The 144179-nt window shown below is 34.2% G+C and overlaps 8 protein-coding genes and 1 pseudogene across 20 annotated transcripts; 2 read left to right on the top strand and 7 right to left on the bottom strand.

Annotated features, from left to right (window-relative positions):
- Positions 1-25603: 25603 nt before the first annotated feature.
- Positions 25604-28278, bottom strand: LOC115969845 (annotated as a pseudogene).
- A 2124-nt stretch (positions 28279-30402) lies between these two features.
- LOC115975823 lies at positions 30403-35083 on the bottom strand. 8 transcript variants are annotated; one of them, XM_031096840.1, is made up of 6 exons: positions 34981-35083; positions 34403-34556; positions 33949-34164; positions 33584-33698; positions 31063-31142; positions 30403-30962 (listed from the first exon to the last, which is right to left on the bottom strand). In XM_031096840.1, exons 4-6 carry the CDS (start codon positions 33653-33655, stop codon positions 30698-30700), a joined length of 417 nt encoding a protein of 138 aa, XP_030952700.1. In that variant the 5' UTR covers positions 33656-33698; positions 33949-34164; positions 34403-34556; positions 34981-35083; the 3' UTR covers positions 30403-30697. The 8 variants fall into 8 exon arrangements, with proteins under 8 accessions (XP_030952700.1, XP_030952716.1, XP_030952709.1 ...); XM_031096856.1 differs by having other exon boundaries at positions 33949-34158; XM_031096849.1 differs by having other exon boundaries at positions 34431-34556.
- Positions 35084-60933: 25850 nt separating this feature from the next.
- LOC115975815 (serine/threonine-protein kinase UCN-like) lies at positions 60934-62572 on the bottom strand. Its single transcript, XM_031096818.1, has one exon. The coding sequence runs from the start codon at positions 62485-62487 to the stop codon at positions 61231-61233; it is 1257 nt and encodes a 418-aa protein (XP_030952678.1). The 5' UTR covers positions 62488-62572; the 3' UTR covers positions 60934-61230.
- Positions 62573-75979: 13407 nt separating this feature from the next.
- Positions 75980-77942, bottom strand: LOC115975806 (protein slowmo homolog). Of its 2 annotated transcripts, none has more exons than XM_031096804.1 (2): positions 77800-77942; positions 75980-77098 (listed from the first exon to the last, which is right to left on the bottom strand). In XM_031096804.1, the coding sequence occupies exon 2, from the start codon at positions 76751-76753 to the stop codon at positions 76196-76198; it is 558 nt and encodes a 185-aa protein (XP_030952664.1). In that variant the 5' UTR covers positions 76754-77098; positions 77800-77942; the 3' UTR covers positions 75980-76195. The 2 variants fall into 2 exon arrangements, with proteins under 2 accessions (XP_030952664.1, XP_030952657.1); XM_031096797.1 differs by having other exon boundaries at positions 75980-76772; positions 77800-77941.
- A 4046-nt stretch (positions 77943-81988) lies between these two features.
- On the bottom strand, positions 81989-87695 carry LOC115975798 (AP2-like ethylene-responsive transcription factor PLT2). The gene is made up of 10 exons (XM_031096785.1): positions 87632-87695; positions 84804-85003; positions 84342-84708; positions 84144-84226; positions 84024-84032; positions 83826-83914; positions 83658-83731; positions 83302-83352; positions 83017-83093; positions 81989-82762 (listed from the first exon to the last, which is right to left on the bottom strand). Exons 2-10 carry the CDS (start codon positions 84940-84942, stop codon positions 82011-82013), a joined length of 1641 nt encoding a protein of 546 aa, XP_030952645.1. The 5' UTR covers positions 84943-85003; positions 87632-87695; the 3' UTR covers positions 81989-82010.
- A 9720-nt stretch (positions 87696-97415) lies between these two features.
- Positions 97416-106177, bottom strand: LOC115975788 (conserved oligomeric Golgi complex subunit 1). Its single transcript, XM_031096773.1, has 6 exons — positions 103739-106177; positions 102793-102987; positions 101374-101654; positions 100261-100440; positions 99773-99950; positions 97416-98680 (listed from the first exon to the last, which is right to left on the bottom strand). Exons 1-6 carry the CDS (start codon positions 105932-105934, stop codon positions 98507-98509), a joined length of 3204 nt encoding a protein of 1067 aa, XP_030952633.1. The 5' UTR covers positions 105935-106177; the 3' UTR covers positions 97416-98506.
- A 10060-nt stretch (positions 106178-116237) lies between these two features.
- On the top strand, positions 116238-118482 carry LOC115968404 (PRELI domain containing protein 3B-like). Of its 2 annotated transcripts, XM_031088846.1 has the most exons (3): positions 116238-116381; positions 116879-116944; positions 117735-118482. In XM_031088846.1, the coding sequence occupies exon 3, from the start codon at positions 117760-117762 to the stop codon at positions 118321-118323; it is 564 nt and encodes a 187-aa protein (XP_030944706.1). In that variant the 5' UTR covers positions 116238-116381; positions 116879-116944; positions 117735-117759; the 3' UTR covers positions 118324-118482. The 2 variants fall into 2 exon arrangements, with proteins under 2 accessions (XP_030944706.1, XP_030943991.1); XM_031088131.1 differs by lacking the exon at positions 116879-116944.
- A 2228-nt stretch (positions 118483-120710) lies between these two features.
- On the bottom strand, positions 120711-123937 carry LOC115975778 (zinc finger A20 and AN1 domain-containing stress-associated protein 8). Of its 2 annotated transcripts, none has more exons than XM_031096752.1 (3): positions 123786-123937; positions 123610-123683; positions 120711-121685 (listed from the first exon to the last, which is right to left on the bottom strand). In XM_031096752.1, the coding sequence occupies exon 3, from the start codon at positions 121672-121674 to the stop codon at positions 121156-121158; it is 519 nt and encodes a 172-aa protein (XP_030952612.1). In that variant the 5' UTR covers positions 121675-121685; positions 123610-123683; positions 123786-123937; the 3' UTR covers positions 120711-121155. The 2 variants fall into 2 exon arrangements, with proteins under 2 accessions (XP_030952612.1, XP_030952621.1); XM_031096761.1 differs by having other exon boundaries at positions 120711-121709; positions 123786-123922.
- Positions 123938-128731: 4794 nt separating this feature from the next.
- Positions 128732-135678, top strand: LOC115975762 (serine/threonine-protein kinase Nek6). 3 transcript variants are annotated; one of them, XM_031096732.1, is made up of 14 exons: positions 128733-129096; positions 129201-129335; positions 129713-129779; positions 131019-131084; positions 131257-131303; positions 131571-131616; positions 131717-131797; positions 131876-131918; positions 132013-132062; positions 133679-133760; positions 133851-133900; positions 134020-134093; positions 134226-134277; positions 134361-135678. In XM_031096732.1, the coding sequence occupies exons 2-14, from the start codon at positions 129217-129219 to the stop codon at positions 135420-135422; spliced, it is 1839 nt and encodes a 612-aa protein (XP_030952592.1). In that variant the 5' UTR covers positions 128733-129096; positions 129201-129216; the 3' UTR covers positions 135423-135678. The 3 variants fall into 3 exon arrangements, with proteins under 3 accessions (XP_030952601.1, XP_030952592.1, XP_030952584.1); XM_031096741.1 differs by having other exon boundaries at positions 128732-129335; positions 131720-131797; XM_031096724.1 differs by having other exon boundaries at positions 128733-129335.
- Positions 135679-144179: the final 8501 nt, after the last annotated feature.

Raw genomic sequence — 144179 nt, 5'->3', positions numbered from 1 at the left:
GGGTCGTTAAAAATCGTGTCTCTACAATTGGCACCGTCTGTGAGAAGGCTTGCGCATTGGCGCAGGTGGCGGTGGAGTCAAGTCTCTAGCAAGCAGAGGTTCGCGGGGTTTCCTCCATCTCCGGCGACATGTAGTTGTTGCTCCGACATAAACTTCTGCTAGGGGCTACGCCTTGCAGTACCAATGGCACGGGCAGCTCTAGGGGCTTCCGACCTCAAGCCAACTCTCCCCGCCCTGGTCTAGGGGCTGACCTTCGAAAAATAAATAAATACAGAGAGAAAACTACTCAAAAGAAAAATTACAAGTTTTGGACAGAACCAAGGCCTTGTATGGTCCTCAGACTCAAGCCTATGGGGAAACCAAGTACTCAAAAGAAAAATTACAAGTTTTGGACAGAACCAAGGCCTTGTATGGTCCTCGGACTCAAGCCTATGGAGAAACCAAGTACTTAAAAGAAAAATTACAAGTTTTGGACAGAACCAAGGCTTTGTATGGTCCTCGGACTCAAGCCTGTGGGGAAACCAAGTACTCAAAAGAAAAATTACAAGTTTTGGACAGAACCAAGGCCTTGTATGGTCCTCGGACTCAAGCCTATGGGGAAACCAAGTACTCAAAAGAAAAATTACAAGTTTTGGATAGAACCAAGGTCTTGTATGGTCCTCGGACTCAAGCCTACGGGGAAACCAAGTACTCAAAAGAAAAATTACAAGTTTCGGGCGGAACCAGGGCCTTGTATGGTCCTCGAACTCAAGCCTATGGGGAAACCAAGTACTCAAAAGAAAAATTACAAGTTTTGGACAGAACCAAGGCCTTGTTTGGTCCTCGGACTCAAGCCTATGGGGAAACCAAGTACTCAAAAGAAAAATTACAAGTTTTGGACAGAACCAAGGCCTTGTATGGTCCTCGGACTCAAGCCTATGGGGAAACCAACTACTTAACAGAAAAAATACAAGTTTCGGGCGGAACCAGGGCCTTGTATGGTCCTCGAACTCAAGCCTATGGGGAAACCAACTACTTAACAGAAAAAATACAAGTTTCGGGCGGAACCAGGGCCTTGTATGGTCCTCGAACTCAAGCCTATGGGGAAACCAACTACACAATAAAAAACTTCAAGCTATTGACACGACCTGGACGTTATATGGCCCTTAGAATCTACCCCGGAGAAGAGTTCCCCATTGGTAGCTAGGCCAATCACTAAACTGCATGATTTCCCCAGTCTACCCTCGGATCCTCAATACCAAGAGGATTGGTGCAATATAGGGCCACATGTTGTCAAAAACACAGTCAAAGCCCCTCGATGCTCGGTTACCCTTGCTGCTCGGTCGCAGATTATCTCGGTTAGTTTTATGAGTTTAATTTACTGGTTACTATACTTGATAATGTCAATAAGTTCAAATTAGTAGGAATTTGTTTCAAAGTTTTTCCTGCCCTAAGCATCATTAAAGGAAAATGCACATTTAATATTCATGCACAAAGTAGTGATTGCAGAAAAGAAAAGTATTTGAGAGTAAGCAAATCCATTTCTTATTAAGACGAAGGAACAGTACAGTGTACAATGAAAGAGCTTAAATAAGCTCATACTGAAACTAACTACACAAGCGAAAAGAAAAGATACAAGGGAATGAAGAAAAAGCCGAGGAAGAGATGCAGAGAAGAGACGTGCTGCCGCTCCAAAATTCTGTCTAAGGAAGCCATTCTTCAATACTTTTACATGCCTATAACTCAAGCAGCAAAGGAGCCCAACTTAGGGCTTGCACCGTTGAAGAAAAGGTGCAGAGAGCCCAACTCCGGGCTAGCGCTGCTAAAGAAAAGGTGCAGGGAACCCATCTTGCGGTCAGCACCGTTGAAGAAAAGGCGCCGGGAGCCGGAAGTTGATGAGCCTCCACATAATCACGCCTGCAATAAAGCAGACGGCGCTGATGGCGGAAAACCTTGCTTTTGACGCGCCAATGATCTGGTGCGACCAGTACCTGCTTCGGATTTTAACTGAAAGAGGGAGAAATACCATTTTCCCTTGTCAAAACGGAGGACTGTCTTGAATCTGTGCCTCCCTTGTCCGGACCACATTACCTTGAGTATCGGAAGGATTCGGTGCCTTTGAAGCGGGTGAAGACCTTTCATCCCCACCCCCGCCTCAAACATATTGCTTTGAGGCAGAATGGCACTGAAGATGGAGATCATGGGTATGGCGTAAGGATTATGATTCTGAAAGAAGCAGAAGGGTTTATATGTAAGGGGAGTGACCCCCTATCCTATTTATACAGAGAGCAAACCGGTGGCATTTAATCCATGCAAGTTTCCAAGGAATGCTACGGACAAAGCAGACTTGGCTCAATTTCCAACCTCATCTGTAGCCGTAGGATCTGAAGATCCTCGTGAAGGTGCGCCTCGAACACTGGAGCATCAAAGGGCTCCGTGTGAGTGAATAGAGGAATGCCTCTTAATTTGGCACGTCTCACATGTAAATGGGAAAACACAAATATTGGCAGAAGTACAGAATTTGAGTAAGCCATGATGTGGGCCCTATCTCACCAAAACCCTACTCCCCAACAACAAGGCCGGGCAGTAGGATTTTGAGGGGTTATTGTGGGTCCCAAAATCTGCGGTCCCAGCCCACCTTGTATTAAGGGCCCGAAGCCTAGGCCGAGGAGCCTCACTACCAAGGGTGTATGATGAAAGTCCCTTAAAAGCTCAAGGATGTGGCCGAGGATGATCTCACGCTCAACACCTCACAAAACGCCTGAAGTAAAGGACAAAATCAGTATAAGAGCATTACAAGGGAGAAAGCTGTCAACACCATAACGTGGAGCCCAGCGCCTGACAAGCCCATACTCCATACCATGCTATCCAGCTTTTCCCAACCACTCTGACGTAAGGATTGATAGGACGAGTAATTGCCCCAAACAAGGAAAAACTGACACGTAGATGAAGAACGGGAAGTGAATACTAGTATAAAAGGAAAAGAGAGCTAAAAAGAAGGGGGGGATTAGATAAAAAAGGAGAATGGTGAGAATGAGACGCTCCTTAGACTAAGTCCGAGGAGCCAAACCTCTCAAACCACATCCGTGTAAGGCTCAGCTATACAGGCCAAACCCACCTTCGTATGAGCTTCCATGAAAATCATGACTAAACCGCCGTCCAACGACCAAGGTCCAGCCTTTCCAAACCCACTCTCTACAAATCGTATTGTTCGGGCCCTTTACATACGAGCCCAACGTCATCCTTGGGTCGTTAAAAATCATGTCCCTACAATAGCATTTATTGTTGCTACACTCCAGTTGAGCCACATCAGTATCCATGTCATTATCATTATTCTTTCCAATTTTACTATAATTTTTTTTAACATTTACTCATTTTGTTTTAAATATTTACACTTTCTCTAACCTTTCTCTATCCCTTATCTTTTCGTCTCCCCACTACCCTCTGTCTTACATTTTCATCTCCCCATTACCCTCTACCTTAATATCACTCTTCATCTTTCCCTTCATCTTCATTTTTTTTTGTCCTTTCTTATTCACACTCTAACTATAAATTTGTCATTCTCACTTCCATTCTTTACATACTTTTCTCTCACAAAAAAAGGCTCTCTCTCTCTCTCTCTCTCTCTTTCTCTCTCAATTTTTTGATGAATTTTTTTTTTTCCTGCGTCTCTACTTTAGGTTGATAAATTGTTGTGTTCTTTAGAACTTTATATTGAGCTAATGCAATTTAGTTTTGTGATTTTAGTTTTTTTTTCTCTCTTTAATTGTTAATTTTATTGCATGTGTTTTTCTTTAAATTATTAGTTTGGGTTGCTTTGATATCACCTATTTAGTTGTTTTATATATGTTATTTTTGTACAACATGACATTTGTCATATGAAACTCCTTTTAGACTTGATACGTTATCTTTTCATTTGATTTTTTTTTCTCTCCTCATGTGCAGTGATTGACTTCTAACAAAAACTATTCTATTTATATATTTAGAAATTTATTTCTTCTTAATTCCAACTGTTTAAATTTTGTATGGGCCATGGATTTTATTGAGCAATTAAAATGAAAAATAAAATAAAAGTAAAAAAAATTCTACAATAATTTGCTTTATAGGGATCGACTCCTCTAAGTCATACATTGTTCCTTAAAAGTAGTGCGAGAAAAACTAATGTTTGGTTTGTCTATGTAACTAATGTTTCTAATCTTTTGAAAGTTTGTGGAGCATATACCCTACTAATTAGGCCATCTAAATCATTTGAATTAAAAATCAACCGTAACATAAGGAACAAAGGGGTCATAATGCATTCATGTTCTCCTCATATCGTGATAAATCTAAGTAGTTGAATAGTATTGTTGTTTAATCTACCATTACTACATATTTTTTCCTGAAAGCTACATACCATCGATAGTAACACCAAATGGATATTTCAAAGTTCATTTGCATGATTACTTTGCTGTGTTGTGAGTTGAAACATTGCTGGGTAATGATGTACATTAGATTGTATGTGTAGCCTCTTGACTTGCAAAGGGTAAATACTGATTTATGCTAAGTTTTTGTTATTGATATTCTTTAGAGCTATAATGGTTGATAGGTCTAATGAGGCTTCATTAATTTATGTGAGGCTTCAATTTCACCCAAATGACAAGCAATAAAATAAGACAATTCATGTTCAACTTTTAGGTTTATTCTTTAAAAAAAAAAAATGCTTAGCTTTCTGGTAACCACCAATTCGTTTTGTTAACTCAACATCATAAAGTAACTTTAATTTAGTTATATGGATAGGGTTTATCATTTTTCATGTTGCAAGTATATATATATATATATATATATATATATATTCAAGCTAACATCAATAACACTACTACAATTGACCATTTAAATTCAGCCATATCATCCATATCATTAAATTATTAATATTTTCTCATTTTTTTTATTTTTAAAAAATGAAACATATAATATTTTAATTAAATACAAATAAATGAAAATTTCCTTATAAAATTGTACTCATTTTTTTTAACATTTACACTTTCTTCAACATTTCTCATTCCTTTCACATTTTCATTTCCCCATTACCATCTACCTTAATATCACTCTTCATCTTTCCCTTTATCTTCATTTATTTTGTTTCTTCTTATTCTTATCCTCTTATTATAAATTTTTAATTATCTTTTCTATTCTATATTTCTATGCATAATTTTCCCTCATAAAAGAAGTTATTTCTCTCTCTCTCAATTTTTTGTTGGATTTTTTATTTTTCTTGCATCTCTGCTTTAGGTTATTAATTTTTTATATTCTTAAGAACTCTACTTTAGTTGATGCAATTTTGTTTTGTGTTTTAAATTTTCTTTTTTTCTCTCTCTGATTGTTAAATGTTATCCTATTGCATTATAAAGAATATAATATTATTCTATTACATAGCATGATTTGAATTATTTTAACATATAAGAATTTTATATAAGTTACATAGACAAACATAAAACAATAATAATAACAACAACAACAATAACAATAATAATAATAATAATAATAATAATAATAATATATTTGTAAGATAACTCTAAAAAAATTATCACGCGCAACACATGGGTATGAGACTAATCTATATATATCTAAAAGCTGAAAAGTAGCATTTAATGTTACTATACTCCTGTTGAGCCACCTCATCAGCTACATCATACTCTTTTTCTTTGTCTTTTTAAATCATTTTTCTCCTCATGATTTTTTAATTTTTTTTATATAAAATAATTAAATACAAATCATGGACAAACATTATTGTTCATTATAGGCAAATATTTGACCATTCAACTAGCTAAATTGATTTCAACTTTTCGCTTTCTTCTTTCTAATTTCCAGTAATTTTTAAAATTTGAATAATTCATTATCTTTTTAGTGGATAAAATTAACATTTCAAGTGTCCCTTCATTTATCTACCGTAATAGTGTTTCCTCTTTCAAAATTTCAGTTTTTCACAACCTTATCTCTCTCTCACTCATACATTGATTAGTTATTTAAGTTTTATAATGTTATATATATACCAATACACATTTTAGATACAACCACCCATCAATTACAACAAAAAAATTTAGCACAATACTAATTGTTCTCAATATTTTTCAATCAAGTTTTAGTTTTCACCATTTTGAGAAGACATCAATTATATTTGTCTGAAACTTTCAAAGTTAAGGCAACAATTGGAAGACCATTGAGGTAAAAAATATGCACAATGAAAAATTATCTCTCTTTTTTTTTTCTTTTTTCTTTTTTCCGTTTTCCTTTCTTTTTAGTATTCTTGCATTTTCTGAAGTGATTCTGTTGTTTTCCTTTCCAAAATTTTCAATGATATTGACTTTTGTTATTTTTAATTGACTTAGAATTTGTAATGCAGTTTTATTTGGCCTATCATTGTTGTGGAAATTCCTAATGTTGATATGAAACATATTGATAATGAACATTTTTTGTGCTTATTTGTAGAGTGTCAAAAGTCAAAAACTATTTAGTGAAGTAATTTTGTTATTATTGCATCCCATGTGTTTGGTAAAATTTCTTTTAGAAATTTTATGCGTATTTCCCAAATCTGTTTGTGATTTTTATTTTGTTCACTCTACTACAAATAATAGGCATCTCCTCCATTAAATTTTTAGCTAATTTAAGCCTTCTTGGTAATCTTTTACTTTGTTTAGTTGATCATCTTTAAGGAAAAAGCCAAAAGGAGAATAAGACAAAATATAATTTATTCTAGAGCATCATTATGCTATTAATGTTTTTATGTATAGATACTTAAGGAACTTGATTAATTCTTTCTTAGAATTCCTATTATCCTTACGTTTTTGGGATTCAAGTGATAGCCTAGCGACATTCTTTATGGTGTCCCCTATTTGTGGTTCAAACCCCCATCCCCTCTCCACCACCATCTACATATGTTTCTCTCTCTCTCTCTCTCTCTCTCTCTCTACACACACACACACACACACACATATATATATATATATAATCGGCTATTCAAATTAAGAATTCTCATGTGTTACTCTTTAAAGATTTTATTAGATGTATAGATGGCACTTTTGGTTTATGAAACATCATCAACAAAACGTGATTTTTATATAATTATATCTAGACTATACTACAATGTCATGATGGGTGGATTTGTCTTATCTATATCTATATATTACTTAAAACTAAAACATAGCATTTATTACTGCTGAGCCCCTATTGCGCCACCCCATTGCCACGTCATTTGCCACATAATTATTATTTTTTTTTTTTATAAAAAAATATATAAATAAATTATTAACTTTACATATTCATCTTTGTCGGTTTTAACATCTATATATAAATATATATATATATATATATATTTCCTTTTTATTTCTAACTTTCCTATAATATTTTTTGACATTCACTTTTTTTTTAAATATTTACACTTTCTTCAATCTTTCTTCTTCCCTTACCTTTTCATCTTCCCACTACCCTCTACTTTAATATCACTATTCATCATTCTCTTCATCTTCTTTTATTTGTCTCTTCTTATTCACTCCCTTTTACTATAAATTTGTCATTTTCTCTTCCATTTTTTGTTTAGTTATCTCTCACAAAAAAGGTTATCTCTCTCTCTCTCTCTCTCTCTCAATGTTTTGGTGGATTTTTATTTTTATTGCATCTCTACTTTAGGTTGATAATTTTTTGTGTTTTTTAGAACTCTAATTTAGGTTTATACGATTTAGTTTTGTGTTTTAAGTTTTTTTTTTTTTTTTTTCCTCTTTGATCATTAAATTTTATCCAAGTACGTTATAAAAAATTAAAGATGGTAGATAAAAATATAATAGTATTCCATTACATAGCATAATTTGGATAATTTAGTGTTTATTGTTATATCTTTCAATTTTTTTTTCTTCTCATCTTATTTTATCCAATATTCAAATTCAACCATCCTCCTCATCATTAAATTATTGATATTTTCTCTCTCTTTTTTGTTTTAAAAATAAAAAATGTAATATTTTACTTAAATTCAAATAAAAGAAAATTTTGCTCATCAAATTGTACTCATTTTTTTAACATTTACACTTTCTCCAACCTTTCTCATTCCCTTTACCTTTTTATCTCCCTAAACATTCTACCTTGATATCACTCTTCCTCTTTCCTTTTATCTTTCTTTATTTTGTTTCTTTTTTTATCATCATTCTCTTAGTATGAATTTGTCATTCACTTTTCTATTCTTTACATAATTTTCTCTCACAAAAAATGGGTTATTTCCCACTCTTTCTCCCTCAATTTTTTGGTGGATTTTGTTTTTATTTTTCTTGCATCTCTATTTTAGCTTGATAAAGTGTTGTATTCTTTAGAATTATATTTTGGTTGATGAAATTTAGTTTTGTTTTTTAAGTTTTTTTTTTTTTTTTATCACTTTGATTGTTAAATGTTATCATATTGCATTATAAAGAATTAAAGATAGTATATAAGAATTGTAAGGACACGATTCCTTTGCGGCCCACTAAAATTTTTGGGCTCACACAATAAAGGTCCCTCACAATATTATTTGTAGAGAGTGGGCTTGAAAAGCTAGCCGCTGGTCAAGTGGCGATGCCCGGTCATGGCTTTAAAGGAATTTATGTAGAAAAAGGGGATTGGGTGTGAACATTTAAGCCCTAAGGCGTCGTACCCCGTGGGGTGGAACTCCTCGGAGCTGATCCGAGGACCTTTTGAGGCCTTATCTCGGTTACCCCACGACGGACTTTCTTCCGTGAAGTCCGGTGTTGTTGAGATGTTTTCCCCATGTAGTCTTCCTTTTTCAGAGGTGGGATCGGCTTCCTCCAGATTTTACTTACTTCCTTATTTTATACTAGCTTGCATTCGCTGTCCTTCGTCCACGTGTAGGGTCAATCTTTGCAAATACTGACATTTGTCCCATCAGTCCAATCCCGGAATTGTTGGGGATACTTTGATAAAGCTGTAGAGTACGGCTCTGTCAGGCGCTGGATCTTATCTGGAAGGGTAGTAAGGATAACTTCCCCAAGGTATTTTGGATCTTACAAATTCGTCCCTATGCCAGTTTTACCCCTTTATTCCGGTGGGATTATGGATCTGCCGAGGACTAAACTGTCCTCGGCTGCCTCCCAAAATTGTTTTGTGCTCTGCATTGTAGAGCTTGGGCCACAGCTCTCCTCGGATTGGGCCTTCAGACTCTCTAAGGGCAAATGGGCCTGGTCCACGAATTGTTAGGCCCCACAATAGCCCCTCAAAACCCTTCTATCCGACTTCCGGGTTGGAAAGGAGGGTTTTGGCAAACCCGGGCCCTGAATATGCCTTGTTTAGTTCAATCCCGCATTTATGTGAGCGGTTTTCCAACTGTCCAGGAAGTTAGCCGTTTTTCAAGGGAGTCTGTTTAATCTGCTCGTGATTTGCTCCTGCCGCTTGGCTATTCCAGACACGCCTTTAGTAAATCCCCTTTACAAGGCTCATTTATGTCCGGCGGCTCATCTGATAAGGTGGGGAAGCGGAATGGACTCCTCTTTTTCTCCAGATTCTTTTGGAAACTTTGAATGCATTTAATTCCCTTTGTTTTGCTTTTCCTATAAGAAGGCAAGCAGGAGGCAGTCACTTTCGTACAGACTCCTCCCCTTCCTTCTGAGATCTGAAACCCGTAGCCTCTTTTAGCGTCTACTTAGCCTGTTTGTTATACACCATATCCGTACACGTCCTCCATAACGAATGATAAAGGGACCACGCTCCTTCTCAAAACACCATGTCCTGATAAAACTTGAAATGGCTCGATCAGGGCAAGGGTGGCGCAGACTTAAGATCTGTCCCGCCTCTCTTTTAGCCAAAATCCGAAGCAGGGGCTCGTCATGTCGAATTCTCGATGTGACTGAGTCGAGAACACCCAAGATCAGCACCACCCGGCTCCTCACGAGCGTACCTAACATGGCACCAGTGTGTTAGGAGTCAGGGCTGAGGCAGGGGCGAAGTGCTTCTGCTTCTCCCTCTCTTTGCTCACTGGTGCCCTCCTCCGCCTTCCTCTTATAGTCTTCCCAGCACCAGTTCCATTCTGGTGCTTTCTCTTTTCCCTCTTTTGCTCCTTTTCTTTCTTTTTATCTCTTCTCTCTTCTTCTCCTCCTTCCTTACTCATGTCCTCCATCTTCTTCATTCATCTCCTCCATCTTCTTCATTGATTTCTTCCTTACTATTTCCTTCTTCTTCGTTTTTTTTTTTTAAAGTGAGTTCTTCTCTTAGTATGAGCAACAATGAGGCAGAGATTGGAGAGACTTCGAAGACAAGTTTAAAAGGCGCTTGACCGTTTGCTTATCTGTACTATGGATGTTAGTGCTGCTTCGGCAGCCCCTTTTTTGTATAGGCTTGTTGAAGCCCCTTTTTGTACATTGTAATAATTTTTCATATTAATAAAAGTTGTTTCTATTTCACTTTGCATGTTCTGTCTCTTTGTTTTTATAAATTTCCAAGTGCTGCTCGGCTCAATAATATCGCATTTAAATCAATGACGACTAAGACCAAAATACTTAATAATAAAAGGATGTTGCCATAATTTCAATAGAAGTGCTCGGCATAATAAGGCAGACCAGTAAAAAGTAATACTTACCCCCGCTAGCCGAGGAGAGAAACGAAGGCTTGATGCCGTGTGAGGAATAACCATTTGAAAACATACCACCCACTAAATGAACAGACCTCTTAGGCCATTGTATACTGGGGCGTTCCACCACCTTCCTTACAATTTGTTGTCCTTAACCTTTTATGATGTTTAAGCCGTGGGTTAAGTGATCTGACATTCTTATCAAGTAATCCGCCTTATGAAATCCAAACCTTTTCTTATCCAAGCAGTTGATTTCCCCCTTGGCTTGGGTTCGAGGACCATGCAAGGCCTTGATTCTGTTCAGAACTCGTAATAATAATAATTTTGGTACTTGGTTTCCCCATAGGCTAGAATCCGAGGACCATACAAGGCCTTGGTTCTGTCCAGAACTTATGATAATAGGACCAAAATTCTGTATACTTGGTTTCCCCATAGGCTTGAGTCCGAGGACCATACAAGGCCTTGGTTCTGTCCAGAACTTATAATAATAAAAAATTTTATACTTGGTTTCCCCATAGGCTTGAGTCCGAGGACCATACAAGGCCTTGGTTCTGTCCAAACTTATGATAATAATAATAATTTTTGTACTTGGTTTCCCCATAGGCTTGAGTCCGAGGACCATACAAGGCCTTGGTTCTGTCCAGAACTTATGATAATAAAAAATTTTATACTTGGTTTCCCCATAGGCTTGAGTCCGAGGACCATACAAGGCCTTGGTTCTGTCCAAAACTTTACGTTCTTATTACGCATTTGGCCTTTCCTCAGGTATCTCACAAGTTTCCGAGCAGGAGGTTGTCCTTGGCAACGGTCATCCCCCAGCGTGGGTCGTAGTCCGTGGGCCTCCATGTAGAATGGGCCTGGGACGCGAATTTATTAGGCCCACAGATTTAGAGGCATCTCCGTAGTCTCTGGTCACGCGGTACTTTTTGGCGTCCCAGTGTTCGAGGTGCGCCTTCACGAGGCTCCTTTAATACTGTGGTAGCAGATGGCGTGGGAAATCGAGCCGGAGACATTTTGTCCGTAGCGTTCCTTGAGACATTGCGTGCATTAAATGCCACCACTTTAGCTTTTTGAATAAATAGGCTAGAAAGCTGCCCTAATTGTGCACAAGTCCTTCGGTTTCCTCCCTGAGTATATCATGTTTGAGGCGAGGGTTGGGGAAAAAGAGATCTCTCCGCCACGGAGGCGTCGTGTCCTCCTGAGACTCGGAGTAGTGAGTTATGGGCAAAGGAGGCATAAATTCAAAGGAGCACCCCGCTTCGTCAGAGGGGAAAGGGTATTTCCCCCTCTTTTAGTCAAAATCCGAAGCAGGTTCTGTTCACGCCAGAATTTTGGTGTGTCAGAAGAGAGATTTTCCGCCATCAGCGCCGTTTGCCTTGTAGCAGGCAAATTTCTGCGGGGGCTTCTCAACTTCTGGCTCCCTGCATCCTTTCTGTAGATGGTGTTAGCCTGAGGTCAGGTTCTTTGGCTGCCTAAGTTATGGGCATGTAGAAGCGTCGAGGAATAGTTTCTTTAGACGACATCTTGGATCAGTAGCCAACCTCTCCTCTGAGATACCTCCTCGGCATCATCTTCATTCTTTTGTACTTTCCTTTTGCTTACGCAATTAACTCTAATGTAAGCTTGTTTCAGCTTTAATTGTACACTGTGCTGTTCTTTTGTCTTAATAAAAGATGTGTTTATTTCTTTATACATACTTTTCTTGCAACAACCACTTTGGGTCTGAATATTAAGTCTAAGCCTGCCTTTAACAATATTCTGGGCGGAAGAACACTTTAATACAACCCTTATTAGTTCAAACTCGCAAATGTTATCAAGTATGACAATGGTAATTCTAAATAGATTAAATTCATGGAACTAATCGGGATAGCTGTTGAGTGATGTGCGATGTACGCTAGACCAACTCCGTATCGCACCATTCCCTTTGGCACAGGGGGATCCGAGGGTAGACCAGGGAACCCGTGCAATTAAGGGATTGACTCCACTGTTAACGAGGAGTTCCCTTCGGATGGATCTTGAGGTTTATGTGCCATAGCATTTGGTTTCCCCATAGGCTTGAGTCCGAGGACCATGCAAGGCCTTGGTTCTGTCCAAAACTTGTAAGATTTTTCTTATGTACTTGGTTTCCCCATAGGCTTGAGTCCGAGGACCATGCAAGGCCTTGGTTCTGTCCAAAACTTGTAAGATTTTTTTTATGTACTTGGTTTCCCCATAGGCTTGAGTCCGAGGACCATGCAAGGCCTTGGTTCTGTCCAAAACTTGTAAGATTTTTTTTTGTACTTGGTTTCCCCATAGGCTTGAGTCCGAGGACCATGCAAGGCCTTGGTTCTGTCCAAAACTTGTAAGATTTTTTATGTACTTGGTTTCCCCATAGGCTTGAGTCCGAGGACCATGCAAGGCCTTGGTTCTGTCCAAAACTTAAGATCTTTTTATGTACTTGGTTTCCCCATAGGCTTGAGTCCGAGGACCATGCAAGGCCTTGGTTCTGTCCAAAACTTGTAAGATTTTTTTATGTACTTGGTTTCCCCATAGGCTTGAGTCCGAGGACCATGCAAGGCCTTGGTTCTGTCCAAAACTTGTAAGATTTTTCTTATGTACTTGGTTTCCCCATAGACTTGAGTCCGAGGACCATGCAAGGCCTTGGTTCTGTCCAAAACTTGTAAGATTTTTCTTATGTACTTGGTTTCCCCATAGGCTTGAGTCCGAGGACCATGCAAGGCCTTGGTTCTGTCCAAAACTTGTAAGATTTTTTTATGTACTTGGTTTCCCCATAGGCTTGAGTCCGAGGACCATGCAAGGCCTTGGTTCTGTCCAAAACTTGTAAGATTTTTCTTATGTACTTGGTTTCCCCATAGGCTTGAGTCCGAGGACCATGCAAGGCCTTGGTTCTGTCCAAAACTTGTAAGATTTTTTTATGTACTTGGTTTCCCCATAGGCTTGAGTCCGAGGACCATGCAAGGCCTTGGTTCTGTCCAAAACTTGTAAGATTTTTTTATGTACTTGGTTTCCCCATAGGCTTGAGTCCGAGGACCATGCAAGGCCTTGGTTCTGTCCAAAACTTGTAAGATTTTTTTTATGTACTTGGTTTCCCCATAGGCTTGAGTCCGAGGACCATGCAAGGCCTTGGTTCTGTCCAAAACTTGTAAGATTTTTTTTATGTACTTGGTTTCCCCATAGGCTTGAGTCCGAGGACCATGCAAGGCCTTGGTTCTGTCCAAAACTTGTAAGATTTTTTTTATGTACTTGGTTTCCCCATAGGCTTGAGTCCGAGGACCATGCAAGGCCTTGGTTCTGTCCAAAACTTGTAAGATTTTTTTTATGTACTTGGTTTCCCCATAGGCTTGAGTCCGAGGACCATGCAAGGCCTTGGTTCTGTCCAAAACTTGTAAGATTTTTTTTATGTACTTGGTTTCCCCATAGGCTTGAGTCCGAGGACCATGCAAGGCCTTGGTTCTGTCCAAAACTTGTAAGATTTTTTTTTTTTTTTTTCGACCACAAGCCCCTACACTAGGACGGGGAAAGTTAGTCTGAGGCTGGAAGCCCCTAGAGACATCCGCGCCCTCAGCACTGCGAGACGTAGCCCCTAGCAGAAGCTTATGTCGGAGCAACAACTAGATGTCGTCGGAGACGGAGGAGATCCCAGAAACTTCTGCTTGCCCATAAGTCGATTCCATCGCCACCTGCGCCAGCGCGCAAGCTTCCCACAGACGGCGCCAATTGTAAGGACACGATTCCTTTGCGGCCCACTAAAATTTTTGGGCTCACACAATAAAGGTCCCTCACAATATTATTTGTAGAGAGTGGGCTTGAAAAGCTAGCCGCTGGTCAAGTGGCGATGCCCGGTCATGGCTTTAGAGGAATTTATGTAGAAAAAGGGGATTGGGTGTGAACATTTAAGCCCTAAGGCGTCGTACCCCGTGGGGTGGAACTCCTCAGAGCTGATCCGAGGACCTTTTGAGGCCTTATCTCGGTTACCCCACGACGGACTTTCTTCCGTGAAGTCCGGTGTTGTTGAGATGTTTTCCCCATGTAGTCTTCCTTTTTCAGAGGTGGGATCGGCTTCCTCCAGATTTTACTTACTTCCTTATTTTATACTAGCTTGCATTCGCTGTCCTTCGTCCACGTGTAGGGTCAATCTTTGCAAACACTGACATTTGTCCCATCAGTCCAATCCCGGAATTGTTGGGGATGGTTTGATAAAGCTGCAGAGTACAGCTCTGTCAGGCGCTGGATCTTATCTGGAAGGGTAGTAAGGATAACTTCCCCAAGGTATTTTGGATCTTACAAATTCGTCCCTATGCCAGTTTTACCCCTTTATTCCGGTGGGATTATGGATCTGCCGAGGACTAAACTGTCCTCGGCTACCTCCCAAAATTGTTTTGTGCTCTGCATTGTAGAGTTTGGGCCACAGCTCTCCTCGGATTGGGCCTTCAGACTCTCTAAGGGCAAATGGGCCTGGTCCACGAATTGTTGGGCCCCACAAGAATATATTATTATTATATTACAGAGAATGATTTGGATAAGTTAGTGTTTACTGTTATATATTTTATTTTTACTTTTTTCTCATATAATTTTATTCAACATTTAAATTCAGCCACATCCCCCATATATATCATTAAATTATTTATATTTCCTCTCTTTTTTATTTTAAAATTTTTAAAATATAATATTTTCCCTAAATTAAATAAATAAAATTGTCCTTATTAAGTGAAATAATACTAGGGAAACACTTATTCTCACACCCAATGCATCAAAGGAAAAATGAAATACAAAACAAATCAAGTTAGAAACACCAAATTAAAAAAATAAAAAACTAATAATGCATATTTAATGTCATAGAATCATCATCAAATTTTGGATAACGATAGGTTGCCAATGGAGAGAGAGAGAGAGAGAGAGAGAGAGAGATGGTAAAGAAAAAAAAAACAATACAAAGTAATAAAGAGTAGATAAAGAAAAAAAATCAAGTGTCACTTAGTAACCATTGATTGGAAAACAAAGAGGTTGTAAGGATAAGTAAAAAATAAAGTAGAGATTATCGTGTGGAGAACATTAAAAACTTTACAATGTAGTAAAATAAACCGTTAAATTCACTTAAAAAATTTAATCAATAATTAAATACAATCATAGTACTAAATTTAAATTTAAAACTAATCAAACTCTAACTATGGAAACCATATTAATCATAACAAAAAAAAAAAAATGTTAGGACATATGTGATTCACTTGTTAGGAACATATGTCACTATTTTATGTAATTGGCTTATCTTTTGACAAAACGCACTTTACTTGTATTTGGGTAGATCTAGGATGTGTTTAATATTTCAAGAAACTGTATTTCAAGATCAAGTGTTAAAGACATATAAGTTTGTCCGAGATTCAAGCTGAAGAAGTGTTGTTCATTAAAGCTCGACAGCTAGCTAGCTATCCATCAAGCTTAAGAAGCTGTTCCAACCCCATGGCTCGATAGCTTCTCGACAGCATCTCGACAGACAGGTATCTGTCAAGCTTTATGAAAAAAAGAATTTCAGTTCTGTTTTGACTCTAATCCGTGATTATGTGTTTGGGCTTTCTTTTCTTCTAACCCTAGACATATAAAAGGATTATTTTAAGGGCTTTCAAAGTATACACAAGTTGCACAAGCTTTGAGAATAGTTTGTTCAAGCAGATTGTGACCGGAGACAAAGTTTTGCCCTAGTTCATCTCTTCTGAAGAAGTTGATGTGTATGTGCACCGTAGGGTTTTGTAACCATGCATCTTCTTGATCTTCCTCGTGTGGATGAACTGAAAAACTTTGCAGCCAACAACCTTCTCTAGTTGGTGATTGAAGTCTCGTACTGGGATCCGCGCATTGGTTAGTCACGTACTTAGGAGCCGTGCATCAAAAGGGAAATTGTCACTGCAGAACAAGTCTAATTGGGTATTGGAGTAAGGGTTCAACTGTAGATTGGTATAAGGTACTGAGATTCCTTTACCTGTAACCGCTTGTTTTGATAATAGTGGAATTTCGGGAGTGGTGACTTGAAAATCACCTGGTGGGGTTTTTGTAGTAAAGTTTTCCCCATTCGTAAACAAATCACCGTGTCAAATTTATTTTCCGCTACATAATTAGTTTATTGGTGATTTTTTTGTGCTACCACGCGTTTGCATGTTAATTTGATTAATTAATAAACATGGCTAATTAATCAATTAATTAATCACAAGGGGTCAATTTGTTTTTAGCCTATTAAGTGGTATTAGAGCAGGCACACTCTGATTAGGGTTTAATCTTTGCTGTGTTGATCCATTGACCCCTATTTGTCATGGATAGAGGACAGTCATTAATTATACCTCATTTATTTGATGGCACTAACTATGCATACTGGAAAGTACACATGAGAGCTTTCTTGCAGTCCTTAGATGAAAAAGTGTGGCAAGCTGTGGAGATAAGCTAGACTAAGCCTACAGAAGCGTCGGCCGACTGGGATGATGCCAAGATCAAGGCGGCAAACATCAACAGCAGAGCGTTGAATGCCTTATTCAGTGCAGTCACCAATGAGGAGTTCAAGAATATATCCTCCACTGAAACTGCTAAGGAAGCATGGACCATCCTCCAGACAACCTATGAGGGAACAAAGGCTATTAAGGATTCAAAGTTTCAGAGGCTCATTACAAGCTTTGAAAAGATTAAGATAGAGGAGGATGACTCATTCGATAAGTTCTATGCCAAGCTCAAGGACATAGTAAACTTAGCTTTCAATCTTGGGGAAACCATTCCTGAACCCAAAATTGTGAGAAAGGTGCTCAAATCTCTACCTGTGAGATTCCATGCCAAGATTACAACAATCAAGGAATCAAAGGACATTGACTAGATTCCTTTGACAAAGCTAGTTGGTAATCTGCAAACTTACGAGCTAGGGTTAACAAGGATTGGTAAGTCAGGCAAGAGCAAGAGCATGGCTTTTAAGGCCAAAAGCAGTGACACAAATAAGTCTTCAAACGATGAAGATTCTAAGATGAAGTCCTACATCACCAAGAAATTCTAGAAGTTCATGAAGAATGCCAATGGGAATGGCTTCGACAAGGACCGTAGGCAATCCAGTTCTTCTCAATTCAAGATCCAAGACAAAGGGAAGAAGGATGCAAGGGATGGCGGTCAGTACACTGTTCCCGCAGGACCTAAATGCCTTGGGTGTCAAGGCTTCGGTCACATGAAACAAGAGTGTCCTACATATCTCAAGAGCATTGGGAAGAGCAAGGCACTTGCTGCTACCTTGAGCGACACCCAGCCTGAGGATGATTCCGACAATGAAGATGACGGAATCTTGAATGCCTTCACTGCCACTATCAATCCTACTGATGGGATTGTTGAAGATGTGGATGAAGAAGAGGAACTGGTAGAGTCCAAGTTTGAGAAAATGGATGATCAGGATGACATCCATACATCCTATGAGAAACTGTACAAGCTTTCTGAGAAGCATGAGAACTATATAGGCTGACCACCAAGAAGCTCAGTGCTGTGGAACTAGACCGTGAGGAGCTTTCCACAAAGTTTGATGAAGCTAATCAGACTATTGGAGCACTGAGGTTCGAGAATAATTTCCTAACTGAGAAGACTAAGAAACTTGAAGCAGAGCTATTTCAAGTCAGAGCTCAATTGGAGAGGACTTCAAGTGCAAAACTTGATGAGATGCTCAATCTTCAAAAATCTGCTTCTGATCAAACAGGTTTAGGGTATGGTTTCTCTTCCTCTAATACTGCTTCTTCTAGTACTACTGTTTTTGTTCCTCCTAATAATAATATTGAAATTGAGAACAATGATGTTAAACTGATTTAACTAGTGAGAACTTAGACAAAGGCAAATCTATCTTAGGAGCACCCTCTAAGCAAGATAAGAAGGAAGCTAAGAACCCTAGAGCTAAGAAGGCTAACTCTCAAAAGTCTAAACAAACGAAGCAGCATCTCTGTCATCATTGTGGAGCTGCAGGTCATACTCGACCAAATTGCTATAAGTGGTTAGCCACTCAACACAGCAATGGCATGATAGCATCTAGAAGCCAAAATCAGCTTCAATCCTCTCTTGCTCCCCTTGGAGATCTTCTCAAAGCCTTCATGTTCCTTTCAAACATGAACGGTTTCAATTCTTCTCCCTCGCCGTTGGCTCAAAGGTTTAATCAAAGGAAAGGCTCTTCCAGGGTGTGGACGGAAAAGGGCTCCAAGTGATTCTATCACTTTTCTCTTTCTCTCTTCTTGTTTTTGTGTGTTTTGCTTTCAAGTTTTAAGTCAGTCTAGTTTTTATACTTTGCAATGTTTAATATGTTTTTGTTTGTTTTCAGTTTTGTTTATTTTTTTTTTAATATAAAAATTTTAAAAATCAAAAAAATTGAAAAATCAAAAAAATACAAAAACAGTGTGTGTTATGTGTACATTAATACTTGTGTACCATGGATGGTCATTGAAACAAAGTTTTCTAAACTTTGTATCTCTTGTAGCTTAGATGAACATCACTATGCACAATTAAGCAAATGAGCTTTGTGGCTCGTGTTTGTGATGAGTAAGATTATGTAATCCCTTGTACTTAACACTCGTATCACTCTTTTTGATGAGAAAGACTAGAAAATCCTAAGAGAAATGCATAAATAACCATCTCACCACTGTTGCCCGCCAATCATAATATGACACATGTATGCTTCGGCATAGCAAAAGTGCAGTGTCAATGACATTTGTGTGCTTTGACATAGCAAAATTGGAACGTCAAATGCTTACCATCATTGGATATTTCTTTTCTCTCTCTTATATGCCCATGCATGATTTGCTTAAATAAAAATATGCAAAGAAAATAAAAAGCAAAAAGATTAAAAATGCTTTAAATATGATTGCAAGCGTGTATTCTAAGAAATGTGGGAGTTATAAAATGTACCTCAAAGGTGATAGTCCCCATCAAACAATTATAATTGTGTGTGAGTAAAAGTGATTTTCTCATATCTCAAATTGTCATAACATGTATACACTTATGGAATCTTGCGATATTTTTCACACTCAACACGCAATATTTTTTTCTACTCTTGATATATGTGCAGGTACAATGTGATTTGGCCATCATAAGGTTTTACATATGTTAATATATGCTTACTAAACTGTCTTAACCTGTTTTTGAAATATAAAATTGGTTAGACTTCTTTAGTGTGTGTGTGTGTGTGTTTTTGGGATTATTGTGCTTAATATTTTTGTTGAGAGATGATCTTAAGAGCTTAAAATGTTGACTGGATCTTTGGTTGAATTGTATGTTTGATTGCATTCATATCTGTGTTTTTTCCTTCTTGAAAAACGGTTTTTAAGCTATCTCGACACCTCCTCGATACCTCCTTGACTCCTGGCTATCTGTCGAGCTCTTAAGCTTTGTTCTTATCGCAATCTCGATAGATCCTCGACAGCTAGGTGGATCGATCGAGAAAGTTCCTAGACCCTCGATAGCTTCTCGACAGTTGGTGGATTGATCGAGCTTCTGTTCTTGTGTCTTTGCTTTGTTTCTCGACACCTCCTTGACAGCTGCATCTGTCGACATTTTTTCCTCGACACCTCTATCTGTCGAGAATTACTAAGGATCTACATACAGGTTTTTGGCGATCCGGTTCTCATTTTCTCGATCTCTCTCGATCTATCCGTGCCTTTTCACCTCCCAAACACTTTCTTCTCCCCCTAAACCTTCAACCCACATGATTTTCAGCCTTTCCTTGCTTCAAGTCACTTGGTATGTGTTCTTTTTCTCTCATTTGTCATGCATTTCATGCATTTAGACCTAGGTTTTGGTTTTTTTGAAAAATTTTGGGGTTTTTCAAAATTAATGAATTGTTATTGAAATTTTTGGGATGGGTTTTTGATTAAATGTGTTTAAAATCTCATGCATTGCACCACATAAGCATTATAACATATTATCATGCATTTAGATGTGTGCAAATTGATTGTATACTGGTAGGATTGGATTGGGTTGAGCCCATGATGCAATTTCTTTTGCATATCACATGTTCATGCATTCCCCATGCATACATACTCTCTTTTCAATATACTTGTTATATTTGAATTGCTTTAGGACTTTTCTAATTGTCTCTCTTTCTCTCCTTTTTTTCTGTTTACGTTAGTCGTGTCTATGGCACCTAAGCATAAGTCAGCTCCGTCCTAGAACCCTTTTGCGTTCTAGGGCATCGTCTTCTTCGGTTCCATGATGAGGATGCTCGAAAGGACTTTTTGGAGAAATTTTCTCAACGAGGTGTTCATTCAGAACGTCGAGTCATTTTGGCAGACTTCGCCAACACTAACCTTCCCACTGTCATTCACAGTCGGGGATGGGAGTCACTGTGTGACATCCCGGTCACTTGTCCATCCGTGCTAATCTAGGAGTTTTACTCTAACATGCATGGATTTGATTTTTCAGTACCTCTCTTTTCTACTCGCATTCAAGGTACACGCATTGTAGTCACACCGCAGCTTGTTGCGAATGTGCTTCATGTTCCGAGGGTAAAGCATCCTAACTACCCCGGTTGTGAGCGTCTGAGTATTGTGTCCAAAGATGAGATGATTTCCGCTTTCTGTGAGCGTCCCGCAGATTGGGGTGATCGTCAATTTACACCATGTAAGGCCTTTGCTAAAGGTCCTAGATTCATGAACATGGTGATGACTTTTGTTTTGCACCCACTCTCTCACTATAACTCTATCACAGAGTCTCGTGCTCAATTTTTGCTTTCTTTGTTAAAACACCTCACTATAGATTTTCATACACATTTTATTCTTTCTATCTTAGATGTGTATAGGGATATAGCTACCCGTGATAAGCTCATTTTCCCTTCGGCTATCACGCGGATTCTATGCCATTTTTCTGTTCCCTTTCCCTCTTCCGACCATTTTTTTGTCATGTGTGCCATAGACTACGCTACTGTTAAACATAGCACGGCGCAGTTTAGGTCACGGCAGTCGGATTCAGCAGCTCCTCCCTCTTGTTCAGCTCCGTCTCATTCTACTCCATCCCCATTTGCTCCTTCCTCTTCTACGGGCAATGTGACTCTAGGAGACATCATGGCGCAGCTACAGCACATGGATGCTCACCTTACTACACTTTCTACAGAGTTGTATCAGGTGAATGTTCATGTCGATCGTATTGCATGGCGACAAGCAACCATGATTGGTTATGCTCCTGAGGCTTCTCCTCCACCACCTCCTCCAGTGGCTTCTGATTCTGAGGATGATGATGGTGATGACGATGATGCTTCGGATGATGATGATGGAGATGCTAGCTCTACTGATGAGATGTCTACTTGACACTCTTACCCTTTGTCACTCGTGACAAAAAGGGGGAGTAGTTTTGGATATGAATATGAATGTAGTCATTCTTAGGAGGAGAGTTAGTATAGGACATTTTGTTAGGGGGAGTGTTGATTTTTTTAAGGGATGTAGTGAGGATTATTTGTATCTTTTTCTTTTCTCTATTTTAGATACATTTGTTCTTGTACATGGGTCTTATGACCATTTTTGACATACATTGTACTTATCTTCTTTATATATGTTGATGTATGTTTCTTTCACCTACCCTTGCATGTGTTGTTTCTTTTCTTCCTTTATACACATGGTTCTTATTACATGTATGCAATCTATTATTTCTGTTTCACACAAAGATGCCTTGATGAGTTTTGTTTAAAGTGTTTCAGAAATACAGGTTGTCAAAGTCTACTTGCCATAAACTCTCTTCTTATAAAGTTTTTCAAGAGTTTGTGTTAGGATAGATTTTATTGTATTCAACAAGTGAATATGAGTTAAGTGATTTATGACTTCTCTCATATGTTCATTTGTTTGTTATGGTTTTGTCACGAATTGCCAAAAGGGGAGATTGTTAGGATATATGTGATTCACTTGTTAGGAATATATGTCACTATTTTATGTAATTGACTTATCCTTTGATAAAACGCATTTTACTTGTATTTGGGTAGATCTAGGATGTGTTTAATACTTCAAGAAATTGTGTTTCAAGATTAAGTATTGAAGACATGCAAGTCTATCCAAGATTCAAGCTGAAAAAGTGTTATTCATTAAAACTCGACAGCTAGCTATCCATCGAGCTTAAGAAGTTGTTCCAGCCCCGTGGCTTGATAGCTACTCAACAGCATCTCCACAAAAAGGTATCTGTCGAGCTTTATGAAAAACAGAATTCCAGTTTTGTTTTGACTCTAATTCGTGATTATGTGTTTGGGCTTTCTTTTCTTCTAATCCTAGACATATAAAAGGATTATTTTAAGGGCCGTCAAAGTGTACACAAGTTGCACAAGTTTTGAGAATAGTTTGTTCAAGCAGATTGTGACCGGAGACAAAGTTTTGCCCTAGTTCATCTCTTCTGAAGAAGTTGCTGTGTATGTGCACCGTAGGGTTTTGTGACCAAGCATCTTCTTGATCTTCATCGTGTGGATGAACTGAAGAATTTTGCAGCCAACAACCTTCTCTAGTTGGTGATTGAAGTCGCATACTAGGATCCGCACATTGGTTAGTCACGTACTTGGGAACCGTGCATCAAAAGGGAAACTGTCACTACAGAACAAGTCCAATTGCGTATTAGGGTAAAGGTTCAACTGTAAGTTGGTATAAGGTACTGGGATTCCTTTACTTGTAACCGCTTGTTTTGATAATAGTGGAATTTCAGGAGTGGTGACTTGAAAATCACCCGGTGGGGTTTTTGCCGTTAGGTTTTCCCCATTCGTAAACAAATCACCGTGTCAAATTTATTTTCCGTTGCATAATTAGTTTATTGGTGATTTATTTGTGCTACCACGCGTTTGCATGTTAATTTGATTAATTAATAAACTTGGCTAATTAATCAATTAATTAATCACAAGGGGTCAATTTGTTTTTGGCCTATCAAAAAAAAAAAAAAAAAAAAGATGTTCTCTGGTAGTAGTAGAAATTACATAAGAAATCAAGTTAGAAAATTTTATAATTTCTTTTTTGACCTTTCATTTAACTTTATTTATAATACACACACACACACACACATATATATATATAATTTTCATACACTATTACTTTTGAAAATCTAATGAACAATGCTACCTCTCATTTAAAGTCTTTATTATGCAAATCATCAATTAGTAAATATACAATAATGGTAAGAAGCATTGAAAATGAGATCATTAAAAAAATATATAAAATTAATTAGCCACTATCATTATGGAGTAGTGGTCTATAATTTTACGCATCTAAAGAAATGGAATATATAGAGTTTTCTTAAAGGTATGTGTAAAGATTCACATTATATATATGTGTGTGTGCGTGTGTGTGTAAAGGTAAAAAAAAGGAATATTTAAGGTTTATATTAACTTAAAAACTAATGAAAAACCAATGGTTAATAACTAAAATTTTAGTATTAATAAAATATTTAATGAGATCATCCTAAAAAAATTATCATGCACAACATGCGGTTATGCGACTAGTTTTACTATAAAATCTAAGTAATCATGTGGTTTATGAATTTGAAGAGTTATATATTGCGGGGTTTGTTCATATGTTCATATGATGGAATAAAATTTGCTCTTTGCATTTTATTTTATTTTATATTTCCACTTTATGATATATGATTTATTGAATATGATCTATTGCATAGTTATTTTTATATACTTTTTCATTTAGTTTCAATTGTATGGAAGAAAGATATGTGGATCTATGTTTTGGAAAAAAATATACCTATAAGTGTTGAATCGCATACATCTGTATAGTAATAAACAAAGTATACATGGTTAGAACTTAGTTTAACAGTGCTCACACTGTAAATTTTTTTTTTTATTAAAAAAATATTGCATTGTATTTTCATACATATCTCACTATTTGTAATACCCAACTACAAAATATATTTAATTTGTTAGTTGTACACCACAAAAAAACTTATAATATAAAACATAATTTCAAATAACACATATTGACTTTTAAAATATACAATCTAATATATTAATTCTATAATTATCCAATAAAAAATATTTATATCAAATTTTCCCGCGCATTACGTGAGTCTGTGACTAGTTATAATAAAAATAGTGTTTAATTTTAAATGCATCCACATGTTTGCATGGGTTACATGCTAGTGATCTATAATACTTTAATAATTTGATACTATACTTTGATAACATCATAAAATAAAATATATTTAATTTCTACAATATAACATGGACTTTCATCTGAAAAAAATTCTATTTACTTGGTTTTTCAATCCATATGAATGATGGCATTGGCATTAAGCCATTAATTGCTGGGTTTTGTAATAGGTTAGTTGTGATCAAATGCTTGAATAGAAAAGACAAAAAATTTGCACTACTAACAAAAAAAATTTATCTAGCTAGGAACCATTTTTATGTGTGATAAAAATTTTATATAAACAATTACTTGACATAGAATAATAGTCATAATAATAGACAGTCGGGATATACAGACATTTATCATACATACATTCATCAGAACACCAGATATGCAGCAAAGCTGGTGACTTAAACATCCAACCTTGCAAATCTTCTCTTCAAAATCAATACAAAGGTTCAGAGTTAGTCTCAATGGACAATGAACATGAACTTACAATCACCCATATAAGTAATTTTCAACTTATGACACATTCCTTCAACTTCAAACTTGAAATATTCTGCTTGTGTCCAAAATTTCATCCAATCTTTTATATGCTCATCATTTATGCAAAATAATATCTGATGGTGTTGCTTTGATGCTCAACACTACTCTACTCAAGACAGTTCTACAAGGAAGGTACATTACCAAGGCAAGAATTAACACGGATTTGTATCCCATTCACTGCTCTGTCTTGCCAAGTATCGCCTCCTCACTATTTTGTTTCATCTATCAATTTGGTTGCAGAAGTTAAACTAATCTTGTGGCAAGATTGATTATGTTAAGTTAATGTTGCAAACCATGACAGATTGTAAGTCTTGTTGTAAGATGGTAGTTTGGATCTTGCTGAATCTAGCTAGATTTAATCTAAGAAGGCCTGCCTGAAAATAACCTGTACATCAAAATATGTCAATGGTAGTGGCTACAACTAGTTCTATAGACTAGTAGTTACTATTCATTGTCTGGACCTTGTCAGTGTTTGGTTTTGTATTAGTTTACTTGACTTGCCAAGCTAATAGTATTGTCAATTAAACATGCATAAAGACTTAAACAACCAGAATGGTAATTATATAAGAGGATTTACACTGAACTAATAAATGAGGATGGACCTGGAGGAACTGAGACCTCAATAGATCCTTCCATCATTTGTACCACTTTCTTCATTGTTGGCCATGGTGATGGATCCTCCTAAATGCACCATATTGCAATCATCACATATTTCTCCAATCTCTTCATGTCATCTGTTGCCTCCACATCATTCTCCACTAACAGATCCAGTTTCTTGTCTTTATAGCAATCATATGCCCAGTCAGCTAGTATCATCTGATCCTCATCCTTTGCCTCTGCTTCAAAACTCTTCCTGCAGCAAATGAGCTCTAGCAACAAAATGCCAAAGCTGTAAACATCCACCTTGATTTTAACAGGCATGTTTCCGAACCATTCGGGTGCAACATACCCTTTAGTTCCCCTGATTCCAGTAGTAGTACGAGTTTGGTCTGTTTTCAAAAGCTTAGCTTAGCTAATCCAAAGTAAGAAATTTTAGCTGAAAAAGAGTCATCCATGAGGATGTTCTACGGCTTGATATCTTAATGTATGATTTGGGTGCTGCATTCTTCATGCAAGTAAAAGAGCCCTCTTGCAATTTCTAATGCAATTTGAATTCTTTGGTACCAATATGGCCACGAACCCCCAAATAGAAAGCTTGCTAGATAACCATTAGTCGTGAATTCAAATACAAGAAGCCGGTGTTGCCCCTCGTTGCAGTATCCTAGCAGTTGGACCAAATTTCTGTGGTTTGTACTACCAATAGCACTCACTTCAGCTTTGAACTCCATATCACCTTCTTTCACCAAATCGTTCATCCTTTTAACGCAACTAGTTTTCTGTCCTCATACTCTAGAACCTCTTTATAAACTTTTGCAAAGGCACCCCTCCCTAGCTCTTCCTGAACCCATTTGTGGCTTTTGTTAGTTCCTCATAAGTGTAATTTTGCAAATTCATGCCTGGCATGAATGGGTATGTTTTGAGGGCCTTTGATTTCCAATATTTGAAACGAAAAACAAGCAGAAAAGCAGCCAACAGGAAGAGCAAGTTCAGAAACATCGAGCTGCTAAGGAGCACCGACACAAATAGTCTCACAGTTGAATGCTTTTTCTTCTTCAAATCTGCACCTGAATGATTAAAAGTAGAATTAAAATCTGCACCTGAAGGGTTAAAAGTAGAATTATCTCTCCTAATTTTGATTAGAACTTTGCTTGCAAAGTTGTTGGTGTCCTTCATCCCATTTGAGAGAGGAATTTTCTTTTTCCAACACTACCCATCTCCAAAAACAGCCACTGCACAAAAACTATTACCCAAGCAAGCTTTCCTGCACCAATCCTCATTTACTCCTTTATAACGTCCATAATCGGAAAGGGGCCAATTTATACTTTCCATTTCAGTTAAATCAAACTGATCTATTGCTGAAGATGCTTCATAACAACTTTGTGGAAGAGAGTCCTGTCTGCAACCTTTCATAACATCATTTGGATCAATGAGGGGTGTATCTTGTTGGGCATTTGCAATTTGGTCTTCCATCCCCTCCTAGCTCGCAGTAGCTGTTGAATCCACAAGCTCTACTGCCTGTGTCTTCCGTTATTCAGCATATATTTGGAGGCATAAGGAACAAAATGGTCCAGGCATTTGAAGTATTAGTGCTGCTTTTCGGGTAGACATAATGTGTAAGAACTCCATCATATTCCATGACTACTCTTTGATAGAAGTCCTGTTTAGAAATAGAATTTGATGATATGGTCGTAAGTATGCTTCCGTTTGTAGCTGAGGTATATAGTTCCAGACTCATTGAAGACCACCTGAAAGCCACTGCCTATAGCTCCACTTGCCCAATAATCAGTATTAGACCAATCTATAGGGAATGCTAAAGTTTGAAGCACAAGATTTCCATCCATTTTTAGTGCAAACTGGAACCTTCCATTAGAGTAACTCCTTTCCGAGTAATGAGCTACAAGCTTGCTGCCCATACTCATTGTCTGTGTTGGTAACATTGTGTCTGTTGGATGATCAAAACTCTGCCACAAATGGCTACCGTCCTGGCTTGCCAACACAAAGTTTCCTGTGTCAAGCATGGCTGCATAGACAACTCCTAAACCGCCTAACTCAGATTTCCAAATCTCTGTGCCTGTTGGGTCACTGAGTACCAATTGGCCATCTTTGGTAAGTTCAACTTTGGATCCTGTTGGCACTAGATTGTCCCCGTTGGCTGACCAGACAATGTTTTTTTTCAGGTATTTTGTTGAACCATATGGCTAGTAGATAGCCTCCATTTCCAATTTGCTGGAAACCAAAAGCAAAGTCACCACAAGGCGATGCCCAGTAAGAGCCGTTTTCCTGTGCAATAAGGGATGAGCCTAGAGATTGGTTGCTGGAAGCTTGAGCAGTGGTGGAATATGGCAGCAACAGAACAAGAAGCAACAAGGAGAGAAGATATGATATTTGTAAAGCCATAGTATTAGGAGTTTATAATTGAAAATTTGAAACACTATGTAGTACAAATGACAAACTGTGTTATGACAAATCTACTGCTAGTGCAAGATTTGCATGTGGAACATATTTATAACAAGATGAACTTGAAAGAGTCCTTTTATTATGCTTTCTTTGCTGACTGTGAAGAATGACTTTTCCTTATTCTGCTATTTATAACAAGACATCAAATCTTATTCATTGACTTGGTGAAGATTTAGTGCTCTTAACGTGCTGTTTATGCTTCAAATAATTCATGGAATATTCATGGTAAGCAGAATCAACCACAGCTTGTGTTTTGGTCTGATGTTATTATATGGGACCTGGATTCCTCTACATGCATGTGTCCACGATTGTATTCACTCAATAACATTAAAATTTTATCATGATGTACTGCTCATTATTGCAGCAGATTAATAATGATGTCAAGTATATAAATTATATAAGTTATATATAAGCTTCCCCTCGTTAAGCTGCACCACACACGCACGTTTGATCTCTTATCTATGCGTTGACCTTTCAAATTATCCCCACAATCTTGGAATTATTCAAGGTCTAGCAGTATTCTAAATCTAATAGGTGTTTATTTTTTCTTCCATAAAAAAATAAAATAAAAAAATCGTTGACTTTATCAATCTATTTTTTATCAAGCTTATTCATTTGGGGAATAGAACAATTGGATCACACAGCAAGTAAATCAATGAAAAAATTGAGAAATATTAGTGTTGTCCACATTTATACTATTAAAGCATTAGGACAGTGGAAGATTCATGTAATTGATGGAGGTGAATCAAAAGTGGTTGGTTGTTGGTCTTGCAAAGCTAATATGGTAAGTGGTGTTTACTAATTTGGGGTTTTACCAAAAATAGTTTTGAATATCAAACTATACTTATAATGAAGAAACATTTTTATATTCTTTGAATATTTGATGTGGATATTGTATGAAAAGCTTGACTATTATCATTTGAAAACCTTGTGAGGCAAATTAGATTTATTTAAACTAGTTGTAAACTCACCAATGTGTGAAAATAGATAATTATTTTGTAGTTGTGGTATAATACAGAATTTCATCCACTATATTATTGGTCCATGAGATTTCTGGAATAGTAAATGAAATAATTTGGCCAAAGGCTACGATATTATTTTCTTATATTGAAAAAAAAAAAAAAAAAAAAAAAAAAAAAAAAAAAAAAAAAAAAAAAAAAAAAAAACTTATATTTTAAAGAAAAACTCAACTCAATAATCAATATACACCCAGCAAACCCACGAAAATAAAATTCATTTCATTTAGATTGGATTGAGTCAAGTTATCAAGTCCTATGCACACCCATAATCAGAATTATGGTGTAATCATAAAATATTTATAAAACTGTAGAAGACTTTTTATGATCTATGGTACAAATTGTTGATCTGTTAAGAAGCAACATGTTCTTCAAACAAGCATAACCAAAATGAGAACATTTTGATAGACGAATGGGTATTCTAGGAAAGATGGATCAAGAATGAAAACATAAGTTCAAGATGAAGGTGGTTCCTCTTGAGGAAAAGATAAAGAAGAATCACATCCAATTGGAAGCATATGCATAAGTTTAAGATGATTGGGCATATGCAATTGAAAGCAATCAATGCAATGTTGAGAAAGAGTGAATTAATTAATTTTAAGAAAATTAAAGGAGATAGATAAAAGCCTAAAATATCAGTTGTTAAAGTAATGAAGAATAATATGTTGATTAGGGAGGGAATAAATAGTATAACCTTTTTATTTAATAATTTGATAGTTGGAGAAAGGAGATTTGAACTCTGAATATCTCCATTAAAAATGCTAAAAAGAATTAATTAAGTTACAAGATTTAGCTAAATAATATGATTTTATAAGGTTATAAAATGACAGAAAAATACAAGTGTCCATTCAAGTAGTTATTAAACACATATCCACACCTAATTTGATTGGCATTAAGGTTCATTGAATTGAGTTTATGCTTCAGCATTGCCCAAATTTTTTCAACATATTTGAAGGCCACAATTTTCGGGGGGAACCTATTAAGCTTTTTGGACCGCTTGGAGGCAGGGATAGATTTTAAAATAGTGTCATGTTTACAAAAGGAACGTAGTAAGACATGACGTTTACCATACAGCTAGTGGCGACTCCATAGTACAAAGACAATGAATTCTTTTTTCAGAACTTTATACATAGCATTTAAACTTTTACACACAACGTTTTAGAGTAACCAAGTTTAGCCTAGAAATTCTCCTAAAGAAAAAAGTTTAGCCTAGAAATACTTGAACTTCTTGGAACCCATCAGGGCTCTGCAATCTTTGAGCTGCTTGTCCATCAGAGTGATTTCAAAGCATTGTTAACACCTCTCATGAATATTTTATATAAAATTAACTCAATAGAGTCAAATCTTCCTCAGGAAAAGTATATGTGACATTCCAAATAAAAAAGTATATGTGACAGATAAAAAAGACAACCCTCAAGGACTCTACAAACACAGAAAAATAGTTACTTGTGTTTTTTATTTGCCTGTGAACATACAGTCATAGGAACTCTTGCTCGCTTCTTGTCAAATGCACTTGTTCTGCTGTCTAAATCCCCATCATCTTCATCCTCATTATCACCTCCATCTCTAGCAGATTGAGTATATTCCTTGGCACTAATAGCAGCTTTTCTTTTTCCAGTGTTTAACTTAGCACGTAGTTTCTTTTCAAGTGGGTCGTTTGAAGGCCCATGTTTAGGTTGGCATGAGAGCTTCGCACCCAATCCAAGCCTACAGGAAAATGTGAAGGGTTGTGGTGAACAACTTACAATTTCCCATTAACACTAATAGCCATTACAGACAGCAAAGATGGTTATACGCTTATACTGACCTATAAGGTTGACCCTCTGATTCTACTTCTGGCTGTTCATTCTCTGCTGCTTTAGTCATTTTATTAACCCATTGTTCAGCCTGCATATTAGTAGATTGTATTTGTCATGCTCAAAAAAGTCATCTTGAACATAGTTTGGAGAATTGACAATAACAGCAAAGTGGAGAATGTATTGTACTTAGGACCTGTCCTATGTACATAATTACCCGCCCTACTATGTCCATACTTATGTGTTTATTCTATGGATGTGAAAGATAACCCAAATACTCCATATGACCTTTGGATCTCTAGATAAGAGTATGCAGTGTATTAGCCTACATAAACCTCATGCCTTTATTGATACCCAATGCATGCAGAACTCTAAATATAAGATGATAACGATACTAATTACTTTGATTGTACTTTGTGTAAGCATGTCTCGTGCATTTTATAGCCTCTGGTCACCCAATTTAAAACTAATTGGGAGAAAGCACAAGTTTAAAATAAATAAATAAATGGAGATCTGATAAGAAACCACCTAATCAAGCAGAAAGCATAGAAGAGTTCTACAAGCCCATCATTTTAGGACTTTGAAATGTAGTAATTCCTACCTTGGCACAAAATTCCCTACAAATTGGTTTGAAGGAATTTCCTCCAATACATGGAGATTAAGTAGACTCCAAGGATAGCACAATTGACCAGAGACTTTGCCTTATGAAGCGAAGGTCACTAATTCTAGTCTTCCCTACCACTTCCCCTAGGGACCAAAACTTATCCAAAAAAGAATACGTGTTTATTAAATGACCATCCACATTTATTTTAATCACATGACCCATTAAGTTTAAATAAGTCAGCATGACCATAACATAGTGTTAAATTTTTAGTTGGCTGATATTTGTGAGTGTATTTAGAATAAGTGTTTCTATTCCTGGGTCAATAAATTAAAGTCCGAAGCAGCTCAAAGTGAAATCTGTTTATTATCTATAGTTCCTCAATCAATAGAGAGCCATAGTTCAATAGATTGAGAACAATATTTCAACAAATTCTCGATTGATCGAGAGCCACAGTTCAATAGATCCATATAGAAACTCGGTCCATTGAGATCCCAGTTAAACTACTATTCATTTAGAAATTTTGCTTAAAACCTTGCTTTTGGCCTGCTTAAAAGCAATTGAGGCCTCCTTGCTTAAGCCATTAAAGCCTGCTCGAGCAATCCCTTAAGTTTTTGAATTCCACAAAGTGTGTAAAGGAAGCCACTGGAAGCCTTTAGTTTTAAGTGAGCTAAATTGACTAATTTGAAGTTCATTTAATGCATGCAGTGGGGTTAGAAGAGATTCTTCAAGTTGGCTGCTGCCATTTGGAGAAAGCACATAGAGAACAAAACCAAATCTTTAGAATTTCAGCCATTTCATTTTTCCATCAAAGAGAGAGAGAGAGAGTTTTTCTATCTGTAAGAGAGAGAGAGCTTTTGAGAGCCAAACAACATATATTCCCCTCTCCCTCATTTTATTGTATTCTTGATCTTGAGCATTCTTTTACACTTCATTAATTAAGCCAATATCATGGAACTCATTTGTTTACCCCACCTATATTTCAATCTCATTGTGAGCCAAGTGAGGTTGAAACCATAGAGATAAAATCCAGTGGGGGCTCACTAAGGAAAACCTTCAAGATCTTCTTAGATTAACAAAGGTTTTGGTTAAGAAAAGACAACTATACAAGGATTCTGGAGGATCTGGGACTACTGCAGTAGGAAGCCAAGCAGGGAGTTTGCAACAGTTGCAATGGTCTAGGCCAGGCAAAGGTTTCATAAGTCGCTGACCATGGAACTGTCCCTTTATTTCAATGCAATAGTCTTGTCCACGTAGTGATTTTTCCACTGGAAAGGTTTTCCTTTGGTTTTCCACTTCATGACCATTCTATGTGTCACCAATTTCGAATTTTGAAATGGTTAGAAATCTCTACTTTACTACCCGAACCCTTCCCCTCACCCTCAAACCGTACCATAAGACCAATTGGGTTATTGGTGTGTAACCAATTTCTTATTCCTTTGATATTTATCTATGGTATATATGTATAATCTGCTGAGTTATTATATTGTGAATAATATACATATACTGTTGGGTTATAGATTATTATTTTGTGTGATTAACTATTAAATTACTTACTCCGCATTGTTAATCACCAAGAGATCTAAACATAAATCCATTGAGGATTTTTCACATAGATATAGTGATTAAAAACATACATAGATAATCATTTGAGTTGTCATGTAGTGGTTTCTGCGCTTTCCTAAGTGTTTACTATAACTACTTTAAATTTCTCCAAATATTTAGCATGAGCTAATGAAAGATATTCCTATTCTCTAAGATTTCTACAAGACAAATTGCCATTATCCTTCAGTAGTCACTTGGAACATGAATCAGTCTCACATTAGAATATTCACCATAACACAATTTAAAGAAGCAAATCCATGAATCAACTATGTAATCAATAACATCACTTGTTCATTATTAAGATTTCAAAAATAAGGAATAGTTACCAATTTCAATCCCATATCCAACTTAACAATTTGTGGAAGGCCAATTTTGTGTAGCGTCTCTTTAGTGCCCATTGCAACTTCTTCGCCAGCCTCCAAAATTAATGTTCTCAATCACCTGCAAAGATTAATCTATTATTCAACTTGTAGCAAAAACATAAGCAGTAATAATTTGATAGTTGGAAATACTAGAATTGCCAACCAGTTGAGCTACAAGGCTCTTGCAACTCAGGTCTTATTCTGTGTGCGCATAGTCAATTTCTCAAACACTTTGTGTGCACATTAGCACGTAAACATATAAACAACATATATACATACATACACACAATTTACATATACAAAATGTGTCAAGGCGTAGGAAAGAGAACCTGAAGAAAGTGTTTTTGTTATCAAATCACAGTTTGGGCATTGTACTAGTGTCCCCTTACTCCCCACTTTTAGTGACCTTCGCTTCATGAGGGCAAGAGCGCGAGATCTCCATTCAATTGTGCTATTCTTGGAGTCTACTTAATCTCCACGTGTTGGAGGAGATTCCTTTAAACTGATTTGGAGGGAATTTTGTGCCAAGGTAGGAATTACTGTAACTAAAAAGGAAAAAAGTTGCTATTAGTGCCCAAGAAAACAATGTTGAGTTAATTTTACTCTTCATGTGGAAGATTCAACTCTATTGAGTTAATTTTATATAAAATATTAATGATAAGTGTTAACTTTTGCTTTAACAATTCAAGCACATCAATGCACCCAAGAAAACAATGTTATTCAAGTTAAATTAAAAATATGAAAACATAGCAGACTGTAAAACTTAAAGCATGAGGAGAAAACCTCTAATGTGATCGGACAATCATAATACCCTGTAAGTTCCTTCAGCAAAATCACTGAGTAAAGCTCACTAAATTCGTATGCCAAACAAGTCCAATTGCTTCCACTTTCAGGTCATCAACCTTAAATGTCCTTCAACACAACTACCCCAATAAAGCTTTCACAAAAAAAATAAAAAGCAACAAATCAACAAACAAATTGATATTATGAGATAATAATTTCCCCATAATCTAAATTCAGTGTGTACTAATAATTTTCTATCAATCAAAAGAGTTGTGGATTACAAAAATTAATAACCCCATATAAAATATAAAAAAAAGATTCCCAAATCCTGGCATATAATATTTACTGAGTTCTATACCAGTTTCCACAAAACAATGAATAAATTCAAATCAACAAATATAAATAACCAAGAACACTGAAATCCACACCTTAAACGCTTAAATTCCTAACAAATTAACAAACAAGCATAGCCAAAATTATACAATAGAGCCAAGAATACCCAAAAAAAAAAAAAAAAAAAAACACTAAATAGAAAACACTACCTCCATGAAACTCGAAAAATTGTGAGAAAAACTTACTGGCGTTTTTTTATTACAACGGCGCGGAGAGAGACGGGTTTGAGGGGACTGACAAGGAGACTGGGGAAGAGAGAGAGATGGATGCCGGGGGGTGAAGGGCAGCGCGTTTAAAAGCAATCGGGATGTCTTTTTAAAAAAACAAATAAAACTTAAAAAATAAATAATTAAAAAATTAGTGAGGTGGAAAATTGAAGTGTAAAAAAAATTATGGTAAATTACAAAATTAGTCTCAATCCTTTACATCAAATGTCAATTTAGTCTTTAACTTTTTAATTGTGTCAATTTGGTTCCTAACTTTTTCAGTGTTGTATCAATTTAATCCATGTAGTTATCCTTGGATGGAAAATGCTGATGTGTCAAACGAAATAGTAAAAAATTATTTTTCTTGTCACATTAACTGCCAACTGTACATTTATGTCAGATAAAAAAAAAAATCGAAATTAAAATATGCTCACGTGAGATTGGATTGATCTCACTAAATGGTTCTAAAATTAAAATCCCTAAAAGTTTCTCTCTCTCGTCAATATCATCTCCAAAGCTGTCGTTATACAAATTTCTCAAAACTTAAGTTTTGGTTAACAGTTTGTTTAATTTTCTCCTACAAGCTTGCTTCAGGAGCTTGGGCTATAAACGAATGCAAAGCACCTTATGAAACCACTGTTGGCAACTCATTAAAAATGGATTCATTTTTCTTTTTATTTGAGAAAGGTTGCCCACTATTATGTAAAACTCTACGGATTATCAGGTTTGGTTTGAATTTGAAATAATGGTAGATTTGTTGGCAGGTCTACATGATGATTCTATAAAATCCGGTAAGTAAAAAAGAGTAGTAGCAAATCACTCATTTGCAAAGGGATCTGTGGCACTAGGTAGTGCAAGTTTGATCCTATTGGACTAACTCAAATTTTTTGAGCTGGTTTCTAGACCAGCTTTCTTAAACGGGATTGTTTCTTTTAAACGAGAGAGAGAGAGAGAGAGAGAGAGAGAGAGAGAGAGAGAGAGAGAGAGAGAGAGAGAGAGAGAGAGAGAGAGGAGAGAGAGAGAGAGAGAGAGAGAGAGAGAGAGAGAGAGAGAGAGAGAGAGAGACTTTTAGGGATTTTAGAACTATTTAGTGAGAAAAATCAGATTTGTGTGCAAATTTTAATTTGGAGTTTTTTTTTTTTAATCTGACTTGTCCGATTGGTAGTTGACTTCGCATTAAAAATTATTTTTTACCATTCCGTTTGACACATCAAATTTTTCATCCAAGGAATAACGGCAGGGATTAAATTAACACAAAACAAAAAATGTTAAAGACCAAAGTGACACAATTAAAAGGTTAAGGACAAATGATAAGGACTAACTTTGTAATTTACCCAAAAAATTAAGATGCTTTTGGGTACATTTATAGATTAATACTAATTAACCTCGTAAGATCATCCACATTGATAGTGCTAATATTACTAAAAAGCTATTTTAGCATCTTAAATATTTAAAAACCTCTTTCAAGTCGCAATAGTGTTATAGTTAAAAAAATTTGGCTCACTACTACAGTAAACTCTTACTTGTTGCAGTTGTTGTAGCCAAGTGCCAAATCTCCTTCAATAATAGTGTTATGTTGTGGGCGTAGTATCTTTTAATATTAAAACCTTTTTTTTTTAAATACCCCAAAATGTCTTTCTCTCTCTTTCTTCATTTCTCACTTCTCAGCCCTAGCCTCTCTCTTCTCATTATCTATCTCTTTGTTCTCTGCCTCTCTTTTTCTTTTGGTTCTCTACCCCTTTCTTGTGCGTCTTTGGCTCTCTGGGTGAATCATCGTTGTGGGTTGATGGGTTTTGTGATGGGTTGTGACTTTATGTTGTGGTTTTTTATGTGGTTGGGTTTCAATGGAGTTGAGGTTAGGTTGTGTTGGTTTTGAATGGTTTGGATCAGTGGTTAGTGGTGGTGTGGCTATGGTATGGTTAGTGGTGGTAGTGGGGGTGGTGGTAGTTGATTTTGGTTTTGGAAGTAGCTAGTGGTGATGGGTTGGGTTTTTTTTTTTTTTTTCCTGTGGTGGGTTGTGGTTGCTACTAGTGAACTGGTGATGGAGATGGTCGTGGCCAGTTTCTATAGGTTTTTATGGTGGTTATGGGATTTTTTTTTCCTTGCAATGGGTTGTGGTGGCCACTAGTTTTGGTTGGTGAAGTGGTTGCGGAGTTTTGGCTGGTGAAGTGGTGGTGGAGGTGGTTCTGGCTAGTTTCTATAGGTTTTTGTGGTGGTTGTCTTTTTCTATACTACTATTTAAGGGGCTTCCCATGTTTGGACTAGATTTTTTTTTTAGTTCCAAAATACCCTTACAGTCTACATTTAAGTAGGGGCAAAACTTGGTAAAAATGTTTTTTTTAACTTCCACGTAAAACACTATCTATACTATTATATAAAAGGCTTCCCCTGTTTGGATAGGATTTTTTTTTTTTGTTCCAAAATACCCCTACGCTTAAGTAGGGGCAAAATCTAGTAAAAATGTTTCTTTAGCTCTCACGTAAAACACTATCTACAAAATAGGACTACACTCCCAGTACACCCACATTGGTTTTCAAATTCAAATTGCATCTTTTTCAGTTCTCCAATTCTCTCAATTCTGTATTAATCTTCTTTTCACCATTATCATCATTGTTAAGAAACTCTCACTCTCACCCACCTCTTTGCTTCAAATTTCACTACAAACAACAACAACAACAAATAGATTTGAGGTAAGCTCTTTCTCAGATCAAATCTCAGCCCTTTCTCTCTCTCTCTCTCTCTCTCTCTCTCTCTCTCTCTCTCTCTCTATTTCTACATTTCTTACTTCAATTTCTCTCTCTCTCTCTCTCTCTCTCTCTCTCTCTCTCTCTCTCTCTCTCTCTCTCTCTTTTATTTCTACATTTCTTACTTCAATTTCTCTCTCTGTTTGGCCATGTTTTGCTTATTGTTATTTCGAGACTTACTGGATATTTTCTGGTCTATTGTTTTACAGGCCTTCACAATAAAACTCCATTAAAAGATGTTTCATTTTTTATGACTCTTCACGGATGTGTAGGCTTTGAGGTCAGTGCTATTATGTATTTAATTTTAATTTTTCAAAATGTATTTAATTTTTACGAAATTATACATTCATGCGATGTCAATTAAACAATAAGAAAGGTGTTGGGAACTCAGTTTCACTTTGTCTTTGGGTTCCTACGTAGTATTGCATGACTCTCCTTTGTTGTTATTATATTTTGTCATTTAGTTTGATTTAGGTTCATTAACCAAGTAAGTCATAAACAGAAGCTCGGTTAGAGTGAGATTTCACTTGGTCTTTACTTTTTTCCTTTGTTTTAAAAAAAAAATTGTTAGTGATTGAATTTGCATCAATTGATTCATTCTGTGTTTTGTTTTGTACGTGTTGTGAATTTGAATTTCAGATCTGAGATTGATGGTGCATAAATCTCTTAAATATGTAGTTTTTTTAAGCCTTTTGAGTTATAGTTTAGTCGTCATTGAATTCTATTAAGTTGTCATTGATATTTTTTTTTTTAAAAAAAATTAGTTGAATGCTAACTTAGAGTTTAGAAAAAAAGAAAAAAGAAAAAAAATTATTATTTTATCGTGATTTAGTGAGCGTTTGGTTTCAGCTGAAACCACTGAAACCTGCGTTCACGTTTCCTTCTTTTTTTTCTTTTTTTCTTTTTTTCAGCGCATGAACAGTAAATTTACTGTGCAGAGACAAAAATTACTGTTTATACACTATAGTAGTACTGTTCACGCACTGTAGAAACACTGTTCACGCATTTAAAAATATTAAAAATGGGTCCCACGGTACTTTTCACACATTTAAAAATTATTTTGCTACAGTGTTTTCAGTTTTTAGTTTTAGCAACAATAAGTTTAATCCAAACGGACTCTTAGAGTCTAAAAGGGAAAAAAAAAAATTCTTTTAACTCTCACGTAAAATACTATCTACAAAATAGGACCACACTTTGTTATCATTATCATTTCCATTATATCATTATCTTATCTTATCTTTTTTAATTCTTTTTTTTTATTTGGTCAGTTTGATGGGTGTTTAATATTTTCTATAATTAATGACTATTTTTAAAGAGTGGGAATGATATATGTTGATTTGTCTTCTTTTTTTTTTTCTTTTTTGTGGTTATCGGGTTTGATTCATTATTTTAGTGTATGTGTTCTAACTGGTGCTCTCTCTTCCTCCTATTATTTTTATTTGTTGTTTTTCTTACATTTTAGCCTTACTCTCTATTTTTTTGTATTTTTTTTAGGGTAACATATCAACAATTTGGTTAGATTGCATAGTAGGCACATTGGATGAATTTGGGTGAGCAAAGTAGTAGTTAATCTATCAAGTAGTTGTTAAAGAACATTTTTTGTAAATATCCTACCATATGAAATTTAATATTGTCCTTTTTTGTGCCTTTCATTGCACATTTGATGATTCTGTAAGCAATTTTCATATACGTAAATTTGCAAAAACAAGAATGATACTAGGGGAAGTTATCTTTAAAGATAAAATTTAAAAATTGTGGTGAAAATTGCTTCTAAATAATAGACTAACTTTTAGGGGTAAAAACCTAAAACGTTGGGGTTTAACAAATCTCATCACACCCTTAAATATATCTTATATTTAATGGTTTAGAATGTTACGTCATTTTAAATTTTAATGTACATATATTTTAAAAATTGGTAAAATTTAATCCGATCCAAAATAACTTACCAACAAACAAAAAGACTCCAAACAAACCATGCCTTTTGAATTTGCATGAAGTGTTACGTGTCCTCAATTAATAAATTGTAAGTCCTTCAACGTTAGTTTTATTTTATTTTATTTTATTTTTACAATTTTAAGCAAAAAAAAAAAAAAATCCCCATGTTTTTGGTATTTTAATAATATGCCAGCATTGTTTTACATTTAAAATTTATATAAAAAAAATAAAAAATAAAAAAACCAAACCTCGTTTTATAGGTTTTTACCCAAATATTTTTATTCATTAAACTTTTGGGCTTGGGTTCAAAAAAATAATACATGTACCAAAAAAAATTACATCGCTTGATATTAAACTTAGAGAATAGGTGGACTCCTCAAATGGTATTCTTCATGTTAAAAGAAATTAATATTATTTAAATTTTCTTTTATATCAACTGAGCTTTAATTGTATTTCCAATTTTGTGAAAATTAAATTTGAGGGTGTGAAAGACATTGAAAATTATATATTACATTCAAAATCAACTACCAATCAATTTAAATCCAACCTAACAATTAAATAAATTACTATAAAAATTAAATCAAACAAAAAAACATTTGCACAACAAAAAATACACAAATGTATATATCCACACAAAAGTATTTAAAAGCTACTAACCTTTCTGTATTCAAGGTGTTTTAAAAAATTTAATACTAATTTAATTATTTATTTATTTAGTTATTTTTATGGATTTTTTTACTAAGTGACTATCTTTTAAGATTATGAGCCCATTTGGATAGGCTGTTCTAAAACTCTTAACACGCATTTTTATAAAAAATGCAAATATGTGTGTGTTTGGTACTGTGATTTTACTAGAAATTGCATTCTTTCAAATGCCATATATCACGTTTTGAAACTAAAGTATCAACCAACTTTTTGAAAAACACCGCTTAAAACGCAGATTCGTAATACTTTTTAAGGTTTGAATACCTAAAACACCCTCAAGCATTTGCTAAGGCTCCGCTTGGGAGTTCATAAGGGAAGGGAATGGAATGATCATAAGAGAATGGAAAGGAATGGAATGTATTTAAGTAAGGGAAAGGAATGGAAAATAATGGAATGGAATAGAATTAAGTAACCTTGATTGGATGTTTTAAAATAAATGAATGGAAAGGAATGAAAATGAATGGAATGTAAATAATCTTGTTTGGGAGCAATATGGAGGGAATGGAATGGAATCATTTTATGACAATATTACTATTAGACTCCTATTTTAAAATAAAGAATTGAATATATAGGGGTATTTTGGGAGTTTTAGTAAAAAAATCATTAAATCTAATTTCATTCCCTCCCATTCCTCCCAATTTCGAGGGAAATGAAAATTTGAGGTTTTAAAAGAATAAAAAGGAATGAGTGTTCCTTCCTACCCATTCCATTCCCTCCTACTTAAACTCCCAAATAAGGGAATGAACTTTCCATTCCCTCTATTAAAACTCCCAAACAAGAGAAGGAAATAATATTCTAAAATGATTCTTTTCATTCCTTTCCATTCCATTCTAAATGACAAAATCATCAGCCAACAAATAAACTCACCTCCCTAACTTTCCAACGATAGCACTGCTTAAGGCCTCAGGCAGAATTTGTAGCAACAGTGGAGAATGTTGTCAGAACAAGAACGAGCTCAGCTAAATCACTATCGTAAATGGAAACAAGAAGGCACTACTTGTAGGAACAACTTGCATGTCCACTTGCTCACGGTCCATGTTTACAAGAAGAAGTCATGCCCATGTGAATGAAATCTTTGTTTCTCTCTCTCTCTTATCTTTGCTATCTCTTTTTCACTTTCTTTATTTGAGGTTGATATTAGCATTGGGAAGGGAAAGTAATTGGGGGTTATTTTAATTTAGTTTTTGCTTTTAATAATATTTACCCTTTTTTTTAACCAAAGGCGATAAAAATATATTAAATAATCACAAATAGTACAAAGTACTCAGTAAGGAGAGTGTCAGAAGCAAAAAAGCCTACGCAGAGGCAATGATAGCTACTGGGCTTAGAAAAAAGAAAAACAAAAAACAAAAAAAATAAAAAAACAAAATATGTGAACTATCATGACTAAATAGGTTGAAGAGCTGCCATGTGCCGCTAATACTCCTCAAGGAAAGCCATCGCTCCACGGTGAATCCCAACTTACCTTTCTTTTTTAAAGAAAGGCTAGTGGGGAATCTGGGGATTAGTGAATATTGTTATTATTATTATTATTATTATTTTTATCATTATTATTTTCATGAGCTACTTAAAAAATGACAGAATAACATCAATATCAAAATTAAGTCTTTAAGTCCTTTTTGGTAATTTGCACCAAAACGCAATTTTAAACTAATGCTATACACAAGGTTTACCAAACATTTTATTGTGGTTTTCAAAATTGTGTTTTCCAAACGCACATTTTAAAAATGCTATTTTTAAAAATGCACATTTTCAAACAGCTTACCCAAATAGGCCCTATAAATAACTTCATATATAACTCCCATTAAAAAATTATTATGAAAAATAAATTAATAACATGAAGCCTTTTCTATATATAAAAATAAATAAATAAAATTAATACCCTTCAATAGTTGTAGTTGGGGGAGGGAAATTTCAACCAATTGAGCTATTAGAATATTAATATCCACATACATCTTGGATAAGAGCTTGTTGAATATAGCAAGGAGTCTTTTCAATCCAAATTACGTCATTAACAAGGCTTAGAGCTTGTCTTGTTAGAATGTGGGCTGGCTGATTGCCATTTCTTCTCACATGAGAATAATGGACAACACCAAGAATTGATCCTAAAGCATGAATTCCTTCCACAACAACAACAACCGAGGTACGAGGTTCTATAACTCGCTTAAGGGCATTGGAAATAATCAAAGAATCCCCTTCCAACACCCCATTCATCAACCCCAAATGTCTTGCCAATAACACACCAACTTCGAAGGCTTTTGCTTCAACTTCAATAACCCCCAATTGAGCTCTAATTTTTCTACATAATGCAGCCAATATTTGGCCTCGTGATCTCTAATTACTACCCCAATTCCAGCCAACTTCTTTGTGCAAGAAAGGGCCCCATCTACATTGATTTTGCATAAACCCAATGAAGGAGGAACCCAGGCTGAAGGCATAGCAACAACATCTCTATCAACTGGCTGCTGCATTAAATCTAAACTAGCAACTACAACTCTTTCCACGGGCTGCTGCAACATATTAGAAACAACATCTCTGTCAACAGGCTGCTGCATAAATCCGAACCAGCAATTGCTACTCTTTCCACGGGCTGTTGCAACATATTAGAAACCACACCTCTATCATCAAGCAGTTGCAAAAAATCTGAACCAGCAACTACTTCTCTATCCATGGGTTGCTGCACTATATCAAAACCAACCATTTCATGCACTTCAATTTCAAACCAATATTCCTGAAGGTAACCCGCTGCCCACCGAGCTATCTCCATTCCATTTTTAACTTCACCTCCATGTTAAACCTCATTCCTATTACACCATAATGCCCAAGCTATCATAACCACTTGTGAACACTTCTCATCCCTAGCAACTTTAGTCATCATTTCAATCCATAAAAGGTCCTACAAAGAGTTAATATTAGTATCCAGAGGCAGCAAATGTATCTTTGAAGCAGCCCAAGCCTCTTGTGCTCTCGGACAATCCCAAAAAATGTGACCATTCATTTCTGCCTCACCCTAACAGCACACACGCACATCTTCAGCTATAACATTACGTCTCTTCAATTTGGCCTTTGTTGGTAAAATATCGCGACAAGCACGCCAACAAAAATGTCAAACCTTATGAGGAATAGGCAATGACCAAACTTTCTTCCAAATTTCCTTAACAAACTACCATCAAAAGTAGTACCATGGTTCCTTGATTTGAACAAAGTAACTGCTAATTTATACGCACTCCCAACAGTAAATTTTCCATTGTTAGTTTCAGCCCAAACCAGTTTTTCCAACAATAATGCAGCACTCAAAGGAATACTTTTAATTAAATCAGCTTCATGATCAATAAAAAGACTATCAATTACCTCATTTTTCCACCTAGCAGTACTTGAATCAATTAAATTAGCAACCATTGTATCAACACTCAGAAACATCCTTGGAGAAATTACACTATAAGTTGAACCCCGTGGCAGCCACCTATCTTGCCAAACCTTAATATTTTCTCCATTTCCAACCCTCCATTGCATACCTTCAATAATTAGGCTTTGGGCAAAGATTAGACTCCTCCATGTAAAAGAAGGATTATGTCCAATGGAAGCATGAATAAAATTAGTTGTTGGGAAATATTTAGCCTTAAGGACCTTGTACACAAAAGAATCACCACCCATTTGAAGATGCCAACCTTGTTTTGCAAGCAAAGCCTTGTTGAACAATTTTAAATTTTTGAAACCCATTCCTCCAACACACTTAGGCTCACACATTTTCTCCCAACTAAGCCATGCAATTTTCCTTTCCTCCTTTTGTTGTCCCCACCAAAAATTTCGAATCATTCCCATTAGTTCATCACAACGCAAGTCTGGAAGTTTGAAACAACTCATAGTATAGGTCGGAATTGCTTGAGCCACTGCTTTGATTAGAACTTCTTTCCCCGCCTTTGAAAGTAATTTCTCTTTCCAACCCGCCAAAACTTTCCCCAATTTCTCCTTGATAGCATTGAAGGTAGTTCTTTTATTTTTCCCCACCAATGAAGGCAAGCCAAGATACTTCTCATGTTGCTTACTTATTTGGGCACCAAACCGATTCTTTATCTCCTCTTGAACATCTCTTGAAGTGTTACTACTAAAGAACAACGATATTTTTGCACGGTTTAGTTGTTGGCCGGAAGCTTTCTCATACACAGCAAGCAATCTTTGTAGTTCATCACACTCCTTTAACGTCGCCTTGCAAAAAATCAGACTATCATCTGCAAAAAACAAATGAGACAATCTTGGACCAACTCTACAAATTTTCACACCCTCCATTTGACCACTATCCACAATCGATTGAATCAAAGCTGATAAACCTTCTGCATACAAAAGAAATAGATAAGGTGATAAAGGGTCTCCTTGATGGATCCTCCTAGATGGAATAATGTGCCCCCTCGGTATCCCATTAATTTTAATTGAATAAGTTACCGAAGAGACACATCTCATGATCAAAGCTCTCATCCTACCCACAAAGCCCAATTTCTCCATAACCTTTTCTAACCATACCCACTCAACCCTATCATAAGCTTTACTCATATCTAATTTAAGAGTCATTTCCCCTACCTTACCCCCTTTTTCTTACTAATATGGTGCATTGTTTCAAAAGCCACCAAAACATTATTAGTAATCAACCTTCCATGGACAAAAGCACTCTATGTATCACTAATAATCAAAGGTAAGATTCGTTTCAGCCTATTAGCAATAGCTTTGGAAGCAATCTTATACACAACATTACATAAACTAATAGGCCTATAATCAGTTATCTTCTTAGGCTCTTTTATTTTTGGGATAAGAGTAATGTGAGTGTCATTAAAATTTGGTGGAGAAATTCCAAAGTTAAGAAAATCAAGTACCGTTTTGGTGACCACCATGCTCTACTAGTACTCCAAAAATGTTGGAAGAAAAAAGGAGGCATCCCACCAAATCCCAGTGCCTTTAGTGGGTACATTTTTTTTAAGGCTCCTTTCACTTCGCTCTCCACAAAAGGTCGAACTAGCCACTCATTCATTGCTTGGGTCACTTTAGGTTGCATGGCCAAGAGCAAATCAAAAAATTCCACCGGATTACTAGTAGAGAAGAGATCCCCAAAGTGTCCAATTGCTATCTCTCCCATTTTTTCCTCATCAACTTGCCAAACCCCATCTTCATCTAACAACCCATTCATGAAATTCTTTCTTTGTCTAGCTGAGGCCTTAGCATGAAAGAAGCTTGTATTTCTATCTCCATTTTGAAACCAATTAATCCTTGATCTTTGTCTCCACATGTCATCCTCTCTATCCAACCAACAGTTCGAGTATGCCTAAATGCTTCCATTATTTCCTTGGACCCGGGTTGCACTTCTAGCCATTCCAATTTTGTTTGAAGCTCCATAATATTCCTTCCCACATGACCAAATTCAGTAGCATTCCAAGCACATAAATCTACCTTACATCATTCTAAACATTCTTGAAGAACCCACTCTGATCCAACCATCTGACCATGCTTCCATGCTTCCTTGACAACCTGTTCACATCTCAAATCCTTCAATCACATTGATTCAAATCTGAAAATTTTTCTATGTCTTCTTTTCTTCCTTCTTTGAGACAAATGAAGGGATAATGGAGAGTGATCTGAAACCAAAGAAGACAAATGATGAAGCTTGGTTGTAGGAAAAAGAGACATCCATTCTAATGTAGCCAAAGCCCTATCCAATCTTTCTCTTATTTGAACTCCACTAGTTGTTTGATAGAGCCAAGTGAACTTAGACCCAATAAAACCCAAATCACACAATCCACAATAATTAATAGTAGAAACAAAATCCTCCATCTGCTTTCTTGGACAAATACTACCACCCTCCTTTTCGGAAAGACCTATAATCTCATTAAAATCACCAATAACCAGCCAAGGTAATGAAGAGGAACATTTCAAATGCTTCAATTTCGCCCAAGATTCATGCCTTCTAGCCGTATCCGGATGACCATAAAAACCTGTAAAATGCCACCAACCAATTTCCCCTCCATCCACCCAAGCATCAATATGATTTTGAGAGAAAGTCTGAATATCCACCCTTAATTCTTCTTTCCACAATAAAATAAGACCACCACTATTCCCAATACTAGGGACTACAAAACAATTTTTCATTTTACATTTTTCTTTAATCAATTCTATCCAATCTTTTTTCAACTTTGTCTCCATAAGGAAAACAATGATGGGCTCTTCTTTATTAACCACCTTTGCCAAGGCATTAACTATTCGGAGGTTCTCAAGCCCCCGACAATTCCAACTTAAAAGACTCATTGTGCTCGACGGGGATGCTAAGCAACCTCCGTCGTTAAAGTAGTTGAACATACCTCACTTTTCTTCTTTTTCTCTGCTGCATTAGAGTGATATTCCTCGCTCTCTATTTCAGCAAGTTTTCTCTTCCCCCCCCATGTCAGAACTCACAGGTTTAATCTCTGTAGGACTTAAAGTTTTATTCACAATGCGTTTCTAGGTTCTCTTCTGTTCACAGGTAGGCATAGGAAAGCTTTTTAGTGATACAACACTTGAAGCAGCCTGAAGTAAGACACCCTGTGAAGATTTTTTTGGCCTCCCGCGTGCTGTTTTCTTTTCATTAGAATTAGAAATCCAGCCCATATTAAACTCTTCAGCCCGGATAGCCTCCAAAGAATCCACCTCACACCTGACTTCATTCTTATTTAAATTCAGACTTGCTTGTGACACGCATTCTGTTTCCTTTTCATTAGAATTATAAGTCCAGCCCACATTGAACTCTTCAGCTCGAATAGCCTCCAAGGAATCCACCTCATGCCTAACTTCATTCTTATTTAAATTCAAACTTGCCTGTGACACGTTTACACCTAATGTGGCATGAGAAAACATAGGAATACTGACTGAATTAATCCCAAGATTATCGGGATGTAAATCAGGAAAAACTGGAGGGGAGTTAATATCCTTATCTAAGCATGTAACTACTCCTCAAAATTTGGAAAATCCCCAGCAATTGCCTTACCATCCTGCAACAGCATTGATGAGCGTCTCACCGAAGAAGAAACATCCTTCGTAGTTGCCAAGTTCCCCACCACAGCACGAGTTCCTTTATTATTATTTACAACATCAATCTGAAACTGAGAGGTAGAAGTCACATTATTACATCCCTGGTAGAGTCCTGGTACATCACAATCAACCCGAGTCTCAGGAAGTATCATCAAATCCTCATCACCTTTATTCAATACATCGTATCCTCTAACTTCGATGACAGATTTCTTTGCCGGATTAAAAAGAGGAGCCCTTATCCACGGCCCAAATTGTTGATCGTCTAATTTCAAAGTACCCTTACTACGCAGCCAAAGTGAACAATCTTTATCATCGTGAGAGACAGATCCACACCAATAACAAATATTGGGCAACCTTTCATACATGAAGGCAGCCCAACCTTCACACTCTGTATCCCAAGAAATTTTCCTTCCCCTACACAAAGGCTTAGAGACATTGACAATCATCCTTACCCTCAAGAAATTAGCACCCAACATTTCACTTAAATCTTTCGGTTTTATAACAGGACCAATGGTCTCGCCAATATTGAAAGCAGTCTTAACAGTTTGTAAAGGAAAAGGTAAATTATGAATTTGCACCCAAAAGGCTGTCACTTTGAAACCCAACGTGTGAAGAGAAGAATATCCATCATATCTTTCAAAGATAACAAGATCTATGTCAAAAGCCCAAGGTTCGCCTTGAAAAACTCTTTCAGCATCCACTTCCAATTCAAAGGCAAACAAGAGAATATTTTCCCCACCAACAGAGATGTTAAAATCTCCTTTTGTGCGCCATAAAGGTCTGAAAGTCTTCGCAACTACCTCAACATTGAGAGTTCTACGAGTAAAAAATTTTCCTGCTAGTACAAACTCCCTCTTTTTTCTATCCGGTCTCAAAGCAACAGGATTATCCTCAGATGTAGACAATGTTAATTTCTTCCACCGATTAGATAACTCCAACATTGGACAGTTAAAAAATAAATATCGATGCACAAAAATAAACTAAGTACAATTCGAAACAAACTACTTCTCTATGTAAACAATGCTACTAGCGGACCAACCTTCCTTCTCACAGAGAAGGGAAACTGTATATTACAAGGATAACTACCACTTAAGGAAAAGCCAAACTGATCTTACTTGAGAACTAACCAATTGAGCTATTATTTTTAAAAAAATCATTATATTACGGCTAAAATATTTTGTGTTTACATATTTTTAGTGTCAGACCATTACAACTTAAAAATAAGGGTGAAATATTATTTTGCAAAACTTTTATATAACAAATTATTGTGCAATTTTGTTATGTCCATAAATTTTAACATAGCACATGCTTCCACTTTTACTAAAATTTTATTAGAATTGCAGATATTACTACAATTTGCTTACAATTTTGTATAGTACTTTACTTTCAAGAAATCAAGTACTGGGTAAATTTTTTTTTTCTTTTGTAAATTTTATATTATTGAGTGGATTATAAACATTTAAAATAGTAATTAGTATTTAGATTGTAAACTGTGGAGTGATTTATTTTTATCTTTTCTTTTTCTTTTTTCTTTTTGTACGGTACTTTACTTTCAAGAAATCAAGTACAGGGTATTTTTTTCACTTTTTTTTTCTTTTATAAATTTTTTATTATTAAATGGATTATAAATATTAAAAAAAGTAATTAGTATTTAGAGTGTGGACTTTGAAGTGATTTATCTATATCATTTTTTTTTCTTTTTCTTTTTGTATGATACGTTACTTTCAAGAAATCAAGTACAAGGTTTTTTTTTTTTCTTTTGTAAATTTTTTTCATTTATTCATTTCTAGCAACTATATTTTTCAAATTCTCAACCACTATATTTTTTAAATCTCCCAAGGTTACCATTTTTGGTAACATTTTAATTTGAAATTTATCAAATCTATATAATTTGGAATGAAATTATTCATTACTTTTTCCCTACAAAATTCATTAATTTTTTTGCCTAGTATTATTTTAATGAGTTGTTTATATTATTTTAAATGAAGTGGTAAAAATATAAAACCTTTGATATTGGATGTATTGTAAAGTGAGATGGTAAAATAGATAAAGTAGGTTTTTGAAGTGCTAAAAGCTAAAATTTTTAGGATCACTATTTTGAATGCTCCTAGAGGTTTTTTTTTTTTTTTTTTTTTTTTTTTTAGCAATTAGAAAAAGAAAGACAATAGAAAAGAGAAAGCAATATAATGAAATTTATTAAAAACAAATGGTATATTCATACCTTCTTAATTGAGATTGAGTGATTGTCTTCATTTGAAATTAGTGGGAACTTGGAAATAGATGTGTAGGAATGTATTTGATTTTATAGGATTCTAAGAAGAACTAGAAAATATGATAAAGATTGAGAGATATATAAAATGAAATAACTACTAGTTTTGGGAGTATAAAATTAGTGAAAACATTAGAGTAGATATGTTCAAAAAAAAAAACTATAGGTAATTTTTTTTTTTTGAAGGAAAAACCATTTGTTCGTAAATTGGTTTTGAGAGCATTTTGGGTATCAAAAAATTGAAGTCTAGTAGAAGTCCAAACCGGAGAAACACCTTAAATAATAGTATAGAATAAATATTTATTATTAGGGTAAACTACGTATTTGATCTCTATCTTTTACACCATACTTCAATTTGGTCTCTAACATTTCAATTGTGTCAATTTAGTCTCTATCCTTTTATTATCATGTCAATTTAGTCTCTACCATTATATCTTGGATGAAAATTGCTAACATGGCTAACGGCCAAACTAAAAAATTAGTTTCCGTTGATGTAGCAATAAACTTTTTTTTGCCATTTGCCAATTCAGTATTTTCCATCAAAGAGATAACGGCTTGAACTAAATTTACACGGCACTGAAATATTAAGGATCAAATTAACACAATAAAAGTTTAGAGACCACATTGAAAGATAGTGTCAATGATAGAGATCAAATATGTAGTTTATCCTTATTATCGCCATTTATAGTATGTAAATCATTTAATAATATCAAATTAAAAATCCTAAAAAAGAAAACACAAAAATAAGTCCTCACTCGTGTTTAACCGCCAAACCTTCCCATACCTTCTTCTACTCTTCCACTCTCTACAAAACCCTTTTCTGATTTTCATTTCGTTTCTTATTTTAAATGGGTTTGTGGTTACAGGTTTTTCATTGACTACTTATTTGATTTTTTCTATTCGTGAAAGAATAAATAGTATGGTAGGGTTTTATTTCTTCATTATCTTGTTAAACATGCTCATTTAGACTGTATATGTGCATCTTATCAACCAAAAAAAAAAAAAAACTGTATATGTGCAGTTTCAAGTTTTCAATCTGTAGTTATAATCCAGATTATGATTAACTGTATCTCTTTAAGTTATTACTGTCAGATTTTCCAATTTGAATGATTTTATTTGTTCTTTTACTAGTTTTGAAATTAGATTGAGGCTGAAAATATATTTTTTTAATTTCATAAAATTGGGTTCAATGCATTCTCCTTCTAAACAGGAATCTCAAGATTTGGTATATTTTAATATTCATCAGTATCACAACTTCATAATGTTAGAGAAGAAACCAATGCGCTGGCCATGCATTTGTTACCCCTACTATACTTATTATCAGGAAAAAGAAAATTGATAACCCCTAATGCTTGTTGGGTTTCTAAAAATCAATATGGACCTTATGAAATATAGAGTGTTGTCTTCAATAGATTCTAATGCTAGTAAAACATAGAGTTTGTGTTCCAGTCAATGGAAGAATAGGTGAAATCACAATTAACTTTGTGTGTTGGAAAAATTATTATCAATGTAGAGTGTTGTCTTCAAGAGGTTATTTTTTTTGGGTAGATTCTGTAAAATTGGATTTTCATGCAGGAAAATATTGTTCAGGTGCTACCACACATATCTACATAATGTATTTATCAGGGAAAATTTGACATTTGCATTTATGAGTTGCAGACAGCATGCATTTTACTTGGGAGTGTGCTTGGATGTTGCTTTTTGCTTAAAGTATAGTTGTGTATTAAAAATGTGAGTTTTAAAAAGTTGTACATAAGCAAATAAGCTAAAAAGCTAAATGAATAGCCTATATTAGGGGCTCATCATGATCTTACTATCTGTTTTCAAGGTAAAATGCTCCTCCTTAGATGGTCCCAAAGCTGAGGGAAACAATAAGTGATCAGATCAATTGGTATTAACAAATTTATATTGTATGGAGTGAGGTTGTTGATGACCTAAGACATAAATTTTTTGAGATCTTTAGATAATATAAATAATTAAACTTATATAATATACATTGAAAGCATTGGCATAATTTTGTATGATACTTCTGTTTCCAATTCCACTCCTATGTTCTATGTAAAACTATGGATCAAACATTATTTTTTTATTCAAGCTATTATTATTGCTATTTCACAAGCTTCTATAAACCAATTTGAACATAACTCTTCTGTTCCATTTCCATGCTTTAACCCTCAATAATGTTGTTAGCCCTGTCATGCAACAATTAATGCATACTGAAAAACTGTTGCATTTTTGTTTAATTAAGCATTCTTCAATCTAGTATATTTCATGGACTTTTTATGCAGTTATGTGATGGTTATGTACTTTTCGTTCTCATTTTGACCTCGATTTCATAATTAGAGTGACCTGATTGAGCTATTTATTTATTGTTACTGCCACAGGGACCTTAAAAGGTTATGACCAGTTGCTGAACCTTGTCCTAGATGAAGCTATAGAATTCTTGAGAAGTATAAACTTCTTTGCACATTATTTTCAGTTTTCCACTGTGTTTGCCTGCTGAAACGTGCAGCAGAACCTCTGTTATCTACACTCAGATTCTGCCATGTCTAAATTATGTAAAGGCGTATAAACTCCAATTATATAATAGCAACTAGAGCTATATTATTCAAGGTGGCCAAAAAAGCGGTGACAAAGTAAAGAAAATATCTACTGTCTAGTGTCTACTAACAAATGTTATTTAAATTTACAGGTCACAGACCTTGAAAAGCTCATACAAACATACCTTTGTATGCATATGTATACTGTGTTACCAGATCCTTCACTTGATCCTGCTATATCCTTGGCAGAGTCCTTTAACTTCAAAGTTTTCTGTGCCGTATCTATGCAATATCAGTGCAGCATCAAGCCATACATGAGCTGTATCTATAATAAAAATAAAATTTTTAATTTATGAATACCTTATCTTATACGTATCCCAGCTCCCAGTTTTCGGTAAATGTCTGATATGATTAAAAAAAAAGAAAAAGTATTTTGAAGTATCCATGCTTCTTAGTATAATGGTGTGCAAGGTTTGGCATTTCATAACATTAGATCAAAAGGTGGCTTTTTTTAAGAGAAGAAGAAAAAATTAGTTTGTTTAATTCAGAAAATGTAATTGAAGCATAATATTTTGTGTGTTGTTTATTCACTGCTTAAAAGCTTTACACTGGAAGTAATACTGATGTTGCAGCCTTGTTGCTTAGATTTCACGCCATGTCCACTCTCTCTTGATCAGACAAAAACATATAAATTAATGTTGTAGAATTGTTTTAGTGACTAAAGGGCCAAACCCATTTCCATTTTAGTCATCATTCTGTATCTAAAGTTGTGACAATGTAAAAATTCTTGAGCCTATCTTTGGCAGAGGGAATTATCTATAACTAGTCACGGACCTACGTGATGCATGGAAATAAACAATTATTTTGTATTGTAATAAGATGAATAATTTTTTTTCTAAGATTTTTTGAAGATAATTTGTTCTCCCTAAAAAATTTCTATTCTGTCCAATTAGGTCTACTTCAGTCCCATTCATTCCAATTAGGTCTACTTCAATCCAAGTTGGTCCACTCGGTCAATTTTGGTCCTCTTTAGTCCATTTTAGATTAATTAGGTCTTAAATTGATTCTTTTTGTAGGCTGTCTTTTTAAGTTTAGCTCAAAATTTTAATTTTTTTTCTTAATTTTTATGTTGAAAAGTATGGAATTTTATTATATTTGGGCTAAACTCTTTAGTTTTGAGTTAAAAAATACAAAGAAAATAGACATTAAAAATTAGAAATATGAGCCATAAAGATGCAATAAAAATGATAAATATTCAAAATTCTTATTTGGTCCACATTGGTTCTATTCGGTCCAATTTGTTCCTATTTGGACCAATATAGTCCATTCCATCCACTAAAGTTCTATTTGGTACACATTGGTTCTATTTAGTCCATTCTGTCAACTTTGGTTCTATTCGGTCCAATTTGGTTCTATTTGGTCTTCATTAGTACTATATAGTCCATTCTATCCACTTTAATCCACTTCAGTCCTATTCGGGCCATTCAGTCCACTTAGGTCCCATTCAGTCCATTTTGTTCACTTTGGTTCTTTTCAGTCCATTCTGTCCACTTTGGCCCTATTTAGTCCACATTTGTCCTATTTGGTCCACTTTGGTCCTAATTTGTCTATTCACTCTTATTATGGGATCTAGTTAACTCAACAGGTAAAGTCTCTAATGGTTGAATAAGAAATCTAGAGTTCAATCTCCGCCGACACGAAAAACCGATTGGTATCTTAGTCTAGTAATAAAGAGTTATTATCAAGAACGAACGTCATTAGTTAAAACTATCTCAAAAAAAATTTTCTTATTTGACGCCATCATTTTTTTTACACAATTTTTTAGCTGACTATTTTCCTACAGACTATTAGTGCACTTCTAATTAGCTGCTTGATGAATGATCAATTTCACTGTTTATGTACTGCTGATCCCAAAGATCCTTTGAAGGTACTATTGATCAAACTAGATGCCTTGGTCTAATAGTGTGTTTGCTTTTGACTTAATGTTCTCAAGAAAATATTGCAGAAACTTCTAAATTCTCTATGTGGAAATTCCCTTGCACTTGTCTAAAAACATCCAAGGGTGTAATAAAATGACTGTAACCACATTCAACTACAGCATTTTGTTCTTAATCCGTCACATAGATATAAAAGACATGCCCAGTTCCAGTGTCAACTATTTAGCCTAATACCCTCTTCATAAAATGGAGACCTCGGCAGAGCTTGATTCATTTTGAAGTTGCATACACATATAATGCTAGGATAAGAATTTTTATTCAAAAAAAAAAAAAAAAGAGGAGAATGAAGTTTTGGACAATGAGTCCAAATTGCAGATCTAATCACATGCATGGTTCGACACATGAGAATCGGATCTAAAGGAAATTGCCATCTCCTGGGTGTAGTTCCGGTCATAAAGGGATAGGGTGAAGTTTGTGTAAGGGAAAATTTTGTTGCACACGTGTGCATTTACACACTGTCAAAATATAACTGAAAACATGACTCTAAGTCACATTTTCAACTCTTAAAACCTAACTTAAAGTCATGATTTATGTTGTCTTGGGCAGTGTGTAAGGACACAATGTGTGCAATAAACACTGTGTAAATCTTGAGCTTGAAACTTGCCAAGATAAAAAAAGGGTGGAGATAAGAAGATGATTATGAGGATTGTTAGGAGAACCTAAAATATGGCCTGTTGGGGTTAGTAGGCCACCATTTTGATGAAAAATGCAATATTGTTCACGTTTGGATTACTGTTTTTGTATAGTTATTGTTCTGTTTCTTTCTTTTTCATTATATATTAGGATCAGAGCTCCTCAAAACTCCCTTTATGATCCTTTGTGGCCCTATCATTTTGCAAGCAAACGAACATAGGAGTGTCATGTTTATGAACAAGAAATTGCTTATTTTTGTTAGGGAGTACTGTCATTTTCTGTGATGTGTTTGTCATTGCAGGTGTGTAGGGGCACTGCTCTGGTGCTTGTTTCCCCAACTGATGTCAATGATGAGATTGCAAACCCTTTCACTCAGGCGGATGGACTGTAGTTGATGACATTAATTGTTATCCTTCAAAATGATTGTTTTATAAAATAGACATCTCCTGCTTAAACTGATTCCCTTACAAACAGTAAATATTGTTTCTCCCTATTATTTTTGGAAAATTCCTTGTTCAGTGGGGTGCATGTGAAGGCCATGCCAAATATTCACTGTTGAATCTTTATCATATCTTATAGTACATTGCAAGAGTTGTCCATTTCTTAAAAGACATCCTAGTTACCAATATATAAATTAATTTATATGTTATCACTCACTAAGTGCTAAGTTGTCTTGTATGTTTTTGGAGTATGGGTTTTCCCCCATTCTTTCAAAACTATGTTTGGTAGTATCTATCAACAAAGAATCAATTTATCTGAATTTCTTGGAAATGAAGACTAGTAGCTATTAGTCTACACACTATTACAAATCAGCCTACAATTTGTGGTCACTTAGATTTGTACTCTTCTTCGACAGCTCGTGATCCTTGAGTCAATGGTTCCCTAATCCAAGTAGCCCCCCCTTTTTTTTTAGGTTGTGACTTGTGAGCATCATAGAAGTTTCAACTGCTTTCTTGTCTATTGCACTCACACCACACGTCTTTGTAGGGGCTGCTTGTCAATCTGATGTAGATCAAACCTGTGCTCATGTCTTCAGCAAATTTATGTTAATCTTGACTACCCATTGTCTATTCCTTTTCAGCTTACAAGAGAAGATGATTTGAACCCAAATGACAGAATCAAACAGCAACTAAGTACCTAACTTATAAGTGGATTTCAGTTAACTCAACTAATAAAATTTTTATCATCAAATAAAAATTCTAGAATTCAATTCCATTTTACACCAAAAATAGTTTTTAGTGTATTGACCTGATGATAAAAACCAATCATTATGAAGGGAATACTATAAGTTTGAATTGCTTTAGTATCTAAAATAATAATAAATAATAATGAATAAAAAAAAGAAGATACCTAACCATAAGGTCTAGTGTCTATTAGTTCCTCAATTATGGTAGATATTGATTATAAGGAAAAACTAATACATTATACATATGGGTCCTGTTTGCTTTTTAGAGTCCAAAAGTAGGAGGTTGGAAGAGGATAAGTATTCAATTAGTCACCCCAAGAGTCATACATATAATAATATATGTTAAACAATAAAGCTATACTTTTGCAACCGACCATAATAAAAAGCCCTATTTTCAGAAAGTAAGCCTAAAGTATTAGTAATCTGTATTTTCGATGTATCAGTATCAGTCAAAATAATTATGATCACCAATGGATATGACATGTTTATACTCATTAAACTTTAAAGCCTAAATTCCGCAGAGCCCCCTTGACTACTTGGAGGAGAAGAGACCCAATTGTTGTAAGACCATAAAACTACACATGGAAAAAACTATGCTTCATTGGTAATGAAAGATGCCATGTTGAACGTCAAAAAAAAAAAAAAAAAAAAATTGAAACAAATGGCATAATTGCAAAGAAAGGATTCCGATGCTTGGTCATGGTCAGAAAAGAGGCATATATTCATCCTCAAAAAGTGGTCTTTTCTTTGTGAAATTGCTTAATATTTATATGATCATGAGACCCATTCAAAGGGTACGAGTGCTTTGACGTTAATTATAAGTACATTTCATTGTTTTGAATCCTGGTTATCCGTAGCATAGATTGAGATAGTTCATCGACCTTTAAAATCATGGGTTTAAACATAAAAAAAAGAGAAAAAGAAAAGAAAGGTTTACTCTTAAAACATGATTTCAAGGTCCATGCAAGTCATGCACACGGCATTTGCACGTGGCCACAGCTTTCAAGACGTCCAAACTTTACCATCATTAAACTTTGCCCTTTCTTAGGGTATTTCCTTGAACAAAGTTATCTAAATGGGTTACCAAGTTAATTATGCAAAGAACACCGACACGGACATATTGCTTTTTTTGTTCACACTGATTGTTGGTTTGGTAAACTTATACGCTTAAAATCACTTTTTGTTTCACCTTTAAGTAGAGAATAAAGTTTAGTTCCAAACTAGTTTAGAATTATTTGTTTTAACCAACTAATGTGACTAAAATTATACATTGATCAATGATTTTTTCAATTATCACATAGTAAGTGAAGGGAAGATAGTTTTAAACTGCTTTGAAGCTAAATTTTTTCATGAAGTAAATATAAGCGCGCCAAACACCCAACTATTGAGACAGAAAGGTGAGAAATTTAGGGTTAAAGGCAAGCAAAAGCAAACACAAAAGCTTGGAAAATGAGAACACAAGGTCATGGTACCTTCTTGTTTTATTAATTAAGAAAGGGATGTAACTATGTAGTTATGAGGGCCACACCTAAGCCTCACGCTCATCCCTATCAATAGGGCAGCAAGTTGTTTTCATGTGAAGGGCCATAGTACTTATAAACTACGTACAATAAGCCAAGGTACAGAGGTAGAAGACAAATTAGGCTTGCAATTGGCTTATACTACAGTAATCTTGGGGCTACAAGTTGTCACAGTCACGAGAAAAACAATGAACATGTAGCTAGCCTTAAATTAGCCGACAAATGGAATAATTGGCTCATCTTATTACCTACCATATAGGGAACAATTTCCTGTTTTTGTTGTGTAAGCACTTGATGCCAAACAATAGATCACTTGTTATTACAAGTGGATGCAAACTTACATTAGCAATTTAACATTAATGTCATCTATGCTATTTCCTTTGCACGTTGCATTTAACAAGTGACATTGATTTGCCCATCAAAAAGAAAGAACCAGTGATTAATTTACTATAGATAAGAAGTATTTCTTATTTCGTATATAGATTTACATTGCGGGATTTCTTTAATTCTTCAAAGAATTTCAAAAGGTGTTCTAATATGTAATTTAGGGCCTCTTCTTCTTCTTTTTTTGCCAAATATTCTATTTTTACGGAAAGAAAAATTATTGAAAAGTTTTTGTCAAAACTTATTTAGTTATATAATACATTTTTTATACCCGAGTTCTAAAAAAGTGTTATATAATTAATTAAGTTTGGACGGAAGCTTTTTAATAAAATGTTTTGTAAAAATAGACCTGAAGTTTATTGAGTAAGTGATCTATATATTGAAAGTCCTAAATTCTTGTAGCCTTTGCTCCCTTGATTAAACTGTTATATATTTTGAAGAATAGAATAAATAAAATGCAAGCCATGCAGAATATTAATAATGACATCATTTATAAATTTTATGACGTAGGCATGCAGTCACTGTTGAGGACATTTATATAAAGTAAAACAGTACAAAAAGAACGCTCATTTCCAGGCAATATGATGAGAATGAGAGGAGGGAAATAATTACTGCTAAACTCACCAAACTATTTTTAAAAGCTATTACTATATATTGTATCTTTTTCATCCACTTTACCGTAAAAGATAAGATGTACAGTCTCCAAAGTTAGTAAACTTTATAGTTTTTGCAAACGAGTGGCCCGTATATTATGTCTAAATCATCTCAACCCACGTGCTCATTCATATTTCAACTTTCTCCCCCCTCCTCACCCAAATTTTAATTAAATTTTTAAAAATATATATAATATAAAATAAAATAAAATGCTCCATCGATTGTCTTCTAATCAATATAGATTTTTTTTTCTCGAAGAGGGTACTAGAGGGTTGGCAAATTTTGTCCACACTGCCCCACCTCGAATGGATATATATATATATATATATATATACATATATATATATATATATATATATTTTTTCCTATTAGTGCTGGAGTTACATAATTAGTATGGCAAATATTTTCATTAAGAAAAATCTTGTATATTTTCGGTGTATACAACTTATATGAGATTAATATGTAGGTCCTACAATTGTAAGGGCCATATATTAGTTTCACATGAGTCTTATACACCAAAGTGTAAGGGCCATATATTAATTTTACATGAGTCTTATACACCATAAAATAACTTTCTCTTGCATCAACTTATAACTTGAAGACAAAAAGGATGGGAATGTGGCATCTATTATCTGGTATCGTTTCACCATGCTATCAATCCTAAGTTTATTTTCATTGGTTTATTTTTCTTTTAAATATATATATATATATATAAATACTGTTTTGGATGAAAAGTTGGAGGCGAGAATAGTTAACATTTTAAACTGAAACAAACCAATCCTAAAATGTACCCTCATACAAATTTCATTGTTTTTTTTTTTGGTTTCTCTGCCAAAAGAACGAAACCCTGTCTCTTGTAATAATATTACATGCTTTTCCTTTTCTGGCCAGAAAGCTTTGATGAATGAAAATCATTTACCATTATCATATTTTTGGGAAAAAAGGTTCATATGGGCTTGGGAGCACGGTGGTCCAAAGAAGATCATAGTTGGTATTGTAGAACTATTTATTATAGATCATGTTCTTTGGCACTGAATATCATGGTTAAGACAGGTTAACATATACACCTTAACCTACCTGATCTTTTTCTCTTAACATTAAAAGTTGTTCTAATATAATTTTTATTTTTTGTGGCGGGAAAGCTGTGATAATTGCCAATAGAACCTATTGGACAAACAAAGGTGAAAGTAATATTAATCGTTTACAAAAGTTGGGATAAAAATAATTTAGGCCAATAATCTTCCATCATACCCCGTAATTTAAGAACACTTTGTCCCGTAATAATAAGAATGTTCATCATTTTTGTATCGAAATCTGTTGTTAATTAGTGAGACTATCAAAACTAATCCTCCAAGTACCTTCCTTCTCCATTTTTTTTTTTTTTACTTCTTAAAAATAGATCCCACAAGCATCCAAGAATAGTTTTAAAAAATTCTGACAATTTCAAAATTTTATAACAAGTGTTCGTACTTCGTACATACTTGCATCTATATATTTTGTCTTATCATGAAATTAACAAAATTCTGAACATCAAAATATATTTAAAAGTTACCAATGTTTTTTTTATTTAAATGAGTAGGCAAACATAGGTTTAGTTAACTCAAAAGATCTGTAATATTTTTTTTATTGACAAATAAAATATTTGAAACTGAATCTCACTGTATCAAAAGAAATTCATTAATGTTAAAATAAACTAGTAACTACCATAAGTTTGAAACTACACATATATAGTTTACAGTTTTGTAACTCAATTGATTGGTATTTCGTGATTTATTCAATAAAAAACATCTAGATTTCAAATCTCCACTCACAACTACCGAATTATCAAAAAAAAATCTGTCTATATATATAAAAAAAATTAGACAAGTTCAAACAATTGAAGCCCATAAGTTGGAGCACGTGTCATAGGACCACACAAACTTTTAGCTTTGTAAATATTTTAGTAATAGCTAATTGGGGTAGTAGTATTGCCACTCTTCACGGATCAAACAGTGTTAACAATAATTATCTTTAAGTGATATATAGTGAGTAAAATGATGTTGATTTTAAAATTCTTGACCCTACCATATCCTTTACTTTCATTTGGAGAAACTGAGATCTTTACCTTTGTAGATCTACTTACAACATACCCAAAAACAAAAACAAAAACAAAAAAAAAACAAAAATTCATTATCATCTTCTTTTTATTCAAGCAACTATGTATCATGAATTGCAAGAAGTGTAAGAATTCAATTTCTTTCACGTAAAGTCAAGAAAAAGTAATAATTTTGTACCAAATAATTAAAGAATAAAAATTAGACAAAAAAGAAAAGATAGCATAATACTGTACCTTCAAGGAAAAATGTTACTATATATTTCCTACGTTTCTTGCAATCAGTAGGGCGTGAAAGTACGCGCCAAAAAGCATCTCCCCCAAAAAAAAAAAAAAAAGTATAAACAACTGTATAGTACAACTCTCTAACACTAATCATAGCTTAGCGACAACTAATCTTCACTAATGCCGTTTTTCACGTTCTACTGTTATTTTATATACAGACAAATTAATACAGAGGAAAAAAATTAAAAAAGAAAAAAAGAAATAACTCTTACACGTGCGAGCTCCCCACACGTGTGCATCAGAACTCGGCTAACGAAAGGTTTCTGTGATGTTCCGATGACGGTGACGGTAACGGAGAAGGCGGCAATGACGGCGGTGATCTTAATTTTTGAAAGTACTCCCTTATATCAAATCCGGCTGTTACTTTCTCAGTTAAATCAGGTTCGTCTCTGGACGGAATAAACGGAGGACGTGAGACCTCCATTAGTAGGTCCCACCTGACCCCACGAAAGAACACGTGGTCCTTGATCTCACTTGCACCCTTAAAATACCCCAATCTCCTAGTGGGGTCCTTGATCAGCAACCGTCCGATCAAATCCGTTAGAGCCGTTGGTTTCCCAATAAACGGAGGCTCTTTGACCAAAACGTTCCGAAACGTTTCCTTACGGTTCTTGCCCTTAAACGGCGTCGTACCGTAGAGCATCTCGTAGGTTAGTACACCCAGGGCCCACCAGTCCACGGCGAACTCGTGCCCGTCACCTCGTACGACCTCGGGTGCCACGTATTCCTCTGTCCCGACAAACGAGTTGGATCGTTCGCCGTTCGAGAAACTCAGCTTGCGTCGACTCACTGGGCTGACTCGTGCTGACTTGGCCTTCTTCAACCCCTTTTGTTTGCTGTTATGACCGCCACTACAAATACCATTGTTGTTGCTGCATCTTTTGTTGTTGTCGATCCAACGTGAGAGGTTTCTGCGGTGTTTTGGTTCCTCGACGACGGTTATGATAGTTTTGGCGGTTTTGGTTAGAGTGCGAGAAAGATCGAAGTCCGTGAGAGTCACGTGACCCGAGTTTTGAATGAGAACGTTTTCGGGTTTCAGGTCACGGTACACGATCCCCATGGAGTGTAGGTGGTCGAGAGCGCAGAGGATTTCGGCCAAGTAGAACCGAATCACAGCTGGGGAGAAAACGCGGTCGTTTTGGCGGTACCGGAGCACGTTGAGATCGCCACCCGGACAGTACGGTACGGCCCAAGCTAAGAACTCAGCGGAGTCGAGGTGGCCCATTAGGGTCGGGAGGAATGAGTGGGTCGGAGCCGGATCGGAGAGTCGGGTCAGGACTTGGATTTCCCAACGCGCGCGTCGCTCCGCGTCGAGCTTTGTTTGGAAAGAGGACTTCTCGACGACTTTGAGGGCGAACGGGCAGCGGGCAGAAGGGTCGGCTGCCCGGTCGTGTACCAGGAACACTGTGCCCATGGCGCCTTGGCCTAGGACTTTGAGGGCTTTAAGGTTGTCCAGGTTTAGCTCCGGCGAAGATGGTTTTGTCTGTAAATCCATTTTGTTGTTTCTCTTTGGAGAGAGAGAGATGGTTTTGAGAGTTGGGATTTGGCTTTTATATAGGCTGCTTTTGAAGTAAAGTTGTTCTCTTTTGCCCTGTGGTGTGGGTTTTTGTTTTTATTTGTATTTTTTCGCGTTGTTTGTGTGAGTGATTGACGTGTAGTATTCTTTACTTTCAGTTTTGATGGTTTGTTTGTTTGTATAATAATATGTTTATGCTAGGAAAAGGCTTAGATTTTTTTTTTTTTTTTTTTTAATTTGTCAAGGAGTTCTGTTATTCTTTGACCATCAAAGAAAGGAAATTGAAACCTGAAAATAACTATAAATAAGTCTATATAGTTTTTTAGAATTTGGTAGTTAATTTTTTCAAACTAAATCTTTTAGGCCAAGTTGGTCTACCAAATGGAGAAAAGGATCAACTTTATTGAGTTTTGAAAATTTTCATCTCATGATTTGTGAGTTAAGATTTAAATTTTGAGTTGGGTTATGGGTGTTATAAGAATTCAATCATCCATACGTTTAAAGTTGAGTGAATCGAGTTAATAGAGGATTCTCTCTTATTTAAATCCTTCTAGTTTTTAACTAGACGAGCAACACGTGATATCTTAACAAATTCAATAATTTTGAAAATTCCATTAAAATACAAAAATTAAAATAAATGTGATATGTTATATCATGTTAACTGTTATTTTTATAACAAGTTTAGATATAAAAAATGTTATATTTATATACACACACTAGCCTCATTACATATGCTTTTGCATATGTGATGAGGCTTTTTTCTTTTTTTTTTCTAGGGTCATTATTTTTCTTTTTCTTTTTAAAATTTTTTTTGGATAAGTTTGTTTTAAAGATATGAATTAATAGAAAAGTGTCTTATTTTGTAAGCATTTTAAGTAGGCTTGAAAATATATTTTTACCGGATTGTTTTCAAGTTTTTTCCCGGTTAAACGTCCAAAGAGGGGAATCCTCTTATAGATAGTGTGTGTAATATATATATATTCAAATCTATTAAGGTGATATGTTATTTTTAATTAAAAAAAAAGAAAAAAGAAAAAAAATAGGTGATATGTTGTAACTTGTGATTTGTGTTTTTTTTTTTTGGAATAATTAGATAGTTGGGGAAACAAACTTTGAACTATAAACATTTTTATTAGTAAATTTAAAAGGTGTTAGTTGAGCGATAAAATTCTTGTGATATGTAATTAATAAAAATTGCGTTAATGGTGGGCTACACTTATTCCAATAACAACTTCTTCTTCCTTGAGAAAAGAAAAGCAACTTCTTCATCTTTTCCTTAAGTAAAAGATGGTGTAGAAAATTATGAAAATTTTATTATTACTATTATTTGTGAATTTCTATAATCCTAAATTCCAACCCATTTGACAAGTTAACTTCTTCTTCTAGAAAGCTTTAATAATAACCTTTTCTTTTTCTTTTTTCTTTTGAAACAAACACACATATAAGAGAGAGGAAAATGAGTTCTAACACAAAGGCACACCACAAACTCCACTCAAAAGTCGTGATACAAGCCAAAAATGGTGAAAAATATGCAAAAATTTGCATATTTCATTTTCAAGTATATTTATTATTGTTACTATTATACGAGAATTTATGTAATCCTATATTCCTATTCCAACCAGCTTGGTAAGTTCTTCTTCTTTATAGAAATTTTAATAGCAACTTGACAAGAATTATGGTGAAATAAACTATGAAAAATTTATTTATTTAACTTTCAACTGTGTAAAGATTGAATCCAATGATCCTATGGATTGAATATGTTATGATTATGACATGTATTCACTTTTGACTACGTGTCATAATCTCAATGAGTTCAATACATAAAACACCAGCCCAAGCTAAACCAATTTTAAATATATTTATTATTGTTACTGTTATATGTGAATTTTTGTAATCCTAAGTTCCAACCAACTTTTGTTGTCTATTTAAAAAAGAAAAAATAAATTGATGCAATAATACTATAGTAGGCATAAAAATATGGAGTCCGTTTTAATTTCTCTTTATTACAACATTTTCTATTAGTGAGAACAAAGTTCCTGACTTCTTCTTCCGATCAAAAAAAAAAAATAGTTTCTGACTTATTCTGGACGAGCAACAAAATTGTAATGATTGCACGACAACCTTATCTTTTCCTTTTAAAATACGTGAGACACTGTGCATGACGGTTTCCTAGTCATTTGATGAAAATAAAGTTTTCTTTTTTTCTTTTTCTTTTTTAAAGGTAGAAATTTGAACTCAGAATTTTGAAACACTCCAACTTGTTGCTTATTTTGGTACACCCCCCAGCCACCTAAAAAAATCATCTGATGTCTATTTTCTTCCTATCCTTTTTGCTAATGGTAAGAGTGTAAATGAAATAATTTGCTGATATAATTTAAAGTATGAATAGGGGAAAAAAATTGTTATGAACCTATAATCAATTATATATACATTTGATTTCTTAGAATATGTGATCTTATTTTACAGGATTGAAAATTTTCAAATATCAATTACAGAAAATGAAATAAGAAAAATATCTCTACAAATTATTTTGGAGAAAAGTCTTTCAAACTCTTCTTATATCTTTTTATTAGATGTAAATTTTGAAAATCTAATCTTTGGATTATATGTTTTTATTATATTCTTCATACTTACCAATTTCAAAAAGATTAAAAAAAAATCAATAGTTATGTCATCAATCAAATATTGAAATGTTCAAATTTTTTAGGTCTAATATAATATATTAAAAAAAATTATTAATCAAATAGTAACTAATATCCAATTTAAACGAAATTTGGCATCCATGTTAAGAACCTTGTTTAACAAGCTACAATTAAAAGAAGTAAAGTCCAAAAGATAGAGTTTAAAAAATGAACTAAAATGTGGTATATACTAGGAGGCTTAGACATTTCATTTGGAGTATCGCACCCATGTCTATGCTCCTAAATAAGAGCTAATAAGGACTAATTTTCATAATTGTTACATTGCTATGTCGTAATCATATTCGTATCCGTGTTTCGTGTGCATTACATTGAATGATTGAATGAGACACAAGTAGGCTTATCTTATTTGAAAAATGTAGAATAGCATTGCCAAATTGAGCAATACAATTGTCCTTGGTGCCTGTACTATGATAAACACAATTTAATCAGAGCTAGACTAGTGCTAGTGCCAGCCAGGTTGAATTGTAATTGAGTTTATTAAAGTAAAGAGACTGCTAGTGCTAGTTCTAGAGGCTATTTTCTTTTTTCTTTTTTTCTGCAAAGTTAAAGAAATGGAGGACACACGTGTAAGACACAATAAAGAAAAAGAAAAGGATAACATAGAGCCAAACAAAATGACAAAAAAAATTTCATTGCATCTTAATCACATGGGGACTCCCATAATCTAAGGGAGATGCAAGCGTGCACCTTGGGTTTCTTCTTGGAATGTTGTCACTTTCTTATATATTCTTTTTTTTTTTTTCATTACTATAATTTTTTTCTCATTTTTAAAAAAATTAATTCAAGAATATATAATAATGTAGCTAATCTTGGTTTGGTGCATTAATTATTTTAAGGAAATCTATAATTTCAGTTTTTTAAAAGCTGTCATGTGTAATGCACTTGTAATTAAACTAATATGAATTTGACTTTGAGGTTAGCTAAACACTCAATGATTTGCTTTTAATCAATTAAGTTGATGAAATTCAGGAAAGTGTCCTGTGTTAATTAAATGGGGTTTACTTATGGGATTAAGGAACAAGTTTAGTGTACTAAATTACAAGTACAATCTTTCATAATATCATTTCAGATGAATAAGGAGGAAAAGGGAATATTTTTCTAGCTAGTTTTTTCTTTTATTTATTTATAGAAAATGTTAACGGATGTCATAAGGACATTAGTTTAGAAACTATTTTAAGAAATATTTTATAGAAAAATGATAAAATAATTAATTTTTTTAACAATTTTTTATATTTTCAATAAAAGTGGTATCAAAACTTTTATATATAATAGTAGTTTAACCATTTTGGTAAGTTTATTGTTTCTCGGAAAAGCAGTTTATTTATCGATCTATAGCCTTAATGTTCCTCATTTCTTTCTAATCAGTTGTTTAGATCTCTCATTATAGAATTTCTATCTCGTAGTTCTTATAAATTAATTGTGCAAATCAGCTATTTAGCCATTGTAATTGAGGACAGTGTTTGTTTTTTTACCACCCACAACACCCGTTACCAACACCCTATTAACAATTGTCTTTAGGCAACATGACCCATTATTTATTTTTGGGGGGCGGAGGGTATCTTAATTCTTAAATTACAATTTATTATGATTTATAATGTAACTTGCTAAGAAAAAAGATGGATTTGTGTGAAACAATCATGCAAAAAAAAAAATACTATAAAAAATGAATAGTCAGTGGCTGATGAAGAAAATGTCAATGTTGCTGCATATTAATTGTTACAGATTATCATTGTGGATCTAAGGCTCTCGTATTGGCTCAAGGAATATTCTGACATATCCATGAAAATCAGAAATTGGGTTGACTAATGGAATAATTTAGAACATTTATAATTTGTCCTCTTTTCTCAGCAAAAAGATGTAATTATGGAAATCAATTCTCATTAACTGGGATTTGAGAAAACAAGCATATATTAGCTAAAGTAATAGATTGAAATTTTTTTTCTTTTTTTGTGGGTGTAATATATTGAATAATTGCCACACTTGATTTTTTAGCTTAGTGGTACTCTTTTACCTTTTTTTCAAAGTTGAAGTTTAAAATTTAACTACTTATTAGTATTGGACATTATAACTTTGGAGGATAAAAAGAAAAAAAGCAGCTCTAAAACTTTTTTTTTAAAAGAAGTTTTAACATAAGATGTCTTCTTCTGATAATAGCTTTTTATCCTGATGATAGGTTTTTATCATCAAACTAAGATACCAATCAATTTTTAGTGTAGGTAAAAATTAAACCTCAAATCTTTTATTCAAAAAAAAAAAAAAAAAAAAAAAAAAAAAAAAAACCTATTAAGCTAATGGAACCCACAAAAAGCTTTAAAACTCGATGAAAACATCTCCCATCTAATAATTTTGGATTATGAATGTGAGCAGTAAAGAAATTTTAACCATCAAAAACTGAAAATTTTAACCATATATATTCTTAAAAAGTAAACCAGTACCGTAATGACATGTGTGGGAAACATAATAATTATTGTTTCCTCCTCTGCACATCAATTAAGAAACAAAATCGGATTTTCCAAATCTTCCACTTAAAAAAATATTGACTTGAAGTGAACACTGTTACCTGAAATTATTAGGACCTAAAAGTGGGATTATTTCTTAAAGTTATAAATAATGGAAACTGGTGGTTTGGGTGCACGTTAGGTGGTTCTGGTGGATCAAATCCTTGATAACACTACCTGCCATTAACAAAGAAAGAAATGGATGCTTGTAAGTTATGTTTCAAAGGGATCGAATACATGGATGCTTGTAATTTCAAACTAGTTGCTTCCCTTTTTCCTCATATTCCTGGAGACTTTTGTGATTGGTATCTTATTCTTTTAATTAATATCCAATCTTTCAAAATTCTTCAAGTTTTTTTGAGATGCTCAATAATTTTTAGAGGACACTAGATCCAATTGAGATTTGTCCATCCTTAGAGATTCTCCACCATTTTTTTTTTTCATTTTTAATTTTCTTTTGCAATATCCTACAAACAACATAGAAAACTCCAAACAGAAATTGAGGAATTCACTGTGTACTGATAACAAACTTTTGTCCTTTTCAGTGTCCTGGTCTCTCTCTCTCACAGAATTATTCCTCTTTAATTTTCAGTATCATATTCTCCCAACCAAAATATATATATATATGAGTAGGTTTTATTTTATATTTCTTGGGTTTAAGTGAGGGATGACAACGAGGTGAGACAAGGTTAGACCATAGGTATTCCCATTCTTGTCATATCCCATTTTTCTGAGTGAGGAAAATCCCGCACAAGATGGGAGCGGGGCAAGTTAGGGCAATGTGTGGCGAAGGAATTTTGCCATCCTTATTACTTCAGGGCCATTAATACCGCATTTGTAAAAATCACAAAATTTTGCCATCTCTTTCCCTTGTACAAGTTTCTTTTTGGACATACATAGTGTGTTCAAGTTAGTATCTTTTCTAGTCCTATGGATATCTAGGATTCTAGGTTGTGAAGTAAGTTAAAACTTACGAACCACAATGCAAGACAGATGATATGGGTAAAAAGAATTTGTCTCCGCCTCCCATCAATGACTTGAATGGGACAAGTCTAACTCAGATTGCTCTGTCACATGTAGCATTCAAGCACTGATTGTTACTATTCACAAGCATGGACTAAACTGTGGTCCTACTTGCAGAAGCCTTGTCGAATATAACTCAAATAGCAATATGTCCAAAATATAAATCTAGTCCCATCTGATGGTTTCTACCTATTATATGTCGACGCATACAACATTAATTGTTAGGTAAACCGACATTAATTGCGTGATAGATTTTTTTCAATACACTTTGACAGGTGAGAGAGTTTTTAAGTTCTTGGGTTGAAGTAGCTTATTTGCTTAAAGCTTTTTTTTTTTTTTTTTTTAAACCTAAAGGAAATAAGCAATTAAAATATAAGCTAGCCGTTCATTCACTTCTATGTACAATTTTTAAAATTTCAATTTTTATTTTATTTTATCGAAATACAAATATATTTTCAATAAAAAGTTTTAAGTAAAACAGTAAAGAAACTGTTTTCAAATGGACATTATATGCATACATGTTAGACTATATGGGGTACATCACATTTGCTAATAAATATGATGTATCTGTAGTTCATAGAGAATTCAGAAGAATTCTAATATATACCTAGCTAACTTTTTTTAATCATAGAGAGGTTGATAAGCTGAGAATCTTTGATTGTTTCATGGTTTTTTTGGTTCCTTTCGATTAGTCTTGTAACCCAACAAAAATATGCTGAAACTAGGGGTGTCTGCACTTGTGATTCTTTGAAATAATTTTTTTTTTTTTTTAAATATTAAAAAAAAGAACTAACAATTAACTTCAAACTACACTTTCTTTTTGTAGTTCAACTTACCTTTACCCAACTTATTTAATTTTAAGAAAAGTAAGATATAGAAAATAAACTAATCCAAACTCACATAAGTCAAGCCTAATTCGTCAAAAACACGTTTATAGTTGCTGTTCTTACACTACGTAATGATTTTATTAATTTAAAAACAAAAAAATAATAATTTCTAAAATAGGTTCCTAGTTTCTTTCCAAAGCATGCCTACAGATAATATATTAATTTTTCCAGGTGCTATTTCCTTGTCCTTGTTTTCTATAATATGATTTCAATAATCACATTAGGCCAGTATAATTATATTTAAGGGAGTGCTAATCTCCCAAATGAAGCATGTGGGATCAAAGTCTATCTCGCTCTCTTTTTTTAATGGAGATCAAAGTCTATTTCACTGCAGTGCCCATAAGTTTAAGTTATCCCACTCTCTTTGGTAATGTGTTGAATATATAATAATGATCATTTGGGTACGCTCATCAAATAGCTAGCTGTTGCTTGATTATGATTAATAAAATCAATGAAACAAATACTACCTCTCATTTGGTAAGATGGGAGTCTCAAAAATGATACTTTTTTTTCAGTTTTCGTAGCCCAAAAGGCCTTCTAATCATCAATTAACCACTCTATCTTCTTCAGTAATTTTGATAGGATGATTGCCCATTATGAGCTGTTTCTAACCAGTGACATGCACCCATAAAATATATATATATATATATAAAATAAATAAATAAAACTCCAAACATATATAAACTGAAAATGAAACTTCCCATGGTGAATGAAATATTGACATTATGGTAAGAAATAAAAGAGAGACAAACTTAGATATAATTTTTTATATATATTCTTTAATTAAATGTTACAATCTTCGAGACATATAGTTGAATTAATTAGAGAACCTAAATTATAACACTTTAGAAACTATAACTAAGTTTTACCCTTAAAAAAGAAAAGTACATGCCATGGGCGGCGCCATGCATAGTTCAGGGGTTCAAATGAACCCCCTGAGATTTTATTATTATTATTTTTTATATATATAATTTATTATTTATTTTTTGTTATTTTACCCTCCTAAAATAAAATTTTGAACACTATGACTCTAAATTTTTTAAAACCCACTTGAAATAAGTTTAATTATGATTCTCTTAATAATGTTTTGATCTTTTTAAACACAAAAAAAGGCCTAACAATAAACCAATTTTATCTAAAATTTGGGAGAAATAGTAAGCCCAACAACAAAAGTAATTTTTTTTTAATCTTAAATCTTAAATATATATATATATATATATAAAAAAAACCATTTACATCTTAACAAATTTGAAATAAACTAATAGAAAATACATAGTTTACCTTGTATATTTATAGTATTTCTAAACAAATGTGTACAATATTGTATATTTTTTGCAAATGTATATAGTATTATTATCTATAATGTAAATTTTACATTGATTCTAAACAAACGTGTATAGTATAATTGTCTGCAATGTAAATCTTGCGTTGATAGTACAATGTGAAAATATAGTTGTCCTAAACTAATAAATAAAAGTATTTTAAGTATTAATAATTAAAATTTACTTAACATAATTAACATGTTCATTATATCAAAAAAAAAAAAATATGTCAATTGAACTTGTAATTTATTTTTTATTCTACTACTAGTATGTACTATAGACAAATTTGTAATAAGGAAATCGTGTAAACCGTAAGATTCATATTTTACTCAAGATGTATCTTTTTATTGACCCCCTAGAAAAAATTCTTGGAGCCGCCTCTGGTACATGCACGTTTGAATGTTTGGTGAAGAATATGTGGTTGCAAAACAAAGTTTTACATATAAAAATCTGAGCATGGTTGCAATTTATTGTCAAGTAATCCAAAAGAACAACATGTTGACCTATTAAATGTGTGGTCGAGTTCACACGAAATTCAGCAAAGATTGAATTTGGTCTGTGCTGGTATTGTTATTCGCTGAGTTATCGACTTTTTGAGCATTGAAATGATGTTGGTGCAAAGTGCTTTTACAAAGCTATAATATAATTAAATTTTAATCAAGGTTAATCAGTGCTTCACAGCTCTTTGAGAGACACATCCATGTTTGTTCAGAGAATCTCTTGTGATTGCATATTCGTATTCCCTTATTAGCTTTTGAAACTTTTTACTGCATAAGGATGCTTAAGCCTATAGGATGGATTAAAGTGGAACAAGTAATTTCCAATATTTGTTTAGTAAAAAGCCATCCAAATGGCCATGTGAAGTTGTAGGCGATGTCATGCATGGGCAATGCATTATTCATGGGTACCAAAATATTTGCATTGCACTATTGCTCAAGGTTATTAAACTATGATCTTAGGTGAAGTATGTGTGTTAGACCACCATGATCACCTACCAATATACAAGGAATTCTTTGGAAAAGGATCCACATACCTAAAACCCCATATAATCCAACTTTAGGTTACACAAAATCTTTTACACTATTTTCTTTTTGGCTATCTTTTGAGCCTATGTAATTGGGGACATAATAACCCTACCAAGGATTTTTTTAAACCCCTTAAAATTACTTTTGAAGTTTCATAAAATGTGTTCCTGTCGGCCATAATTAGGTGGGAGAAAATTGTATAAGCTTCCACCTGAGCTCAAAGTAAAAGGAAAGAAAGAAACTACTAATTTTATTCCTCCACCCATGTCAAAGTTTGGAACATGTGTACTTTAAAGAAAAAGCTATGTACACTTTGATGATGCCCTTGTCGGCCATGATAAAACCATCTAAAAGAAACCCTTTTGTTTATTGAATTGGAAAATTTTCATAGACCATCTTAAAGGGAAACACTATTTCTACAGGAACAAGATAAAGAAACCAAAAAAAGGGTCACTATGTTCATGCGTGTAGTCTAAACTTCTCTTAAGTTGATATCTTTGAAAACAATCTCTTTTTTTTTAATAAACAAGAAAAGATATCGATCTTGAATTCTTGATGTTTTAATTCTTTAAAGATTAGTTCATAAAAAAATATCGTACCAAATGCACAAAATTCTTATCTTTATCTAGATTATAAAAGAAAAAAAAAATTTAAAATGTCATACCCAATAAACAAAATTCTTAATCTTTATTTGAAAACATTTTTTTTTTTTAATAAAGCAGAAAAGATATCGATCTTTGATTCTTAATGTTGTAATTCAATATACAAAACTCTTATTTTTATATAGATTATAAGAGAGAATTCATATATCTCAATAAAAGGAAAAAAATTACATGAAATTTCATCAATGATACTATAATATGCCTCGTGACCATCATATATGCAATCACCGAGTAGTCATAGTCACCTCTTTAATTCAAAGAAACAATGGAAGCAAATTGGTCAAAAAAAAAATCAAAGTATATATATGTATATTGGGTACAGACTGTGTCTCATTTGATGATTGTGCTTTTGAAAGATGAAAGATATATGGGGTTAATGCTGGAAACCAAAAGGAGCATAATAGTGCTGCTTTTTTTTCGTGTATACACTATACACTTACACACACACACGTAAAGAGCACAAATGTATGCACACAAACATGTAGAACAATATAAAAAGCCTCCCAACCAATAAAATTCTTCATCTTTAATGATCAAGATATACATTGATCCATCATAGGGAAAATTATTTTTCTATAATAACTTCTTTGGATTACTTGGAGGCTCCTTCAATGATGGTTCAAGTAGGCACCACACAATGCATTTTCATTACTTTTTTTTCCTTTCTTTTCTCTCAAAAAATGGGTGCACCATTTTGTCAGTATAGTCACTCAAGGGACCTACCATATATGTCATACTTTACTACCTGTAAAAATCACTTGTGTGCTTATTTGTGAGAAAATGATAGCATATATATATTTGTTTTTTTCACTTTTTGTATTTAATTTCCTTCTTTTCCTTTTAGATTTTGATCACTGTTTGATCACATTATCACTACTGGTTTATCTTGGGCCCATTCTTTGATGGGTCATCAAAATACTGATGTTACAGTCATTGTAGCATAATGGTTCTTTTCTTACATTGGTGATAGTTGCACCCACTAAAGCCTCTGCATTTTCATGATGGAGGAGATGGCATTGTACATTTTGCTCGTGCTGCTATCAGAGTATGGGAAAGGGGTTGGAATTTTTTGCTTTCACTTTTTTTGTTTTTGGAAAAAAATAAAATAAAAGAAGAAGTTATTATTGTTGTTGTTGTTGTCGACATTGATTACACAAAGGAATTCAAGTATAATATCATTACAAAGATTACGAAGATTGCCAGTGGTTATGCTTATAATGAGTCCATATGTATTCTTATGATGGTATACTACTTTTGATTAATTCTATATTATACTAACATATGGGATGGTATTATTATGTTATTATTATTATTATTAACCCCACTGATAAGACAATTATTTGGTTTAAATTAACAAGAAAGATTTAGATTAAAATTGAAGGAGGAAGTGGTTGATGGGATCAGGATCATCCTTTTTAATTAAGGGTTATTAAGTAAAATCAGTCTTTGAATCAAAGGTAAAAAAAGAAAAATATATGATTCTCTTTGGAATATTATTAGTTTTGACTGTCTTCTATCTATGTTTGACAGTAACTAAAGATCATGTAAATGTAAGCTGACCGTCTTTTTCACTTCTTTTGGTGAAGACTAGACTAGACTAGACTAGACTACTCTTTTGAGTCTCTCTTTTTTGCGTTTCATTAACCTTTAACCATAAGCTTATCTGTAAATGGCAAATAACATGTGATTTGTTATTGTACTTTTTTGTAGATTTGTTTTAATGATTTTGATTTGCTACTCCCTCATTATTGTATATAAACACTGTAAAATTCCATCTCCGTCGTAGGTATATATACATATAGAGAGAGAGAGAGAGAGACAGACAGACAGACATAGGTCCATTGGAGGCCAATGATTGGGCTTTTGGGATGAGCTCATCTGTATAAAACAAAATGGGCCTGTTGTTTAGTAAAACACAACGGTCCTTGACAACCAATGGCATTGGTAAGTACTTGGTCTTTGCATTTGTACCTGACTTGGGTTTGGACTATTGATTCCAGACTCTTCAGGGTTACTATATTCCTCTTTTGGATTAAATTTTTATGTGATTTAAAAATACCTATAAATTTTATATTTAACAAGCAAAAAATTTGAGAACAACCGTAAAAATATATCTCAAATTTCACTTAAAATACTTACAAAATAGGACACTTTCCTACTAATCTATATCTTTAAAACAAACTTATCCAAAATTTATCCCAAAAAAAAAACCTTATCCAATTTTTTTTTTTTAAAGAAAATAATGACATTAGACCAAAACAAGACATTTTCCTACTAATCCATATCTTCAAAACAAACTTATCCAAAATTTATCCCAAAAAATAAAAATTATCCAATTTTTTTTTAAAGAAAACACCCCCCCCCCCCAAAAAAAAAAAAAAAACCTCATCGCACGCGCATATGATGAGGCTAGTATGGTATATTTATATTTTCATACAATTAACCTTCTCATAGTAAGTTTCATTTGTAGTCTTGTAATTCAACTCATACTTGTTCATGTTTTCTTGTATCTATTTTCCTTTGCCTTTAACTATATTTTCTCTTCTTGGGTGAGTTTACTCTTCTCAAGCAATTGAAAGTAAAAATATCGTTATAATACATTGGATACAACTTGGGTCTATTGCTCCTAAACATTGGACCTAGTAGGATGCTGGTATGTGTCCAATACTTTACCACGTGTTAGCATCTTATTGGATTCAGTACTAGCCACGTCTTGCCCTAATGTATACCCTTCTATGTGCTGTATCTATTCCTCATTTACAAGAACCACTACTGCCACGTACACTAAGTCTTACTCAATTGACAAATTCCCATGAGAGAGAGAGAGAACAGTACAAGGATTGATTTGAAACATTCCCAACTATAAACATCTGTTTGTTTATCTGAGAATTCATCGATTCCCAAAGGAGAAAGCTTCCAATCAATTACAAGCAGTATGGATTAGATAAAGCTTTTAGCTATGAATTTAGTAGGAAGTGGACCATTTGCTTTATCATAGTGTCAAATTAATCAATCATAAATCTGTCCTCCAGGCTTCCAGTATAAATCATCAGAGAAGAGTCTAAACCTCAGAAGAATGTAAAAATGAATCACAACCGTATCTCCCAAAATTAAATTTTAGCCGTATCAAAAATTTCAACCAGATCCAGAAGGAATATTCAAGGCTGACCCTCCATGGTTCTATATTCTTACAGTCCTTTTGTTATAATATACTCCCAAAGAGCTTACAACCCTTCTAAAGCTAGTACTATAAAAAAAAGTCCAAAATCTTTCCGGTAGGAAGTAGCCCATTTGCTTTATGATAGTGTCAAATTAATTAATCATAAATCTGGCATTTATAAACCATCAGATAGACTCTAAACCTCAGAAGAAGAAGGGAAAATGAATCAGAATTGCATGTCCCAACATACATTTTAGCATTTCAAAATTTGTATCCAGCTCCAGAAGGGACCCTTCTTGGTTTTACACTCCTACAATCTTTTGCTATAATATACTCCCAAAGAGCTTACAAGCCTTACAGCTATAACTACAAAATAAAAGTCCAGAATTACAAGTAGAGAAGTTAGAATCACAGTGAAATTCCACGTGATTCAGCTTCAAGATACTTGCAGATCCTCTCCATAACTTCTCTACCCTTAGCACTGTTTTGAACAAACCTTTCAGCACATCGTTGCTCCACCTTCTCTGCCATTGATGCCAGTGCTGACAATGGCTTAATCCGAATGCTAGTTTCCTGTCGGCAAATAGTCCACTCATTTGGATTATCGGGATGTGGATCATACCGAATCTTCTCTACCACTTCTACGAACTTCTGGAGACTGATATTTTGTGAACTGAGCTGCATCGACCGTGACTGGCCATCCACAACCGTTGATTCAACACAATGGCAGATATCCTGACCAATGATTTTGCTAATGAACCATGGCCCTGGGGTATGGACAGTAATTGCACGGGTGGTGTAAAGCTTCCCAGATTCAGGGTCAAGCTTGCGGTTCAATGTGTCAACTTCAAGAATGTGAGATAATATTCGCTTGTTCTCAGGGTCAACAAATTTGCGCCAAGATGCAGAAGTTACACGCTCCCAAGGGTGCCTGTAAACGTGCTCTTGAGTGTATGCTCTAACCATTATGTTCTTTATTGTTTCTCTTCACCCAGATAAGAAACAAAAAGTTAGCTCACTATTGAAGGTGTAAGAGCAAATGTTCAAATATAGTTTGGTTTAGTCAGTGCCAAAAGCTTTTGGTCTTACAAACGGGACTGTACAAGCACCCCCTTCTTTTTTCTTTTTCTGTATATTTTGTCAATCTACATGCAAGAAGCCATTACTTTGATCACTTGCAACATTCTATCAATGACAGCTCAGGAGGCAAGTCACACTTTCAAATTGGAACCCCCCCCCCCCAAATAATAACCATATAATCACTGAGTACTCAATGTTCTAAATACGAACTCCAGCAACTATCGTCGAAGGCTGAAAATTACAATGTTATTAAGTTTGTATACTGGAAAGAAAATATATATCTTTTCAGCTTTTCTTAATTTGAAGGAAAACAAAACAAATAAATATTGCTTCCAAAGCTAATCATAAAGTTGTAGTTACTGCAATATAATTCATCTCTATACTCGATAATATTGTATTTGGTACCCAACAAGAAATCTAGTAATCAGTAACAAAGCTAATCATAACCAATTTCTAGTTCATTCTTCTTTATTGTTTTGGGTTGTATAGTCTATCCCAGACATTAGAAACTTTCCTCACTCCTCAGCACCTCAAACAATCAAACAAACAAACATATAGCTAGAAATTCATAAAACCCAAGATGGATCTTACAAAAAATTAGAAACCCATTACTATTCATTTAATTTTCAATAGAAAACAACCACTTCAAAACTAGGATTCAACACCAATATTGAAGTAATTAATACAAATCCAACAAAAAAAAAATTAAAAAATTAAAAACCCCAAATATCTAAAAAGTCAACAACCATAAAATCACAACATATCTAAACAAAACTAAAGAAACCAGAAAACCCATCAGTGTTATAATAACTAGAATTACAGAGACCAAAAAGACCAAGCTTTTTGTAACAAGATTACAGTTTACTATGATTTACAGAGACTAAAACGAAAACCCAAAAAGAAAAACAAGCAATTTAGAGATTAGAGCATACCTCAGAGGGTTGTTACGGCTGTTCAGGTGCTGCAGACTACGAAACAAAAGCCCTACAGAGTCGCAGAGAGAGAAAGAGAGAGACCTTTTGATGACGGTTGTGATTAATTTCTCAGCAAGCAAAATATTTTTGTTTCCAATTATAGAATATTTTTAGTGCATTGAATAGTGAGTTTGAGACAAAAATGCCCTGTGATATGGGATAAGAATAAGGAAATGTTCGAAAGGTACAAGCTAGATGATGCTAGAAATGTATGACAGGTAAGAAATTGACTGTAGAGAAATTTTTGGACATGCTATGGGACTATGGGCTGGCAGGCTGGCACCAATAAACTGAAAGGCCCAACTCAAATGGTGGGTTTGGGCCACTGCCACCTCATTTGGACAACAAATCCATGCATATAGTATTAACTTATTAAGGAAAAAATTGGAGGTTAGACAATTTTTCTATATTGCCCGTGATAGAAGCACCTATCATTTTTCTATCGGGGTTAAAGCTTAAGACTTCAAAATATGTTTGGAATCAAACTTCATCATAGTATTAATACATGGCAAGTTTTGCAATTAGGTTTTTGAATGCAAGGTGTTGCATAAGGATGGACTTAAAAGCCCAAACATGCAAACGAGGGTGGAGTCCAAACTAACTAATTATAAGTTGGCATTTTTATTTGAAACCAATGAAGAGGCCCATTGGATCAATTGAGCTACACAAACACAATGGAGAGTTATGGAGCTCTCTCAACTCTCCCTTAAACCACTCCACCCTCTCTTAGGTAAGAATTTTTATTTTGTATAACTATTTCATATAATATCACCAGCTTACATTGATGAGATTCAATTTTATGATGAAAGACTTTATTAGTTGAACTAATGAACTTAACTTAAAGGGATTCTATAATAATAAATAAATAAATGATTTAACTTAACAGAAAAAAGTTATATCTTTTTTTAATTTTTAAAGGAAAAGTTTATCAATAGATTAGATTTGGTCCAATTTGCTAAGAGGTTTAGGTTGTAGTTCTCTTGAAAAGAAAAAAAAAATGGAAATATATAGATCAAATGGCTTTTTTATTCTTTTCGAGTGAGGGTGGGGGTGGTTAAATTGCACTAAATGTCCGTTTTGGAACAACCTATTTAGCTTTTTGTTAGAATTTTTTTTTTTTTCTGAAAGTGTACTAAAGTATACTTATACCCTGAGAAATTAAGAAAAAAAAATGAGGTTTTAAAAAACTGTACATAAAAACTAAAAAACTAAAAAGTGACTTATAAGCTGGTGCCAAACACACCCTAAGACTCCTACACTTTTATGTTGTTGGCCAATTTCGTACAAGAACTTTTGTTTGTGTTCCTTCCAAATTCCAATTGCTAACATCCCAATGCATGTGGCTCTCACATGTGCCTCGAAAAATTAAAAAAAAAAAAAAACAAAATAAAACTTTTCACTCCCTATTAATTTCCTTTCAATTGATACCAAATTGGAAAGGGTGAAAACATTAAGGGTTATAGTAAACCCACAAAATCATTGTAAAGTTATTAATAATTTTTTTTGTTGTTGCTGAGAAACATGAAATTATTAATCATGAATGAACTATATATCAGTTTTTTCTTCAAGTGGGTTTCTAGAAATCGAGTATGAGAATGTTAGTATGATTTGAAGTTAGATGGTGTTTTCTTTAAATGGGTTTATATAATTCTCGTTTTATAAGAGTGTTTGATTTTATATGCCCCATTCTTCTATGTTTAGATTAGTGATACGTAAGCGCTGTTTTATTTTATTTGGTTTTTGTAAATGTTATTTTTTTTTTTCTATATTTTTAATTTTATGGTATATTTATGTGTATTTTCAGGAGTGATGTGTTTTAGGGTATTTACCATACTGAATAAATCAATTTGAAAATATATTTATAAAATCCACATTGAAATAGGTCAAACATGAAATATGAGCCAAGTGTGAAGTTAGGGGTGGCAATTCATGTTCACGTGTCGGGTTTGTGTCGTGTCGACTCATGAGTATTTAATTATATGGGTCAAAACTAACTTGACATGTTTATTAAACAGGTTAAGATTCCTCAACCCTAACATGACCCATTTATTAAACAGATCAGTCGTGTCAACCTATTTATCAGATTTTATCAAAACAAAAAGGAAAAAAAAATAGTATTAACCAATTATATATGAATTATGAAAAATCAAAAAAAAAATTTAATATAAAATTCAGAATTAACGAGTAACTATATCATAAATAATCATTCAAAATTAAAGCATATCTCAATATCATAAATAATCAATCATAATATGTGACGTATGTCAAAGAAAATAAACCACAATACTAATAAGTTTATATACCTAGGGTTTGAAGAGTATATTAGTACAATGTCATTTCATTAAATGGGTCAGACAGGTCAAACAGGTTTCATGAATTGGACAATAACCCAACCCATTTATTAAACGAGTCTATCGTGTCAACCCGAATATGACACTAACCTATTAAGTCTCAACCTATAACCTACTAATTTCATGTCATGTCATGTCGAGTTTGCAGGTCGTGTCTACTTTTTCCACCCCTAAGTGAGGTCCTTTCAAATATACACCGCTTATAAATCTTCAAAACACACATTTGTTTTCCTACATTCCCCTATGAAATAAGCTATCAAAAAAAAAAAAAAAATTCCTCATCAACTTCATGTCCATATAGTAAGTCAATATAACCATACCTTCATCTTCTTACAAAATAATCTTATTATTGTAAATTTGCTTCTTCATTATCTCTAACATATATTATCTATTCTTGTAGTTGTATTTCATTAACTTTATCTCTACAGCTTGTTTCTTTGACCTATAACAAATAATTAATATATATATATATATATATATAAAAATATATATATTGTCATTTAATACTATATACACATTATAAAAAAGAAATTTTCACTTTCATATAAACTATAACTCTCTTTCTTTTAGAGAAAGAAAAAGACTCATAGACATGTTATTTTAGTAGGTACAATTAAATTGAAATTTTATGTACAATTAAATTGAAATTTTATGTTAAAAACAAGTACAACTTTTTGGACGTAAGTGAAAGCACTAATTCTATAGCAAAAAATCTAATTTAAATTGACGTGTTTATGTATAATTTGGTACAATATGATTCAAATGATATGCAAAATATCATTCAATTATTAATGATCATGGGAGATATGCACTTACTATATGGTACTTTGTTTTGATCAATTTAATATATCACATACCATACGTACTATACTAACAACTACATATAAGTAATGTTACATTTTTTTTCATTTTTCTTTTTTTTCCTTTTTTTTTTTTTTTTGGCTGAAATAGGTAATGTTGCCTAGTCCTCAAGATTCAAGAATAAAATATATGTCCTACTTTTAAGAAATTTGAAAATCTTTTACTTTTAACTTTTTTTTAAATTTCACTTATGCAATCTATGGCTTTTTTTTTTTTTTTTTTTTAAATGTTGGCTATATGGGGTTTGTTATGAGAATTGAATTTGATAACAATTTTAAATTTACACTATATCCTTATTTGTTATATCGTTAAACTAAAGATTTCGTTTCTAATTGTTATAGCTACAATTAGATTACATATATTCTACCTATTCCAAAATAAAATTTAACTGCCTTGCTCTTGGCATACAAGCTTTAACCCCCATAGAACATATTTTCAGGAATGCGAAAAAGTATTCAAAAAATATGTTATACTATTTTTGTAGCTTATAAAGATCCTCGAAAAGATCATAATTATGATTTATGAGAAATGAAGCCCCTAACATATGGTTAATTCCCAAAAAGGACTTATAAAACTAAAAATAGATCATTTCAGCATGGTAAAATTAAATTTAAAATGATAAAAATGTTAATACAGTGATTTTAAGTAGAAATTCACCAGCTTCTATCCAAATCCAAAATTTAACATGGATCTTCGACTTCAACCCACAAAGTGACAATGCAAAAGAAGGCCCACAATCGGATTTGACAGGGGTAAGAGTCAGTTCTTCAGTAAAGTAAATTGCAAAACCCTCAATTGTTCAAATTACTTGAACTAAATAAAATAGAAATCCCTCCTTAATTAGGGTTTGCATTGAAACTCATCAACTCCTATTACTTAAAAACATTTTTTTTTTCAAAAAAAAAAGTGCACCAAATTGTACCATACCCTTAAGTTCCACACCTTCCTTCACACATCTTAGTCATTCCACATTGTGAAAACACTAGGATTTGATCCTTGAACAGAGTCCCCAGACCAGCTACCATAACCCCCAGAAGGCATATCATAATCAACCTTCACAAGTGCAAGTTCATCTGCGGCTGATCCCACTGCATTGCCTGAGGGGGAATTCGTAGCCATTGCATTAAGCCCATTTCCCAAATATCCTCCGCCACTATAACTCCCACTAGAACTTCCATTATTCTCAATCACAGAAGAAGAAGAACCCATGTTCATCAAACCCTGAAGCAAAGCCGGGTGGTTCTGAAGGTAACTGTTGTAAAACTGAGAACTATTATTCTGGCTTGATTGATGAAGATAAGAACCTGCAGATTGCTGGTGCAATTGGAGCTGGGTTTGTATGTAACTCTGGTGAAATGAAGGGTCTTGTGCTGTGTACGGTGAAATGTCATGGTTTTGTAGGGTTAGTAAAGGTTGGGGTTGATCAAATGGTTGGTGTTGCAATAGAGGGTATGGTTGTAACCTACTAGAGCTTGAGCTACCATATTGAAAGCTTGATCCAAGGGCTATCATTTCTTCTCTTTTTCTTGAAGATTCAATGGCTTGAGCCTCCTTTAGTCTTTTGGCAGCCCCTCCTCCAATTGGGAGAGTGTTGCTTTCAAGAATGCTCTTCACATCATAACGATTCATGTCAAAGTTTGTGACTGCATTAAGGCCTCTGAACTTTATTGCTGCAATGTCATATGCTTCTGCAGCTTCCTCCTCAGTACCTATATTTTTTATTAAGATTTAATAATAGTGAAATTTATATAGTCTTTATCCATGTGACAAAAGTTTCTTTAGCAGATGGCATTTTGTTTTATATACAGTTTAAGAGGATTGGAATACTGCATGTCTCTATTACAAACATAAAAAAAATGTCATTTGACTTAAAGGATACTAGCCGTGGATGTCTTAAATATTCTCTATTGTATAGTGTTCACTTGTTTGTGATGTATACGTGCATGAAGATTAAATGACTTACTGAAAGTTCCCAAATAAAGATCTTTGTTTCCAGCAACTCTGCCAATCCTTGCTTGCCATCTTCCATGTTGGTGATGCCTGCATAAATATGTTGTCATTAGAAATTTAGAATGAAATAAGTGAGAGAGAGATTTTGGGCATGTTTGGTTGTGTTGTTTAAACAACAGTTTTCGTTGTTTAAAAAACACAACACCACATATTTCCACAACACTTTTTCACCATACGTATTTTTACAACACTTGAATAATATTACTAAAACAACATTATCAAACAGGCCCTTTATTACCTTGTTACTCCACGATACATGGATGCACCCCTAGAAAAACCACTACTCTTCCTGAAGTTCATCAACGATAGCAACAGAATTGTTAGGAAAATTCACAGAAAAGTTGTTCACAGTACGTAAATAAAACTCTAGTGGCCAAGTGTTTTTGTGTGTGTGTATATATATATATATATATATATATGTACAATGTTCATCATGAAGAAGAGGATTGTAATTAAAATGTCCACCAAAATAACATGAAGTTGAACATCGATCGTTGTCTCGTTAGATATAGTTTGCATGGCTATTCTTAATATCAAATTGTACTAAAATTAGTAAGAACTTACTCCTAAGAGTTGATAGCATCAATCTCTTACCTTCGAATAGAAGCCACAAATTCCTGTCTCGTCATGTGCTTCATCTCCTCCAATTCCTTCTCATAGTTACTGATCTGAAACAGACCGTGAAATTAACTTTCATAAAGAAGATACTCAAGCTGCAGATTAATGACACAGATACCAAATCTTGGCATAGCAAAAGCTTACCGGAAAATTGGTAGTGGTGGATGTTCCCCAGTACTTCAATGCAGCAAGATCGTAAGCCCTAGCCGCTTTCTCTTCTTTGTCATACCCACCTGCTCAAAGAGAAAACAAATCTATACTCTTGTAAATGTTTTTCTTTTCAAATACATTATAGAAAGACAAGAAAGCTTGAAAGAAGTGAAGAGAGAAAATCAAACTCACCTAAATAGACTGCAAGAGAAGATGCAAACAAAAGAGAACCATCATGAGAAGGGAAAAAGGTTAGTAATTAACATTCAAAATAGAAATGAGGTCAGGCAGAAAATTAATTTCAAGATTTACCTTGGCGACCTTTCCTTGATTGTCCCTCCCTTCTACAACTGTTATCCCAAAGATGAGCTTCATACCTTCCTGTCCATCTATGCCTACATTTTCACAATATCCATATCAGAATACAAATTGAATTAATACAATAAAAAGTTGTGACATAATTAAGGAAGATAATGAACAATATTGCATTATGCAAGTAAAAATACCAACCTTGTTACACCACGATATATTGAAGTTCTTTGCCCAAATGTATCTAAAGTCCTTCTAGGGGTGGTTTCAACAGTATTAGTACTATTATCACCACTAGTTTCGCATGCGGAACCCTTACCACTACCCATGGACAATGTCAATGACTGCAAACTATTAGCATTTTCTTGAAATTCATAATTGCTAGTGGTGGCTACTACTGTGTTTTGCACTGGCACTAGACTACTGCTTTGGAATAGGTAATCAGAATCGTTAGTTTGAATTTCATTGAAGGCAACAAGATCTGACTGATTTTCAGATTTGCTCACACCAAGAAAATCAGCAACCTTTGGAACTTCACTGCTGCCATGGGTATCGATCATATTCCACTCTGCAAATTTACAAACTATGAGAGAGAGAGAGAGAGAGAGAGAGAGAGAGAGAGAGAGAGAAGAAGAAGAAGAAGAGGTCGAAAGAGATAAGTACCTTGGCTTTGGAAAGGGTTGTCCATAGTATCATTGACCAACCCTAGAGAAAAGTGATGAGACTGACTTGTCTGTAGATGTGCTGGTAAGGAAGAATGAGTGGGAGAGAGGGGAAAAGAAAGCCAGTTGTTTGAATTCATGGAGTCCTTATATATATATCCTCTTATTGCTATGTTTTTTCTTCAAGAAATCAAGAATCTCCTGCATATTAGAAAACAAAATTAGAACACAAATTAAGCAATCAAGGGAAAAGAAAAGAGGGAGGAATATATGAAGAACTGTTAATGGGTTTACACTAAGTGAATAGGGTTTGAACTTTGCAGCAGTCAAGACTCTCTCCCTCTCTCAATCTCACTCACTCACTCACTCTCCTCTCAACTTTTTATGCCTTAGAGAAAGGAGGAGGGGAAGGAGAGGCTGAAAGTGAAAAGAGAGAATTTTGAAGAAGGTACATGGTGTACTTAAACTGTTCCCTTTCTTCCTCAAATGAGCTGCTCCTTTCTAACCCCTTTTGCAATGGTCATTTTTTTTGGGTGGTCTAACTCCATATCCCAACACTGCAAACCTAAATATTCTATTATAATAAGTTTGGGTATTATCATAAATTAAACTACAAAGAATTGATTACAAATTTTTTCACAACTATTAACAAGATATGTTATGATTAATTAATTCAGATAAAAGTGATGTTACTCTAAACAATATAAACTAAACTATATTAACACATTGAAAAGAAGATACTGTATACCTCAAACATTATTCTATTATTATCTGTAGGATACTAGGATCGACACGAGTGTCATGCACTACTAAACTATAAGTCCAGCTTCTTCAGTCTTTGTACTGAGACAAAACCACAATTCCAACTGGAAAAATCCAATTCTTTCTCTTTCTCTCTCTTTCTCTCTCTACCCACTTGGTTTATTGGAACTCTCGTCCTCGTTCTGTGCAATAAATGACTCCCCAAAGCCCAGCATTCCCACACTGAGCAAATGATCTCAGTCTCTAACATAACATTGACACTCTACGTAAAGTTACCAAAACCTCTCTCTCTCTCTCTCTCTCTCTCTCTTATCTACAAGGTTCAAACTAAAACTTGCAGCAGACGATCAAACCCATTAATCAGAGAAGATCTTCCAAATAGATACTTACCAAAGAAACCCAATTTGTGGATCCCCGAGTCCTGCATGTGTTAAAGATGCATGTGTACGGACATGCAATATTATATGGGAAATATCCGACATATTAAATAATTTAAGTACTGAAGAAAGTGTAAATTTTACTCTTTTGTTCAAATATAAACAGCTCTGTCTAATGTAAACAAAAGAAATTGAATACAAAAAAGTGATTAAGAAAGATTGAAGGATTTTGTTTGCCTCCCCCAAGTAGAAATCTGTTGACCACCTAATCGATTTCCGCACCCGTCAAATGGTGAAAACAAATTAAAATTTAAAAAAATGTCTGTATTATATATAATTAACTTGTACATCCAAAAAAAATAATGTTATTAATTCATGTCCAATACACACTAGAAACTTGTATAATGCTTCCTGTCATCCACTAGGTTAAGTCTAAATATATTTTTTTAAACAACTAGCCAATCAAAATGACTCAAATTCCGATTTTAAAAAAAGTGATCGTGCTATAGTGTTCAACTTTCACTTCCTATATATATACTTTGACATCGACAAGGGCATGTGTTAGAGCACCTACTGCATACAAGATTGAATCCACTACATTCTGTGGAAAACATAACTTACAATTCTATCATACATTTTCTTCATTGACTAAACATAGATCGACAAAAAAAGAGTCATTGTCACATAATAATAACATCTTCTATACTATTATAGAATCTTTTTAAGCTTTCTTTGTTTCTATTTTCGTTAGGCTTAAATATTATTGATCCTTAAAACTTAGTTTATGAGCAATTTTAGTCTTTCAAGTTTAAAATGATCAATTTTAAGCTCTCATATGACATGACATGATCAAACAAAAAAATAACTCATTACTTCAATATATACACATTAGTGATTAAAAACTACCACTTTATGTTTGTTAGGAACTAAAAGCTACTACTTCTAAAAAAAAAATAGGGACTAAACTTTAACGATTAAAATCATTCATGGACTAAAGTTTAGAAAACAAAATGTATTTTAGCTTTTTGATTATATTATTGGTAAGTTGCATACACACATCAAATCAAATGAATGTTAAATTTAATTTAAGCCTCACCCTCCACCCACATTTTTTATGAGAAAAAGAAGTGCCTTTTGAACTCTTTGGTATACACTTAGACTAAATCATCTTGGTAAAATGTAAGGAAAATGCTATGGTTTCAGTACATACTTTATTTATCATTCACGTGAAATTGCAGCTTCCATTCGTGTGCACAACTTCAAAAGTGTTGTCAGCAAAAAAATAAAAATTGAATGCCTAAGCATATCATCAGGTGCTGGTTGTCACACATAAAGCATATTCACAACTTATATACAAATTAATACTACTTAAAATTTTATATTATAACTTTCCAATTAAGGGAGCGAGAGAGAGAGGAATAAATCTGCCGCAAAAGAATTTATTCTTTTACAAGATTTTGGATATATCTATCTACATACATATGATATCACTCTCATTTTTTTAAACTTTTGGGTCAGTGAATCTATGTGTGGCATCATTTGGAAACTGAACTCTCCAGAGTTTTCAGACTTCAGAAATGTACTTATATATTATGAAACAAAAAACTAAGAATCTAAAACCCAAATAAATAAACATATATAACATAATTAGTATAAAAAGTAATTAAATAAGTAAAAGAAACAAAATCACCTGCCATTACAGATATGCATGACACAGTTATCGCCAAATTCTTGTACATTAATATAAGGCTACGTTGACTACAATGCACCACAATAAGGTGGCAAAACCCACGTCTCTCGCTTTTTTCAACTGTAAAACCTCCAAAAAATCAAAACCCTAAGACTAATAAAACTTTAAAAAATAGAAAAAGAAGAAGAAGAAGAACTAAAAGGCCCAAAACCCTTTTGTGCAAATAAAATAAAATAAAATAAAAAAACAGTGCAAGGGACAAGAACTGGCAAGGAAGTTAGAACAAACTGCAGAGAAAAAAATAAATAAACATATGCTATGTCTTTGACTGTATGCAACCCTAGCAATGAAAAAAAAAGATTAAAAAAAAAAAACTGAGAGAGAATAAGATTGTACCAAGAAACAAGAATCTTTTACTCTTTCATAATCTCTCTCTCATTCTCTCACTATTTTTTGTTTTCATTTTTTTGAGTTTTTGTTTTTTGGTTTCTTGAAAGAAGAAAATGCAGGGTGGTGGGGATTCGCCACCGGCCATATGCGGTAAGAGAGATGATATAATAGCAGAGAGAGAGAGAGACAGCCATCACTCACTCACGCCGCTTCAGGTTCACATAGACCAAATTCGGAGGAATGTGACTGACACGTGGCTGTTTGTTTCTGGCTTTTGGCTTTTAGGCTTTTGGATTTTTGGTTTTGAAGGGTCGCATGCAATGGAATTGCAAGGCAGGCTGACCAATTATCCGGTTTGCATGCTTGTTTGCACTAAGTACCACATTAAAAGAGACTTTGACCATAGTATGACCATGCACACCGATTCTTTTTTCTTTTCTTTTTTTCCCTTTATTACCCTATTGTCCTTCATGCCCTTCCTAACCCAATTGCAAATGTCTCTCTCTTGTCATAATTTCTTTGATTTTTTGCTTTAGAAAAAGGGTAGGAACTAGCAAGAGAATGGCTTTCCTATGTATTTGAATGTGACCATAATAGCATTCTACTGATTAGATTTGGTAAGCAATATCTATATGTTCATCATATTTTCTTTCATTAGATGGTTTCCAATCTACAAGTTAAATGTCTAATTCTTTAACAAAAATGAAAGAAAATAAGTCCCATAATCTCTTGTGACACAAAAATGTAAGCTATAGATTGTATTCCACCCGAATTATCAAACACCATGAATTTAGAATATAAAGACTAATCATATATGGATATATTAATTTAAAGGAACTAATCTATTTTAATTCATTTCAATAGATTTTTTTTCTCTCTAAATTTCAAGCCATTAAACTCAACCTAATGAAAGTCCAAATTTTGGTAATAATTTCATCTCATGTGAGTCTTAGAACTAAGTTTGGAAGAACACCATTTTATTGGTTTTATATAGAAAACTACGACACATATATGAATTCAAAAGATTTTTTGTCCATAGTATACTCCATAGCTATTGTTTGGTAGCCGCGTAAAATAATGCAAGTTTGAATTAATGGGTGTGGATGATGAATGTTAAATGAGGTTCAGAAAGTAGCTAGGAGAGAAGCAATGGCGGGGGTCATATATGTAAATAGAATGAATGAATGAGGGCGATTTAGGGCAAAGTGGAACCCGAGAATCAAGAGAAAAAATTGAGAGTTTCCAAGAGGTGGGAGGAAACGCCGGGAAAGTGGCCGTGTCGCCTCGAAATGAAGGAATTGAAAAGGCAAATATATTTCTGGGTGCCCTTGTTTTCTTGTAACAAACCCTACTAAGCTAGGGTTAGGGTTTCACACTAGACTCGGCTCTGTTTTGAAACATTATGTGCTTAGTAGGGGAAGAAAATTTAGAAAACTAGCAATGCAAATCCCAAGCTACATGTCTACCACTCCTGTCTTTTGCTCCATATGGATCCGTAGACAGTGATAACATTGTTTTATACACATTCCGGATATACTGTAATTTAATGCCATACAGAAGTGGAAAATGAAGGAAGAGACTTTGCTAGCATAATTATGAAGGAGAGGACATCCATTTGGTGGAATAACAATATGTACCACACAAATTTTATTATATGATAGTTTTTAATTTTCATTAATAGTTTAAAATAAAATATGAAGTATAACACAAAATTACTTGAATTATATTTACTTAACATTACTCTTAGGGTGTGAGATATGCATAGAAATTTAACCACAATTCTCTTAATCCCCCTCTCATGAATTAAGTTAGTAACAAAAAAGAACAACTAACCCACAACCATGGTCTCTACTAACAATTAACTTGACAAAATTTAGGTACAGTATCTTAGATGTTGTTCCTTAGGTTTCCCTCTTAAAATTCAATCATGTGACTACTTAACTAAAAAATACACTTTCATCCCATAACAAAAAATTCACATGACAGAATCTTATGAGAGGAACCTACAGAATAGCACTTAAGTACTGTACCTAAATCTTGCCCCAACTAACTCAAGTGGTGTTACCGTATTGAATATATCAAACGACCTCAAGAAGTGTTGCCAACTTGTCCACAGACCACCAGTATATTGAAATGCCGCTCTCCTGTCCCTCCGCATTATCTCTTTGGAATTAATCTTCACAAATACAATGATCACATGGTGTTAATAATTATCTTTGGTTTGATGTTAACTCTCATTGCTTTTAAAATAAATGATTTTTTTTCTTTTCTTTTTCATAAGGGAGAAAAATCTTTACAAGTTCCAACTGAACAAAAGGGGATGTTTTTAGCATATACATCACCTCTAAATTGGATTTTCGAGTGGATATGTGATATTTGCACGGCTGTAACCTCCCTGGACATTGCTCAAGCTCACTCCTTTTGAAGCTCCTTGACATCCTCACTATTAGAATTTATATTTGATGTATTCTCTTTTATTTTTGGTTTTTTTTTCCTGCAAATTTTATTTTCCTATTGGGGTTGTGTCCTCTTTAAATTTCATATTTTTAAGTGTCTTTTTACTTAAAATTAGTATAATAAAGTAGAAAATTCGTTTTATTTCATAAGATTTTTGATTGATGTAACAATGGCACTATATATAGTGCCATGGACTAGTGATAACCATTTCGATTTTGGATTTAAAAGGAAAATTGGTCGAGTGATTCAACCAAGAGTCCTGGTTGCTTTTGTGTAGTATATATGCGCGCGGGATTTTGGAATTACATGCTCTTGTTCAACGCTATCCTAGTATGCATGTGAGCTTACCCAGTATGTCAAAATATATAGTAGTTCATGAAAATAGGCTAATAATTTGAAACGTATCTGGATGCACAGGAACCCTAGTGATTAGTGAACATACGAGTACATAGTTAGAAACCTTTCTCAAAGCTAAACAAGTCCATTTGGCAAAGCGTTTTTCTTTTAGTTTTTTAACTTATTAAGTATAGATTTTTAAAACCTCTTTCTTTTCTTTTTTTTCTAGATAAAAGTTAACAATACTTTATCCAACTTTCATAAAATAAGCTTTTAGTAAATAACTACATCCAAATGCACTAATGTGTTTGACTCCAAATTAGACGTTGGATCAGCTAAAAAGGGCAGAACCCAATTATTGCGTTATTGAGACAAAGCAATGCCTAATGTGATCAATATGGGCGCTAATAATTCTAGCTAATCAGAATTATTATATATTTATTATTTTGTTTTGAAGATCACTAGCTATAATAGTCAAAATAGCTACAAGTTACAAGTTTTGTTTTTGTAATGAAAAAAGTTCTACTTGAACTTGGAAGCAAATAAGATATTGAAACCTCTACAGTAATACACAGTTAAAGCAAACCAAACCTGCTGAAATCTCCTTTCTTTCCCTCTGTCAGCTTCACAAACACCCAATTTCGTAAATAAATAAATAAACGCAAAAATTAATTAATATCTTAGGTTTCCTGTTTTTTGGCAACATTGATTAGATATCTTCTAATCTTGAAATGCCACAAGCTAGCCATATACTGATGTGGTAAATATGTCAGCATTGTTTGCGCTTCATAAAAGTTCCCAACTCATTTAGGTAGCCAAGACAGTCAAGAAGCATCACTGCTACACCCATCACTACAATCTAGACATTCTTATTCTAAGAACTTCCTAAACTATATCTTGAAACCCAACACCAAGTAACAGGTTGTGATAGCAGTCAAGCACACTTTGTTTTACACCTTTTTTTTTTTTTTTTTAAGACACAAAAACTGACTATGCACGCAATAAAGAGGCTAGAGGTTTTTTTAAAAGTAAAAAAATAAAAATAAAATTGTTTTATTCTTTATAATGAGTTTGGTTTTTTATATATAAAAAAAAATTATTAACTTATTTATGTAAAGCCTTTTAAAGCATCCGTTCTTTCTATGTATAACTACATTTATACACCCATTTTTAATAAATCAACAACGCAACAAATAAGTCAATCCAAACACACATATTTTAACGAGAGAATTGGTACCATATATGTAATTATGAATATTAAGAAATTCTAACTCCTTTGATAGAAGAACATATTCTTAGAACATTAAAACCTCAAAAAAAAAATATATATATATATATATATATAAATGTATGTATGTATGTATGTATGTATGTATATAATTAAAAATAAATAAATGATTTGTTACCTCCTTGAAGAATTAAAAAATAAAGTACTAACAAAATCCCTTGAAGAAATTTAAGATTATCTGACTGAAATTCACACACATATTGCTAAAAAAAAAAATGACAAATCACATATAAATAGTCATCTTAACTAATCACGAAAGAGAAATTGATACAACAGGCACTACAAGTGAGATATGACCTTCATCCAAAGCACAATACATCTAGATGTGAGCTTTCATGAGTACCAACAAAGATAGGTGCTTTCGTCTTGGTACAATTGTTGCGATGATTACTCAATTAATTTTTTAAAAAAGCAATGAGATTTTAATTTGTGTGGCCAGTATAACTATCTAAGGGCTCTTATTACGCTATGCTTGAAAAAAGGTCAAGCTCTAGATCGATCACACCATGTGTGTTAAACTTATCAAAACCAACATAGATTGGGGGTGACTCCAAAGTCGAGATTAACGATGTAGAATATTAGCTCTAGAGAGATCATCCAAACAACGATGTCGACGGGCATGTGGCTTATTGGTGCTTGGTGTTGGGTGTCACGTGTACAATCAAGAAAAATACCCCCTACTATAGGTTAATTAATAAATTGTAAAAGGGACCCAATTAATACTAGGAAAAATTATACCAATCCGTTCTTGAGACATAAGGAACAATATCCCCTAAAATTTTGTTAAAAAAAAAATGACAAAGTTTAGTTACAAAATTAGTTGTAGCCTAAGATTACAATCTTACTCAATAAAATAAATATTGCTACATATTTTGAAAATTTAACTGTTGAACTGTATGTTCTTTACGCTCTTAATACACATGTCAAATTTTGTGTCAATCGAATATTATTTACTATATAATCTATAAACTTATATTCTATGCATAATTTTAAATTACAAAAACTTGCAATTTAAACAATTTATTGGTAACATAGGTATTGATATTTAATTTTTTAGAAATTTTGTAAGTATGGAGGATATAAGAAGAATACGTAATCCAATGGTAAATTTGTCAAAATTCACATCTAATAAAAAAAATATTGAAAAATGTTATAACCTAAAGTTATAATCAATTCTTTGTAACTAAACTTTGTCCAAATAAAAATTCATTTATGAGATTTGTTATAAACATAACGAATATACAAGGAAATACTTACTTTGCGCTTGAGTAAGCATTCCTATTTTGACTTCATTGATAAGCCAAAAACAAATTAGGAACTTTATCACCTAACCAAGACAAGTTAAGTCCTTTATCACCTAACCAAGACAAGTTAAGTCCAAAAAAATAAAATAACTCAAAGACAATGTAGGAATTTTATTGTACTTCTTATATTTATCACAAATCTCGAAGGTGGGGCTTTTACTTTTGTAAAACTTTGGAAAGATTATCATTTATTTATCCTGAAAAAAGTTTGGTGTAGCTAAGAGTTTTATAGTTTAATTAACACTTCTTAATATTTTCAACAAAGATAACTATGTGAAAGGGAAAAAAATTACTAGGTTAATCTTTTTTAGCAGTTTTTGTGATTATACATTTCTAGTGGAGATAAAGTTATTAGCAATAATGAGAGAGAGAGAGAGAGAGAGAGAGAGAGAGAGAGAGAGAGATACAACAAGAAGAAAAATGTATTCAAGTAGACAACCACTTGCATACTCTCGATAATGGGAACTTCTCCACTACAATAGAAAATGAAGATGAAAGATCAATTATGTATCTTATTATTAGACTAATGGCTAATGGGATAACCAAAAGGCATGTGCATGGCATTCTCTTGTTTTTTGCAAAGGATAGAGCATAAAATAACCAGGTAAACTAACAAAGTGTCTATTAAAAATGCTATTGACATACAAGGATCCTAGATTGGAGGGAGTAAGACTGTAAGATATCTTCTCAAATTTGACTTTGTTCATTGATTTATTAGGTAGGATTTTTGCTCTTGCTAACCTCAACCTCAGATCTTAATGAAAAATAATTTGTTATGCTAAAACGAGTGACCATGATCATCAAAACCCATAAGTAAAACTTATTGGTAATATATAAAAAAATATATGTCATAAGAGTATGTGAGGTAGATTATATGAAAAAATATATTTAAAAAATTAAACAATTTGATAGTTTATCTAAAAATATTGATTTTCTATGGTCTTACTTAGCTTAGGTACAATTTTCACAGTTGATTATCCCTCATCCTTTTTTATTCAATTAAAAAAATAATTATAATCATGTTCACAGACTAATGACTCATATTAAGTGAAGATGACATGTTTACTCACATATCAAAAAACTACTTGAAGTTAAGTATTGAATTAATAACCACATTCATTGGTACATTACTCGAAATTGAGGTAACTCCTTGCCTTCTTCTTCTTCTTTTTGAGGTGGGGTGGGTGGGTGGTTTATGTGCTATCTTATAGCAAGGATTTAGAATGTGAAACATAAATCATTTGATCTAAGCATATGTATTAAGTCACACATTGAGCATATAATAAGTTGATCCAGTAATTCCAGTTAATATGAGAGTCTAGAAGAATTCAAATAATAATTAGTTCTTTTAAAATATCACATAAATTTGATTAGCACATTCTAAATCAAAGTTATCAATTTCATTTTATTCTGGCTAGAGCGGTTGAATATTTTAGTTTTAGTTAGTTAAACGGTACAAATTATTTCCCTTATTCTACTTTGGCTTAAATTCCAATCTATAGCGGTTCATTTTGCTCGTATCACTAAATTACGACCAGTTATATGGCCAAAAAAATATTTTTTCTTTGTCCTTTTTTTTTTAAATTTCCTTCATAGAATATCAGATTTAAATTTGATTGTTTTATTTGGTATAATTGCCATGAGAAATTTTAAGCAATTCAAGTTATTATTTTATTTATTATAATTTTTGTGGGGCCCAATAATCTATGGGCCAGGCCCATTTGCTCGTGGAGAGTCCGAAGGCCCAAGCCGAGGAGAGCTATGGCCCAAGCCCGATAACATAGAGCACAAGACTGTTTTGGAATACAGCCGAGGACAGTTCAGTCCTCGGCAGATCCAAAATCCCACCGGAATAAAGGGGTAAAACTGGTATAGGACTAAACTTGAAAAGAGACCTAAAATATCTTGGGAAAGTTACCCTTATGACCCTTCCCAGATAAGACTCTGCACCTAGCAGAGCCGTATTCTTCAGCCTTATCAATCATCCCCAACAATTCCGGGATTAGACTGATGGGACAAATATCAGTCTTGTAAAGGTTGACCCTACACGTGGACGAAGGACAGCTAACGCAGGCGAGTATAAAAGAAAGAAGTAAGTAAATCTAGGGAGGAGGCCCCCATTCCACCTCCAAAAACAAAGACTCCATGGGGGAAAACATCAGGAGAACACCTGCACATCACAGAAAAACCCACTGTCGGGTAACCGGGGTAAGACCTTAATGACCCTCAGATCAAGTCCGAGAAGTCCAACCCCATAGGATGCGACCCTGCAGAGCTTAAATATTCAAACCCAACTCCTCTTGCTATATGAATTCCTCTAAAATCAAGACCGGAGCATCGCCCCGTGACCAACGACTAGTTTTTCAAGTCCACTCTCTACAAATCATATTGTGAGGGATCTTTCATGCGCGAGCCCAACATCCTTATTGGGCCGCCAAAGAATCGTGTCCTTACAATTTTCTTCTTGATTTCTAATTGAAATTTGATCTTATTAGGCTAAGCTATTGATTAATCTTAAATTAGTGAACTCTTTAGTATGTACTATGATATTATAAATATCTTTGTTATGTAATTGTGATGTTAAGAATGTGAATTATTTAGATTTGAATTAATAATTGTTGTGGTGATGAATTTTTAAGTATATTTATTTTGAGTTAGAAATAAATAAAATTTTATAATATTAACATCAACATGGAAATGGTTCACTAAAATAAATTAGTATTGAATATTTCGTTTAAACAAACAGACTGAAACAATCATTAAAACCGAATTAACAACCTTGTTCCAATCCAAATCCAAAATTGTGACTAAATTGTATTGAAGCCAGTTGGTGATGGGCCCTTTTGTTAAATGGGTTTTGGTTCCTTTGGCAATTCATCTGTGCAAAATGAGCCCAATAGCAAATCATATATATGTTGCAAATGAGGTTAATTTAATGTGCAGCTTTCCCAGGCCTTGAATGTAAAAGGCTAGGATTGGAAAATTCTGGTGCCACTACTTTGTGCACAATGTAGTGGCACCAGAACCACTCCCTAGGATTAGGTTTTTGGGACCAAATTCCATGGAAATTGCACTAATTAACAAATTATTTGGGCTCAGCTAATCTCATCTTCTTATGGAAAACGCAAATGCTTCCTATCTTTCAAACTCCATGCAAAGTCAGGATGGATGTCTTAGTTCAATTTTCATTTAAACCAATAACAATAACGTCTTGGAGCACTCACATCCGTACTTGTATAATAGAAAAAGTATGACATTTTACCAATTAAGCCCAAAATTCATCTACATTAATCTATGCAAAATTGTGAAAAAATATATTGTTGTTACAGTAATTATGTAAATTTATATTGGTATTATTCATTTTGTATTTTTTTTTTTTAAGTATCCCGAAAGTGAAAGAAGAATATCTAGAAAATAAAAGAAGAGAGTAAATGGTGATTGTTGTGTGTAAAGAAATAAAAAAATTTAAAAAAATCAAAATAAATTGATATTTTGATGAAATCTAGTGGAGAATAGATAATCTGATATGAGATGTTAAAAATGAGTATATAAGATAGAAAAAGTAGATTCTAATACTAAAATAGATATGAATTTTTGCATGAATTGATGTAAATGCTCTTACAATCGAAAATGGTTCATGAACCAAATGTAGGTCTAAATAGTCCTCAGAATTCCAAATTTCCAATAGGTCTTGGTTTTATATATAGCTTCCAAAATCCAAACTTTGACACACTCATAAACATCACGTAAATGATTTTGCAATTGTGCCATATGTTTTGTGTCACGTATAATAAATGGCAGTGTCTATTTTGCTAGACCTCATTGGGTATTGTTATTTCACAGAACAAAACTGACCCTACAAGCTTTATAACAAATGTCAGTTTATATCCTTGTACACAATACAAAGCCAAATATTGTTCAGCAGTATCTGCTTTGGCTAAATGCTGTTTAAGTTTCATAACTAAAGTTCTTTTAACAAAATTTATCACTTACACCACATCATCCAATATACAATTAAACAAAGGATTCAGACACAACATTCTCAAGAAAAGTATTTTGTCCATCAAAACATGCAAAGCAATTCAGGTGGGACCTGTTATGTTTCGTTCCACACAATAACGGTCTCTCTTCGTTTTAGTTTTGCTCTTTTGACTAAAGGTAACATTTAAAATTGTGGTGCCAAGTGCACAAAAGGAAAGAATACATAGGCGGTATACGAAGTATCATTTTAAACAGATGAAATGAATATGAAAGAATAAAACTAACAAGAGATCAAGCCCCAAAGAACTAAACCTACGGCCATCAAAACCCCCAATCTCTGAAAAGACTTCCATACAACTCTGACCAAATCCGTTGAGCAATAAAGCACTCAATATCACTGCTTCAGATCTTAGCTACCAACCATGCAATGTCTTATGCAATATCCTTCATTGGATCCAATAAATGTGATAAAGAGAAAGAAGGCTACCATCTTGACCAGTTGATGATGAACCACACAAGCTCTTGATGTCCATCTTGCACATACATTTACGGGGAACAACCCCATATCTTTGTCCAATTGCCATAAATATGAAACCACTTCACTAGAAACAAAGTCTCACTTGGTGGGCTACGTCCATAAAGAACAAAATGACCAACAACAAGTAGCTAGAGCTTCCCCTCCACACCACATCTTCTGCCTCTTAACATTAACCAAAGAAAACTTCACCTACAGGGCTTCACATTCTTTATTTCTGTAATTTTTCAGTAAAGTGATGGTCTCTATGTACTTCATACATTTCTAACTTCACAATAACTAAGGGGAAAAAAGAAACAAGATGGCAGATCTTGGACAACAATTTATATTTGAACTATATCATCTTTTTTATTTGAACACAACTTCCAACTCTTTGATCCCCCCATCTTCTCACTTCTGGGAAAATTCTCTCAAAATTTCTTGATTCCTATCTATACATATGCATAATCTTTGCTACTAGAGATGGGATGGTGACTTACTTTTTTGTATCATGGTCCTTATGTGTTTAGTGAACTCCACCGTTGCTCCCAAACTGAATATCCATGGACAAAACAAGACACAGGTGTGAAGGATCTAGTGGGCAATCACGAGTCTGATCTGGAAGCTGTGAATGACGAAAGAAGACCTGCAGCTTGGGCAGGTAATATATCACCAAATGTTGACATGGCAGCTGCTGATCTATCCTTGAATATACCTACTTGTCCATCTGTTAGAATGGATCCCAATTTGAATGTGCTCTCTCCAAATCTGCTTCCAACCTGACCATTACAAGGAAAGCATTTTAACATTGAAACATTGAAACCATATTTACATAGAAGACAAGGCCATTAATTATATTATATATCTTCGTTCAAGAATAACAATCTACAGAATTACTTGCAAGATTTCCATCTCAATCACTTGTTACAGAAGAGAAGTAAATCAACTAATGTATTGTTATTGTATGGAATAATCCAATGCCAAGATCTAATAGCTATGAGATTCTGTATGCGAGCTCATTGCAGGGAAAAAAAAGTGACAATTATTTACATCTGTAGTTAGCATAGTGAACTTCAAGTTAGAGCATCTGACCAAAAAACTTAGGAAATGGGACGAAGAGATCCAATAAGTAGATAATCCCAACTCATAACAACTGATATGGGACTCTCTAACACCTACTCTTATGCTCGGGCCCAACAGAAACAAAAAGATAAATAAAAGGGCCCAATCAGCTAAACAAATGCAATAACGGACACAAATTAGTCTAACACGTGAATTCGAAAACATACAGAAACCAAGCTCTACTCCGATATTATAGCATCCAACCCACAAGTTCAAATTCCCAGGTAAAGAGGCCACACTAGAACTCAAATTATGGCCTACACCAACCTATTTGTAACTTGGAACTCTGTAACATGTACACAATGTTTTTAAACTATTTAGCTTTTAAGTGAACTAATTCAATCCTAAAAAGACTATACCACCAACACGTGATCAACAAAGGCATTCTTCCATAAATACCACCAAATACATGCACAACTTTGCTATCTCAAAATTACCATATGAAAGTCAAATCACCAATTTTATGGCAGTTTCTCCTCCTTTTTTTTTTTGAAAAGATGGCAGTCTCTCCTTGAAACTGCCCAAGATCTCTTTTGTGCCAAGTACGCCATGTAAGACATAAGGGAGAAACATTTCAAATCAAACTACTTCAGTTCCTATCATGAGTGCCATTGGTTTCATTGTGATAGTTTACATATTTCCTAACATGTTGAATTTCATGAAATAGCATATGAAATCTTAAAAGGCAATGTTTTATATGTGAAAATGCAACCATAAGGCACACACAAAAAGATAAACAGCAGCCTTACCTGCATGAAAGATTTTAGTAATGGTGCCGCTACACCAAAACTGGAGTTATCATCCAAATCCATCTTTCGGGAAAGATCACCATTTGTATAAGCTTTCCAGGATGTTCTTGAAGAGATATCATCTGAAGGTGCTGTTATAGATGTCTTAGTTGTGCCTCTTGAAGATAACGCTGGAGCACTGGATAACCGAGATGGATTTGAAAGTCAGAAAGCTTTTTTAGAGTATTTATAACCCATGCAATGATTGTATTGAATTGGGAGTGATTAGTTTAAGAGAAAGAGCGAGAGATGACAACAATGCTAAAATAGACGAGATTAATTTATCATTCAGTACAAATGAGTTTGTTTAGAACCTCAGTTCAGGTTTGGTATTTGGTACTAGTTGATAAAATAAGATAACATACAAACATTTATTTGAATATCTACCCACACACCCATGCACTCTATCTAATTATGGACAAGAAAAACTAAAAGGGTAGAACACTAACCTGATTGGAAGATATTTAAAGCGAGGAACTGTAGAACATCTCATAATATTGGACTCTGAATTAGTAGGCAGCTTCTGAACAGTATCCGTGTACATTCGATTAAGTTGCACATAGAATCCAAAGAGGACAGCATGCCGTAGGTATGATTGCCTCTCATTTTCCCAGAGATATGGCTCATACCTTTGAAAAGACAGAAACACTATCAAATCAAATGAAACCTTAATAGTCAAATAAAATGATATACAGAAATAAATATAAAAGTAATTTCTGGTTGACAGGAACACCATCAGGACAAAAACCTCTAGGAATCTAGGTGTTGGATGGCACATTTTTAGAGAGATCTACTTTTAGGTGGTTCTGCCAAAGAATTTTTTTGCTGTGCACTTAATATAAGTACTCTGTTTTATCCTAAACAAGACTCATAGCAATCTCCTTTTATTGTATCCACAAACAAAACAAATTACTCATCATATTGTTTATCATTTCTACAACTTCAATTGCAATGCAACAGATAGATTTTTTTTTTTTTTTTTAAATGTATAAAATTTTGAAACATCATGCTTCATTCAAACCTTATTCAACAAACCTCATAGAATTAACCATTAAAAAGTTCCATTATCAACAAAAAGCAAGAAAGTTTGATGCATTGCAGCCAAAGTGATCAACGTATGAATTGATTAACCCATTTTGGTATCGTAATCTAAATATCTTGTTCAGTACATTGGCTACCAGTATAGACAATTCAACAGCGTTTCATCTTCACTTTGCATCAAAATGTGGTTCTCCCCACATTTTCTAGCATTCCAAACTTTTTTCACAATCATATGCCATTTATGTCTAGGATTCGATTTTTTCCACTTTGGTACTATGGTCACACATTGAAGTTGACAATATCAACCATGACCATTTAGCCAAAAGATCTTCTTTACAGCTTCCAGTTCCAGGTGAATATTGATAATCCTTTGAGAGTAAACATGTGCAACAAAGAAACAAGTAAAACATACTGTGCCTCCAATCCTAACTTTAGAGATGACATCTTCACGACATTTCAACATTTAATATGAGTAAAAAAAGATTAAAATTCAAACTCTGTATACAAGAAAAGGAACTTACGTAAGCCAATCAATGGGATCCAATCTTTGTGAAAGACGGTTTACCAACCCATCAACACGCTCTCTAATGACAGACTTCTTCTGGCCTTGTTCTTGCTTCCGTCTAAAAGGATACTTTGGCTTTTGGCTGTCAGAGAATTCCTCAGTCATATTGGAATCAGCCCCAGAAAGAACATCAGCGGCAAATCTCAAGTCTAATAGAATTTGCAAAATTCCTTTTTCTGACAGTTGAGATCCAACAGCCTCTCTAGTAGAAAGAGCGTCCCCATAAATATCAATTACCTACATGGAAACATTGCATTCAATATGCACAAACAAAAGTAATTAGGGAATGCTCTTATACCACCAAAGAATTGAAACTGACTTAGCAACATAATGGACCAACACTAGAGAAAAAGAGAAAAAAAAAATTAACATTTTATAGAAGGAATCACTGGTAAACACCTAGTCTGCTGAGAGAGAGAGAGAGAGAGAGAGAGAGGGGGGGGGGGGGGGGAGAGATTCTTATGTAGTTCAGAAAGGTTCTTGAATAATTTCAGCTTAAAGTGAATTTAAAACACTTTCTAGAGTGAAAATATCAATTATTTGTGTATAAGATCATTAGCATGCTTAGAAATTCAGATGATGTGATGAGTTTGATCTATGAAGAAAGGAAAACTTGTTCCAGAGAAGATATCAAGAAGAAATCAAATAAGAGGAAAACACTTTGATCCATAAAGAGCAATACATTGGCAAAGGTAACAGCAGCTTATTACAGCCACCTCTTTTTCACTTTTTACTTGTGGACAGTACCCATGTCCAGTGAATTGCAGGAAAAGTAGATCCCCTATGCACATCCATCAAAGGGAAAGCCAAATAACATGATATATCCTTCATGCCTTTTCTCATCTGATAAGACCAAACAAAACAATGACAGAAGGGTTCCTATGTCAATTAAGTGACCTGTACAACACCAGCTGCTGGTTTGTCGAGCTAGAAACCAAATGAGCAAGAGACTACTCAAGAAGGGACACTATTCTCCAGAGCTTATTAATCCATAATGAACAGGCAAAACTAGAACCTTATAAGGGATGAACAGAAGAAGATCCAAGGAAGTTGACTCATCAAAAGGAACAAGTGACAAGGAAATGGAGGGAGAAAGTTGTCAACAAAGACCTAATTATTCAGCTTCTAGAAAATAAAGGAGTCCAAGGTACTTTACAAAAAAAAAAATCACAAGATGCTGAAGAAGCAAATGACCTCATTATTCAAATCTGAACAATCAACATTAGAATATAAAAATAACTACAAATAAGGGTGTAATGAACCAGAGTACACTTCAACAATAGAAAAGCACAAACATTTGGAGACAAAAAATAATACATAAATATTGCCATAACAGTTAGGAAGATCAATCAAAATCCTCAAGCAAGTCGCATACCTTTTCCAATAATCTTAATGCAAATTTTTGCAGAATCATTTTGTCAAGGACATGACCTCCAATTCGATGAACTTCCTCACATGCTCGGAATAAAAATGAGATAATATAAAGAGAAGGCAAAGAAGGCAGCGATATTTTCATCTCCGATTGGCCCTCATCAGACTGTTCTTGCTTGATTACCGTCTCTTCCCAGCCCTACCAAAATGTTCAAAAGATGGTTTAGCTTGGTTTAGTAATTAACAATGCTTGTCACAAACAACATAGCATTCAAACCATATTGTCAGTTTTTGGCTAAGACAAGCTTTCGGTGTTTTGTTGAGCTTCACGTCTATCCAAAGTCATTTCATATCTCTTACTCAGAAACTAAATGAACTATTTTAATTGCCTCCTTCTACTTAACTAGTGATAATTTCAATTGAGTACTTCAAAATTTATTAGCAGGTTGATCCAAAGTTTAATCCACTTTATTTCCCATCACAAATGTCAAAATACAAAGTAAAAGAATTATCATAATTGCTTCCTTGAATAACTACTGATTCCTAATTAGTTTGCCAGAACAAAAAGAAGTATAGCTTCCACCTCATTTTATATTTCACTGATGATGATCCCAGAAAATAAATTGGATCTGTTTACTCCTCATCATTCTTCATAATTTATAAGGGTTTAGCAGGCCAAACAATTAAAATCAGACCAAAACAAGAAGCTAAAATGAGTCATTTAGTTCTGACATAAGCCAACCCCAGGAGTAATCTTAATATGGACTAATAAACCTTTTCCACAACTAATTAGGTTTTCTAACTATTGGAAATCAAACTTTCAAGGGTGACATTCATATCCAGACTAGCAGCCCATCTTACCTAATTAAACTTATGAAACCCTAAAAATGACAAAAGCATATGGGAAAAAAAGATTAAGAAGACAGTGTGTCAAGCAAAATGCCACATACCCTCAAGGGAGTTGTTGATGATAACGCATCATCTTGTCCAAGATCCCGAGAAAGAAAAACTGAAAGTTCATCTGATAACCACAATATCCACAAGTTGTGAGCTCGAATGCAAAGATCTCGTGTAGTTCTACTAAATTCTTCAAGTTTTGGGCTTGCAGTTTCAATGGCTCCACGCAATGCAGCAGCGGCCGATGAAGTTTGTCTTTTAGAGCCAATGGGCAATTGTCTTCCAGGACTATCAGGCACAGGAGAATCAACAGCCACCCGGGATTGTCTCAACAAGAATGGTAACTTATCAAAAATTACAGATACAGATTCATTTACCCAAAACCTTGGTGAACCAAGTATCACCGGAATGTGTTTTGAGTGGTTTCGGAATGCAAACAGGAGTCTCCCAATGAAAAGAGATCTCTCAACAGTTATAGCAGGTGGAACAGGCTGACCTTCCTTGTTGGCATTTTCCATGGCTGCATATAAATTATCAATCTCACGCTTCAATTGTGTCAATATAGTCGACATACTTTCATAACACTTATTTTGTACATATGGCGCCAGATCCTTTAACCTTAGTGCTGCCTTTGGAGATTCTAAGAAACTCAATACGTCCTGAAGAACACTCTGACAGCGGCTGTCTACTGCATCTCTAATCTGACTAACTTCAGCGCCAAAATAGGCATTCAGACAACTCTGGAAATCATTCTCTTCCACTGGTGCTTTAAATCCAGAATGCACACCCGCCTTCTTAACAGTCGAGTCAATAAACCAAACCCCACCACCCGTAGAAGGTCTGTTCAAGTACCCCTGGAAATCAATCTGCCCATGCCCACCAGAAATCTCCCCAATAGCATGAATCGTATCTGCCACATTCACAACCCTGGTCAGATCCTCAAACCCAGTGTCAACAATCACTTTCATCCTCCCCACAAAAGCATCCTCGAAAATCTCATCCCAGAGATCCGAATCGTCCTCCAACACAAGCTCCCTTATCCTACTCCAAGGCAACTCAATCTCCGAACCGAAAACATTCCTCAACCAATCCAAACTCCCTTCCAACACCTTCTTACTCTCAACAGTCTCCCTTATCAACTTCTCAGCCAAAGCAAGCTCTTCCCCACTACAAACCGCATCAATCAAATACCTCCCATTAATCTTTTTCACAAGCATTTGCCCACATTCCCTCAACCACACAGAACAAGTTCTAGCAACATACCCCTTATCAAGAATTACCATCAAAGATTCCAATTTCTCCCTAAACTTGTTCCAAAGCCTCACCTCCTCATCTGGATTCGGAATCCCACCGAATAACTGAGCCGCCGGAGGCGAACTCAGCACGACTTTATAGAACAAAGGCATATCAGTCAAAACATGTAGAAACAACTCACCAACTTGACCAATACTAATCTGAATTATACTCAAAACCTCACAAAACACCGAAACCACAGCATCACAACTAGCACTACCACCATTATCATCAAAAACACCTAACAATTTCTGCAAAATCCACGACTTTCTTGTTTCGAGGAACAGAGAAAGAACCTGATTAGGATGAATCTCGTCGATGACGGCGACGCCAGCCAACGCATCGGCGTAGGCCGAAATCGGAAGCTCTCGCTCCAGCAACCGCTCGCGGCTCCGCTGCGAGATCTGAACCTTGAAGCTCTCGACGATCTGCCATTGATGGTGCAGCAGAGGAAAATTCGACAAAACCGAGAGATCGTCGGAGGAGGAGGAGGAGGAGCTCGAGGTCGAGGTTAGAGTGTGGTACACGTGCTTCGCGCGGACGTATCGCGCGGCGGACTCGACGAACATGGACTCGTCGAGGCATCCCCAAATGTTCTCCGGCGAGTCAACAAGGTACTTGACCCGACACGCGATGCCGTAGATTCGGGTCCGGGCCGGGTTAGGGTGGATGATGAGCTTGGGGGTTTCGGAGGAGGAGGAGGAGAAAGAGAGGGAGCGGATGGTGCTGGAGATTGAGGAGACGTTGGCGGAGATCGACTGGGAGGACTTCTGCATCAGGACGATTGAGTCGGCCGAGTCGATGAGATCGCGGTAGCGAGTCCCGACGAGTTGGCGGAGCTCCTCCTGTTTCTGCTGGATCTGGGAGCGGGTCGCGGATTCGACATTTCGGATCTCGGGTATGGTTTTGGTCCGGAATAGTGACTCCGCTTCGGCTGAGGCTGAAGGTGGTGGCATTGTAAAATTTGTTTCACTCTCTCAGAATCAGTAGTAAGTGAAAGAAAAAGAGGTTTGAGGATTTTATTTTTATATAAAATCAAATCTAAAGTGTGATTATTGTCATTTCTTCCGTGTGTTTTAGAGGATGTTGTTTTTCTTTCTTTGTTTTGCGGGAAAATGGAGAGACCTGAGAGAAAATGAAGTCTGGTCTAGACTCTAGAATCTAGATTTAGTTATGAAGCAACTACGCCGTTTTTACTGTTGTGTTGCACAAATCTTCTTTTTTTGAAGGTATTTGGTATCTAATCTCCCTATATTCTATAAATCCTAGCAAATATATCTGTTTTAATTATATATATAATATATAATCTGTATTATTATTGCATGAGTATTAATAAAAATTAAAATTAAAATTAAAAAATTGTGATATAAAACTTCATAAATTCAATTCAATTGGATTCATAAGATTCACATTCTCTTTGAGGGAGAGAGAGAGTTTAGATCTGAAAGGAAATTTAGAAATTCTAAAAATATGTAGCAGTGAAAAATGATAAATTTAAAATCGCACCTTTTTGTGTTACAACTTTATCATAGTCTACCGCATATGATGGTTGTGAAAAAAAAAAGATGTTGTGAAGAGTGTTGTCCTAGAATTGCTTGTGAAAAATTAGTGAAAGTCAATGAGGAATGTAATTGGAATTTGAGCCTAGTGTTTAAAAAAAAAAAAAAAAAAAAAAAAAAAAAAAAAAAAAAAAACCCAAACACATGGATGAGAAGTGAGAAGGAAGGAGATTAGGCGAATGAAATTAAATAAGATGTCAAAAAAACCAAACACATGGATGAGAAGTGAGAAGGAAGGAGATTAGGCGAATGAAATTAAATAAGATGTCAATAGTTTTGTAGTTAGGGCGGTCCAAACTCTAACTAGCCTAATAAATCCGTTCGACCAAAAGTGGCTCAATCCAAAACACACTTGACCTGAACACCCATGGTAGTTTAGGGCAGTTCTATCACCAAAAAACTTGATTCAAATGGGTTACATAATATGATACTCAATTAGTTAATAGCGGGTTGAGCACAAACCCAACCCAAACCAATCCGTGAATAGCCTTACTTGTACTTCAACTAGCATCTTATGGTGTTTCTAATAAATATATCCAAGTTTGAATCCTACACTCTCAACAATCGAATTATCACTTAAAAAAAAAAAAAAAATCATTACCGCTTTGTTTGTTTCGCTGGAAAACCTTCTGTAAAGATAGTTTTCCACATTTTCCAGTGTTTGGTAGCACAAAAAAAACCTGATCAATGGAAAACTATCTTTGGTCAACGGAAAACTCTAATAAAAATAAGACTTATTTTCTATAAGCTGTTTTCCAATTTTTTTTTTTGGAAAACAATCTTTCTCTCATGCGTTGCATCTCCTATAAATATTATCTTCATCTATAGCCGTGGGAAACATAATTTTTTGGTGCCTTCTCTCTCTCATGGTAAGTTTTCTCACTTTTTCTCTCTTCCCTTTACTTGTTCTCTCCTCACACCCTCACCGTCACTAACTCTGGTCTCTCCTCTTCCCATAGATCTCTCTCTTTAACTGTCTCTCTTCTCTCTTTTCTCCATGTTTCTCTTCCCTTCTGTAACACAATTCTCTTATTAGATTTTTCTTTACTTCACTGATCAATCAATAGCTCCAACTTGCAAAGGAGAACAAATTTGCAACGGTAATTATCTCATTCCTCTCTACCAAAATCTCAATTCTTTGCTTTGAATTTCAAGCTCGATTTTCTTTTTTCTCTAAGAAATTTTCGGTTTGATGGATTCCAAGCAGAAGTTACTTTTTTTTCATACATAAAGTGCAAAAAAATAAATAAATAAATAAATAATAATAGAAGAAGAAGAAGAAAGAATGAAAAAGAAGTAAAAGATGAAAATTTTAAACATAGTAACTATATTGCTCTAAATTGCTTTTACATGGGACAATCTTTACCGTGGACTAATATTGTTATATAATGAATGATAATTGTTTAGGAGAATTGCATTTGTTGGCAAATACATTTTTTGTTAGCAGATACTATATAGTGATGATATATTATGCAGTACATTATGTAAATACATAATTTAGAGTAATATTATGCAGTACATTATGTAAATACATAATTTAGAGTAATATTGAAGACTTGTAGTTGACCATAGTAGACAAATGGTTGATATGTGTGTGTGTGTGTGTGTGTACGTACATTACTGTCTATATATATGAGCAAGATGAGTGATAAAGATCATGAAAATTTGACAACTAATTAATTTTGATTGTATTTATTGTCAAAATTTTAGATCAATTAGTATGAAAACCAAATTCATTCTTGATTTTTTATTTATAATGATTACATTAGTTAGTCTACATAATATACACGTTTTAAATTATACAAGAAATATTTTAAAAAAATTGTATACCAAACACTAGAAAACATTCTCAAGCGCATTTTCAAGGTCGTTACCAAACACTGGAAAATAAGACAGTTTTCTAGAAAATACTCTTTGGAAAATTAACCATTTTTCAGAAAACGTTAATGCTAAAACAAACAGAGCGTACATTACTCTTCCTTGAGATTTGGGGAAATGACATTCCATCCAAAACTTGAAGGAAAAAAACACTTTGCACCCCCTCCCTCTTGACATTCAATTGATCAAATTTTGTTAAATTAGTTTAAAAAATGTTGTTTACTAACCTACCCTTACGCAAAGGGCAGGTTTCCAAAATTATTTTCTTATTTTTTTTTCTTAAGAGAGTTTTAACCTATAGCGTTCGCTCCGATAATAGTTTTTTATCATTAGAGTAAGACACCAATCGATTTTTGGTGTAGGTGGGAATTGAACCCCAGATCTCTTATTTAACCATTAGAGATTTTACCAATTAAACTAACTGGAACTCACCCAAAATTATCTTATTTCATAATCAAAATTCATTATTTTAAAATATTAAGTGTGAATTTTGTTTATTTTCTTTTTATTTTTTCAACGGGTTATGGAGTGATTTGTTATTGCAAGTGTTCTGGCACTTGATAAATTTTGAGTTTTTATTCTAAATTTATTAGTTATTTTTTTACTAACTATGATTAAACTCTTGTAAAGAGATTCTGATAAAAATTTAGAATATTTCATTACTAATATAAACAAAATGGTGGGAGTGTTAGGGTATGTTTGGTAACTATTTTTTCCCCTTATTTTTTGTTTCTAAAAACAATTTTATATTTTTGAAACTAAAAAACTTGTTTGACAATTCGAAATGGACAGAAAATAAAAACTGTTCTCAAAACTCAATTTGTGAAGGAAATTGAAAACATGCAAAAAAACTATTTTCAATTTTTAATTTTCAAAAGTCAATGAAAATACGCATTTAATTTATTAAATCTGTCTCATTTAATGAGTTAGCATTAGAATTCAAATCCTAGTAACAACATATTTTAGTATTTTCTATTTTTTTTTCAAAAATTATTTTTTTAATTTCAACTAACCAAACATATTTTTGATTTTAAAAATACAAGAAAAATGTTTTTTCTTTATATTCCCAAAAACAAGTTTTTGAAAATAGATAACAAAAACTGTTACCAAACATAACTTTAATTTTTTTTCAAACCTCAAAAAATGGAGTTTTTTTCCTTCAAGTTTGGGGTGGAGTGTTATTCCTTCGAACCTTAAGGGATGTGATTGTAATTACCAAAAAAAGAGGAAAATATAACCTACTTTGTTAGAGGATTCACATTTGGTCTTCTATATGCCATATGTTGGTATATTTTAGCATCAAGGTACAAAAACAACCCATTACCCGATCTTGCAAAATCTTGCAATTGCAAAAAAAATTACAATTGTGCTACAATGCCATCCTAAATGTATGATGGCACTGTAGCACAATTGTAAACCAAAAAAAAAAAAAATATATATATATATATATATTATTGCTTTTGACCTTTTGTTTTCTCTCACTTCTGTCTATCATTTCCTCTCTCTCTCTCTCTCTCTCTCTCTCTCTCTCTCTCTCTCTCTCTCTCTCGTTTAGAGCTTGCACCAAAGCTAAGTTGGATTTGGAATGGTCACGACATGGCGATCGGCGTGATCACGACATGGTCATGATGTGGCAGAGGTCGGAGGTGAAGGTTGGATTTTGGATCAGTGAAGATTAGAGATCACGGTGGTGTCGGTTTGGATCAGTGGGTTGTGGGTTAGGTGGTGGGTTTGGAATTGTGGGTCAAGTGATGGGTTTGGATCGGTGGATCGGTGTATCGTGGGTCAGGTGGTGCCGTGATGGCGTGTGTTTAGATTGGTGGGTTGTGTGGGTCGTGGGTCAGGTGGTGGATTTGGAGTTATGGGTCAGGTGGGGTTGTGGTATGGAAATTTGTGGGTTTCTCTTGGTTATTTGATGGTGGTTCTTCTGGGTTTGGGTGCTGTGTGTGGCTTCGTTGGAGGCTCCAATGGTGATTTTTTTAAAATGGGATATGTAGGGTTTTGGTTTAGTTTGAATTGATGGTTTGATGGTTTTTTTTTTTTTTTTTTAAATTTTATTTTAATGTGGTTTTGGTTTTGGTTTGATGGTTCGGTGGGTGGTGCTGGGATATGTAGGGGTGGCAATGTGTTGGTGGGTAGCATGGTGGTAGGACTAAGCAAGGACCCGACCCACCTGAAAACCCAACCCGACAGGTTTTGGGCGGGTCTGAGAATATTCGGGTCGGGTTTCGGGTTTTATTTTCGGGTTCAAGTCGGTGTCGGGTCATATAAATATACTACTTCAACCCGATTTTTTTTTTTAAAAAAAAAAAACCCTACTCTGTTGTTGTTCTCTCTTCGCCTCCCTCAACACCTCAGTTATCTCTGTGTAAGTCATCCTTCTCATTTTGTGTTTGGTTTTAGATTTTGGATAGTGTTGTTGTGTTTGTGTGTGTGTGATATGTTCACTTGCACTTTGTTTCATGGGTTTCCTTTTGATTTTTTGTATGCTGAATGTATTTTTTATTTTTGGTTTTAGATTCTGTTACATGAGCAATATTCAATAATGGGTTTATGTACTTATGGATGAGTTCAATCTGAGTGCCTTCAAGTTTCAATTTTTTTTCATATATTCTATCTAGGTTTGTGGCTAAAGCCTTCAAGTTTCAAGTTTCAAGTTTCATTTATTTTATTTTATTTTTTTGCTTTTTGGGTTTACTCTCTCTTCATTCATTATACACAGTATTGGATTTGGACCCTTTAATTTTGTCGACTATACACACTTATTCATTTCAAAAAATGGTCATCTGGGTTTTCATTCCTCTTTTGAATGCTATCTCCCTCTTTAGCTTTATGGCCACCTCACTTGTCATTTTGTTTCACTTTTCTTTTTCTGCATGAAAAGGTGAACTTTTTCCTATTTGGGTTAGCATTAGTGTTGTAAAAATTGCCATTTTTTATGTGGGTTCACTTGTCAGTTACTGTTCACTAGAGGTGCTCAAATATTATTGGCCTCCTGTTTTAAGTTTGTGGAAAATTGACAAATTGACTTCCACCACTTGTCTTAGTATTATCCCTGAGAGAAGAGGTTAGAGAGCAATAGAGCAAAAAGTTTCTTTTTGGTAGGAAGGAAGAACTTGTAGGTCCTCTGATAGTCTTACTTACTCTTACATTTTACATTAAGATTAAGTTTTATTTGTTTTGCCAATTTTGTTAGGCTTTATTGATTAAATGGAATTTTTATAATTCACCTGTAGTTGTAGTTTGCTTTTGTTTTGTTAGTTTAGTGTGTTATAATCATGTTTCTTTTGCTGTATTTATAAGCTATTGGTTGCTATACGTGAAGTTTTCAAAAGTATACTCTAATAGATTTCGATTCATAAATTATAAATTATAAATTATCCAATCATACAAAGATCTTATTACGGTATGTAATTATTATTTGTTCCTTTTAATTTATAGTTAATCGTGTTTGTTGTGTTGTGCTGTGGGTTTGAATTTGATTTGAAATTGTTGATTTATAAATGGTGGAGGATCTAAAACAGAGGTGACTTGGGAGGACTAGTAGAACATTAACAAGTTTGGAAGATTAAACAACAACTTTCACGAGCTTGAGGTTGAAATCAAAGTTGCCAAGGTATTGTTATGATATGGGTTTTGCTCCATTTTCTTATTTATTTATGATTTTAGCATACAAGGTTGTTAAAACAGGTTTGGAGTAAACTTGATGTGCTTTCATTTTGTTTTTTTTTTTTTTTTTTTTTTTTTTTTTTTTTTTTTTATATATATATATATATATATGGTTTGGACTATCTTTATTTATACTTTTTTGGGAATAGAACATTGTCACTTTCTATTTGGAAATGTTAGTCACTGACTTTGTTGCATAATTTGAGGTGGGTTTCGAGAAATATTTAAAACCCAACTCTAAATTTTGGTTTAATCTTGATGGGTACTGGTTTTACTTTTTATTGTGATCTAGGATTTTAGTTATTGAGATTTTTGTGTCATTTTAGTTGGGTTTTGGAAATTAAGATAAGTCCATATTTAATTTTCCCTTGAATTTAGTAGGGCAATGGTTTTGGATTGATTGTGTTTGAAACTTAAAATTTTGTTATTTTTAAAGTTGTTGCTTTGATTTGATATCAGACTATGAAAGTTAAGAGGATTTGAGATCAGATTGTGAAAGTTGGAGGAATTCCAACTTTAATTTTTCCTTGGATGATGGTATGTCTACTTAGAAGAATGGCAGGAAGTGTATTAAGTTTATTGAATTGCAACATGTGACCTAACATTTTAGCACCATACAAAAAAAAAAAAAAAAAAAAAACCATGCTTCTATCTAATATTATGCAACATAAATTCTACAATTAATTTATTTTTTGCAAAGGACCTCTTTCTAGTCGAGATTTATATAAAAATATGGTTTGTGGCATGTGGCTTGTCAGATTAATGCCACATCTAATCTTGGGGATTTATCTAGATATTGTTGAATGGTTGTTAGAATGTTAAAAACTTTAGTTTTTGGGAACTCACTTTATTGGAAAATCTTTTTGCTCTGAAGCCTCAATTCATTGATTTGATATCCATTCCCTCTTAGAACCTCATCCCCATCATGGGGAATACTTATTAACTTGCAATTAGTAGGTGTTTAAAACACAACAGGACTATTATAGAAGAAATTACACACTAACTATGGCATGGATACCAAATTGGACCTATTAATGCTAGGTGATTTTATTGGACTTGATTGATGTTAATTGATGCTATTAGAGGGATTGGATTTAGTTTTTATTTCCATATCTTATGTTGTCTCATTTTGAGTTTATTTTCTTTTTATGTTGGATGAAATTTGGATAGCATCTTAAAAGTCCTTTGGACTGACTATTGTAGACAGTTGATCATGGATGAATGAAATTTGAGTTGGAAATTTTCTTCCAGTGATTGGTACTGATTCCAAGAAAGTCAATATGTTAATTAATGGGTTCCTGTCATTCTCCCATGGTTGGTACTTGGTACTAATTCCAAGCAACCCTAGTTGCTAATTCTTAGGTTTATTCCTTCTTTTCTATTCTTTTTTTTTTTTTTTTTCCAATTTTGCAAACAGTAAATGTTGATTCATAGGCTTTATCCATTTTTTTACAATCACAAGTCTCATTTTTGAGTTCATTGTCTTGTATCAGTTTTGGTGTCAAAGCAAACCTAGATCCAATCAACAAAAACCAGTCCCTAAATGACAAAGCCAAAACCTCCTCAAATTGTCACCCTTCAAAATTGGCTTCAATCTTTAGTGCAAATTTTGCTTCGACAAGCCATGGATGATGTTGAGCTATTTGAAGATTATGGAAAATGTAATGTTCTTAAAATTTATTAACTTGTGCTTTAACTAAAATTTAATATATCTTGTGTATTTAATATATCTTGTTAGTGCATTAAATGGAATTTAATATATATTGTTGTTCTAAAATGTTTTGAAGCTTTTTTGGAAGCAAAGTTAGCTTCACCTTCAGCAGCATCACCTTTACCATCAAGCACTGTTACAAATCTTGACTGATCTGCCTACATACATTGGTGAGTTTTGCTTCTGCATTTATTACTTGAGCTGCTGTTCCAATAGGCTGCCTCTCTTTGTACCTATTAGCTCTCATCTGGGGTTTTCTCCAAATGTTCTATGTTCAACAAAAAATTCATGGTGATTAAATTTGTAATTATAAGACTGAAGCCTGTTGAAAGTTGGTTTCAAAGTCTGCAATAATTGAATTGGTCTTAAGAATGTTTGGTTGATGATGGCATTAAAATCTAGACCACTATTAATTTCCACCATATGTATTTCTCCATTGGATATGGTGGTTGTAACTGTGATTATATTGTGAATTATAATTCTGATTTCCCCGTGGTGACATATATTGATTCTGACCTCTCTATGCCTTACTGATTTTGATTTATTTTATTATTATTTTTATAATGCCTTAGGATTCAAATGTTAGGGTTAAGGTTCTATTGCTAACAGCTTAATAAGGATTCCAATATTATTGGTTACATGCTCCTTTAATACCCATTTCATTTCTGCAGGAACAAAAATGACAGAACAGATTGGAATAGCAAAGCTAGCAGTCTTTTTTGAGTATGAACTCTTTGAAGGAGACCCTGACCACCTCAGAATTGTCAAAGCTACACCAACTCAAACTGATCCATGGATTGATCTTTCCCATTTTGTCATTTGGCCTCATTTTTGTTATCTAAAAATTTCTTCTTTGTTTGTGTTTGTGGGTTGGCCCTTTTTGTGTTATTTGGTTTAAGGCTTTTTTTTTTTGTTTTTTTTTTGGTTGAAGTATCTAAATTTTAGCTGGTTGAATTGTTATTTGGATTATAATTTGTTTTGTTGATTGGTATTATTTTGGTTGGTTCTATTTAGAGTTTGTGTTTTCTGGGTGATTAGATTGAAATTTGATGCAAGTAAATTGCATTGACATGCATTGCATACACTGATGCGTATGAATAATAGGCTCACTGGGGAATTGGAGTCCTAGCAATGCATGAATTGGATTCCTGCTTGATATCGAATAATGTTAATACTTGTTGGATTGTTCTACTTAGTTCATCAAAGGTTTTGGTAGCAAACATCTAAATGCTTATGATTTTGTTCATACTTAAAAGGCAACAGGGTGCCATTTGTTAGCGAGGCACAACTTTGATATGGAGGATATGAACAGCTAGCAATATATATTAAAAAAGAAAAAAGTGTCCAACCCAAGACCCGACCTGAGACCTAGAAAATCGACCCGATTACGGACCCAATTTTTCCATTTGAGTCGGGTTTCGAGTCACAGTAAACCCGACCCAACTCGACCCAATATCAGTCCTACATGGTGGTGGCTAATGTGAGCTATTGTGGTTGTTGTGTGTGTTTTTTCTGGGTTCTTTTGGTTTGTGGCCGGTGTGGTGGTGTGGTTGTTTGGGTTTCTATTTTTTTTTTTTTTTTTTTCTATTGTGGCCGGCGCCTAAAGAGAGAGAGAGAGAGAGAGAGAGAGAGAGAGAGAGTAAAAAATGAGATTTTGATATTAGGTGTGTTGTAAAATAGGACTGTATAAAATATAAATAATAAAATAGCTTTTAATATGGTAAAATAAGATTTTTTTAGAAATCGGATGTAAATGCCTATTGGCTTCAATTTGGGAATATTGCATTTCATCCTAATAGAGCCCAGTCCAAGTTTAATTGGACTCCATACCCAAAAGTCCAATACATTACATGCTGAAATCACTCCATAGGCCTCGGATCTAAAACCTGGACTACCACAAACCCTGTCCGATTGAACAGTAGCTTGTCAATAAAACTTGTAGGAACGTGCATAAGCATAGAAAGTAGAAACATTTTAATTTATTTATTTTTATATTGGAAATGCTAATGAACGTTGTTAGAGGGGGGTTTGGTTCGCTAAGATGTGTTCTTAATATGATATACGTTACAATGCTATGACATTAATATTTTTGGTTTATTTTTTTTAATATTACTATAATTTAAAATTACAAAATATATTATATCATCTTAATCTCATCACATTCCTAAACAATGTAATGTTGTATCTTTATATTAAAATTTTACATTAACCTAAGATTAAAATAACGTAATATTACATCATAATATAATATCACGGTGAACAAATCACCCTCTAAGAGTATTAATTTAGAAACTGTTTTTAAAAATATTTTATAGAAAAATAATAAAGTAATTAATTTTATACGAGTAAAAGGATTCAAAACTTTCCTACTATATTTATTAACCGTTAACGTAGCCCTGTTGGCCTTTCATTTTTTTTTTTTGTTGACTTGTTGACTTTTTATTTTTGCCTTTTTTGGTGAGGAAGACATGCTCAGCATATCCTCAACATTCCATCTCACTATTTAGTTCTTCTCTGTCTCTCTCTGAGGTCTCAATGATTTCTCTTCAATCTTTACAGCTTCAAGACCCTTATTACTATTGTCAGGTATGATTTGTTTTCTAATGCACTTCCTTATTTTACTCTATGTAGTTTCTATATTTTATGGGTTTCTCCAACTGTATTGTCTTTGCCTAGAATGTTTCAGAAGATCAAACAAAAGTGCTGTCTTTGTGTTTGTCGCTGAATTTGCGTAAACAAGGAGTGTTGGTCTTTTGTGTTTGATATTTACACTAATAAGTGTGGAAATCATTGTACATATAAGTCAAGGTGTCAAACTTTAATATTGTTGCAGCAACAATCTGTGATGAGTTTGATCATAGTCTATACTTCATCTTCTTTTTTCATTAGCAAGAACGTGTAACAAAATGATGGGTGTTTATTAATTTTTTGAGCCCATTTGAGTTTTCAAAGGTTTTGTCTTTTTTTGTTTTTATTGATTTGTTGATAGTAATTTGTAAGAGCAACAATGGGTGGGAATTCTTTTTGAAGCAAAAGCCCATTATAAAGAATAAAATGTTAATCATGTTGTTTCACTATTTCAGCTTCCTGCAGGACTAATTCTTGGTTTAGTGAGCTTCTCTTTATCTGGTGCATTGGTGGGATTTTGGGTTTGTGTAAAGGCTCATATCAGATTTTGATTGCTTTGTACTGTTGTTTTATTATTATTGTTATTATTGGAAACTAAAGGAAAAGGATGTCTTTTGAGTTTCATTTAAGACCCATCTTGTGTTTTCAACTTTGGCTATTTTACTGTTTGTTGGAGGTACAGGAGAAAGTTTCTAATATCAATTTCTTTGTCTCATCATGGCTCTGCAACAATTGAACAAAACAAACCAGGATAGGGGATATGTGTGGTCTTTTTAGTAGACTAGCAGATTAGCAGATATGTATCTTTCTTGTAGGCTATTTAGTACAATGGGATCAAGTATAATTTTCAGTAATTATGTGGTAAAAGGAACTCTTGAACAATTTTGAATATTTTGGCAGTCCCTTTTGGCTTAGAAGCAGAATATACATTTTATTGAAGTTTGTGTGTGGAAGACAAGTATTGGAAGTTCACTTCATCTTCATGTGTAGTGCGTACAATTTTGATGCTCCAGTTTCAGTTTTTGTGTACCACTTTATTCCCAAGCTCTAATTTAAACAAATCTCTGTAATTGTACTTAATCATGGTTAATTACATAGTTGTGCATCTTCTTTAAGAAGTTATGTCTTCTCAAACATAAGTTCTTTTGAGTACCAATTGAAAGTGAAAGGTATAAATTTCTTGGTTCAGTGCTCCCTTTCTTTTGCAAAAACTTACTAGCATTTTATTTTTATTAAGTAAGAAATCAGGCTAGACCTTAACATATGGTCTTACTTAATCATTTCTAATCTAAATTATTGATTCTTTATCAGGCTGAGGGCAAAATAAAAACACGAAATGGTTAAATCGTACACGCATGAGTACATTTACAAGCACCCATGGGAGCGGGTAACTTCTGCCTCTTGGCGCAAGTTTACTGACAATGAGAACAGGCATCTCTTAAACCATATCCTTGAAGTTGACACACTGAGCTGCAAGCTTGACCCGCTATCTCAGAGGCTTTTTATCACTCGTGCAGTCACTACCCATTTTCCTGGACCATGGTTCATACGCAAAATTGTTGGTCAGGACATCTGCCACTGTATTGAATCAACAATCGTTGATGCACAGTCACGGTCAATGCAGCTCACTTCTCGAAATTTCAGTCATCAGAAGTTCGTAGAAGTGGAGGAGAAGATCCGATATGAACCCCACCCTGATAATCCAAATGAGTGGACACTTTGCCGGCAGGAGACCAGTATTAACATAAAGCCATTATCAGTACTGGCATCAATGGCAGAAAAGGTGGAGGAAAGATATGCTGAGAAGGTATTGAAGTACGGTGCTACAGGTAGAGATGTTATGGAGAGGATCTGTAAGTATCTTGAAGCTGAATCTAGAGGAATTGCTTTCCAATCCTAGCTTGCACATGTTGAAGCTGAAAACCTGTCTTTCCTTGTTTCAGAGCAAAATCCTTGTTAAGAAGTGCATAGGGATTTTATGTAAAGTTAAGACCTTCAAAGCTGAATAATTTCAGGATTTATGTTGACTCAAATCTCCAAAATCTTTTAGCTAGTTCAATCCTGGCAAGCTTCTGTACTTGATTGCTTAACTAATTTCATTTTGACAATGCCGTTACCTTTATTTTTATTTCAACTAATACAAAGTTAACTGTTCTACTGAGGCAGAAGCACCTTCATGGATAGCTATGTTGCTGTATAGCAGTTTGTTGTACCAGGGCACTACAATTCAGCTATTGTTAGTACTTAGTATGCCTAGTTGGTGTCATCTCATAAGCCATAAATATCAGTTTTGGATTGGAAAGATAAGGGTCAAAAATCAATTGCAAAAAAGGGTTTTGGGATTTTTCTTTTTTAGCTAGAAGCATGGAAGCATTGCAAAAGACTTAAATTTCCAATGAAATAACCTTTTTTATTTAAATTTTCTAAGAGCAGTAGAGATAGCTTGGATTAACACTCAAAGGGGCTTTCCCCCTTTAATGGAGATAGAGAGATTTGTTTTTGCCTTTAGGGCCCTGGACAGCCCTACTATCTTGTGAGTTATTTCTTCTTATTACCTAAGTATTTTGTAACTTATGGTATTATTAAAACTCAACAAGAATTTTACATTTGCATTTGAATTTTCATCATAATTGGGTGCTAATTCACATTTTTACTTAAATAGAGACAATGATTGGGTGTTGCAGCTTGACTTAAAATATTATACTAAAGATTTGAATGCAACATTTTAGGGGTAGGATGAATGGTAGATATCTGGAGGTTGTAGCATTCAATTGTTAAAAGCTTGGCTAAGCAAGACTATGAATTTCTGCTGTATGTGTGATACATTATAACTATGGGATGGTTGTCTGCTGTAGTGCTAGGTGAATTAAGATGCAACCAGCTATAGAAATCTTCAGGGAAACAATTATTCCAATTCCTTAACCTCTTTTGGATTTACTTAGATTAGGGCACTGCTGCCCATCAGGTTGCCCGCTGTTGTGATGTTTAGCTCTCAGCATTTCAAGTGATTGGTTGCAAGTTCTTCCTCATGATTTGACTGCAGATCATAAACTTTTCAAGTGTGTTACTTTGAGAATTAATCAATGCACTATGCTTCGGACCCAAGCATCAAGTTACCCCATAGTGTGCCCTGCAGGGAAAGCCACTTTCTTCATCTGATATTTTTGTTCCTGCTTAACAAGGGGGGTGATAGCTATTACTAGCATTGACAGAAATGAGTAATAATGGAGTTCTTGTATCAGCAAATCTGATATTTTTGTTCCTGCTTAACAAGGGGGGTGATAGCTATTACTAGCCCCCCCCCCCCCCCCCCCCCCCCCCCCCCCTCCGGGTTTGTTGAGGGAGGCAGGGGGCCTGGGAAAATGTAAAACATATATATATATATATATATATATTCAAAGTATGAATTTTCTGCCAAGATTTTTTAGCAAAAAGGTCCTTCATAATGAAGTTACTAAATTTTATGATGGGACCAACCTATTTTAACCCGTAAAAAGGTCATTCATAATGAATTTTATGATGGTGACCAACCTATAGTAACCTTGCATCTTTTTCCAAGTTTAAGATTAGTTGTGTACAAAGTATAGGAGATTAAGCATAGACACGTGTAGAGTTGGCCAACAAGATTTTATTATTATTATTTTTTTTAAATCATGCCATGAAACAATTTCTATTGGCAACAGGTGATGATCCAGGTCATTATATTATTATTTTTTATTAAAAAAAAAAAAGATAGTTAGGGGTGAAAGGATTTAAGAGATGCCAATTAAACTACAAGGTTGTTGACATTATGTTGGTTTAGTTTATTTGTATAAACTATTGTAATAATTTAGAAGTATCTTGTTTATATATAGGTGCCATCTATTTCATCCAAAATATCTCCATGTCGACTTTATATTTTTCTCTTTTTTTTTTTTTTTTTTTAGAAAAAGATTCTCTCCATTTGTCTAAGAAATCGACGTGACCACAATATGGACCATCCAATTCCTTAATGAATGGAGAGGATCCTAATCCTTTTTTCCTCTCCTTTTCGCACTTTATTATAAGCTTTGCAAGGAATATGGTTTGCTAAGTGCTACAGATAATAATGGTCCTAGGCTACGGAGGCATGACAAAACTTGAAACCTTGCTTTATAGGGGCTGTTTTATATACCACTATAAACTAGTAAATTACGAAAAAGAGTTAGAAAGTGCCAATCTTGAGGCCATATATGAACATTATATTTTTGACAGCTAAAGGGGTTTAAATAACTTTAGGGGAAGGTCTCTAGAAATTAATCACACAACTGATGCAATTATAATACACACTTAAAGGGCGCCCAGTGAAATTTCTTACTAGGATAATGACATGAAAACCATAACGATAATTTACAACGATGCCTTAGGGATGTTTAGGGATGTCGTCCAAATCATCTGAGATTGCACAAACCATTCTGACATGTACTACTACAGAGATGCCATAAGAAACAAAAGAGGCAAATTACAAAGCTAACCACGACAATGTCCACCAAACCAGCATAGATTAAGACTTTAGACACTGGACCAACATATAAATTCTCGCCAATCACTAGAAATAGAGTTCTTCAAAGAGCAGAGATGTCCTAATGCCATGCCTCCCAGCACATATAACAATATAAAAGGACACCGATAAGATATGCAGCAAACCTGGAATCATTGCATGGATTGAAAATCAGAATCAATTTCAGCACATGGAACTCCACCCGTTCCAAATTTAGATTTTATCAAGCTTCTCTGCCTTCACTACAGGGTTGGCCTTAGCTATAGCATCACGTGCAGCAGTGCGATAATCAAAGGGGCATTCATGTTTGTCCGAGTAGCGATGTACTGCACAGAAAAGGTTACCGCAGCGACAATTGAACCCCGTTAAACCAACCCGCTTGTTGCAGCTGTTGCAACGTTTTGGACCCTCCTTTGGCTTTACCTCACCATTCTCCCCCAAGCTTGAACCAAAGGATAGCGGCTGCACAGAGATAGTCTTAGGCTCCACTGTGTTGACTTGCACGTTCACAGTGGCAGCAACAGATTCATTTGCGTTGCTGCTTGATGATCCATTCACAATACTCCCAATGGATGATGCAGCAAGCTTAGCCTGCTCCTCCTTTAACACCATATCCTTGTGGCACTTGGAACACATGTTCATAGTGGCAGCACTTCCAAAGAAGCCACAGTTGTTAATGCACAAAATAGGACCTTCAGGTGGTGCCTGGCATCCTGTCTCATCGTGGTCCATCTTTTCAACTCCTGCAACAAAAGACACTCAAGAATCTAACAACGACAATAGATTAACAAGGGAAAGACATAATTTGAATGCATCCTAAATATGCACAAACATCCAAAATGAGCACAAAAGGAAAGCATTTAAGATCTAATTCCATGCCAGGATAACACAACAATAATAATAAAAAATTGACAAATAAAGAAGCGTTATCAAAATTACCACAGATTAATTTCAAGACCATCAAGTTGGTCGCAGATAGAGATAGATTTTATCTATTTTAAAGGAACTATTGAGACAATTCAGATATTCCTATAGGTCATTAGAGATAGTGAAGGGGTCAAAATGGTGGACACAGAGAGGAAAGCATACAAAGAGTCAGGGTGCAGTGAGAAAAGGATTCATATTCGTCACAGACACATCACAAAAGTGAGCATAAGAGGGTGTCACCAGCCTAATACAAACCTAATTTATGGGGGTTTAAGATCATTAAATGTTGAGTTAAGAGTACCAAATGGGCTGTTCAGTCTTTGAAATTGCCATAAATATTCATGTAAGCAGTCAGTCAAGAGAATTAACCATCTGGTTATGAGATCAGTCAGACTTTTCTTCCAAGTACAAAACCAGAAATAAAGACTGCATAACCAAGAAAGACTAAAAAGAATTCAAGACTATGAAATGGGCTAACTTGTGTGCCTTGAAGATGATGATTGAACTCATTGAAGAACTATTTTTCGTAAAGACCATAATTTGGTAATTCTAGACCATCTCTTTCTGTCCCTCTCTCACATAAGTTACATGCCCACCCAATAGGTCTTGACTCTATAACCGATGACCTCTACCCTCCACCTAGCACTTGCAAGGGGAGGAAGTATCAATTGAGTTAGAGCCCATTGGCACCATATACTCTTAAAAAAAAACCACTTAAGACACTGATCTATGATGGATCTAACAGGGGTCAAAATAGAATCACATTTATTTCAATAAGTTTTATCGCCAGGGGGAGCAGGAAGGAAGATATGAACAAGTGATCCTTCCCCAAGAGGCATGGTCCCCAACCAATTGTGCTATCCCCTGGGGTAAAAGAAAAGTGATAACATATTTATCTGTTATAATCAAAATAGCATTGTACATTAATTTGCCAATATGCCAACAAAAGAATGGCAGGTTATCTAATAGTAATACAATGAATGAAATGTAAACAAGACCCAGCATAACCCAAAACATATTTAAATGCTGACCAGAAATGCAACACAGAAACTTTTACCCACAACACTCAAACAAGCAATACCATATACTCAATTAGCTATATAAATACACACATTTAAATGTTGACCAGAAATGAAACATGGAAACTTTTACCCACAATACTCAAACAAGCAATACCACCATATACCCAATAAGCCACATACACATGTGCACGCACGTATTTAAATGTTTACCAGAAACACAACATTAAAACTTACACCAACAATACTCAAATAGGCAATATTACCACATATAAACTATATGAACAATACAAAACCAGAACCCAAGAGCTTTCGGAACCGAACTGACTCACTTTATCTGGATAAACATTTATGAGCCAATTAAGAACCATGTCATAATATCACTAAATTTAATAAATAAAAATAAAAATTGTAAGAAATGTTCAAAAAGCCATAGATTTGAATTGTTTCTTGACCCTTCTCTTCTGTACGCAAACAATAACACAAAGACCCTCAAATTCTCTCTCCAAACAGGACCTAGATTTCCCATTCAAATACGACAAAAAAATTCAAATTTCAACCATTCACATTCATTTCCATCAAAGGTCCTAACTTTCCCTATTTTCCACTAACCCCATCTAATTAATCACCAAAATTAACCAAACCCCTAACCTCAATATTCAATCAACCACACATAATCACATACATACAATTTTTTTTAAAAGTAAATAAAAACCCTAACCTGTTCGAATCCTCTCAGAAATTAAACCTTGAAAAACCGATCTCCAAGCTCACTTTCGCATCGAATTCAAATCCCTAAAACAAAAAAACCACAAATCAACGATTCAATCAATACCCAAAACAACAGATCCAATCGAATCGAAAGAGATTCAAAAACCAAAAAAAGAAAACCCTAACCCTAGAATTTGCCAATTTGGGATCGCCGAAGAAGGGAGAGAAATGCGATTTCCTCTCTTTTCTTTTGCTCTCTCTCTCTGTTTTTGTTTTTAATTTTTGATTTTTGTTTTGTATTTAAAACCAAATGCAAAAGGAAGAGAAAGAGACTTTCTTTCTTCCTTTCTTTTCTTTTCTTTTCTTTTCTCTGCCAACGAACGCCCTTTTTACTGATTAGGGGATGACGTGGCAAGTTCCTATTGGCTGAGCGTGTTGCCCACTCTGACATTCCCAGTTTGTCCCTCTTTTGGAAGTGTTAATAACGGTTTTGCCAGGTTTTTTTTTGGGCCACTTTGGGGAATGTTAAGGTTACCTTGGGTGAGGATTTTTTGGGGGTGACAGGCCAATGGAATTTGAGTTAAGTGATTACGTCATTAGAGGATTAGGTTTGGCGTGGTTGTCGGTTAATCACTGTGTTAATATGCTCATTTTGTTTCCTGTAATTTGTAGTCTTCTATGTTAAGTTTTTCACCAAACAAATGAAAATGATTGAATTATCTTCATTAATTCAAAATTCAACTCATTTTTTCTTTGTAATCAGACAGATATAAAGGTTGGTTCAGTTTGGTTTTCAAAAAACTATGAGTAAATTATTTGATCAAATCAGGTAGTTTACTTAGGATATAAGAGTTTAGTGTTTTCTGAATTTTCACCATATTTGGTCAAAGATTATTATTGGCTATGCACTTGTTGAATTTTATCTATAAGTCCAAAGAAAAAGTTAACTTCTTTTGCAAGTATAAGAGTTTTAAGTTTAAGACTTTGTGGGTGTAATTAAGGCTGACTATAAAAAGTTCTTTTTTATTTTTTAAATGATAGTATGAGTGTATGACAGTAAATGATTAAAATATTTATGAAGTCAAATTGAGTTATGCTGATGTCACATAAAGTGGCACAATTTGTGTCATAACTCGCTCACGTGACTAGTTGTGAGTGATAGAGGGGTGATGGTGAGTCCACGCCCCTCTACCACTCACAACTCACCACATGGGCGAGTTGTGGCATAAATTGTGCCACTTTATGTGGCACCAGCATAACTCAACCAAACTCAGATGTAAATTTGGACTCAAAGTTTTGAGCTCTTTGAAATCTCTACATTCATTCAATTAAATTTTTACTTATAAATTGAGAAAGTCTTTCTAATGTAACAAGAGAAATGCTATATACATTGTCCACAACATTTTTAGAACAAATTCTCGATAGTAGATTTTTATTTGTTGCTACAAGTGGAATAAAAAAAAGTAATTTTAATGATGGATTCAGATTAAAAACTTGTAACAACCTGTCATCTAAGATTTGTTATCAAAATGCTATGGACGTAGCTCTTATCAATGTAACCAATGTACAACTCTTATACAACTAAGATAAGATAAAAAGATTGAATTATTTATGTCACATAATGGTATTTATGATTATGAATTTATGATAGAGATTTATGTGATAAATAAGGACACATATAAGCTTAGACCAAAACATTAATCACTTACCCAACTTGGCTATCCCCATATATTCAGCTCAACATAATATAAATCGAGCCAAATCCACACATCTTCTCGATGCAGTTATTCGATCCACCAAATATCTTGTCTGAAACCAATCTTGAAGTTACCATCTACAGTAAAGAAGCCAATAACAGCATGAACATATATAATGTACAGTTACAAGTCGTTGTAAGCCAATTATCAAAGATAGGAAATTATTCTCTCCATCAAACCCTTGAAAGCAACCTTACAAAAGTGAGGGCACTCAAAGATTTAGGCATGCACAAGTGGTGCAAGAGAATACAATTTCCTTGTCTTTAGTAGAAATTTAAAAATCTCTAACTTAAGCATTGGAGCACCAATGGCCGTCCCACACTAGTATCTATTAACTTTTCTTAAAAATCTCTAACGCGTGTGTTAAAAGGATGTCTCTATAGGATGACTAAATTAAGTAAAAAAAAAATTTAGATAACTTCATTATTTAGATTGAAGAGGAACCATGTTTCTTAACACACGTGTTATCTTATGATGTAGTTTTTGTTTCTGTTTCTGTTTCTGTTTCTATTTCCGTTCATGAATAAAACTGATGTACTTCCTATCAAAAAATTAAATAAATTTAGCTCTTACTATGATATATTGATAATTTATCCTAAGCTTAGGGGAAGTTAGGGGTGGCTAGTGGTGTTATTTTTTAAAAGCAAAAGCAAAAAGCCAAAATATGCATTCATGGTTACAACTTTTGGTCCCTCAGCCACTATAAATCAGTCTGTACCTTTTTTTTTTTTTTTGAGACCATACTACTAGTATTAAAAACATTACCTAGCAAGTCATATCGTGTTATGTCACATGCCAAACAACATCGTTTTCTGTACCTTAGGAAAGGAAAGGAAAAAAAAAAAATATATATATATATATATATTGATAAACTAGGGAGGTCTTTCAATGAACAAGTGATTGATTCAGTGAAGAGTTATGGTGATTGGTGAGTGAGGAAAAATGGGTTGGTAATGTGTATCCTAAAATGAACCTACTCTAACCCTTTGAACACATTATGGAGGGGATGGGAATTTATGATCCAACTAACTTGTGAAAAAGATAGTTTTTTAGCTAATTGGAACAGTTAGAAGTGTAGAATGATTTATGCTCATCAGAACCAGTAGGGTATGACTGAATCTCCCAGAACACCTTTATGAGGTGAATACATAAGTTTCTCAATATTTATTTTCCTTCTGTGCTTGGTAAGGTCTTTGTTGGTGTGAAATTTTAAAGTTTAATGTGATACTCTTAAGGTTTCAAATTGAATTCAAGGGCTACTACAAGTCCTTGGTGGTTTTAATTATTTATTATTCATTCTGGGTTTTGTTGGATTTCCCAGAAATTTTTAATCTTGGTCCTTTCAAAAATCAAAAGCAGTGACCCTAATTGATTTGTAAATTTTGATCAAAGAAAAAACAACTATTGTTTGATTTCTAACGGTAATGACAAGATTAATTTTTAAATATGATATATATGTTAGGCATTTATTATATTTGTTTACAATATGGAAGTTGGAGGTTGTTTCCGTTGGCAAGCAAATTGGGAAAGGACCAATATACTGTATTTCTTGTTCGGGTTATTGTGATTTGTGATACCCCGCATTATGTAGATTGGATAAGTGTGTTGTGTAGATGTGCGTTGATTTCCAAATCCGAGGTTTAATAGGTCAAATTGGTCTAATAAGTGATTACAAGGAACCATAATTATAATTAACTAACCATTTTGGTGTCTTCATTATAGATTCAGTGATTGTTACATGTATATTCATGTATGTAAACATGATATGTATGCGTATACATTGATATTGTGCTTCACTTTTCTACTTGCAGGAAGCAAAAGCGAAATTTCAGCTGACTTTCAAATGCTGTATTGGTGATAGCAACGAAAGCACAATTCATGATCAGTCTTTGTTGTTGATTGATGATGTTGTGAGTTCTTATAGGCTGCTTCATTCACATATTTGGCTATAAATTGCTGTTGCTTGATGGATTGACTAAGATATGAAGCATATATCTTACTTCTGCATTTGTTTTCAGGTTTCTTGGTATACACAATCTGAATTGTAATTTGTCAAGATATTCAGAACAAAGCAACGAAACAATGAAGACCATGCATCAAAGTTAATTGTTTTTTTGGTAACAGGTCACCGAGGATGACATTGAAGATTTTCAAGTGAAGACGTGAAGAATTTATTAATCTGGTTCACACCAATTCATGGCCATTCTTGATGAGACCATAGCTGCAGGTGGGGATTTATGCTACCAAAGAATAGTTTGAAGCTTCTCAGAGAAAACTGGCGAGTTGTAACTTGTAAGCATGCTATAAAATGGCAGATGCAAGTGAAAAATTGTCAATTTATCTAAAGCTGTGTGAAAGTTTGTTCTTTTATGATGGAAACAGCATGTGCTTTGTATGTTTCAGTTAAAATAAGCTAAATTTGGGAATTTCTAATCAATGCCTTTCTGTTTAGGCTCTGGTAATTTTATAGTTTTATAGTAGTACTTTTTGATGCTTTGTGTGCGTGTGAACTTGCAAGTGGTGTAAGTGAACTTCTCATAGTGCTTTCTCAACACTACAGCTGTTATCAAAGTTACCCTTTTTACTTTTTTCCAACACTGACAATTCTTTGGAGTAAAGGGAAAAACATACTAATGTCTCCCACCCCCCTCAATATATATATATATATATATATATATATAAAATGCTCTGGTGCTTTCTATAACCTTGGGATTTATTTATATTTTGTTTCATATAATAAGCAATGGCACTGAGAATAATTTATATTTCAAATCCTTCATATTGGAAATATAAATTTATATTTTGCTCTAGTGTGTTTGGATGATATGATTTGGACATTTGGATTTGGATTTAAGTTATTAAAATTCAAATAACTTATTTGAAAAGTTTAAAAAATGTCAAAGATTTGGATTTGATAAATCTACCTAAGATTTTAAACTTTTAAGATACTTGCATTTGAAATAACTCTTAAAATCAATGAATTTGAAATCACTCTATTAATTTCAAATCCAAATCCAAATCCAAATCCTAATCCAAGTTCCCAAACGCAACCTATAGGATTTCCTCTGCTTGATCTGACAGCCCATTCTTTTGGTATTCTTCTTAAAGATGTCTTGGTGGGTCTTTCGTGTGAACCTGAGAAGTCTAGCTACTGGCCATCAATGGTTGCGCAAATGACAAGCCATGATTAATGCAACAGTTCTAGATAGCCCACAAGTACCTAGGCTTTGGCCAATTCCCATCAAATTCTCTATGTTCCAAGCACATCTCTACCTGTTGAAAAGTCAAAAAATGGATGAGATTTTTTAGACCGAGAGACAGTGACATACCAACCACACTAAAGTAATGATATCCCAAATACAACAATGTGAAAGCGAAGTGTGACTTTGGCTTTCAAACAGTGGTTTGCATACTTGACTCACTAGAACTTTTTGCAAAGTCTTAAAAATCTTCTCTCCTTCTCAAACTTTAATTCACATTCATCTGGTTGTTTTCCTTCAATCCATTTCTTCCCAAACTTCACAGTTTTCTTAAGCTTTGAAAATTCAAAGAATTCTTTGGGCAGATTTTTTCTTCTTCTTCTTCTAGGTGGTCTTTATTTACTGCTGTCTGATTTGTAAATATAGTATTCAATGCTATTTGCTTTTTCATGGCTATTTCATGAATCCTTTTTATGATCGCCGTACCACTCAGCTTTTACTGTGACTTCTATTGCTGCAACGAAATAGATTTCTGAGAAGGTATTAAATTCAATTTAATGACACGGTGGCCTTCTAGACATTTATATGCTGTGCATGGTGTGGAGTAGCCACTGAACATAGCTGGGATTTCTTCTACTTTCTTGAGTGCTGGAGGTGCTCATGGAGATGAAGAAAGAGGAAACAACATCAAAGATGGGCGATTATGAAGTTTTAGAGCAGATTGGGAGAGGAACATTTGGAGCTGCGTTTCTAGTCCTTCACAAAATTGAGAGAAAGAAGTAAGAAAATTCACTTTTAGAACTTCTCTTCCTTGTGTTCTGGATTTTTTTGGCAGATTCTGTACTTTAAAAAAGCATATAACTCTTAACAGTCTTTAACAAAAACTTTACACAGGAGTTTATAAGAAAAATTGATGTCTTTAATGATGATTAGGAATTAGGATGCCTAAGACTATTCCTTTTGTTTATTTTGTGGGTAATTAGGCCAAACATCTTTTATTTCATCCATAATTCTCTCATAATCATTGATCAAACATGTCTTCACCACAAAAGTGTCATTCCTAATAACATCTGTACTAGTATATGTTAATTATAATTCCACAGTTACTTTTCTTTTTGGTGTTTATACATTTTCATTATTGTATCGGTAATTTTAGGTATGTCTTAAAGAAGATTCGTCTGGCTAAACAAACAGAGAAATTCAAGCGTACAGCACATCAAGAGGTTATTATCCTTTTGAATACTCTGCATACTATTTAAATTTTTTGGTTGTGCTGTTTACCCTTTAATTAATAATGCTTTAGTTTTGGTTTTTGGCAAAATTGTTCTAATATTTTGCTATATTTATGCATAAACTATGTCACTATTGTTAAGTATATACAGTGGCGGAGCCATGATTTGAGTTGAGGGGGGCAACATAAGTATATGATATACGCACACCATGTGAATATATAATATTGGAAACCAATTTTGAAATTTTGAAATTATTCATTTGGATACTAAGTGATCTTTTAATGTAATTATGTAAACATCTTCACATTATCCCATCATACATCCCATTATACAACCTATATAGTATATACCCCTACATCATACATCCTGGCTCTCTATAATCATTAGTGCCATTAAAACTATCTCATAGTTTTATTACTAAGTGCCATGTTCTAACATATATTTATAATATAACATTGTTCCCAATGGTTATTCTATCTCTCACATTTTTAGCATGTTTATGCCGATGCTTTCTCTGAGAAAAAAGAAAAACGGAAATTGTGCAATCAAAATCTACAAAAAAAAAAAATTCATTTTGCATGTGAACATATGGAAGGCAAATAAACTATTCTACCTCTTGGAAATTTTCCTACTAAATTCCTTCTTCCATCCAAATTTCATTGACTGAAGTAGTTTCCTTTAGAGGACAGATGTAATGAAAGTTACTTCTTGATCTTTTAAGTTTGGCCATGAAAAAAATTATTCTATGATTTCAAAGATGGTAAAGTTTCTTGGTCTTGCACCAGAAACTTGGATTGTGTAGCTCACATCAGAGGTTGAGGGGGTTTAAGGGAGGGGGAGGGCAGTGGAAAAAGGTAAATAGCATGCAGTAAAATTAGGCCCATAATTTTAGTGGAAAAGTTTTCCTAATTTGGAGGGGCTCCATTTTTCTGGTTAAAGGGACAGAGGTATGAGCTTATAGAATAGATCCTGTTCAACTATGTTCAAGATTCAATCCTTTCTATTTGACATGAAATTACCACAGAATGTTTTGTTTGTAAGAAAAATTAATTACTATTTAAAAGTAAAATCGTTTTTCATATTACCAATTAACAAATGTAGAGCACTGATTATGTGCAATACTGCATATCCAACAAATATAAGCAGACCACAGAAAAGATCTGCTTGCTTACTATATCTAAGATACATAAAAGAAAATTGTGTAACTTTTAATCTCTGATCCTGCTGCAGATGGAGATGATATCAAAGCTAAATAACCCATATATTGTGGAGTACAAAGATGCATGGGTGGAAAAGGTAATCTATCAACAATGTGTTACTTCTATGATTTTCCCCCATGATCAGAAAACAGATTATATTTGTTCATGTCATTTGCTTGAGTCTAAAAAAACCTTATAATTGGAAAATCATGACCTGAAAGACCCTGGATTTAATTTTGATATTGGTTCTTATGGTTTGTGAGTTACAGGAAAGCTATGCATGCATTGTGACAAGTTACTGTGAGGGAGGAGATATGTAAGTATAACTTATTGAAACCTAAAATTAGTATACCAGGTATCTAATTGCTGGATCCTAAGAAAGTTGAGGACCATTGCCCATTGGTGATTGAAATCTGACATGGCATTTGCTTTTATCCCAGCATATTGCCTTGTTTTATGAACTCCTTTTTCCTGATAATATAAAGCATAGCCAATGCAGGAACAAAAGATTCTTTTTCAAACTTTCTACTCATAGAGGCCTGTATACTTACTTTTCTATGACTTTCTAATTCTGATCATACAGGGCTGAGATGATAAAAAAAGCTAGGGGAACATGTCTTCCTGAAGAGGTAGGGAACATAAAAGATCTACATGAAATGGAAGTCCATTTGTATAATTACATATGATAACTTGCACCTGATGCACACAATATTCTACATTTTTATCCAGAAGCTCTGTAAATGGCTGACCCAGCTGTTGGTAGCGGTGAACTACCTCCACTCCAATCGTGTTATTCATAGGGATTTAAAGGTACGAGCCTCTAGCTACTATCAGTTATTAAGACCAGAATGTCTTCCTGCCATAACTAACTTTATCATCTACCTTCAGTGCTCCAACATATTCCTTACAAAAAACAAAGACATCAGGCTAGGTGAGAAGGCAAAGACAAGAATCTTTTATATACAAGATTTTTTTTTTTTTTTCATTTGTCTTTGAACAATACTGATCTCACATTATATTTACAGGTGACTTTGGACTTGCAAAACTGCTTGACAAAGATGACCTTGCTTCCTCGGTAATGGCTGATTTTCTTCTTTGATTCCCAATGGTATTGGTGCATTGGCTGCAATCTTTGATATTAACTTAATATTCATATTGCACTTATAATTATAATTTCTGCATCACAAGAGGGAAAATGTTATAATGGAATGATATTTGTCTGACAGGAGATTGACAGAAAAAGTTAGAATTGATTTAATTAAAATGGTTCCAGGTTTTGAGCGACTCCTATTAGAGCCCACATCAAGGTAGATAATGGATAGAGATGACTATAATATTTGAAGCCATCTACTTTACACAAGCACCTCTCACTTTTGAGTTTTGAGGCACCACATGAGGATACAATTACATTGCTTTGAGTTTTTGAGGACACTTGAAATGAGATTATTCTGTTCTTCCAAGTAGCCCAGTAGCATAAAAATACTTTATTAGATTCAATTGAGAGCTTAACAGATTGAATTATGAGTTCAAGAAGTCAACAATAACAGCATACATACTATATAATTGTGGCTAGCCATTTACATTGAGTTCTTTGTGGCTTTCAAGAAATAGGCTTTAATTCTCCTCACACTGTAGCAGTCACCACCGGCTCTACAACATTAGGCCGGCAGTAAAATCTGTCAAATGTTTTGCATGTGTGACTACAACTAAGGTATGGAGAAATTTTGAAGAATGCTAATAACGTGGGAGGCTAAGTTCTGATAAGTAAAGAGCTTCTTTCTTTGACTTTTCTTTCTCCATGATTTCAACAATTGCAACTTTGTAGAATAGCTTTTAGGTGAAAGCATTTATACTTTGTCTTCTTGTCTCTTTTGTAATCTTTATATAAAGATAGCTACCGAATGTATAATGTATCAGATAGAAATATTGTATTCAAGAAGTAATATAGCTAGAAGTGTGTTGTAGTCAGTAAGTGTTGTTTCTACAAAGAGTAGAATTCAACAAGTGTAAGGGAAATAGCAAGAGAGAAATAGTGAGTGGTGTGTGTAGCAAAGTGTGTGTAGTGTATTTAGCGTCAATAAAAGCTTCTATTTTATTGATAACTCCTTTGTTTATTTTATTTGAGTGTGGTGAGATTCACCACAAAGTATTTGACAGAGTAGAAGTAATATAGCTAGAAGTGAGTTGTAGTCCATATGTGTTGTTCCTACAAAGAGTAGAATTCAACAAGTGTAAGGGAAATAGCAAGAGAGAAATAGTGAGTGGCGTGTGTAGCAAAGTGTGTGTAGTGTATTAAGCATCAATAAAAGCTTCTATTTTATTGACAACTCCTTTTTGTATTTTATTGAGTATGGTGAAATTTATCACAAAGTATTTGACAAAATACTTTTCCTTTTGAGTGTAAAATTTATTTTGACAAAGCTTCCACAACGGCAAATCTCTATACACACAAAAGTCCAGGCATTTGCAAACTTACAATAGTCAAATGTAAAAAAGCACCACATTGCAGAACTTCTTTAAGAGTTGTTTTTAGCTATATTTGGAAGAATGAGAACCTCTTTCTGTATTAACTAATGATTCTCTTCTTACCCTAAAAACTGTTTTCAATTAGTTAATTTCTTAAATTAAAAGTTCTAGATGAAATCTGACTCCTAATCCCTAACCAATGTATTGTACTACATATATATGTAGGTTGTTGGAACTCCCATCTACATGTGTCCAGAGCTTCTCGCAGATATACCCTATGGATACAAATCGGATATATGGTCATTAGGTTATAAATATCTGTTGACATTATTTTCTGGTCATGGATGACAACACGGTAATATTTCAATCCTAGAAATAACATTTGCTAATGTGACAGGTTGCTGCATGTTCGAGATAGCTGCACATCAACCTGCTTTTAAAGCTCCTGTAAGTGTTGGCTTGACCTGTAATTATCAACTTTATATGTGATGGGGTAGAATCCTGAGCTATATTTTTCAATTGCTTCCAAACAAGTAAATCAGAGTATTGCCAATTTTATGAAACAGGATATGGCTGGACTTATTAACAAAATAAAACGATCAATTATGTCACCACTTCCAATTGTGTATTCTTCTACATTGTAAGTGAATTTTAGGATTTTTTTTTTTCTGCAAGCACTCAGTATATATGACACAAAATGATTGAGTCTACAAGCATAGACATACAGCAAAGATAATTCTACAACTAAAATTGGATGAAATTTGGACTGCAGGAAACAATTAATCAAGAGCATGCTAAGAAAGAACCCAGAACACAGACCAACAGTGAGTTCAAATGGCCAAACTCTATGTGTTACCTTTCTGAAAGCAATGAATTGACCTGATACTTTCATGTTACTGCATTTTAGGCAGCAGAGCTGTTGAGGCATCCACATCTACAACCATACCTTGCTCAATGCCACAATATATCTCCTGTTTTTCTACCAGTGAAGTCTGAACTCAGCAGCCAAATTAGACCAAAAGGAACCCAAATGTCTAACAAATTTAGTATTGGAAAAGACACCCAGGGTAGAAAGGCAAAGTCACCAATAAGTGTTCAGGTAGGAAATGCACATGCATTCAGTAATGCACCAGCATATGAAACCCACCCCTCTGGCTTTGTTGAAACTAAAGTTGAGACAAGAATAGTTGAGACTACTAGCTGTTCTGAGATAACAGCTAAAGCAGAAAAGGCTTTTGGAGTAATCTCCAATTCTGTTGAACTAATTGGAAATGACAGCTCAGAATCTGCCTGGATGCATATGGCTACAGATTATCCAGAAAACAGGAAACAAGAATTGGCCTCTAAGCACTCACTGACGATGCAGGAGGAACAGTTAGTTGTCATAAAAGCTGATATAATGGGTGGTAGTGGCAGTGATAAAGATCATAAGAAAATGGCAACATCGACGTATGCATATCAAGCTGCCAGTGGTTGCCTTTCAGGTTCAGAATCAGAGAAAATTAACAAATATGATAGTGGTGTGGTGCCAAGTTTACATGCTACAATAAATACAAATTCATATCTGATAGATGCTCTTGAGGGAAATGCATCTTTAGCGAGTAAAGTTGCAGTTCCATGTGAGAATGAATTTGACGTAAATGACAAAAGCCTTATCTCTTGTAAGAAAACAGTGAAAGAAGATATATACGAACCAAATGGAGATGCTAGTGACATCTCATCAATGAGTAAGCTGACTTTGGTTCATGGTGATGAAACAAGGATTGAGTTGAATCCACAAAGCCATCAAAGAGCGGAAGCTCTAGAATCGCTACTAGAGATTTGTTCAAATTTACTTAAGCAGGAAAAATTTGACGAACTTGCAGGCCTGTTAAGACCATTTGGTGAAGAATTTGTGTCATCAAGAGAAACAGCAATTTGGTTGACACAGAGCCTAAAGAATCTTCGCAAAACTGGCAATGGAGCCTAGCACATTCTTCATTTGTAGTGCCATTAAATAGACAAAAGGTTCAAAAAGAGTCCATATAAAATTTAATTTAAATAGTTAGTTATGCCTTGTGTTGCTATTCTGCCAGTTCTGTCCGTTGACTTGGCATTGTTGTAAGTGATTATTTGTAAACTGTGATGAGAAAAAGAAAGCCTAAGCCAAAGGTTACACTCACATTGTAAACTACATCCAAATTGTTGAAAATTTCTTATTTTGAGGAAAATGGTTCTTGCTGTCCTTCAAGTCAATTCAAAACAACAATTCTGTGAACACTCCAATTGACCAGCTTAAACTAAGCAAGATATGTGATTTCCTAAATATTTTTGCAACATTTTTGTTCTTAAGGACAGTGGCTGCACTAACCACAAAAATCTTTGTTGGTATTGATATCATATATCACCTTTGTCCTTACCTATTCTTTTCATTCATATTTCTCATCCTTTCCATCATATGAGAATGTAATATTCATCTTTAGTATGGAGGTCTCATGGATCAATCCATGAGGCCCAATGCATCTTAGTTTAAGCCTACTATGCCTGCAGATCATTATCATACTAGACACTATCCTAACTGAGAGGACAAAGCTCCTTATTCCTCCCATCCAAAATCTTCATGACTTTCCAAGCCATTTGGTGCCTTGATCCTTAACCCAAAATATGACCGAATTGATAACTTATACTATAGGAGATAATCCAAGCCCAAGGGTTGAATTTCAGTGTATTTGAGTTTGGGTTCTATGCTGTGTGATGCTTATTGAAGAAGATATTCAAGCCCAAAAAATTTCACTCAAGCAAAACCAAACTTGTTTGAGCGAAAATCTTTTATTCAACATCAAGATACTTTATCAGTTGAACTAATTAGAACTTACAACAATGTACTAAAGTCTAATAAATAAAATAAATTTTATACATTTATAAAACTATGCTTAAATAATTATATTTCTCAAAAAGTTACATTTCACTTCAATATTCTAAAAAAAAAAAAAAAAAAAAAAAAAAAAAAAAAAAAAAAAGGAGAAATTAGCTGGTGAAAATTTCAGTATTCAAAGTAAAATGGTGGAGTTTCAAGTCAAGTCTCCATTGGTCCCCCTTCACCTTCCGCCACGTGTCAACAACTAGAAAAAAAAAGTTCTGTCATTGCGGTTAAGTCACGCTTGCTCTGACAAACTCGTTTGATCCCATTTTCCAATCCCCTACTTCTCAGTAGTATGTTCTCCTTAGCTTCATCACCGTCTGATTAGCCCAATCTCTCATATCCGCGGTTCATATGAGATCCAGATAGTGGTGCTCATACAACGCTACAAAGCACCTGAACATAACCCCAAAAATAGCCGTTGGTGGGAGCCACTGTAAGGCTGACACGTCAACTTTCTTCGCGGGTCCCACACGACTCAAAAATAACAGACGTTACACCAAAAAGCAAAAACTAAAACTTAAAACTAAAATTAAAATTAAAATTTAAAAAAATAAAAGAGTAAAAAAACAACCTTAGCCACGCCTATAAAAAGAACCAAGCTTTTATTACATTATTATTCGACAACATAAACTAAAAATCTCTGTTTGTGTCTGAGAGAGAGTGTTTTTGTGAGGAAAATGGCGCACGTTAGCATATGCAGAGGCGTGTTCTTCATAGCCCTAGTGGTGTCAGTGTCACTTATCTCAGTGGCGGCGAAAACTAGCGAGCTCGCACCGTTGCCGGCGATGGACGTCGGAGCTGGAATTCCGGTGCCATATTCCGGTGCCTTTGTTTGTGCTTCATTGTTGATTTCTCTCATTACCCTCCTCTGGCACTAGATTTTCTGAGTGCTTTGAAACTGAGATATTATCATATAAAATACTCTCTCTCTTTTTTTTTTTCTTTTTTTCAATTTTGGAGTGTTCAGTGTATGTGAGTGAGGTGGTGCTTATAAATATTGCTTGTATTATATATGTACTCTGTATATTCTTTTTGCCCTTAATATTGGTTAGGGGTGTGATTATATATATGCTTCGTGTTAATAATAAGTAATAAAGCTTGTGTTTGGTTCCTTTATGAATTGAGTTGATTGACTATTTTTGTGTATTTTGTTCCTTGTCACTCACGTAATATAATGTGCGTTTTGTTGTATAATATTTGATTAATTTTTCTCAAATCTATAATTTAAAAGTAAAAGTGATTCATATTGTTATCAAAACATGCATGCTCAATGTATCAAGCAATATATTACTTTGGATTGAGAAGATCCATTATTTCTTAAAACACACTTTCTTAAACAATGTAATTTCAAGATTTTTTATTAAATTATAAAAAAAAAGTGATTCATATTGCTTTTATTAATGAATTTCCAGTCTTTCTATCCTAAGGGCTTTGCTTCTCCTTCTTCTTCCTCACACTATTAACAGTTTCAAAAAGAGAGTTTAGATTGTGTGCATGGTTGGGTGGTTGCGCCTCTCTGAGCCCAATGATTTCTATCAACCTGCCCTTCAAATCAACCGCCCATTCCTTCTCTTCCAAACCCAAAACCCAAAAAAGAAAAAGATGTAATCGTGATGCCTAGGATCTAGAGCTGGGTTTGTTAAAGAGAATGAATAGGTATGAATAAGACTGTGGTAGACTGCGCTTTCCCACTATACAAGCCAACACTATCTTGAAATAAAATCTTGCTATTTTTTTTTTCTCAAAAAAAAAAAAAAAAGTGACAATGATATATTTGAAATTAAAAGAGTCATTATCAATAAGGGTCTCAATAAGTCTATGAATTAGTGACCAAATATTTCCTCCCCTTTTCCTTTGAAAGAACTGTTATTTCACATTTACAAATGAACATCAGGTGTGTAGTGGTGGTGTGTATGAAGCGTAGAAATTAGAAATGTGAGACAATCAAGGTCCTTTTGTTTTTACTTTTTATGTTCTGGTGGGCCCAAATGAGGTGCAATGTAAGTGAAATTTTTTTGGGAAAAAAATTTGGTGCCTGTAGCAGTATTGGGTTTAAAAAGCCTATGGACACAGAATTTTTTACCCAAAACTTTGAACTCCTTTCCTATTGTGTTGTGATGGGCCCAACTGAGGTGCCATGCGAAAGACTGTAGATTTTTTTTTAAAGGTAAAGACTGTAGGTTTTTTGGTAAGTGAAAAAGTCGATACGTATGGTAAAAATACTAGAATTGGGTTTCAATAAGTTTACAGACAGCCAAATTCTTTGCCCAAAATTTCGCACATTCCCTTTTCCTTTTGTGTTGTGGTGGGCCTGGTGGCCCAAGTGAGGTACCATGTGAATTAGTGTAGAACATTAAACTAATTGAATAATGTGACAAGGACACGTTTGAAATTAATAGAATGGTGGTTATTATATATTGAAACTAGTCGCTAACTTATGCGATGCAAGGGAAAATTATTGATTATGAAAAAAATTCCAATAATGAATGAAGAATTTAAGCAATTACTTAAAAAAACAAAAAACAAAAAACAAAAACAAAACAATGAATGAGATGCAATTTTTTTTGTGTATTTCCGTTAGACTTTAAACAATAATAATATGGTTATTACTTCTACTATTTTTGGGCAGAAATAAGGTTTTTTTTTTTTTCTCTCTGAATTGAAATAAAGTTATTTGTTTACTATTTTTTTATGTTGGAATTTATTTACTGTTATTGTTAAGCTAAAATATTTAAAAATGATTATTTGATTATTTATTTAAAAGAAATATTTTTTTATAAATTGATGTAATGGCAGTTTTGTGAATAAAAAGGCATGTGATGGCATTATAAAGGAAGCACCTTCCTAGAAACTTCCTTTCTACCCCTCTCAAGTGTCATAAATGTCATCTCATTTTTTTTTTTAAACTCTTTTCATTCATCTTCTCAGACTACTCAAGTGTCTACAAATCTATATAACACTCCTCCTTCGTCTCATCTTCTTCGCTCAACTTTTTTTTTTTAATTGGTTTTCTTTTCTAACGTCCGCACCATCAAATCCAAAAGAAGCTACTCAGTGAAAACACATTCTTCATTTAGCTCAAAAATTCATATTCTGTTCGGAATGACGAAATTTCAGCCGGAACGTTGGTACAGGCCGAATTTTGGAACAAAATAGAATAGTGGGGTTATCCGGACCATTCAAAGAACCAGAGAAGAAAGAGATTCAAGATTTTCGAGTTCGGACCGAGGTCAAACCGTGATGATATCATAATTAATTTAATAGTTATTTAAAATATAGATAAATATAATATAAATAGTAAAACTAACTAAAATAATTTAAATAAATATAAAGACCATCATTCAAATGTATTTTCTATATCATAACTTTCATTATGATATATCAAAAATCAATGGAATATTATTATTAATTGTTAAAAATAATAATAATAAAAAATTATTAGTTTACATTATACTATCAAGATAAAATAGATTCATATTATAAACAAAATGAATGTCTATAACGTTATATATTTTTATGCAAATATGTATAATATTGTACACTTTTTTATAAATTTATGTAATATTATACCGATTTAATCTATAATATAAATCCTAATTTACAATAACAATACATGAGTGGTTGTTGAGAAGAACAATACATGAACTTAATATACGATTATGTGGGTTTGTAGTACCAATAAATAATGCAATTAAATATTTAAATGTCCTATAAAAAACGCAATTAAATGAAAAAAAGTTTTAAAAAATTTAAAAGCAAATGAATGGTTGAAGCATGACCACATGTCCAACTTTTTCATGGGGAAGGGGTAGTGTCTGCCATATTGGTAGATAGCTTTATTCGAAAAGAAAAAATCTAAACTTTTGATTTCTTTTGGTTTTGGGCACCAGTAACAGAAGAAGAAAGGAAATGCCAAAGAAGCAAAAGAAGAATAAACGCAGAAGAATGGAGAAGGAAAAATTGGAAAAGAGGGAGTTGATTGGGTTTTTATAAGGAAGGAGAAGGAGTATCGGGGAGAAATAGTTATTAAAATCAAAACTTTTGTTTTATAATGCTGATGTTTTAAAAATAATGATGACGTGGAAAATTGTGGGAGTTTCAAAAGTTTTGGTTATATATATAGATTAATAGAATGGTGATGGCTATATATATTAGTGTTGAAGAGTCAAGAGATAGTTATGTTGTATCAGCAGTGGACCTTTCAAATGCCAAATGTAAGATACATTTGGCATTTAGGCCCAAAAACATGCTAGCAACTGGAAGGCTAAAACTGAGAAATTCCAAAAAATTTTGGCATAGCGCTATAGTGCCATCTTACAAATAAGATGGCACTCGAAATAATATATTTTAATCCTTTTATTTTTTCTCTCTCCGCTATGTCAAAATTTCTTTCTCAGCGTCTTTGAGTATTTCGTCTCCCTCTCTCTCTCTGACTTCTCTCGTCTCTCCCTCCTTGTGCTGTTGCTTAAGGTAGAAGACCTTGGAGTCGCCGGTGGCAACAGAGGGGATGAGTCTGGTGTCAAGGAGCTTGAGGATTTCGTCACAAATGTTGGAGAGCTCCGACTCGATTCGGGTCAAAAAGCGCCGCCGAAGTGGTTTGCAATCTGGAGCTGCTTAGGTCGTTTTGCATAGAGTTCATCGTGGGGCATGTGGGTTGTGGCTAGTCGTGCGTGGAGAGGTGGGTTTTGATTTTAGGTGGGTTCAGATGGGGTTTTGATCGACGGAAGGAGATTGAGTGGGTTCCGATGGAGTTTTGATCGGTGTAGGTTTTGTGGAGATCGAAGTTTTGATCGGCGTATATGGAGATCGGGTTTTGATTGCGTGGGTTTCGTTTCGATGGGGTTTTGATAGAGTGGATTTTTCTGGTAGGCGTGTGGCGTGGTGGTGGTGGTTGGTGGTTTGTTAGGATTCAACGGTAGTGGCGTGGGTCTAATTATTTACCATGGGTTGTTGTGTTTTTTTTTTTTTTTTTTTTTTTTTTTTTTTTGGTATTGATGGTCGGTGAGGGTGGTGTTAATGGTCTGGTTTTTTTTTTTTTTTTGGTAGATTATGGGTTGCTAGTGGTGGTGGTGGTGGTGATGGTGTCAAGTGTGTGTAGTGCAGCGGTGGTGATGATTATGGATCTTGACAGAAAGATAGAGAGAGAATAAATAATGGGTTGAATTGTAAATTATGGTGAATGTGGGATATATTATTTTATTGTGTTAAAATATTATTTTAATGAGTAGAATAGGAAAATAAAAGTTGAAATGCTAGAAGTATTGTAAAATTGTATTGTATAATTAATAAAGTAGCTTTTTGGAATGGTAAAATAGGATGAGATGGCAAAACCAGTTGTAGATGCTCTAAGCATTGCTCTTTCTCGGGGGCATGTTATACATGAATAGCTTGTACCATTTTCATATTCAAATTATGCAATTATCTTCATTTTCTTTCAAAGTAAAAACTATCGTATACAACTAATTTCAATAATATCTTTGTTACGTCAATAATTAATGAATTACTAACATATTATTATTCTAAACACCAGTCATACCATCAATATAGAAGAAAAAATAATTCTGAGGTTATACCCTATCCAACAGCAACAAATCCTTAGTCCCAAAACACATTCTAATCTGCTACATAACTCAAAAGAGATAAGGCCATGTGAGAGACAAAATTTTCAAAACCTTTTTAACTGATTAATTACAAGGTGTGGTAAAAAAAATTTTTATCACTAATTCATTGAAACATAAACTGGAGTAGGATTTAGGGGTACCGCATAGAAACAAGGTACTAACCAAAACAGCGTGAGCTTTGTTTATTTGTTATTTGCTGAAAGTACAATAGAAAAGAAGGGAGCAAAGCTTATTTGGGGTGGGCTTAACCAATATAAGCCGAAAGGCTGGCTTTTTTTTGGACTTTTCAAACACACTCGAAACTTTTTGGCATACCTGTATAGTGATTTCCCCACATCAAAAAAGGTCTTTTTCCCCTCATTTTTTTATATATTGTAATTTCAGCAAATAAGCAAAGCTCAGGGACTGAGGATTTCTCACCAAATTTACAAAGAACCTGTATCATTCACAAATATCTACAGTGTTGGAACTACAATGATGCAACATTAGACTACATCTACGACATTGACAATTAACATTCTCCACAATGTAATTGAAAACTATGTTGTATTTGAAAAGATTTTGACCTAGCTTGATCTCAGTTGTATACCAGGAAAACCTAGAAGAAGAATTAATTGACTGAGATTATACTCCCAATTCATATCTCTAATGAAATGGGTGCAGCATCAGCTCCTCATGCCACCAGTGCTTAGAGGTAGATGCATATAATCTCAGCACATTGCCAATGAAGAAAACAGTAAAGGTCAATAAACCAACGGTATTTGCATATGAAATAAAATTATCAATACCTTTTCCATGACAAAGAAAAATGGGCAAGGATGCAGCATGCCTTTCACCCGCCCCGGCAGAGCAAGGAAGCCAACCTCTTAGACCAGCAACTGCACTAGGACGATGTTGGGTCAATGGAATAACAACTGTGACGGTTGACAATAAGACTTGGACATGCATCAGCTCCTCAATGATTGTCATGAAGCAAGCCAAGCACACCAAAGAAAAATAGTTTTTAAGCTAGAATATGAGGCATTTCAAGAGTTGGACATGCATCTGTTTAAGCTTCAGCGAACTGAAAGCTTTTGTATGCAGCAAGGACTGTTTATAAGTATGGAAACATGTTTGATTGTTTTCCTCCTCTCTGTCTTCTACCTACTATCCACGCAACCAAAACAAGTACACTACTCTAAATCATGGAACACATATCAAGTACTTGAAAATTGTAGCAACACCTTAAAAAATGAATATGGCATTGTGTTAGAAAAGACTGCTATCAACAGCGTGCAATGGCCACACGGGTACAACATAGAGGTCCTCATAAGATTAGATTCTTCTTGAATACTCTTAGATTATGGACCAACATGGTACCAATCCTGTTATCAGTTCCGACATACCTAGCAAAATTGCTTGCCAACCTCCATTCAGCAAAATCTTGCTTTGTATTAGAAAAGATGCTACCCAAAGTGTGCAAATGGCCACAAGAATACAAAACAGAGGTCCTCATAAGATTAGGTTCCTCTTGAATGCTCTTAGATTATGGACCAACATGGCACCGATCTTGTTATCAGTTCTGTCATATGTAGCAAAATTGCTTGCCAACCTCCACATTTAGCAAGATCTTGCTTTGCCAAGCTTTATATGTAACTTCATTTTCTTGGCACTCATTGTGTCAAAAAACATGATCCACAACGGAAACTCATATTCCTGGTGTGGTCTTGTTACTCAAACCATATAACAAATAACATTTACTACTAGTACACCAAACACTTATCTGCACTAAACCATAAAAAATGCGGATATACCACCTTAATGCCATCAAAACACCCCACTATCAACTCGCAGGACTTTGCACACATTGGGTCAAATCTTCATGCAACTCTTCTGCCCTTCTAAAAACTGCAAGTCAGAGACATAAGACTTGCAGTAAATTCCCTACCTTCTTTCTGGAAAAAAAAAAAAAAAAAAATTGACTTTTTCAATAAAATGAGAGAAATCTCGTTATTAAAGGAAACAACACACTGTATGCATCTCTCAATCATAAAATGGATACCCATACATAAGAGCACCTCCAACAGATATGCTAAAATTTCACCCAAATTTTGGCTTTAAAAGCTACTTTTCTAGTTTAGCTAGCCACCTCTTCAAATACACCCCAAAAAAATCTATTCTTTTTCTAATCCATTTACGTATTCTTTCTTTTTTTTGATGCACG

The sequence above is a fragment of the Quercus lobata genome, chromosome 1, assembly GCF_001633185.2.
Source record: "Quercus lobata isolate SW786 chromosome 1, ValleyOak3.0 Primary Assembly, whole genome shotgun sequence".
Taxonomy (NCBI): Eukaryota; Viridiplantae; Streptophyta; class Magnoliopsida; order Fagales; family Fagaceae; genus Quercus; species Quercus lobata.
This window is presented reverse-complemented; position numbering and strand designations above follow the sequence as displayed.

What these genes read in the sequence shown, in the direction of transcription:
- LOC115968404 (XM_031088131.1), top strand. Translation starts at nt 117,760, where the DNA reads ATGGTTAAATCGTACACGCATGAGTACATTTACAAGCACCCATGGGAG.
- LOC115975778 (XM_031096752.1), bottom strand. Translation starts at nt 121,674, where the DNA reads ATGGACCACGATGAGACAGGATGCCAGGCACCACCTGAAGGTCCTATT.
- LOC115975788 (XM_031096773.1), bottom strand. Translation starts at nt 105,934, where the DNA reads ATGCCACCACCTTCAGCCTCAGCCGAAGCGGAGTCACTATTCCGGACC. An exon ending in TTTAAATATCTTCCAATCAG is followed by an intron (nt 99,951 to 100,260) that starts GTTAGTGTTCTA and finishes TCGGTTATCCAG; the next exon opens with TGCTCCAGCGTTATCTTCAA. An exon ending in TACTAAAATCTTTCATGCAG is followed by an intron (nt 98,681 to 99,772) that starts GTAAGGCTGCTG and finishes TGTAATGGTCAG; the next exon opens with GTTGGAAGCAGATTTGGAGA.
- LOC115975815 (XM_031096818.1), bottom strand. Translation starts at nt 62,487, where the DNA reads ATGGATTTACAGACAAAACCATCTTCGCCGGAGCTAAACCTGGACAAC.
- LOC115975798 (XM_031096785.1), bottom strand. Translation starts at nt 84,942, where the DNA reads ATGAATTCAAACAACTGGCTTTCTTTTCCCCTCTCTCCCACTCATTCT. An exon ending in ATATATCGTGGTGTAACAAG is followed by an intron (nt 84,227 to 84,341) that starts GTTGGTATTTTT and finishes GTGAAAATGTAG; the next exon opens with GCATAGATGGACAGGAAGGT. An exon ending in TTTGTGGCTTCTATTCGAAG is followed by an intron (nt 83,353 to 83,657) that starts GTAAGAGATTGA and finishes GATGAACTTCAG; the next exon opens with GAAGAGTAGTGGTTTTTCTA.
- LOC115975762 (XM_031096732.1), top strand. Translation starts at nt 129,217, where the DNA reads ATGGAGATGAAGAAAGAGGAAACAACATCAAAGATGGGCGATTATGAA. An exon ending in AAGATGACCTTGCTTCCTCG is followed by an intron (nt 132,063 to 133,678) that starts GTAATGGCTGAT and finishes ATATATATGTAG; the next exon opens with GTTGTTGGAACTCCCATCTA. An exon ending in AACCTGCTTTTAAAGCTCCT is followed by an intron (nt 133,901 to 134,019) that starts GTAAGTGTTGGC and finishes TTTATGAAACAG; the next exon opens with GATATGGCTGGACTTATTAA.
- LOC115975823 (XM_031096840.1), bottom strand. Translation starts at nt 33,655, where the DNA reads ATGGGCACTAAAGAGACGCTACACAAAATTGGCCTTCCACAAATTGTT. An exon ending in TGGATATGGGATTGAAATTG is followed by an intron (nt 31,143 to 33,583) that starts GTAACTATTCCT and finishes ACTAATATGCAG; the next exon opens with GCTGAACAATGGGTTAATAA. An exon ending in TCAGAGGGTCAACCTTATAG is followed by an intron (nt 30,963 to 31,062) that starts GTCAGTATAAGC and finishes ATTTTCCTGTAG; the next exon opens with GCTTGGATTGGGTGCGAAGC.
- LOC115975806 (XM_031096804.1), bottom strand. Translation starts at nt 76,753, where the DNA reads ATGGTTAGAGCATACACTCAAGAGCACGTTTACAGGCACCCTTGGGAG.